The sequence below is a fragment of the Danio rerio genome, chromosome 20 (genome assembly GCF_049306965.1).
Source record: "Danio rerio strain Tuebingen ecotype United States chromosome 20, GRCz12tu, whole genome shotgun sequence".
In the NCBI taxonomy this organism is placed as follows: Eukaryota; Metazoa; Chordata; class Actinopteri; order Cypriniformes; family Danionidae; genus Danio; species Danio rerio.
Genome location: NC_133195.1, coordinates 33,011,878 through 33,156,056, shown reverse-complemented (window position 1 = coordinate 33,156,056; position 144,179 = coordinate 33,011,878). Strand labels below are relative to the sequence as shown.

General features: G+C 35.3%; 3 protein-coding genes, 2 long non-coding RNA genes and 4 other non-coding genes across 26 annotated transcripts in view; 8 read left to right on the top strand and 1 right to left on the bottom strand.

Annotated features, from left to right (window-relative positions):
- rnaseh1 (ribonuclease H1) overlaps nt 1-1,391 on the bottom strand; it is a 6,987-nt gene extending 5,596 nt beyond the window's left edge. For 2 of the 4 annotated variants that reach the window (XR_012395465.1, NM_001285828.1), the window contains exons 1-3: nt 1,361-1,391; nt 1,086-1,178; nt 869-993 (exon numbers count right to left, since the gene is read on the bottom strand). Coding sequence is in view for 2 of the 4 variants with exons in the window: in NM_001285828.1 (NP_001272757.1) it covers nt 869-993; nt 1,086-1,153 (193 nt within the window). In the remaining 2 variants the exon portion in view is untranslated. Of the gene's footprint in view, nt 1-868; nt 994-1,085 lie in introns of all 4 variants that reach the window. The other 2 variants (XR_012395464.1, NM_001002659.2) reach the window with 2 other exon arrangements.
- A 1,688-nt stretch (nt 1,392-3,079) lies between these two features.
- rps7 (ribosomal protein S7) lies at nt 3,080-7,898 on the top strand. Its single transcript, NM_200752.1, has 7 exons — nt 3,080-3,087; nt 3,818-3,901; nt 3,999-4,070; nt 5,643-5,786; nt 6,472-6,536; nt 7,176-7,326; nt 7,787-7,898. The coding sequence occupies exons 2-7, from the start codon at nt 3,827-3,829 to the stop codon at nt 7,862-7,864; spliced, it is 585 nt and encodes a 194-aa protein (NP_957046.1). The 5' UTR covers nt 3,080-3,087; nt 3,818-3,826; the 3' UTR covers nt 7,865-7,898.
- On the top strand, nt 5,343-5,563 carry LOC137488757 (small nucleolar RNA SNORA73 family). The gene has a single exon (XR_011007939.1). It is a non-coding gene; the product is annotated as a small nucleolar RNA SNORA73 family (small nucleolar RNA).
- On the top strand, nt 6,166-6,385 carry LOC137488758 (small nucleolar RNA SNORA73 family). Its single transcript, XR_011007940.1, has one exon. It is a non-coding gene; the product is annotated as a small nucleolar RNA SNORA73 family (small nucleolar RNA).
- LOC137488756 (small nucleolar RNA SNORA73 family) lies at nt 6,823-7,043 on the top strand. Its single transcript, XR_011007938.1, has one exon. It is a non-coding gene; the product is annotated as a small nucleolar RNA SNORA73 family (small nucleolar RNA).
- On the top strand, nt 7,367-7,587 carry LOC137488755 (small nucleolar RNA SNORA73 family). Its single transcript, XR_011007937.1, has one exon. It is a non-coding gene; the product is annotated as a small nucleolar RNA SNORA73 family (small nucleolar RNA).
- A 579-nt stretch (nt 7,899-8,477) lies between the features above and the next one.
- allc (allantoicase) lies at nt 8,478-24,905 on the top strand. 2 transcript variants are annotated; one of them, NM_001002716.2, is given in 11 exon segments: nt 9,366-9,516; nt 10,655-10,705; nt 10,779-10,866; nt 11,200-11,319; nt 13,036-13,115; nt 13,213-13,345; nt 18,437-18,592; nt 18,935-19,008; nt 19,083-19,191; nt 24,014-24,141; nt 24,237-24,890. In NM_001002716.2, coding segments are annotated over 11 exon segments (1,188 nt in total). In that variant the 5' UTR covers nt 9,366-9,426; the 3' UTR covers nt 24,396-24,890.
- A 2,813-nt stretch (nt 24,906-27,718) lies between these two features.
- LOC141379295 (uncharacterized) lies at nt 27,719-111,617 on the top strand. 6 transcript variants are annotated; one of them, XR_012395838.1, is made up of 8 exons: nt 27,719-27,813; nt 32,334-32,459; nt 33,160-33,254; nt 43,211-43,301; nt 75,897-76,006; nt 76,367-76,448; nt 83,942-84,082; nt 110,631-111,617. It is a non-coding gene; the product is annotated as an uncharacterized lncRNA (long non-coding RNA). The 6 variants fall into 6 exon arrangements; XR_012395840.1 differs by lacking the exon at nt 32,334-32,459; XR_012395839.1 differs by lacking the exon at nt 83,942-84,082.
- A 10,774-nt stretch (nt 111,618-122,391) lies between these two features.
- LOC137488661 (uncharacterized) overlaps nt 122,392-144,179 on the top strand; it is a 331,464-nt gene continuing 309,676 nt past the window's right edge. For all 9 annotated transcript variants that reach the window (XR_012395836.1, XR_012395831.1, XR_012395830.1 and 6 more), the window contains exons 1-2: nt 122,392-122,601; nt 126,536-126,621. This is a non-coding gene — a long non-coding RNA (uncharacterized lncRNA). The remainder of the gene's footprint in view (nt 122,602-126,535; nt 126,622-144,179) is intronic.

The window sequence follows — 144,179 nt, the reverse complement described above, 5'->3', positions numbered from 1 at the left end:
TACAAAAAAATAGTTAACGCTTAAGCAAGTAGTTTCTAATGCAGCGTCTATGGCCGGGAGAGTCAATTTTACATTGTTTTCTCCTCTGGCTGCTGTTATCACATTTTTTTTCTTCTGAAAGTTGTGATAACATTATTGTGAAGTTATTTCAGCTAATTGAAATTCCTACTCTCCCATTCACTGCTCTCTAGGTTAACCCAATTATGGCGACTTGCGCTTCTGAGAAACCCAGAAATGTGAAAAGAGTCCATAAAAATGAAAACATATTTGAGGAAATGAAATACTTCATTTAGCAGCAAAAACATTGACATGTAGACAACTAAAAAACTCTTCCAGGCCTCAGCTACAACATCTGAGGCCAAAGATAACATTTAGTATCAAACAGCCAAATAAAACCAAACTTGTTGCAATTATACATAGGCTTGTGTAGGAAAAGCTGAACTTAGATCATGGAAATGGGCATAAAAGCGTACCGACTCATACTGTACCGGATCACTCAGTGGAAACGGGTCATTACTGACAACTTGTTTCAGGCAATTAGAGTAGGTTCTTTAACTGGAAGGCAATAACTCAATGTATCATGCATTTTGACCTTTAATGTTGCAGAGCTTTTACATTCACACACTACAACAAGGTCATATCTGATAAAGCACAATGAGCCACTTTAATATCTGTGAGGGTGGATACATATTTGTGATGAGATATTCCTGATATATGACACATTTGCTATCTAAAAGGATTGTAGGTCGCACCCATCTCTTCTGGATTCTTCTTCTTATACACCTAAAAAACCTTATAATGTATTTTTATGAACTGTCTCAGTATAGTAAATCTGTCATTAAAAGAAAAGTAACAGCCTTGATATTACCATTTGCTCCCGCAGAGGATGATGCATCGGAATGGCTCCTCACAAAGTCCAAAGCATCCTGTTCGGAGGCAAACTTCTTAAAACTTGCAGAAGGGAATTTATCCACTTGATGTTTACATTCCTCCCTGTAATAAACATGCGATATATAGTCACGCAATGCAACACGCGTCAATAATACTAGTAAATAGAGCATATGGCTACACAGCTTAAGGCTCACCATGTCTGATACACTCCGGGTTTAAATCCTTTCCTCACAGCGTAGAAAAAGTTTCCCTTCTTGCCCATCTCTTCTGCGGCGTTGCATAGAGTTCTGCGTACGACATTCAAAAAGCCAGGCAATCTCAGCATAACTTGGTCTCTTGCTCAGCGCAGAGAAAACATTATAGCATCCATTTTACGTGGGATTTCATGTCAGCCATTATAATATCAACCTGACAGAAACGTAATGGATTTAGTTGATATGAGTTTCTGAAACATGTGTGCACCTCCTACCTCTAAGCTAGCGGTCAGCTGACAAACGACTGCTTCTTCTTGCGTTATTGCTTTTTTCTTGGAGCATTTGCGCCACCAACTGAAGTGGAGTAGACCCTGAGATAACACAATAAAAACAGCTTTTAAATCTCATTATATTTAAGTCATTAATTAGCAGAGCAGAGGCGTAATAGACCATATATAAATATGTGGTCTAAAGACAAAACCGCTATTTAGGGATTCGAAAACATACAGTACAGATCGATTCACTAAGATATGACTCTTAAGAGCCGACTCTTTTTAGGGAAACAAACAAACGGCTTTGTTTGATTGTTTCGTTGTTCGAAATAAATGACTCGATTGAACCGATTTTAGTGAGTCAAACAATGCAGTCCAAGGTAAACGAGCAGTATTTTTATTTCTAGTCAATTATCAGTGAAATACATATTAAACCACAATATTAAAAGCATACATTTAAGAGGTTTAACAGCTTTCTGTTTCTAGACCACAGACTAAGTAAATAAACGTTGAAATGGTATTTAAGTAAAGTTTGCTTGTCTGAAAATGCTAAACTGGGGTTTACTTTATTATACATTTCCAATAATAACATGTTTATACAGAATCTTTTTCTTTAGAATAACAACCAAAAGGATAATAAATTCACATTAGTCTAGAATGATCTAACAAAAGGACATTCCCAAAATATGGAGGACGAAACCTGCAAAAACAATTAATAAATAGATACGCAATTAATTAAATGAGTACATAAATGCATAAATTCTTGCATAAATAAAACATAAATCCATTCATTCATTCATTTACTTTTAGGCTTAGTCCCTTTTTATTAATCCGGGGTCGCCACAGCGGTATGAACCGCCAACTTATTCCAGCACGTTTTTACACAGCGGATGCCCTTCCAGCCGCAACCATCTAGGAAATAAAACATAAATAAATATGCAAATAAATAAATAAATTTACAGTTGAAGTCAGAATTGTTAGCCCCCCTGAATTATTAGCCCCCCTGTTTATTTCCCCCCCCCAATTTCTGTTTAACAGAGAGAAGATTTATTCAACACATTTCTAAACATAATAGTTTTAATAAGTTATTTCTAATAACTGATTTATTTTATCTTTGCCATGATGACAGTAAATGATATTTTACTGGATATTTTTCAAGACACTTCTATACAGCTTAAAGTGACATTTAAATGCTTAACTAGGTTAAGTAGGTTAACTAGGCAGGTTAGAGTAATTTGGCAAGTTATTATACAATGATGGTTTGTTCTGTAGACTATCGGGAAAAATATAGCTTGAAGGAGCTAATAATTTTTATTTTAAAATGTTTTTTTAAACTGTTTTTATTCTAGCCGAAATAAAACAAATACCAAACGTGAGCAACAGATTCAGAAGAAATTTCAAGAGCAAGACCAGTTAAAGTCACGTCTACATTCCTGCAAAAATAAACAAATAAATATTTGAATTATTTGATCAAATGTTTCCTTAGATTTATTTGTAAAGAAAACCGAGGACGTGACAAAACATACGACCATTTAACATAATGAGAAGGTAGTTCCAATAGGAGATAAAGGAGGGATTTGATGTAACTAAATTCGAAATAAAAAGACCTGCTAAACTGATTATGAACAGGCGCTCTCTGCCCTCAGCAGTTCCCGTCATGCAACAGGGCAACGCGCTTTTACCGGCCTCTCGCGAGAGTACGGCCTCTTCCCAGGCCGTCGTTGAAAGAGGTGAGTCTACTGAATGTGCCCAGCTATGTGGATTTAACACAAAAATGTCTAAAATAAGTAACATTCGTCTATTTGTTTAAGCTTTAAATGATGTTTACACAGGGATGCGTTAGATGCGCCTGTGTTAGAGGATGGATGGCTGTATTAGACATAGAAATGTACACATTTAGGATGTGCTAGCAGACGTGTATGTACTACAGTATTGCCATGGCCCATGTGCTGCTCTTGGATGGCTTGGACATGCTAACAAGTAAAATAATGTATACGTAAGGTCTAAATGTATAACTGTTGCGCGCCTGTAATGTATTTTAGTGATTCTGCATTAGTAAGTAAATGCTAGCAGCATGCTAGGAACACTTGGAGTTAGCCAAGACTGCTTAACGACAGCTTTTGAATTACTGAGGACAGATCAAGATAGGATAGTTAAGTCGGAGGTTAATGTTCGGTTTTAACTCTTTTGACAGTTGTTTTTTTTTTTTGCGAATTACTAATAGAAGCGTTTTTCATTGTATAACCTGACAGCGCGCTATTCCTTAAGAATATAGAACTTGAAAGTAAACGAGACTGAAGCTGTCACTTCCTAGGAGTCCTCTTTTTTTTTTTTTTAATAGCTAAGGAAGGTCATTTTGATTTAAGTAACATGATGGAGAGTTTCACTTTGGTGAACTTTTGCTTCAACTTAATTACTGTGACTCTTTGTCATTCTAATCAGTGTATTTGTGTGTTTCAGACACAGGCCATGTTCAGTACCAGCGCGAAAATAGTGAAGCCGAATGGCGAAAAGCCAGATGAGTTTGAGTCTGGCATTTCCCAGGTATCATTTACCAGAATCTCCAGTCTTTCGTGTGTGATCTACAAGCGTCTATAGCCTTTTTTGGAACATTTTTACAGCAAGTTTTGTTTTTTTGCAGGCTCTTCTTGAGCTGGAGATGAACTCTGATTTGAAGGCTCAGCTGAGGGAGCTCCACATCACTGCTGCTAAGGTAAAGATCATGTTTCATCCTCCTTCAGGTTTGTGCAATTGTTATTAAAGTGCCCCATTATACTTATTTAAAGCTTTCTTTTTTGGTAAGTCAATAGAGTATGTTTTTTGCAATAGAATAGAGCACAGGTGTTAAACTCTGTTCCTGGAGGATCATAGCTGTGCACAGTTTAGCTTTAACTCTAAACACACCTGATCAAACAGTTAAGTCTTTCAGACTTGTTTTAAATCTGCAGGTAAATGTATTAAAACAGGGTTGAACCTAAACTGTGCAGGCCTGTGGCCCTCCAGAAACTGACCTTGACATCCCTGGAGTAGAGCATCTAATGTGGAGGGTAAAACATGAATCTCACATTTCTGAGATTCTAAAACTTAGCAATTTCTTTTTACATCTCTTTAACACCTGCTCTTGAGCTTATGCATCCAAATGGAGTACATTCTGCATGCAACCTTTTAAATACTGTTTTAAATGTGCACATGCAGATTCTTTTTTCTGCTTTAGTCCTTTTTTTCATCATTGTTGCGTTAAGTTTAAGTAACTTTTTTTTTTTTTTTTTTTTTTTTTTTTTTTTTTTTACTTGCCAATTAAGATGTTTGAGTCATGCATAATGCTTTTGGGCAGATAATGCAGACCATAAGCTGACATTAAGTCGGGGCTCAGTTATAATGATAGTGACAATTGGGGCTCAGTTATAATAATACAGTGACTATTCAGCAAAAGCTGCAATTTTCATGCACATCTTTAATTTTAAAGTCATCTGATTTTTATGAATGTTTTTTTTTTTTTTGTGCTGTGAATTATGGCTTGTAGTAAATGCTGCACCATCTGAAAATAAAGTTAATTTCTAATGGTTACTTAATCCGATTTAATGGCAGCGTGCATGATTTTTGCTTTAGTCGCCCAGCACTAAATTAAATTTGTTACACAAGTTAAACTGGAGTTCCTAACCGCTCATTGGTGTTCTAAACTAGTTCTCTCTAGCAATAGCAACAATTCATTCCATTAAAGGTTTGTAGATGTTTTGAATGGTTGACAGTGTGATTCATGTTAACTTTAAATAGTTTTTTGTCTGTTGGACTCCTGTGACTTGTGTACTGCCTAATCTTGGCAAGGACACTCTTGTAAAAGAGATTTTTAATCTTAATGTGTCTTTCCTGGTAAAATAAAGGGTATAATAAAAATAATAATAATAAAGGAAATATTCACAAGTATAATGGGACACTTTAATTTCAGTATCAAAGTAACAGCTGTTTAAACTGACAGTTAACATATCCAACGTGGACATCCTGTGAGATGCCTCTCATGTGGCTCTGTCCGTGTGGCGTATGGGAGCGTAGCACTTCAGTGTTGTGACGTACAGTCCCGTTCCATGACGTTGGATAGCAAGCTTGTCCCCGGCCTCTGGCTGGTGTGGACTGCGTCCTGTATATTCCTACATCTTCCCAGAGCCCTTTGGGCCATTACTGGGGAGGTAAACCATGCAGTGCACATAACCTTAAATGTAAATTGTCTAACTTGCTGAATTTATGATTGTATGCATTTGTAAGTTAGCTCTACTCCTCTTTCTGTCAGGAAATCGAGGTTGGTGGTAGCAGGAAAGCCATCATCATCTTTGTGCCTGTGCCCCAGCTGAAATCTTTCCAGAAGATCCAGGTGAGGCTTGTGCGTGAGCTGGAGAAGAAATTCAGTGGCAAGCACGTGGTGTTCATTGCACAGGTAAGACTCCTTTCAAAACAATTTATTTATTGATTTTTTTTTTCATGTTGCACTGTTGATGCTAAAACTGTTCCTGGTATTTAATTTTAACTGCTTTAAATCATTTTTATTTTTTTAAATAAAGATTTAACTGGGTTCATTTTTATTCTCTTGTGCTTCAGCACAAAGGCATTAGTCCAATTAAATCCTGTCAATTTTAAAATGTAAATTTATGCCAAATCTGCAAAGCAATAACAGTTTAAGTCTTAGCGATGGAACTAAATGTCTGGCAAATGATTTTTTTTTTTTTTTTTTTTTTTTTTTTTTTTTTTTTTTAAATATTTCTTTTTAAAGTGTTTAACTCTGACTCTTAGCATTTAGAATGAATTACTTTATTTTTCCAACGTGGACATCCTGTGAGATGCCTCTCATGTGGCTCTGTCCGTGTGGCGTATGGGAGCGTAGCACTTCGGTGTTGTGACGTACAGTCCCGTTCCATGACGTTGGATAGCAAGCTTGTCCCCGGCCTCTGGCTGGTGTGGACTGCGTCCTGTATATTCCTACATCTTCCCAGAGCCCTTGGGCCATTACTGGGGAGGTAAACCATGCAGTGCACAGCCCCTTTACAGCAGCAGTGTTGCTTGTTTTTAGCAAAAGAGTTAACGTTGACTTGAAAGATAATGGTCTGTTTGATCTTGTCTTTCAGAGAAGAATCCTGCCTAAACCCACAAGGAAAAGCCGCACAAAAAACAAGCAGAAGCGTCCCAGGAGGTAAATGTCGTCTTGTTGCATTTTGGAAGCTGTTTTGCACAGTCAGGGTTAGTAATGCTTGCTCTTTTAATGCGAGTTTGCCTAATAAATTGGTTCTCTTTCAATCCTCGAGCCCCCACCCTGCACATTTTGTATGCCTCTTTGACAAGGATCTATTAAATAATTGATGATCTGAATCCGGTGTTAAGAAAGGGATGCATAAATGGCAGGTCGGAGGCCCCTGTGGATTGATATTGAAAACCCACTGGCTTATTGTGTTCTAAATGACATGTTACCTTGTTGAAAACCAACGTGGACATCCTGTGAGATGCCTCTCATGTGGCTCTGTCCGTGTGGCGTATGGGAGCGTAGCACTTCGGTGTTGTGACGTACAGTCCCGTTCCATGACGTTGGATAACAAGCTTGTCCCCGGTCTCTGGCTGGTGTGGACTGCGTCCTGTATATTCCTACATCTTCCCAGAGCCCTTTGGGCCATTACTGGGGAGGTAAACCATGCAGTGCACAACCAAAACTTGCATCTAGGGAGTTTCACAAGTTAAGCTGCCATGCACTGAGCAGATGAATGGTGATCTCTTAGCTGCCATGCACTGAGCAGATGAATGGTGATCTCTTTCACATAATCTGTTGCTTTTCTTTCAGCCGAACTCTGACTAATGTGCATGACGCTATCCTTGAGGACCTGGTCTTTCCCAGCGAGATTGTTGGTAAAAGGATTCGCGTGAAACTGGACAGCAGCAGGCTCATCAAGGTCCACCTTGACAAGGCACAGCAAAACAACGTTGAACACAAAGTGAGTTTTATCCCCCCACTCCACCCAAAAAGTAAGAAAACCAACGTGGACATCCCGTGAGATGCCTCTCATGTGGCTCTGTCCATGTGGCGTATGGGAGCGTAGCACTTCGGTGTTGTGACGTACAGTCCCGTTCCACGACGTTGGATAGCAAGCTTGTCCCCGGCCTCTGGCTGGTGTGGACTACGTCCTGTATATTCCTACATCTTCCCAGAGCCCTTTGGGCCATTACTGGGGAGGTAAACCATGCAGTGCACACTAAATATTAAACTGGAAGTATTTTCTGCTACACCAAGACCATTTTTATTTAATCTGTGCAGTCATTCTCAGATGGCTTTAATTTTTTTAATGCACTATTAAGTGCATTGATTGCATGCATTAGGTTCGGTGTATATTTTTCAACATATTTTTGTCTTTAAAATAAGTAACTAATTTTTTTGTGTGTTTGGCCTTATTTTAGGTTGAGACATTCGCTGGTGTCTACAAGAAGCTCACAGGAAAGGATGTGATATTTGAATTCCCAGAGTTTCAACTGTAAAGTGCAGATGACAAAATAAATTTGTTTACTGTCACGTCCTCTTGTCTGTTTTCAATTTTTGGAAATATAAAGTTATATTTGTTTATGAACATGAAGACGCTGACCAAACGTAATGATAAGTTGTAATGATTATCTACATATTGTAGATCTACTTTGTAAGGGCGTACTCTCACTATGCTATCTGAACCGTGCCCAGGCCCGTTTCCCGCATCGTTCGAGGTGTGAGTGCTCTGAATCGGGCTCAGGCACGGTTCACTTGGCCTGGCCTGGTTGGAACAGGTGGGCCAGAGCGTGGTTCACTTTGGCTTTGGTGCAGTACGCTTGTGTGTGTGTGGGAGTGCAAAAAGTGCCTGAGCCTGAAACTGAAAGTGAGACGTGGCTTTTTAAGGGGCTGTTTCATGTGGATTAATTAATCATTCTTACTGTTCAATGAATACAAACTGTCATAGTTTATTAAACACCTAAACCCCTGACTGCACGATAGCTTCATCTTCAGCCTCCTTCAAACCTCCTAATTACTGCAGCATGAGGACTTTTGAGCGTCAAAAGAGGCAGATCTGTTCATTTGACTGCGTGTCACTACATCCCAAGCGACTAAAGTAATGTCCACTGTGTGCTGAGCGAGAGGGCTTGCTGGAAAGTGCATTATCGATGACGTTAGAGTTCCCAGGCCCGAATGTAATGTGAGTGGGCCATCAGGGGAGTTGGGAAGGGGGACCATTGTGCTTTGGAATGGTTCAGGGCAACTGTACATAGTGTGAGTATGCCCTAATTAGCTGCACAATTATGTATTTGGGTTTTGTTTACTCTTGCACAATAAAAGCTATAAATAACCCAATGGTGATGGGGGTTCAAAGAGCCATGTGTCATGAGGACACAATGACTGGTAAATTGTTAATTTTTAGTAATTCTCTTATGTCATTTACCCAGATCATAAGACCTGTAATCCACGGCAAATGGTATGAATAAGGGCAGGCCAGCTGGGGTAAAGATTGGTTTTAAATCATTTATATCAGACTCTATATTAATTTATAAATCAATATACTGGAATTAGAGGTAATCAGATAAAAATAAGATGTAAATTCTGCTAGCAGTTACTAGTTGGTTTTTGGACTTGATAGCCTTTAATGCGTGGGTATGTTTTTTTTAATTAAAAAAGAAATTCAAAACGAGTTACAGCTCAACAGAGGGCGCTGCTTTTCTGCAGAGCTGTTTTTGGTAGTAATGTGATATTTTGCTACCATGAAAAAAAGAATACCATGAAACATCTTGCAGAAGTTTTACAAGATCGACAAATTATTCAAATCGTTATTAGAAACAAGCCCTGTTTGAATGATGGAAAAGACAGTTCATTCTGTACCAGGCTATAATAATATTATGACTGGTGTTGATAACGATAAAGGACTTTGCTCTGTTAAACAGTTTGTTTTGGAGTGGGTAGTTAAAGATCATAGTTTGTCAGCCTGTTACATCTCAGATCTTCATCTGGCTGCTTGGGTGCTTATAATATTAAACGAGAGCTGAATTAAAATCAAGCAAGAAAATATTAAATCACTATAATCATGGCAAAACGACAGGTGCAGAAGGAGACCAGGAGTCAACCACATTTCTTACAGTTCAACAACCTCGCGTGCGAAACAGCTGGAGGAAAGGTAAAAAGAAACGTTTAATATCTGTTGCCTTATTTAAGATTTTGGTCGCAGTTTACATTAATGTCCCGTTATTTTACGGGATATTTCATCCAAAAAAAATGGTTTTCATTTACTCGCCTTTGTTTCAACCTGTTTTAATTTATTTTTTGTTTTGTTGAACACGAAGCAAGTCAAGTTACAGGTTATCAGTTTTTCAAATTAACGTCATTTTTGTTCAACAGAACAAAGAAACTCGAGTAAAGAATGAAAAAAAAACTTTCTGGTTGAAGTATCCTTTTAATGTATTTACTAAGAATGAATAATTTATTACATTAGTTAAAAGTAGTTTTAAATAGCCTATTTCTACCCAAAAAAAGTATATTGTCTGTCCCTGAAATAAAAACAAATACAGTGAATTAAAAGTATTTTATTTCTAAAATGAGATGGTTGGTTGATTTCTGGTTGGTTCAGTTCTGTAAAAGAATATGTCATTCATTTGCTTCTCAAATTTCTTTATTAAAAAACACTTTACAAATGTACAAACCCTGTTATTGCCCTTGTCCACAGCCCAATTGAACCTGCAGCTATTAGTTTTAAACTGCTATTTAAAAATAAAAAGACTTCAGAAATAGCAAGTTTAAGTTGTTATCATTTACATCAATTGATTAAAAGCATGACATTATAAATATATTCTACAAATAAATACTACAAGTTTATAATACAAATAAATTTACAATTGGCCATATGTTTCTATCAGTCCTGTCAAATTTGCATTAATGTGTGCAATACACGTTATGACTAGAAAGTAACAATGCGTTCTATCATTGAATTATATGATGTTATGCTTGTTTATGTATTTTTATTATTATTATTTTTGATTACGACAAGCTTAAGTCAGGCCCTGTCTCATTTTTTTATTAGTGGAAATGTACGTTTCTGGTAGAATGTCCCATCCACTGTGAGTTAGCATTAACAAACTTAATTACTGTATTTTCATTTACGCTAACAAAGATGTGTACATAATGTTGGTTATTTATGTGAGTAAATGCATTAATATAATCTTATTGTAAAGTGTTACCAAGATTTAAAATGTGCTGATATTTTTGTCTTTGGTGACTGAAATAAAAAAAGTAGCCTACTAACATTGTCTTTTTTAAAGGTGATATTTGCCACAGATGAATGGTTTGCCCCTGCTAGAAATCTTTTGAAGGTAAAATGCTTATCTAGTAATATTCATGTTTTTAGAGTATTATCTGTCATTAAAATATGTTGTTTACCCGAAGAGAGATCCTCCTGAATTCATAGCCTCTGCATTTACTGAATTCGGGAAATGGATGGATGGCTGGGAAACCAGGAGAAAAAGAATTCCAGGTATTAGTTTCACAAATCAAAGCCGAGTGTTCGCCTCTAAAAGTGTGAAATAGGTCTCTGTGTGTTCCTCATTTCTCTCTAATGAGCTCCAGCTCCACTGAGCCTGAATGAGTTAGAGCAGAATAGCTGCAGGCTAGTTCCTTCTCTCATCCATCCAGCCTCTCTGAACATCTGTACAAAGAACGCATGTAAGAAAGATGTATCGCAATATTAAGACGCTTCCTCGTCTGATCAAGCTTTCAGGGCATGTTTTGTAATCCCAAATAGTGCTCTGTCTGTTCTTACAACTGATTTGGTGATCTCATGAAAGATGTATATGTCTTGCATTTAAAGGTCATGACTGGTGCATTGTGCAGTTAGGAGTTCCAGGAATAATTCATGGATTTGATGTGGACACATCCTTCTTTACAGGGAACTATGCCCCATTTGCCTCCATTCAAGCCACGTGTCTTGGTAGGTATACTGAAGACGGCCTCACAGATTACCTTAAAGGGATAGTCCGACCGAAAAATCACCCCAAAATGTAGCTTTTGCTCACTCAATGCTTCCCAGCCTTTGTAGGGTTTCTTTATTTTGTTAAAAACTAAAGAAGATATTTTGGACAAAGCTGAAATCCCGCAACCATTGGGGACATTCGTGGTCTAAACATCAACCAGAGAAACCCAAATTTCTGTGGACGTTTCTTTTAATTAACCCTAACTTTTATATAAAAAAAGAGTCCCAATTCCATAGGTAAAGTGAAAAACATCACCTTAAGCATTTTCTCCCCCTTTGAAAGCCATTGTAAAGAGAAAAAACTTAACGTGGCTTAATGTACCTTAACAACAAGCAGGGAAAATCTAATTTATATAAAATTTTACTTGTGATTAGGATGTCAAGATGCACAAGCACATTTTTTGACTGCAAGTCTATTATAAATCTATAAAATCTAAATATTATAATCTATTATAAATTAATAATTGATTTTATGAACAGTCTTTTGAATAATGGTTTCCTTTGGTTGTTGTAAAGTTACGTTAAGCCTTTTCTTATTATGGATTTCAATGGGGGAGAAACTGCTTAACATGATGTTGTTCACTTTATCTACTTGGGGCCCATTCTTTCAACAAAAGTTTTAATCACAAGTAAATTTTGACAGAAATTTGGGTTTTTCTGGTCACTGTTAAGGTACGTAAGGTAGGTTTCCTTATAAAAGACTTTTAGGGAGAATGCTTAAAGTGATATTGTACACTTGATATACTAAAATAAAAGCTTGTTTTTTTAAGAAGTAGATTTTTATAGAAACTTGTTTGTCTCTGGATGTTGTTAAGTTAAACCACATTAAGCTCTTATAATAGAATTCAATTGGGATAACGTGACACTGTTCACTTCATCCACAGAATCAGGGCTTGAAAGTATTAGTGTTAATTACAAGTAAAATTTCATAGATTTTTGAAGTGCCCCACTTGTTGAAGTATGTTAAGCCATGTTAAACAATTATAATAAACTTGAATAGGGAAAAACGCATAACGTGATAATTTACACTCACTAAAATTAGAGCTTATTCTTTTGATATCAGAAAGTGTTTGTCATCATGAGTAAAATTTGATAGAAATTAGATATTCCCTGCTTGTTGTTAAACTTCATTAAGCCAGTCTTCCTCAACCATGTTCCAGGAGGACCACCAGCTCTGCACATTTTCAATGTCTATTTAACTAAACATACGTGATTTAGATCATCTGCTCATTAGCACAGACTGAAAGACCTGTAATGGGTTTGACAGACAAAGGAGACATTCAAAACATGCCGTGTGGGTGGACTTCTAGGAACGTGGTTGAGAAACACTGCATTAAGCCATGTTAATCCTTTTCCTTATAATGGACTTCAATGGGGGAGAAAACGCTTAACTTGTTATTTTTCACTTTTTCTATGGAATTGGGACTCATTCTTTTTTTTAAAAGTTAGGGTTGATTATAAGAAAGTTTGACAGAAATTTGGGTTTCTCCTGTAGGGAAAACAAGAAATCAATGGTTACAGGTTTCCAACATTTTTCAAAATATCTTCTTTTGTGTTCGAACAAAAGAAGCAAACTCATATATAAAATAAATTGTGAGTAAATTATGGCACAATTTTTATTTTTACATGAACTATCCCTTTAATTAGATCTAATATATCTCGCATCTAAATTAGATCAGATGCCATCGATCGCTCTTGAAGGAGATCGTACCGGCATGGCAGCTTCACCAAGCCAGTTTGAAGCTGTGGCTCAGGTGTGTTAAATATCATCCAGTGCTCTAGATTTTCATGCATGAAGGCTAGAGTGTGTTTCTGTGGCAGCTGTGCTCAGTCTGAATTTATATTGAACAGCTTAACTCAGACAGCTGGAAGGAAGTTGTCCCGGTGACAAAGCTGAAGGCGGGGTACTCTGACACATGCCACAACTACCTGAGTGTCTCCTACCCACACAGAGTAACCCATATCCGCTTCAACATATATCCAGGTAAAGCACCTTCTGTAGCAATAATCATGTGTGCAATCAAAAAATAAATGAAATCACAAAAACGTGAATGTGATCAATCATGAAAATACAAAATAAAATAAGCCTGTGAGGAGATGCTACAGAAGAGCAGCATCTTAGAGTGCCATTTATTTTGTCTAATGATTTTTTGTTTTTATTCATGTCACTTTAAAACTAGAGCAGCTTCTGTTTTTTTACATAATTAATGTGGTGTTTTATTCGCTTATTTCTCTTACCTTGCCGAAGGTGCATATGGGAGAAGATTTTAGCATGTTTTAACACTATGCTGGCGGTTCATTCCGCTGTGGCGACCCTGGATTAATAAAGGGACTAAGCCGACAAGAAAATGAATGAATGAATTAACACTATGCTTACTTGACATATATTTAGGTTTACATGTTGATGGCATGCTATCATTGTTTTGACATGTACAGTAGTTGACTGTTGCTAACATAAATAATGTCTACCTTGTTAGCATTTTTGTATTGTTTCTAGCTTGTTTAGCATATTAGCTAAACAGGTTGAATGTTGTTGCTAGGACGTTTCTAGTATGTTTCACATTTAGCAAGTTGGTAGCATTAACTCATGGGCAAACGTTTTAGTGGTTTAAGCATTTTGTTATTTTTATCAAAGTCAAAAGTATGATATGTCCAAAAATGTCTGAATTGCAGAAAACAAAATAAAAGACAGTGAATTATTGGTACTTTCATTATTGCTCTCTGCAATTCCACATGGCTGTACAGAACGTGAATTTTTCAAATATAAATTTTTCATTGTTTCTATCATTGTTAGAAACCTCAATAATCAATAGGCTTTTCATTCACCCCACAAAGTTTGTTTCCAAAATATTAACTTTGTTGTTACCAACAATAATCAGCACACAAATTTCAATCAATTTTATTTTGATTCTTTTTTATTTTAAATGTGTTTCCAAATATACAATGAATAAAACTGCAGTAAACTGCAGTGAAAACATAGAGTAAAACACATGACCTCTATCTTCAGTTATTGCTTATCAGAAGGTAGAGCAATTAGTTTTTTGATGGAAAAAGAAAACAAAATTTAGAGATGCGAAATGAACCCCTCATAGCATAGTTTGCTAAGAAGTAGTGAGATTATTTGATAAGACTTCAGTTTTCAGTTCACATTTTCATATTTAATCATGAAAGTTCACAGGACAATTTGTTAATTGTAAGTTCATGCACCTCAGAAGGGGCAGCACTGTGGTGCAGTGGGTAGAACAATCACCTCACAGCAAGAAGGTTGCTGGGTCAGTTGGCATTTCTGTGTGGAGTTTGCATGTTCTCGTTGTGTTGGCATGGGTTTGCTCCAGGTGCTCTGGTTTCCCCCCAAAGTCCAAACATATACGCTATAGGTGAATTGAATAAGCTAAATTGGCCATAGTGTATATGTGTGAATGTAAGAGTGTATGGGTGTTTCCCGGTGTTGGGTTGCAGCTGGATTTTTATTCGCTGCATAAAACTTATGCTGAATAAGTTGGCGGTTCATTCTGGTGTGGTGACCCCTGAGTAATAAAGGGACTAGGCTGAAAAGAAAATGAATGAATGAATGAACCTCAGAAGTCTAATTAGGACTTATTTGGTTGTGGCTTTTATATTTTTTTGTTCACTTGAAATGTCAGTGTGTGTGTGTGCATTTATCGCTAAAGCATTTCTGTGAGTAATTTAATAGTCAAGTGATAAAAATGATTATGGCACAGGGTTTGTGATTCCTTTAGTAATGCATCTACTTGTTTCTTTAGCTTTCTCTCTTTGTTTGGTGTGTTTTGTATTCATGGACTCAGTGGTAGGGATTTTCTTGGTCCAAGTCCGACCCAAAGCCAGATCCAGAGAAAACTGTCACCTTTAACCTCTGGAGCACTCAGCAAGGAAAAACAGAAACACTATTCTTTTACTCTCTGAACACTTCAGTCACTGATGTATGCATTGGCGACTGTTTCACACACATACAACTAAGTGTACTTACAGCTTACATTTTTGGAAACATATGTATCATGGAATGATAAATGTCTCAGAAAACAACACGGTTTGTGTAACTCAATACTAGCATGTATTAGCATGTCTCCAGTATGGTTTGACTTGCTGGAGGTTTTAGGATAAATGCACTGTAATAAGCAATTAATTGACTTTACTTAAAGTTAGTAAACCCATTGCCTTAAAATGAATAAACAAATAAACTATGTGCATGAAAGTCAACTTAACAGTTCCAAGTTACAATGCGTTAATCATGTAACTAATCACATTTTACAATGTCATCTGTATGTTCTGCTGAAAAACCAAACTAAAAAACTACGAACAAACCCCCCCAAAGTAAGAAAACCATGACATGTGGTGACCAGTACTTGGAATTTGTGTTCTAAATCTGATCTATCCAACTGCAGCAGTGAAAACAAACCTAGTGTGCAGTGGCCTGGTTGGGGGTTGTGAGCGCTGTTATTCACATACAATCCCTACTGGTGCCTTGGACTTGAACCTGCGACCTTGTGTTCACAAGTCCAACTCTTTAACTATTTGACCGCAGCTGCCCCAATAGAAACCATCATCAAATTTGTAATTGTCTTAACGGTTATAATGGGAATTATATTGATTTTGATGGAACTATAATAGTCCTGTGGTTCGCTACTGGTATTTTAAAAAGGTTTGCTTTGGTGGCATGTTAAAACCATTAAATATACAAGAAACCATTTAAATAAACTGGTTTTACTGCTTAAAATTAGATAGTTTGTAAGGTTTCTACTGGTATTTGTAATGGAAATCAACGTGATGTCTGTGATATAGTTTCTTTTTTTAGCAAGGAGAGTTCACTGTAAGAAAGCATAGTTCCCTAACCTAAAAAGTAAACTGTTGCCTTATTAGCAACAAGATGACTACTTAATAAAGAAAGTAAACCGGGTGTAAGTTGATTAACTTTTATTATTATGCACATAGTTAATTTACTTTATTTTAAGGAGTTGAGTTTATTTCTATGTTAATACAAATATTACTTTTAAATGTATTTAAATATATTTTATTAGGGGCCTGTTTCATTTATATCGTGTCTAAAAGCTGTGAAGTGCATCGATTCCTTCTGATTTCAAGGCACTTTGTGCTTGTGCTTTTGTGGCGTCTGTTATTTTATTATAAGTAAAATTATTGTGCTGTATGTGTACCTGCAGGCCAGGTTTTGTGACTTCATCAGATGTTCGAGCTCTTGTCAGTGTCTTTAAATGTATTGATTAGTCCTTGCTTTTGCATAGCGGCATGGGACACACTATGAGGAGCGAAAAAGATGGTGAGCCACCCAAAGAGCAAAACCAATTAAAATTTGCATTGGATAGCTGGTTGCTCTATTTTTTTCCATACACTACACTTCACAGCTAACTGAACTGAAAGTTTGACAGATCGCTTATTGAAAGTGAGGACGAGTAGGGTCTGTCTGCAGACTGCAAGAGAAGGTGTAACTTGTAGTAGAAGCGAAACTTGAGATCAGAGATCCTATTGAACAACACAGGATGCCAAAATGAGATGTTGTTGACAAAATGGAGCTCTGCTTAATCGGCTGTGTAGTCCAATGATGTACTTTCCAATCCGTAGTGGACGTTGTAGCATATGCAAACTGTTGATTCTAGAAATTAGAATTATTTGTAGTATTTATTCAATACCCCATTACATTGTGTGTTATTAACATCTTCACCTACTCCACTCCAAAACATACCCCTCACAGTTATTAACCCAGATAGCAAAGAATTCTGGCCTAGATTTGGCATAAATCTGGCACAGTAGGCATTTATCCGGCACTAGCATACAGCATGTGGGCCAAACATGGTCCTGGTTTGGCAGAGGTGGCACGGTCTTTAAGGGGGCACACAATACTTGGGCCTGATGTAAAATGTAGTATTTGGCACAGATGTTATCAATTGATTTGTGTGCCATGTAAGTTTGGCCTATCTTGACCCACATTTAAAATTGTCTTTTTTAATTTTCAAATAAGGAAAAGAAATTCTAACAATCAGGTCGCTTTGAGAAAAAGCACACCCATAGCACACCTAAATCGCAATGATTCATACAGTAGGTTTATTAATGTCATTGTTTTCATGACACAATAACATATCTGGCCCAGTTCAGGCTCAGTTATGGGTTATTAATTTGGCTGAGACTTGGCCCAGATATGGTCTGTGTTTGGCCCTTGTCTGGAAGCTAGACCTGGTCCAGTCATGTACTGTAATTCACTGCGGCATATGAGGCAAAGAAAAGGCTGATTGTGTGGGCCAGAGCTGGGCCAGAAATATTTTGCTATGTGGGAATGTCTTCACTTGCCCCACCCCTAAATCTCACAGAAAGCATGCGCACAATGTCCACTATGTAATATATCTGATTGATCAGACTGCCACAAGGACTTCATTTCTGATTCATAAAGAGAGTCATACAAATCACATAAATAATTCCATTTTCCAAAACTCATGAGAGTGTGTTTCCTGCCTCTAATGACACCTACATTTTCTGAAGTTGTGTGTGACATTTTTGTGAAGTTGTTTGTGATTAGGGTTTTAAACTAGTTTTTAAATTCAGATTGGGAAGCGAATATTACACAAAAAAAAACTAATAATTAATAATAATAATAATAATAATAATAATATACATATATATATATATATATATATATATATATATATATATATATATATATATATATATATATATATATATATATATATATATATATATATATATATATATATATATATATATAGGCTATTCCATATAGTCTATGTCCTGGAAATCTTAAAAAAAAAAACAAAAAAAAAAACTATATATATATATATATATAGTGTGTGATATTTTTGTGAAGTTGTTTGTGATTAGGGTTTTAAACTAGTTTTTAAATTCAGATTGGGAAGCGAATATTACACAACAAAGTGTCAAATATATATATAAAAACTTATATATATATAAAAATATATATAACAAACTTTTTATTAATAAATATTCATAGATTTTATTGTCATGTTTATAAAAAAGCAGCCAACGTAAAAATTATACACTTCAACTTTAAAGATCTGCTCAATGTTGGCAGATGGTGGCATTGCAAGACTAAAGGTTTATGGCATTGGGAAGAAGGACTGGTCCAGTGTGTTTGGTCAAGACTTGGTGGATCTCGTAGCCTTGGTCAATGGTGGCGTATGTGTTGGCTTCAGCGATGCCCACTATGGGCACCCACGCAATATGATTGGTGAGCAATTCCTTTGCACTCAAATTTTAGAAAACATCTCAGAAAGGCATTATATTTTATTACATTTTATTCAACTGAGCCAAGAAAATCATCCACGATGCAGACTGCTTTACAGACAACAATCTATGCTTTCAATCAGGCGTATCATAAAAACTGTTTGGACTGTTTCCCAGACTTCATCTTTAATAACATCCTGAGATGGGACAACCTAAATCCTCTACCCAATAAATTAGTTATGGTCTAGTAGATAACTCTTTGTAGAAGATAATAAAGTAGCATGAGAGATTTTCATGAGGTCTTGATCAGCATTTTGTGATTGTGTAAATGTATGCATTTCTGTAGGTCTGGGAATGGCTGAAAACATGGGTGATGGGTGGGAGACGGCCAGACGTCTTGATCGGCCCAGAGTTTTAAAGGTAAAAGCACTCTTATCATTTTAGGAAACATCACAGAGATCGATTAAACCATCCCATCCTCTTTTGTTTTTCAGGAGGATGAGAACGGCATATTGCAAGTGCCAGGGAGTGAGTGGGCCATTTTCAGATTAGGCCATCCTGGCATTATAAGTAAAATTGAGCTGGACACCAACCATTTTAAAGGTAATAAAACGTTTTATATATTGTACGTATAGTGCTCAGCATAAGTGAGTACAGCCTATTTTGAAAATGAATATCGTCATCCATTTCTCAGTGAATATAGGCAATGTATTTTGGTGCATTTAAACAAAACAGATTTATTTCACAGATATTTATTAAAATAATATTTTAGTCACCAAACATATTTAGAAGTAGAACGATAAAACAATTAAATTTATGAATTCAAAAATAAAAAAATAAAAAATTTAACCCATAATATTTCAACTAAATTAAAAAAACTAATTTCTTTTCTTGTTTTTTCCTCTGTTTTAAATTTGTATTTAATATTTTTTTATTTAAATTTGGATGTACTGGTTTTTGGACCGTTATCGTAAGTTATTTTGTTAGATAAGCTCCAGATTTTGCTTTAATACTGACTAATCTAATGTATATGCACAAATATAATATTGCATAGCTTCATATTAAAATATGAATTTCAAAGATTGATGAGGGGTGTACTCATATGCTGAGCACTTTACAATTATGCTTGGATGTAAACATTCAATTGTGTTAAACATAAGAGACATTTTTTTCAAAAAAGTGCTGACATTTAGAGAATTTTGTGGCAGTAAATATAAAGGTATCAAACGTGCTTATATAATGTACACAATACCAATGTTTTCAGCTCAGAAGGGTTAAGAAATCCACATTTGAGGGAATAACCCTGTTTTTCTACTATAATAAAAATTTGTTATTTTCACCAATTGTCATTTTCTAAATCAACGGTCTAAATATGACAACATTCTTATTTGAAATTTGGAAGAATTTTTTTTGGTAAACAGTAAAACAATTTTTAACATTTTATTTAAACCCACAAATTCAGAGGATCTGAGAATTTTAAAGAGATAAACGACCTGTTAAAAAAACAGCACTTTGGAATCAAGTAAAAGTCTATAGATTTTTGTGTAGAGAATAATTTGTTTCTAGATTTTTACGTATGTGTGCCAACTTTTCTTTTAACTGCAACTGAGGCAGTTTACAGCTTTTTATTTAGAATTAAAATTTGATTTGTCACATACACAGTCATACAGTGTGATATGCAGTGGAATGCCTATACAACCGCCCATAATAACCTTTAAAAAAAACGTAAAAACAAAACTAATATCAATAAGAATCTAAATAATGGAGTATAATAAGAAGTAAAAACACAGAAAATTTAGATATAGAAATAGATGTTATAGCTATAGAAAGTAAGACTAAATATTAAATATTTAAATCTTTAGATATGAAGAATGGACAGTAGCTTATTCTCTTTTTGGCTTGGGACTTCCGGTCTCATCCACTTCTATTCATTTTTAGATGTTAAAAACAGCTCATTTTGCTGCCTCATGTTGAAAATGGACATTTTCTTATTATATTATTCTACTTTGTTCGCATAGTCATGCAAACACTTGTTTGTTGAGCAAGTAGTTTGACCGTTTTCTCGTTTTCTGCTGTTTATTATTCCTAGTCATTTCTCCCATATATAGCCAACTGAATCAGAAGTTCTAAAACGATCGCACAAAGAAGCACACTTCCACACTGTAAAAAATTACTCAAGGGGGTGTTAAATACCACCCAAGAAAATCAGGTAAAGTTTAATTAAGTTTATGAGTTAGCATCTAAAATGCAACATAATGGGTACATTTTACCTACAGTATCTATTTTTTAACAGTAAAAAAATGCAACACTTAAAAAATGAGTAAAGTATACTCTTAAATATTTGCTTTGGTTAATTGAGCATGCGTCAACATCCAGGAGGGAATCGTGGGGTCGCCATTTTCCATGTCATTGCCAACGTGGTGGAACGGCAATTGAATTACAGGTAAGTTTTATTTGACTTGTTGATATATTGAATGCAAATGTTAAGTTGTGGAACGTTAAAATCAACCAGAAGATTATAATTTGCGCGCTTCTCTTTGTTGTCGACACCACAGTGACAGATTCACATTTTAGAATTTGTGGTAAGTCAAATTAGCATTTAAATTTTAATTGCCCAGTACTCGCACCTGCTAATGTGAATAAACATCTATATCACTTAATTATAGTAGTTTTCATCATTGTCAATGTCTGAAATTTATAAACAGCGAAGCTACTCCACTCCAGTGTTTGAACTTGAGGTTATGGTCGTTCTCAAATGATTCATTCATGTTGAATGAATCTTTAATGGCACTCGAGAACAACATGATATACGCTTCACTTGTGTGAATGCTTCAGCAGTTTGAACTTATTTTGGATTCGCGAAGAACGACGTGAAGCAAAAGTGTACTAAATGTAAAATCGACATCCCGTGGCCAGATCCAGAGGAAACACTACCAATCTATACCAGCATCTTCAAAATCGAAAATTGCATTGCAATCACAATATTTATCAGAAAAACCGCAATTAGGTTTTTTTCTCAAAATCGTGTAGCCCTAGTTTCAAGGTATTCAAATGATTACACATAGTTTAATTTTCCTTATTGAACATTATGCTTAAAGAATTACTCCACATTCATAAAAAGGTCACGATAATTTACTCACTCCCATGTAATGTGGGAATCTGCGAACACATCTGTGCTAAGGCAATGGCTAACAGAAAGTGCTCTAATGTATGGGTTACATTTCACAAAGGTTCATGCGGACGGATATGGAGGACCAGAAATTACCTAAGTATAAATAAATAAATGAATAAGTGCAGAAATAAATAAATGTAAAAATACATAAATTAATAAATAAATGCATGTAGAAATACATAAATAAATAAATGTATAAATAGATAAATGTATATATAAATAAATTAATTCAATGATGAAATAAATAAATGTAGAAACACATAAATTAATAATTTTGTGTTAAAGTGTGATTTTTAATTTAGCTATTTTGGTACCATTTGTGTTATGCTACGTTTATTTCTACATTTATTTGTATTTCTATATTTATTTATTTTTACATTTATTTCTGCATTTCTACATTTATTTATTTCTGTGTACATATGTTAATGAGGTAGGCGGTCCTAATCTCTCTCAACGCAAGATTAGTTAAACGTGATCACTATTTTTACGGCTGTAGTACTGTGGATAATACAATCATTGCTAATGATTTAACAGCGAATGCGCCAAGCGACGGCCTTTTGCTTCATTTAAAACATGCTCTCGATGATTTAGTTCAGTTCAGTGCTGAAAAATGCTTTTTTTTTTCTTTTTAACAGGAGAATGAACTTGAAGGCCACACAAATCACATAATGAAATTGGTAGTGATTAAAAACCCCACAGCTGAGGTGGACCCAGTGGATGTGTGTGTCGTCATAGAGGGCAGCAGAGTGCTGAACGGTTGTGGGAACATAACCACAGCATGCACATTACTGATGGGACTTATCTATGCACTCAACCTTCAATATGCCAAAAACCTCAAGTACACTTTTGAAGTGTTCCAGAAACTGTTTTTGGAACTTGATGGAATGAAGCTGCTAAAAAAGATCCAAAGCCTCAGGTGTAAGCTACTGGAATGAGCTGGCTTCATCCAGTAAAGACACTGTTCTATATGTAAATAGTATTGTGTTCCAATTACAGTTTTGTAAAATGTTTTATGACGTTGTGTTGGGGAAAATTTAATGCACTTGTACCTAATTAGTGTTTTTTCAAATGTTTTTCAAAATGTTTAAGAAGTTGCATGCAATGCAAGTTATATGAAGTTGTATTTTCCTAAAAATTGAATCTAAGAGCATTTTTTTGTTTTGGTTTAAAATAAAAGTTGGTGAAATGTTGGCATGGCATTCTGTTGAGGTAAAGGAGATTTTTTTCATTTAGTTTTTTTTTTTTTGTATTTTTTTTATTCTCATTTCAGTGACTCCTTTCATTTGTGTTGCAAGTGTTGCACACGTATCTAAACACTGAAGTTTTAATTTTGGAATGTGTTCAGATGGGTGGAAAACATAATATGGAATGTTTAATGCTTTATGTAATGTATTTCTTCTGAAATTCATGCTAAGGTGTTTTGTACGTACTTTTTGGTAAAAACGTACCTTTATTGTACTTGCATTTTTTTTGTACTTTCATTTTTTTATTACATTTTTAAAATGTTTTTAAAAAATGTTTTGTCAATAAAAAAGCAATTGATGCAATCTCCTGCTTCTGACAATTTTTAAGTAAATTCAACCTTTAATGAAAAAATTATTTTTGATTATTCTTATTGGGTAATAATTAATAATAGTAAATTAGTAGATGGACTGTTGCTTACTAACATAGAGTTCATGTTACTCAATTATTATAAGTAATAATTTATGTAATCTAATGTAAAATATTAGGTAGACCGTACCTAATTTTTTGCAGTTTGTCAGAGCTGTTAAATTGAGGTATTCTTTATATAAATATATAGTTTATAATCTACCCAAACAAAGTAAGTGCAAATTCTTACCTCAGTTTTATTGAGTAGATTCTATAGGTTGTTTTTTACAGTGCACATTGAAGAATAATGTCAATAGAAAACATCTTAGCTACACAAGCAAACATAGAAAACAAAGAAGTGTTTCTAATAAAGTGCCTGGTGCAGAGAGGAAAGAGTGTTTTCTACAGGTGGTTGGACAAGCCAACTAATCTGCATTAAGAACACTTAGATCTACACAATATATGACTAGGGTGTGTGCAAATGTGCATAAATCTGTATGTAACAGAGTGTCTGTTAGCGTCAAATTCAAATTTCTAAAATAAAAAGAAGTCTGAAGATGTATTCCTTGGTATATTGCAAGAAGACTTTGCCAAGACTTTTTTACTCTTGTTTAAAATGTTTTTTTTTTTTTGTTTTTTTTTTTAAACAACCACTGTCCTTAGGCAATTTCCCAGACTCCTGCAGGATTGAGGCTTGTAGTTTGACAGAGGATGAGGAAAACAGCTTCATTCAGAGTCAGTGGAGCTCAGACAGGAGCCCCATGTGGAATATTCTACTTCCTCCTCAAAAAGTAAGAACTGCCTGTCCTGTAACTTCTCTTGACTTTGTCTTCAACTTGACTCATGTCAGTTCTCTGTAATTGTGAAGATGATTTATCTGTTTTAGATGAAGGCCCACCACAGGCATGTGTTTTCTGGGCCATCACTGGTGCATTGTGGGCCTGTGTCTCATGTGCGGATGGTCATTGCTCCTGATGGAGGCATCAGCAGACTCAGAATCTGGGGCCGACCGGTGTCCAGTCATCAGATGATCTCTAAACTGTAACACACAGTTAAAATATCCTCAAGATTCAATGACACTTACTGCTTTATAACAGATTAAAGCATGTAATTGTGTTTTAAAGGGATCATTCACCCAAAAATTCAAATTCTCCTAATTTTTTTAAGCTCCACTTGTTTTAAACACGCTTGAGTTTCTTTTTTTGTTGTTGGACAAAAATGAAGAAGTTAGAAATTGGTAACCATCGACTTCCATATTATGTTTGTTCTACTAGGGATGTCAGTGGCTCTCTACTTTGAATATTCTTCAAAATATCTTCATTTGAGTTCACCAGAATAAAAAAGAAAGTCATAAATGGTTGGAGCAACTTGAGGATGAGTGAATGTTAATTTTTAAGTGAACAGTTCCTTCAATAACATCTCTGGAGACACCATGTTTCAAGATTAAACTTTGCACTTACCTAATAAGCCTTGCTGTGGTACAGTTTGTGAATTTATTGTCACAACACTGTCATAAATGAACAATAAAAGAAAAACCCAACTCACCTTTCCCTGATATATTTTCCACTTTGTTATTTTTTATATAAACATTGTTTTGAAAGTGCAATTTCTACTTTTAATGCAACTTATTATTATTATTATTATTAATTAAATAAATACCCAAAGGGATATTTACATGTCACAGCAGAGCTTTCCATACTATAAGATAAATAAAATAAATTACATATATAAAAAGTCTATAATATTAATACAATTTCATTCATATGGCACACCCCAGTTTCAAACAATGAGTAGACAATGAGTAGACACTAGTCCATATCTACAGTATTAATGCTATTACAGTTATAGTTACAACATAATTCATCTAGTATGACTTTGGTTATACAATCTGATCACAGTTGGTAAAAACAATTTCCCTGAATCGTTCCCTGTAACACCTGTACTGAATTAATCTTGACCTAAAAGAGCTTGCACACGCTTGGACTATCAAAAAGGGGATGACAATTTTGGTTCAACAAGTTGATTGAAGCAGTAATACAGTTTCAAGTTAACCCATTTTTACTGCCTCCATATACAGTGCTTAGCATAATTGAGTACAGCCCATTTTGAAAATGAATATTTTACTCCATTTCTCAGTGAATATAGGCAATGCATTTTAGTGCATTTAAACAAAGCAGATTTATTAAACATATATATTTATTAAAATACTATTTTAGTCACCGAACATATTTAGAAATTGAAAGATAAAACAATTAAATTTAGGCAAAAATATTGTAAAAAGAATTACAATATTTTTTTCAGGTTTTGTGCTTATAATTTTTCCTCCAATTAAAATAGATATTTTAAAAAATATTTTTTTTCAATGAAAATTTTCATTGCTTCAAACTTTCCCTATTCAAGACGTAGTAGTTTATAATATTTCAAGATAATACTTTTATAATAAGATAATTTGAGATAACTTTTTATAATAACAACAATAAAAACTTTATTATTAAAATAATAATTGTAAAATAATTATTAATTGTTAAATAAATTAATAATAGAAATACTACAATATAAACAACAATACTCATAATGTATTTTCATTCAGCTTTTCACTATTTCATACTGTTTTCTGTTATTAAATTTTTTGTGTTCTGATGCACATTTTATGTCTGTAAAGTGCCCTAAATTGCTACTTTTAAAGACACTTTTTAAAAATTAAGTTGTTATTAATATTAAGCTTCATTGTTATTAATTTAATTAATTATACAATTTTTTTAAATAATAACTGTAATAATGATAATTAATATTTTTTTATTGTTGTTTTTTTATTCAGCTCTTCACTGCTTTAAACTTTCAGCAAACATGAGACAGTGCTAAGCATAACGTACACCCCATTTTTAGCTATTTCTCAGTGAATATAGGCATTTAAACCAAACAGATTCATTAAATAGACATTTTTATTAAAATAATATTTTTCACCAAACATATTTAGAAATTGAAAGATATTACAATTAAATTCAAGCAAAATAATGCAAAAGAATCACAACCTACAAAATTTCGACAATGTTTTTTTTTTTTTTACACTGGATTTTTCCTTTTTTAAATTTTGTATTGAATATTTTAATATAACAAATAAATTGGGGTGTACCAGTTTTTGTAGTGTTATTGTAAGTTATTATGTTAGATAAGCTCCAGATTCGGCTGTAGTATTGACTAATCCAATGTATATGCACAAATATAATATTGTATAGCTTCCTATAAAAAGTATAAATTTAAAAGATTGATGAGGGGTGTACTCATTTAAGCCAAGCACTGTATATCATAAAAGATACAGAAGTGAAAAAAAAATCACCTTGCCTACTGCGTCCTTCTTTGATAAGTAGTATTTTTTAGCATATTTTAGTGACATTTTTTCCTATAAAGAAACATGCATCAATAAGTCTTTGATTTTTTTCTGAAAAAGCCAAGAAACAAATTGAAGCTTATCTGTCTATTTACATGAAAAGTTCCAGATGACATTTTTTTGACATTTCTTCCACTGTGTGCTTATCCCTTGCGGCAGCTGGTTAAAAAAGAAGGTGGGATTTTGACATTCAATGACAAGTTTCAAACTTGCTGCCATTTACTCCATGCAATTCCACAGATCGCTTTTGCAGATGCAGAGATTTTCCACTGAGCTGTTTTCCCCCAATCATTTTGTCATGTTTCTCCACAGATTAAGGCAACGGTCCATAGCAGGACAAATTGTGTCGGCACGGTGGAAAAAAAGATTGAGCTTGAGTCATGTGCTATCAGGCCAGGCCTTCTGTGCAGTTATGATGCTCCAGCTATATAAAATGCAGCCAATAGTTCACATTCATGCAGAAGAAATGGCAGGGCATACAGTTCATAAAACCATTCCACTGCAGATTGTTGCAGCACATTGAATGCATAAGAATGGTTTTACAGTCTGTTTACATCTTGCTTTGTATAGTGAGACACTTATATTTGAGAAACTGCAATTTGCATTTATTTTCATTACAATCAGAGTGAGAAGTGTACTTTTACAAGCAATAACACCATATCAAAGGATTAGTTCCCCCCAGAATCAAAATTATATATACATATATATATATATATAATTATTATTACTCGCTTTAATGTCGTTTCAAGACCCTACATCCAGAAAAATAACCAAAAATATTGTAAAAAAATGTGACTTCATTGTATCAACTGTAAGCACATGAAGCTCCATGAACACTTTATATTGTTGTTTGTTAAATGTTACTGTTCAGTAAATGACATTTGATTTCAATTGAAGTAGCAGGCTAATTATTAAAATTGCTTTGTTTTATAAACCACCTCATAAAATGTTATTAACGGCTGACGTTACATTATTTCACCGTTAGGTGGCAATCAGCCTTTCAGGCTAAAGGAGCAAACGCGTTTCCTGTAAGAATATTTTATATTAATATCTGCTAAAACACGTTACAGAACAGGTAAATCACACTTTAAGCCGACTTCTTTCTTTAATATGTTGTATTTCTTTATTTATACTATAGTAATGTTGTAGGGTTTGTTTTGGCTTGACCTTTATGGGGTTATTGTTTGTGAATACTTGGATGTGACAGAAATACAGGATGTTGATTTACGCCTTTCGGCCTTTTAATCTTGATATGTGAGCAAGATCCTCTGTTTTGTCATCACTTAATACTCTAAATCATGCAAGGGAAAATATTCACATACTAGTTTATAATGACGTTTTTAAATTAGCTACAGCTTTCCTTGTTTAGGAGGTCTGCTATAGTGGATAGTAAAATAAAGTGTAAGAAAGTTCCCTCACATAAGAGTTTTTCGGACTCTCCGTGTTTTTTTTATTTTTATTTACACTACTTTTCCGTCGATCTTTTGTCTAAACGCAATGTCACAGTACGCATTCATCACTGCAGTGCTAGTAATATACAATCATGTCACACTGATGCTGGTGTGATATTGCTCAAATATACATATAGTAGTCAACGATTAAAGCCATCTATAAAAGTTGTCTTAAAACTATTGAACAATCCCCATTCAATTTTGAAAATCTTTTTTTGATCCACTTCGTCTACTGTGTGTTTTTAGCATACTATACCAGTAAAATTTAACATTCATTCATATCCTGCATATATTTCACGCAGCAGATGCCCTTCCAGCTGCAACCCATCTGTGGGAAACATGTAAAGTTTAACAGTATATTTGATTTTGCTTCTAAAAGTTAAAACCATGACAAAAAATAAAATAAAAAATACATTCATTAGATTGTTCTAGCTATTGTGCATACTCACTTGAACAGAACAAGACCATGACACCAACTTCCATTACGGCTGTTTCTAAAGAATGCAATAGATGTCAACCTGTCAACCAAACTATGAACCTACCATTAGGCATGGGCCATAACGGGTTTCAAGGTATACCCCGGTTTGAAAAAGTCAAGGTTTTAAAACCACCAAACAATTATATGTAACATTTTTTTAAATGTGTTTCTTAGTTTTTTATGACAACAGTATCTGCAGTAGAAAAAATATCCAAAGATGCCTATTTTAAGTTGTAAAGAAATCTGTTTTTGAAACTAATGAAGACAGCACAAGTCAATGATTAATTTAGCCTGACATGTTTACTGTTTAAAAATTTTTAAATGTTTTTTTCAGAATGAATACATATTGTGTTCAAAGGGGAAAAAGTTTTCGTTTTTACCCAGACCTTTAAAAAGAAGTTATTTTAGAGCAGTAATCACAATACTGTAAAACCTTGATATTTTTATCCAAGATTATCATACTGTCAGAATCATATACCGGCCTGAAGAGATGAATCAAAAACACATTTTAGCTATATTTTACAAGATATGTGAAAATGAATTGGATCAGTACTTTTGGCGATGGATGTGACCAGATCACATAAACGAATATCAAGAAATAGCCTTTATTATTATGCTCTGAATAATTTTCTCCCGTCTTTTAAAGTAATTTCTACTTTGACAGTAAATCTTCTACCAAAATGACAACCTTTTTGTTTACAAGTTTTTGGGCATTCAAGTAGTTGCTGTCATGTGATCTGGGTTAAAGGATCTGGAGGCGGGAATTCTTGAAGTCAGACAGTCTCTTGTGTTATTTTCATACATATTACAAAACAAAATGTCGGGGAAATTACAGTTTTAAACCAAAAATGACCACTGTGTCAGATTAAGAAGACCTGGAGTCAGAGATTCATTTAAAGAACGTTTACTGAAGATAATTTACAGTTTCATCTGCAGAAGCCGCTTTAGTACTCAGTTCGTAGGCTGCTCTGCTTATACAATCTCAAATCAATAACAATCATAATCTAACATACGTCACTAACTGCGTCATACATATAGCTTTTTTTAAACTGATTGGTTAAAATACAGATAGACAATTTCCAAATAGGTACACAGAGGTGGGGTAGAACACATACACAAAGCACAGACTGTTTTATTTTCAAGGTTGTTTCTTGTGCTCTCAGTCATCTTATCAAAACTGGTCAAATATACATAGCAGAGCAGACTAATACAAAGACAGCTTCTCTTATAACTGAATCATTTAAAAGCATTAGTTCTGTCACACGGTATTATTCAGATCTAGAGACAGCCGTTAAAGTAGCATCAAACGTCCAGTTCCACTTGGGAGGTCTAAAATGTATGCTCTCTTTAATGGGCCTGAAGATGCTGAGAACAAATAAATTGGCCTACAGAAACAGCAATGACACACATATCATTCCAGTTTACTCTGAAAAGGGATGACACTAAGGTCAGCATATAATCTAGGCTCTTAAACACAACTCAACATTATAAATAATCATTAAGACTTAAGGAAGAATATCGGTTACTCTATCCTTCAGGAAATATCCATTCGAAAATCCAGTCCTTCGCAGAGAACATTTGTTTTCAAGTGTAATTAATTCATTTTAAATGAGAGATTTCAAGTTTTTTGTGGATATATTTATCATGTATGTGAGGAAAGTATTGCATTTTGGCAACCCCATAGGTTTCATATCTGGGTGGACTGAACCGAGCCCCTCCCTGGAGAATCATCAGACTAGTGATCAATGATTGGCTTTGCCCACATGGAAAGAACCTATATGAGGATATATGCACATATATGAAACCTATATGCAGTATATATGCACATATATGATAATATGCTGTAAATATGTGTGTATATGCCACATATAGGCAAAATTGAGGTGCATATATGTGCATATAAAGGCCATATATGTATACTGTATTGCTTCTTTATATCCACATATAAGCCCTATATGTACATACAAGATATGTCTCCTATATAGCTAATATATCTCACTTTGCCAACTGTCATACATGATAATAACAATAACCAAGAACAACAACAACAAAAGTGCAAAAACTTATGTATGTGCGTGAACACTTGAAATTGGTATCATATGTAGTTGGCATTTTATGGAATTTAACAATGGCAAATAAGTGAGAGGAGATAAAAACTGTGATGTTTTTCATATTTTCCTGAATCATTTACAAGGTCAATTCTTTCTCTAAGGTTGTGGAAAAGAGCGAAATGTATAACACAATAGTTTGTCTTTTTTTTATTTTGTCAATCAAGCCTTTTTTCCAATTTCAAGTCACTTCCATATTCATCCCACATGGAAAGAACCTACATAAACATATATGTTTTAATATAGGTTTTGATATAGGTTTTGAATATATGTGACATATATAAAATTGGCCGTTTTCCAATATTATATGTACAGATATGTGCACATATATGTACATTTATGTACATATAATTTAGGAAAATTAAGCCAATTTTGTATATGTCACATGTTCAAAACCTATATCAAAACCTATATTAAAACATATGTTCATATAAGTTCTTTCCGTGTGGGTGGCTTCTTTGCTAGAAAGCAGACCTTCGTTCAGTAGATCTGCCGTATCGACATTACATTGTTACCCGTTCAAAATGAACTATATGAGTGACAAGTCTTAGGTATTATATAGTCTTTGCCATAGTTTCAGTTGCAGAAAAAAAGGTCAGCCTGACAACGTGTCCTGACGACACAGGTTGCGACAATGCGACAGATGATAAAAGCTATCTTTTCCTTGTTAAAAGGAGTTTTATCCTAACAATCCATGATGGCATGCACAGAATTATTATTTCAGAAATGGTTTCTATGATTTTACAGCTGAACAACAGCATAAACTACTATGACAATGATCTTCTCAGGTGTTGGTTATGTGCTCAGTAACCTATCGAATGCTACTAATGTGACTGTGAACACCATTTACATGACGTTTACTGCCCTACTGAAAGCACTGGTAAATAAACATGAACATTAGAGCACTGAAAAATATTTATTGAATTTGCAAACAATTTATATGGGCTGAATTTAAACAAGCAAATTTAGTAATATTCAACTTGTTTATTTGTTTGTTTATTTAAATTAAACTACTTACCTTATACGAATTTTGTAAATCCAATGAATAATTTTTTTTCAGTGAACTGTGAATAGGATAGTATTAATAATATTAGTTTTTGTAAAATGTTAAACTTTACATTTATGTTGGAATTGCAGTTCACAATTCTGCTCTTCTCTGTGTCTGTGGTATTTAAATGTTTCTGTCTTATTTGCACAGCCAAATTGCTTGCATCACATGGTGTTAGGACACGATGTGAGAATGAGTCACTTAACAGCTACACTTTGTTTTGGATTAATTATTTCAAGATAGTTAAACATTTCACCTGTGTTTTGTCGGCATTGGCATTATTTGTTTTTCCTTTTTATTCTTCTTCTTATTAATTATTTATTTGTAATGACCAAAAACAAAATAACCAAAGTGTAAAAAAATGAGTATGTTTATGGTCCTCATAGTTCTAAATGTCCTTGAACAGCCTGAGCATGTGGAGATGTAGACAGCAGCAGACATCTCTCATTTCTCTGCAGTCAAACAGGCTGCATTGTGATTAATTACAGTATATTATGCTCATTCATGCAGACACATGAACACACACACACATAGACAGAAGGCTCTTTGCTGTGAAGGAAGACAAGTGTTTGTTGGGCTGAGCTTAAATGACAAAGGGGCCTGAACTGCACACTCAGCACTTTGCTTTGAGAAAAGGTCAGTGTGAAATATCTGATGCATCTTTATTACAGTGAAATATTACAGCTTATTTTTGCACACTCAGTTCTTGCTTGAAAAAAAAGAAGGTTTACCATCACAGATGAGTTTGTCTTTTTTATTATGAATTAATTTTAAAGTTTTTAGATGTAAAGTTCTTAAGACATAAAAGACTTGGTTAAGGTTTTTATCTGTCAAAATCCTTTGCTTATAATGGGGTAACTCTCAACTACAAGTTACATTTTACTACGCTTAAAAAATGCAAAGAAAATCAAGCTTATAGGAAAAAGCATATACTACATTGACCACAAGTTAAATCAGTTATTAATATTACATCCATCCTCTTATTTGTGCATGCAATTAGGATATCTTTTAATGACAACTCAGCCAAATATGCTTGTTCCTTTGGGCATGATTAATTTTATCACAAATCATAAACTCGAAGCACAACTATGCATTATGCTTTCAGAATTTGTATATATATAATAATGATATATCATTTATTTTTTCTTTATTGATATGGTGTTGTTATTATTATTATTTAACTTGAATATTTGTTTTACTATAGATTTTGTTTGAGAATGCAAGATACGTTATGGGAATAATGTTTGTTTAAATGTATGCTTGAATGTTTAATAGATTTATTCTTAGTTATAAGTGGAAAATGTCTAACTTTAGACCGTATGAAATTCTTTTACAGAACTGTCACACTTTCCTGTGTACTAGGCTCATACACTGATGGATACTAACCAGCAGGAGGCGACAGAGGCCCAACAAACCTCCACTGACCCACAGGTAATGTGAGACTTGTGTGCATCTGTTGTCTTTGCATGAGCTCCGTTCTGTCTGTCACTGTTTGTCTCAGTGTGTGATCCAGCAGCCCCAACAGACTGTAACTGAGAGAGACACTCTGAATCACACTCTCTCTCAATCCTAATTAAGGTGAGCTCAACTATAAACTTCATCATTGAATGGACAGTAAAAATTAATCTGAAGCTATATTAAGATATGCTTCCGCTATTATTACAGTTCATACTGTAATGTTGTGATATACAAATTTGTTAATGTGATTTAAAGGTGAATTTTCAGCAACATTACTCCAGTCTTGAGTGTTACATGATCATTGAGAAACACACACACACACACACACACACACACACACACACATATATATATATATATATATATATATATATATATATATATATATATATATATATATATATATATATATATATATATATATACAGTTGAAGTCAGAATTATTAGCCCCCTTCACATTTTTTTCTTCTTTTTAAAATATTTTTCACAATATGTTAGATAATATTTTTTCTTCTGGAGAAAGTCTTATTTGTTTCATTTCGGCTAGAATAAAAGCAGTTATTCATTTTTTAAACGCCATTTTAGGGACAAAATTATTAGCCCCTTTAAGCTATATTTTTTCTCGATAATTTACTAAACAAACCACTGTTATACAAAAACTTGCCTAATTACCCCTACCTGCCAAGTTAACCTAATTAACCTAGTTAAGCCTTTAAATGTTACTTTAAGCTTTACTTACTTTAAGAGTTATTAAAACTATTATGATTAGAAATGTGTTGAAAAAATCTGCTCTCCGTTAAACAGAAATTGAGGAAAAAATAAACAAGCGGTCTAATAATTCAGGGGGGCTAATAATTCTGACTTCAACTGTATATATATACACGTATATGGTAGCAATGTCGCTGATTCAAGCCTCAACTGGGTCAATTGGCATTTCTGCGTAGAGTTTGCATTTTCTCAAAGTGTTTGCGTAGTTTTTCTCCGGGTGCTCCGGTTTCCCCCACAGTCCAAAGACATGCGCAATAGGGAAATTGGGTAAACTAAATTGTCCGTATAGTGTGTATGTGTGTGTGTGAGAGAATGAGAGTGTATGGGTGTTTCCCATTGATGGGTTGCAGCTTTTTGGACTGTTATGGTTATTTTTCTCCCAATTTCTGTTTAATGGAGGTAAGATTTTTTTCAACACATTTCTATCTATCTATCTATCTATCTATCTATCTATCTATCTATCTATCTATCTATCTATCTATCTATCTATCTATCTATCTATCTATCTATCTATCTATCTATCTATCTATCTATCTATCTACCTATATGATCATAAAATTAATCAAGAAACATATTATGATCAGTGTTAAAAACAGCTAGACTGCTTCATATTTTCCAAAAATATTTTTTTTTTACTAATGTAGGACCTATTAAATTGTTCAAAAGTTAAGAGATTTATAATGTAAATCTAATTTATTTATAAAAGAAATACATTTATAGTAAATTTAATTTAAAAATAAATATTTAAAAAACTGTATAATATATATGTTTCTAAGCACAAAGTTATATTCATAAGAAAATCATGTATGAATGATTTCTAAATAAGGGAGTAAGCTTAAGGAAAATGAATAAATGGATCATGTGGCACTGAAGACTGGAGTAATGATACTAAAAAAATTCACTGGAAAAAAATGAAATTTTAAACATTATTTTAAACTGTGATATCATTTCACAGTTACAGCTTTTACTGTATATTTGATCAAATAAACGCAGTCTTGGTGAGCAGAATATATTTCTTATAAAAACATAAAAAACTGATCCCAAACTTTTGGCCAGTAGTGTCAATACGCATTGATGAATTAAAAAAGCTAAAAAAAAAAACCCAGCAAATCTATAAATCTACTTCTCATCACCCAAGGGAGAGAATCATTTCACCTAGATGCCCTGATCTGATATGAAACGCTCCATGAAATTCAGATTTGTAATATCCGTAATACATACGCAGAAACGCACACACACACAAACTGGTTTTCTGCCTCCACCTTGCCCTCCTCTCTATTTCACCAACCCTCTCCATCAATTTCTGTCGGTTAGCTGCCAAAAAGAAGGATATGCTCAGGAATTAACTCTTTTTTTTTTCTTTTTCTGAACCCTTCCCTTCCAGCATGTTTGGATTTTCTCTGTTTGATCTGGACTGTTAAATAAGACGAATGCTATTAGAAATTCATGGCTGTGCCGTGCCATCAATAAATGATTAGTTTGCAGTGCTTGCCAGTGATTGATTGGCTGGGCAGGGGATGTATTGGAACCAGACTCATTCAATGCCACGGCGAGTCGCTGGGGAACGGCTTAGCTTATCAGTGCCCAAACAACTTAAAGCGGTGTTTGTTAAGAAAGGGAGAAAAAAATGAAAAGACAGAGCGAGCTAAGATTTAAAGACTACTGAGTTAATTGCAATTATTTGCTTGGATTTGATAGGTTTGACATTCAGAATACATAATTGTGTCTTTTTTTTATACCAAAACTTCATTTGTTTCATCAGAAATCCAATACAGTACTGTCATATTTGAAGTAGCACTATTTCATTCATTCATTTTCCTTCAGCTTAGTCCTTTTATTTATCAGGGGTTGCCACAGTTGAAAGAACCACCAACTTATTTAGCACGTTTTACACAGCGGATGCCCTTCCAACTGCAACCGAGTACTGGGAAATATCCATACAGACTCATTCACACACATACACTATGGGCAATTTAGTTTATTCAATTCAGCTGTACCGCATGTCTTTGGACTGTGGGGAAAACCGGCGCACCCAGAGGAAACCCACATGAACACGGGGAGAACATGCAAACTCCACATTGAAATGCCAACTGATCCAGGTGGGACTCAAACCAGCGACCTTACTGCTGTGAGGCGACAGTGCTAACCACTGAGCCACCATGTCACCCACTATTTCAAAAACTGATTTTAGTTTAAATATTTGTTTGAATATTTTTTTTGATTTTTCTTAAACTTTTCATGAATGAAATTCTTGTTTATTTCTTTAAATCAGTCAATCAATTAATCAACATTATTTTACTCACCATAAACCAGCTTAAAAATACTTTAATACTTAATAATTTTGGTTTGTTAGTGGCTAAATTGAGTACAAAAAGTAGTGCTATATTGTTTGTTTAAAGACAGTTGGTCTGAAACACTGTGATGTATAGTTAAACAAGATAAAACTGTCATAAAATAAATCCATAGCAGGTAATTTTTCTGCATTTGTCCAACAAAACATGGGGTTTGTGTTTAACCTGAAAGTTTTTAAATCCAAAATTCAGTTTATTCTGTTTAACACAAGTACAAGTTGCTCATTAGCACCACCTGGCAACTCAAAGTTGCTACTACAGTACAACTATCAACTGTTATAATAAACTAAAATAAATATGCTCAACACGTGACTCAACAACAAATATATGAACTGCAGTAAAAACACTTTCAGAAAAGGTGTATGATTACTGCCACTGGGATGGTTGCTTTAGAAAATGGTACACATACCTAGAGGGTCCATATTGGTATCTTAAAGGTATCTAAAAAGTACATAAAGTATACTTCTTCATTCATTCATTCATTCTTTCATTCATTCATTCATTCTTTCATTCATTTTCTTTTCGGCTTAGTCCCTTTTTTAATCTGGGGTCGCCACAGCGGAACGAACCGCCAACTTATTTAGCATTTGTTTTACTCAGCGGATGCCCTTCCAGCTGCAACCCATCTCTGGAAAACACCCATACACACATTCACAATTATACACTACAGACAATTTAGTCTACCCAGTTCACCTGTAATGCATGTCTTTGGACTGTGGGGGAAACCAGAACACCGGGAGAAAACCCACGCAAACATGGGGAGAACGTGCAAACTCCTCCCAGAAACAGCATTTGACCCAGCCGAGGCCTGAACCAGCGACTTTATTGCTGTGAGGCGACAGCACTACCTCTTGTGCCACTGCGTCGCCCACTATACCTCTTCATATTTTTAGGACATATTGAGTACATTTGAAGTACCAATATGAACCCTATAGGTATCAATGTGTAGCCTACTTTTGTAAAGAAACCACCCGCTTTCTTACATTTATCCCTGAGTGTTCTGGAGTTCACTGGTTAAAGCAAGAAAATCTTAGCACTTACATGAATTTGAGATTTTTGTTCATTTGTGAGACGTTCCTTGTTTTGTAAGTAATTGACAGAAAGCTTAAGATAACATTAATATTTAATGTCCATTCCTTTCGTTTAACTGGCGTATAATAAAAAAGGGTTTTCAAGCATCATATTTCTTTATATTTTTTAAACATTTATTGTACATGGGTTTATTTTTAAAAATACAAAGAAAAAAAATCACCATTGGTTTCATTATGATTAACAAAAGGCAAACAATTAATTATATACAAAAATGTCTAGCATATTATGTACCATTTCAAGTACCACAGTGCAGTCAAACAATGCTAATTAATTGTCATTTCAAATCTTTATATACCTTGCCACTATTCTTCAAACCACTACCTGTCTGTCAGCAAGAGGATTTTAATGTGTACAGATATGTACAGATCTGAATTGTTTAATTTTTACGTATATCTGTTACACTGAATAACAAAAGAATATTTATTTTCACCAGCATTTTGTACATTTTTTATTTTCACAAAGGTTATTTGAAACATTAAACTAGTCACTTTAAGCAAATTTAGTCTCTTTTCTGCTTATAAAATAATATGCATTTTCAGTTTGATGTAGTCTCGTAGACTCCACATACTCCCAAGTTCAATGCCAAGACTGAGACGAGAGCAGCCAAGCAGCTGAAACAAGTCTCCAAAACTGCCTGTCTGCACTCATCAGGGGGGCAGATATACATGCTAACGGGATGAGTATGTGTGTGTGAACACCTTTAAGCACCGATGCTAATTCACAGGCTCGCAGACACTGCTTTAGACAGACGGCAAGAAAATCAGTGCTGCGAAGCGAATATTTTAGCTCTGCTCTAGCTCAGATAGAGTCATAAATTAATTCAGCACTTACAGGGAGTCCTCTCAACCTTGCCAGAGTCTTGCTTTTTAGTATTTCTCCCTCTTTCATTTTATATGGGGTGTGGAGACCACCGTAAATCATTCATCTCATCATAACTAGATCAGACAGACGATTGTTTGGGTCATACAGTGAATCTTTGTCTTAAAAAAAGGCTCATGTGCTGATCAGACTGCACTGCTATTTCCAACGGCAATGCAAATCAGTGCTTTTTCTGATGGATGTTTGGACATTTGCATTTTTGGTGTTCTGAAAAGTCAGTTTGTATGATGGATTCATCGAGGGAGGCTTTAAAGATGTTGTTCTGCATATTGCCTCTGTCCAGACTCCTATATGTGTTTAAAGCAATGACATCATGGTGATGAAGCCTTATATTGTGTTGTAGGTCAGTTTGATCCATAAAAAATCGAATCTTCAGAAATGTATGCCTAAAAATCTTCAAAAATACATGTACAATATTTAGTAAATGTAAATAAGCTTTAATATATCACTTAGCATGCTGTCTCGATTTAAACGAGCCCAAACACAACAGCACTATAAAAAACCTTTTGGGGAATGAAAAAAATTGTATGGATATTAAAGTTTCTTCAAGGAACCATTGCTGCCAATTAAGAACCTTTATTTTGTAATAGTGAACTGTTAAGAGCTAAAAGACAAACATAATTCAGTCATGTTGAATTAATGATGTGCTGTTTTTTTCCAGTATCATTTAAAAGTTCACACAAGTTCACATAAATACACATAAACTGGATCACAGGTGTGAAGGGTGGTATGGGAAATTTAGGCCCAATCTCAATACTACCCCTTATCCCTTCCTCTTACCCGTGAAGGGGTAGGGGTGTCCCAATTTTCTTTACCTTGAAGGTGTAGAGCTAAGGGGAGGGGCTGGATAGCTCTCGAAACTGAAATGTTTTAGGACCACACTCGAAACCAAGGGGTACGAAAATTTCCAAGAATACACCAGCTACAATGGCAGCATGGCTGCACACAGAAGTAAATAGATGAACAAATAAATTTTTGTCATTACTACAAATTTTTACAACAAACAAGCATATGTTTTAATACAGCCGCAACGGTGTTCGTGGTTACCGTCATGCTTTTTAAAAAAACGATTAAAAAGATACATTTCGCTATCTATAATCTATAATAATAACTCCTGTATAGTGTTTCGACAACATACTTTCACATCTGTCACTTGATGACACTCAAATGACTTGTCAGAAAAGAGTAGCGACTGGGAATGACCTTTTCACGGTGTTTGTTTTCCACGGTTTAAATGCACAGTACAGTTGTGATCTTATCGATGCATTATATCGTCATGATAACGATGATATCTCTGCCTTTAGAGATTTCCTGATAATCAATACCAAAACATATTATATAAAGTAGATCTAAAAAAATAACTTTATATATAAGATTACTTTATATAAGATAAAAATCTTATATAAAGGAAGACATCGCAATGACATGATTACCTGTGCAGGTGTAGCGCTGTCCCGTTTCTTAGGGGTAAAATTTGAAGCCCTTCCCCTTCACACTTCACCCCTTCACAGGGATAACAAAAAATAGAATTGAGTATAGGCCTTAGACAGTTTTGCCACAGGTCCAAGCATGATCGTTTGCTGGGAATCAAACCTTTGCTTTTGGGATTGCTAGCCGTATATATAAAAAAATAAACGCAAATATAAAAAATACTACAATAATGCTGGCTAAATTACATAAAAAAACAGCATAAAAGGTGAAAAAAGTTCTCATAATAAATAAAAAAAGAGCTCATAATAAACATTTTGGACAGACTGTTTTTAATCTTTTTTATGGATTTTCCAGAACTGTATGATCCATTTAAAAGCTCACGAATTAATACAAATTCCAGAGCATAGAAGCTTGAGAGCACACATGTTAGTTTGCCAGGTAAAAATGCAAATAAGTGCAAAAAGTCTGTTATGTTTTATAATGGACTTTGTGGAGGCTTCCGCTGAGTGCAGAGTGGTTCTTTGCCTCCATGTTGTGCATTTAAAATCGGAAGACAAGCTATTGATTATCCCTTACATACATATATATGGCTGCACAATATGATGTTTCAGTATAGCTATTGCAATGTGCACTTTCGCAATAGTCGCAGCGCATAATGTGCAATGTTGAATTTATACAATGGGATTATAGTTTACCAGGAGCCACAGTTCAGAACGAAGATTTTTGGATTCACTGAAGAGTTTAACTATAATGGAGTGAAGGTTTATCGTTTCCTTTTTTTTAAGGCCAGTGACTGTGTAAGCCATGGGTGCCCAAGCTTAATCCTGGAGTGCCAGTGTCCAGCAAAGTTTAGCTCCAACCACAATCAGACACACCTGGGCTAGCAACTTAAGCTTTTACTAAGCTTTCTAAAAACATTATTGCAGAAGTGTTGAGGCAAGATGAGCTAAAACCTGCAGGACACTGGCCCTCCAGGACCGAGTTTGGACACCCCTGGTGTAAGCATTCAGGCATGACAATTTAAATTATTCAGGCACATGAAATTTAAATGTTTGTAACTCTAATAAAGATGCATTCATTGAATTATTTAATCAATAAATACTATGTGGTGTTTTTTTTTTTTTTTTTTTTTTTTTTTTACATTTAATTCTTACCTGCATAATTAGCATTAGTAATGTACCTGAATACTGTGACGTAAAATATTTAATTTATATCTTCCCAACAATAATGGCAGCTAGCTGTCTGCCAGTCTCATATAGTCGCCCACTAAAGCTAAGCAGGGTTGCGCCCAGCCAGTACCTGGAAGGGAGACCAGAAGGGAAAGCTAGGTTGCTGCCGGAAGTGGTGGTGGTGTAAGTGAGGCCAGCAGATGGCGCCCAATCTGCAGTCTGTGTGGGTCTTAATGCTCCAGTATAGTGACAGGGACTTTATACTGCTCATTGAGCGTCGTCTTTCGGATGAGACGTTAAACCGAAGTCCTGACTCTCTGTGGTCATTAAAAATCCCAGGATGTCCTTCGAAAAAGATTATTTGGCATCCTGGCCAAATCTGCCCACTGGCCTCTATCCATCAAGGCCTCCTAACCCTCCCCAAATCATAATTGGATTCATCACTCCGTCTCCTCTCCACCAATCAGCTGGTGTGTGGTATGGTGTTAAACGGCTGCCGTCGCATCATCCAGGTGGATGGTGTACACTGGTAGTGGATGAGGTGATTCCCCTCTATGTGTAAAGCACTTGGAGTGCCCAGAAAAGCGCTATATAAATCGAAGGAATAATTATTGTTCTAATCCAGAATAATCCCCATAATCTTCTAGAATAATGTGAATCAGTCTAAATTAATGATTTTTTTTTTTCAAATAGGCTATCTGGTGAAATTGTATTCATATCGCAATACAAATCAGCAAAAAAAAAAACATTGCAATGTAAAAAAAAATTCCAATATTAGAATATATATTGAATTTCATTTTCTCTTTTAAATATTTCCCAAATTATGTGTTACAGAGCAAGACAATTTTCACAATATTTCCGAAAATATTATTTCATCTAGAGAAATTCTTATTTGTTTTATTTCGGTTAGAATGAAAGCAGTTTTTAATTTTTTGAAAGCCATTTTAAGGTCAAAATTATTATCTATAAGCTATTTTTTTTCTCGATTGTCTAAAGAATAAATCATTGTTTTGACATGCATTGACTTGCCTAATTTACCCTAACATGCCCAGTTAACCCAATTAACCTATTTAAGCCTTTAAATGTCACTTTAAGTTAAAACTAGTGTCTCGAAAAATATCTAGTAAAATATTATTTACTGTCATCATGGCAAATATCAAAGAAATCAGTTATTAGAAATTAGTTATTAAATGTGTTGATTTTTTTGTGTTGAAGATTTGAAATCTTCTCTATCTTAAACAAAAATAAGGGAAAAATTAACAGGGGGCTAATAATTCAGACCTTAACTGTATATGTATATAATTTTTGACATAAAAATATCGGTAATGATGTCAATATTTCACACTACATCTAATGCACAAACTGCTTCCACTTTGAAAGCGGCCACCATGCACCGATTTCACTGCTTATCGAGTCTTGTGTGAAATGGCCTTTACAGTCAGTTTGACCCATACCATAAAAATTGTAGACCCAAAATCCAAACATGCTATAAGGGTTAATTTAACCTTGGCCCAGTACATATTTGCCTCCCTTACACACATCAGCCAAATGTCAGTGCTCCAAATGCACCTCATATAAGCTCATGATTGACATGGTGTGATGCTGGTCTTGAAATTCCTATTAAACTCACTCACATATTCAGCCACCCGTCAGCATCAGTGTCAGGGCCACTTTACCGGGACCGCAGCCAGAGTCAGCGTGGCAGCAGAGGTCAAACATCTCTCCCTCCTGCTCACCCAAATCGCATTTCCAACACCCGCTGTTGAGGAAATTAGACCCCCTTTTCAAAGTTTATCCAAGAGTACAATTTAGATGCTGGAAATTAAAGTCATTTTTGAGCTGAAAGAAGTCAATGTGGAAACCTTTCCAGGTGACACTGGTGCTGGGGCTGGCCTTTAACAGTGACTGACAGGCTCATTGAGTCCATTCATTGTTGAGGAAAGGCAGAAGAGGGCATGAAGCGGCCTGTAAGTGACTGAATGAGTGAGTGAGAGAGTGTCAGCGGGCGAAGTAATACTGATTAATGGCCTTTCTTCAGAGGGCAGAGCGTCCACAGATCGGCCGCCAGATAAGACCGCAGAGGTACCAGAGAGGACCTCACTTGTCTATTAGATGCCTTTCTGAAGAAAATAACACGGTATCTCTGACTGATTTTATTAGAAAGCACAAAGATAAAGATGTTTTCGAGGTTTACTTGTGGTTATTAAGGGCTCTGTAAGATGATTTTATCTTTTAACAGGCTGAGTCTGAAGAGGAGAAGTGTGACTGAAAATGCCATGAGGGGAACTTTCGATGTAGAGCAACATTGAAGAGTGCCAGCTTGACCAGTGGTATGTTATAATCTCATACACATTCGTCTGTCAGTTAATTAAAAGTAGGCAAGTGCAATGTGAATTAGGAATGTCCCCCTCCAAAATAATATATATGTATATATTTTTTGTATTGTATCCAACCCAGGCTCATTCTGATTACACACCCCTATATACATTTCTGGCGAGAGCGAAATACGTCCCAGGAGCTAGTTTTTTTTTTTTTTTTTTTGCAGTTTTTGTTTTCGCAAATCCACCAAAGGCTGCTGTGTACTCTTTTTCACATTTCAAATTTCTCTCATGAGTGCCATTTGCACCTGCTGTTCTTGTGTAAATGCACCAGAGGTTGTTGTCGATTGACTAACTAACTGACTGACCAACCGACCGATGCACCACCCACCCTCTTCACTAAACCCAACGTAAAGTGTTCTAAAAAGCACAGATTGACCCGCCCACACCCTTCCCTAAACTCAACAAGTGTAGAAAATTCTAGAAAAAGAAAAGTCCTCGCCTGTTATTTCCAAGTTTTCAGATTTTACCACATTCTCACCGTGTTATTTACTTGTTTATTTTTTGGCTTTTGTCTTACCTGCTTTCTGGAACTGGTCTTCACCGAACTCGAACCCTGTTGTCACAGTCAACACTGCGTCTCAAGTCCGTCAATGTACATGTCGAGCTACTGGGCAAACTGGTAACAGCAGAAAAGCTGTCCATACGGTCAGCTGATAAGCTAGAAAAGGAACAACATCATACTGTCCGATAGCGTTTATTTTAAAGATGAAATACAGCCATTCGTTGCTCTGCCTGCATCATTTGTGATCTCCAGAAACGTATGTAGGGCTACATTTTCAGAATGAGCCTATGTTGATTGTATCATGTTGTCTGGTTTGTGCAGTTCACTTTTGACAGTTAAAAAGTTTATTTCTTGTCTAATTTAAAATCTGCATGTCAATGCAAACATGCATATAGAGGCAAATTTTTGCTGTGGGTGTGAAAAACACTGAATGGATGAAAAGTTTGCCTTGAACACTTAGTATTCATCTCAAACACTTCTGCGCAAGTTTAAAAAAGTGTCATGGCTTTCTCTCGCTCCAAATATGCTCCATCATAAGCACAACAGATATAACTTTTAATGACTTCAAAAATAATTTTGACTCTAACTAACCAACCAAGCCTTTTCCATTCAGAAAATTAATAGTACTTAGCAATACAATTTTTGTCAAGATTAGTCTATGTTTCCTATATTAAGGGAGCATGGAGAGGAAATTCTTGGCACTCCACTCTACTCACGTACTCTGGTTAACACATGCTTTAGATAGCGGATCAATGTGTTTTTGTAACAGAAAGATGGGTAGACACATGCAAGCAGTCGGAGTAATATACTGTAAAATGTTATACAGTAAGACCAAGTGATCTAGTTTTCTTGATCGCCATCATCTTCTGTGGTAAACAAACTGTGGTAAGGGATTCCCATGAGACGTGAGAATATTCCACTGAGCTTCTGCTACAAATGCATCTTATTCGTACAAGTCGTATATGTTAGTCGTATATGTTAGTCGTGCATAATATGTATTCGACTGAAGTTCGAAAAAGAAATATTTTTGTTCCAAACACACATGCAGATTGTGTGATGGGCTCAGTCCAGACTTGTGCTTTTGTGTTTCTGCAGCTTCATTGTTATGAACCCTCAGGGAGTCTGCAACCATGTTGGAATCTCTGTGAATACGTTCTTCACACATGAGAAATATATCTACATAAAGCTTGAAATCACTACATTTAAAATGAACCTACAAATGTTCTTTGGTTTTATGAGCTGTAGGAATGAACGTAAAGTACAGTCAGTCAATGATAATGCATTGAACGGACTCCCACACTTGCAAATAAAGAGGTTGCTGTCATTTCAGGAGATTTGCCATCACGAATAAGACCTGCGTGATTTGACGAGGCATTATTCAGAGGATGATAATATGTTATATGTAAGTGATTGATTCTTACTTAAGTTACATAGTCTGACCGACAGGAAAACATCTGATCGCATCATCCAGAAACGGCCATAAGGGAGGTGAACTTGTTCCCTTCGAGTGTGCATTTGTTGGGCAACCTGAAAAAAAAGTAATACAATATGAGTCGTTTGGATAAAAAAAAATAGACACATATAAGGTTAAATTTGATTGGTGATATTCAAACATCTCCAATAGTTTCCCCATCCCCATTTAAAGTGATAGGAGCAGCACTTGCATGCCCGAGAGGCATTTCAAGATGGCCACCTAATGCGGAGACTTGGATTTTGACATAATATATAATATATCTTGAGTCAACTTGATTTGACAGAACCTTTAGGGAGTTTAGATGTCAAGTCAGTACCTTTCACCCTTCAAAAGTACTTCATTCCATTCCACAGTACATTGTAATGCATCTTCCTCCAACTTTCTTGCATTTACGTAAGCATCAAGGTTAATCGTCAAGCTCATTTTGTGTTCATCACACGCATTTATTTGCACTTAATGATCTGAGCCCATTCATCAGTCAGTCAGCTGGGCATTTCTCCTCAATGAATAACAAAGTCTGCCGATACAGTACGGATGCACTTGATCAATCTCACTTCCCCCCACCCCCCTTCGTCAAAAGAAATTAGCAATAAAAAAAATCAAATTGCCATCGATCGCTCTCCATTGATTTCCTTTAGTCTTTTCCACCGCAATTACTCCTCGTGCAACAGCCGCTGTTTTCTGGTGATTGCCGGACAGCCAGCTGGGGTTACAGCCACACGCAGAGCTTCTCTCCCCTTTTCTTTTCCCTCTCCCTCTTCCTCACTTCACGATCAAGGTCAACTTTAATCAACCTCGGGGCCTGTCAGCGGCTCCGACAGCCTCAGCTGCGCCCCGCTCTCAATTCCTCTGGGCCTGGACGCGGCAGCTTACAGAATTACCCTGCTGTTCATCAAACACCCGGTTGCTCATTACTCACCGCACTCCTCCTGGAGTCATTAAGAGACCGGGATACAAAGGACTTCTAGCAAGCAGACGAATGTGCTTTGCTACAGTGTTGGGCTTCTGTAGATGGCGGGTGGCGAATGTTTGTTTATGAGTGGCGCAGTCGTGTTGCTGGTGTTTGTTTAGAGTGTGCTGCCGATGTTTACAGATTTCGTTGATTTCTGGTGATTTTCATTACACAACTTGTGTGTTTTTAGGACAGACCATGCTGTTCGTGAATAGAGTCGTACTATTAAAAGCTGACTCTTGGAATTTAAAATAGATATTTTATTGTTGTATTGTTCTGTTGGATAATCAGTGCTTGAATGAGTGGATGATGCTTGGAAGACTAAAGGACATTCGAAACTATGGGAGACATGAAATGACTGCTTGGAAATTCTCAGTTTCTCTGGGTTTACTATTTTTAGCACTGTATTTGAGTAAATCACAATTTTTGTTTTGTTCTGGAAAGTACTGATGACATATCTGTCCAAATTTTGAGTATACATATAGTCATTTAGATCATAAAAAATGTATCAATATCATAAAAATGCTTTCAGAAATGTATATTTTCACAAAAAACACAAAAACAAACCTTCAGAAGACCTACAAGATCTATATTTGGTGGAATAATACTGATAATGACAACAAAATAATTGTTTTTTTATTTTAAATATATTTGTCATTTTGGGCGACACAGTGGCTCAGTGGTTAGCACTGTTGCCTCACAGCAAGAAAGTCGCTGGTTGGAGTCTCGGCTGCATCAGTTGGGTTGGCATTTCTGTGTGGAGTTTGTATGTAGTTTCCACATGTTTGTGTTGTATGTTTTGTTAATGAAATGAATAAAGTAAATTGGCCGATGTGAATGAGTGTGTATGGAAGTTTCCCATTACTGGATTACAGCTGGAAGGGCATCTGCTGTGTAAAACATGTACTGGATAAGTTGGTGGTTCATTCCACTGTGGCGACCCCTGATGAATAAAAGGATTAGGCGAAAAGAAAATGAATTAATGAATATTTGTCATTTTCTGAAAAATGTATGAAGTTTTTTTCTTTTTTTTTATATAAATATTTTTAAGGGTTTTTCACTTTTATTATGACAGGACAGTAGGGAATTCAGACAGGAAAGCATTGGGAGCAGAGAGAGAGGATCGACAAAGTACCTCGAGCCGGGAATCGAACTCAGGCCACCATGAGCACTTTGGTGCTGTATGTCAGCGCGCAATACCACTAGGCTACTGGTGCCGACATAAAGTTTTTTTCTTATTTGTTAAAATGTTATCATTTAAATATTATGTTATGAAACAAATATTAACATCAAATCTTAATAATTCCAGTTCATAGATACAGAGAAAACGTGTTTATTTAGTTGATTAATTAGTTAAAAATTTATAATATTATTTTTAATAAGTAATTAATAAAAGGAAATACTAAACACTTACTGCATAAAGTGAATATAAAAAATGTGTAGTAAACATAAATGCAGAGATAAAAAGTTTAATATTTTATAATTCATAATTTATATCTATTTTTTTACATTTTTGTTTTGTTCTGGAAGGTCCTGATGAAATTTCTGTCCAAATTTTGAGTAAAAATGAAGTAATTTACATAATTAAAATACTGGTCAATATCATAAAAATGTGCCTTGTTTTCAGAAATGTCTACAATTTATTCTGTTAATACTTCTGTTAAAATGAATTCATTATTTGGGTCATGTTTAAAGCACATTAAGCTTATAGTTTTCATTTTAAAACACATTAATATATTTTTTTTCTGATGAACCTGTTTTTTCGGGGCGTCACGGTGGAGCAGTTGGTAGCACGATCACCTCACAGCAATAAGGTTGTTGGTTCGAGCCTTGGCTGGATCAGTTGGCATTTTTTGTGTGGAGTTTGCATGTTCTCCATGTTTGCGTGGGTTTCCTCCGGGTGCTCCGGTTTACCCCATAAGTCCAAAGACATGCGCCGTAGGTGAATTTAGTAAGCCCAGTAAATTGTCTGTAGCGTATGTGTGTGAATGAATGTCTGTGGGTGTTTCCTGGTGATGGGTTGTGGCTAGAAAAGCATCCACTGCATGAAACATATGCTGCATAAGTTGTTGGTTCATTCTGCAGTGGTGACCTCTGATCATTAAATGGACTACGCAGAGAAGAAAATGAATGAGCATGTTTTATCAATTGAGTTGTAGAGTTCCTAATGAACTTAACTTTAATTTAGGGCTTATATGTCTTGTGTGTTGTCATTGCAATGAAGTAGTAAGTTGAATATGACTTTGTACTGAAAGGGTTCATAACACTAAACCGTAGTAAAACTCTTTCTAATGACAAAATGTCATTATTCCTTTGTACCTTAATTGTAATTTAAATATCTTTATGTATTTATTCATTAATTTTCTTGTCGGCTTAGTCCCTTTATTAATCCAGGGTCGCCACAGCTGAATGAACCGCCAACTTATCCAGCAAGTTTTTATGCAGCGGATGCCCTTCCAGCCACAACCCATCTCTGGGAAACATCCACACACACACTCATACACTATAGACATTTTAGCTACCCAATTCACCTGTACTGCATATCTTTGGATTGTGGGGGAAACTGGAGCACCCGGAGGAAAGCCACGCGAACACAGGGAGAACATGCAAACTCCACACAGAAACACCAACTGAGCCGAGGCTGAACCAGCAACCCAGTGACCTTCTTGCTATGAGCCGACAGCACTACCTACTGCGCCACTGCTTCGCCTTAATGTATTTATTTTTTCTTTTAATTTAAATTTAAATGAAATATTGTAATGTTAATGCTGTTATTGTTTTACCTATTTATTTTTATAGATTTATTTTTTTATTTTCTATATTATTGATGGTGATAATCCTGCGTTGAGCTTTTGTTGTACCCAGCATATCTCTTATATTAAGTTTCATTTGACTGTCAGCTGCTGGTAAACATTATGGTTAGTGCTTTGTGTTGGTTATCGATATTCTGTCTATGTTTGGCCGCACATATAGAATATATGATAATCCCCCAGTGCCTTGATGTCACATGGATTAAACATGAAATATTTCACAGACAAGCACTTGTCTTGCATACGCCCTCTAAGAGTTTCAGTGCAGCTTTGCTTTGATGCTGCTCAACCTGTCCTGCGTGATTCAATCTTTCAAATGCGCTGCCACTCACAGACAGACAAAAAGAGTCTGTAAGAGATTAAAAAGCACTGAACTTCCTTTATGTGTCTGTATGAGTGATTGACATAGCCTGCGGTGCACAGTAAGAGGCAGGCATGAGGGTCACCTCCATGCTGTTTGAAGATCTGCTGATGTTGACCATGTTTACTACTGAAGAGACCACATATATGTGATAGGAGCAACTAATTAAAATAAAAAAAGCAGCTTGCTCAAAGGCTCAATGTGTAAGATTTATTCATTAAAATACTTCTAGAACACTGTTATACATTTTGCTGACCCAAATGTTTGGAAGAATGTTCAAATCCAGAAAATTTTGCAGTTTTAACTAGAGACATGGATCGTGTCCTGTGTAATTTCACACACTGTCAATTTCCAGTTTGGTTTTATAGGAAACAGGGAAACATAAAAGATGCTTTAATATGCTGTGTGTTTCATTTGCCTGCATAGACCAGTATTGTAAAAAAAACTTAAAATGCTTTAAATGTGATAAAACAGCCCTGGTTTTCTCCACGTAACCGTAAGAACTGCAACTGTGGCAGCTGAGATTGCATTGCTCAGCGATGCAATGTCAGACACAATGCACTCGTATGGAGAGTGTCGTCACTGTGAGGGGAAGAGTTAGGTGAGCCCATTAAAAAGCATTGGATGCAGCTCAGATTGCACTGCACCAGGTCTGCATCCAGAACCCTCTCGTTGCTTTTACAGTTTCATTTCACTTGGACAGTTTCCAGCCTTACGCTGCTTTATACTAGCCCTGATAATACATTTGAAATACGTTAGCTCATGCATGAACATGATTTCTGCAGAAGTCCTGTAGGATGTAATGAATAGCACATCTCCCATGATTTAACTCTCAGTCACTGCATTATCAAAATACACCTTTGTTTGTTGTGAATATGCACCATCTAGTGGCAAAAGGTACATACTGTACTGTGCCTTTAACATGAGTTTTCAGTTGAGTGATTTGTTTTAATTGGCAAACATTTGTTGGCTCAGATTAGCTGCATGACTTTTGGTGTAGATCATGTGACAGAGCCGGCATGGTGGATGTAGATTGTAGAGTGCAGATCAAAATTAGAAAAATAAAAAATTATAAACACTATACCACACTAAAGAGCAGTGTAGCAAAGGTATCATCTAAAACACTTACATTTGTGGAATTAATGAATGCAGCAAAAGAAAATTCGAGAACAGGAAGGATTGTAGGATAAAGAAAGATAAACAACTACAATTTCTGAAGGATAAAGCAGTCAAATGTTATTAGACAGTACAGTTCAGCACGTGGCTGCACAGTGGTGCAGTGGGTAGCACTGTGGCCTCACAGCAAGAAGGTTGCTGGTTTGAGTCCCGGCTGGGCCAGTTGGCATGTCTGTGTGGAGTTTGCATGTTCTCCTAGTGTTTGCATGGGTTTCTTCCGGGTCCTTTGGTTCCCCCACAGTCCAAAAACATTCGCTGTAGGTGAGATAAATAAACTTTTTGTCCGTAGTGTATGTGTGTAAATAAGAGTGTATGGGTGTTTCCCATTGATGGATTGCAGCTGGAAGGGCAACCGGTGCTCAAAACATGCTGGATAAGTATGAGTTTCGTTCCTCTGTGGCGACCCCTGATTAATAAAGGGACTAAGCCGAAAAGTAAATGAATGAATGAATGAGTTCAGCACATCTGAGGCCACAGGCCAACATTAGTCTCCTGCATTTTAAATCAGGTTTAGATCAGGACTCTCATCTGGACATTTTATTTTAGTTTTTTCAGCTTTACCAAACTTATTTACACATTCTATCTCACAGTTGTATTGAAGTTAGGCTTTCAGTCCAAATTCTCTCATCGAGACACAATATGTCAAGACATAGATACAGTTGAAGTGAAAATTATTAGCCCCCCTTTGATTTTTGTCTTCTTGTTTAAATATTTGCCATATGGTGTTTAACAGAGCGGGTAAAATTTTCACATTATGTCTGATAATATTTTTCTTCTGGAGAAAGTCTTATTTGTTGAATTTTGGCTAGAATAAAAATTAATTTTAATAATAATTAAAAAAAACATTTTAAGGTCAAAATTATTAGCATTTTTAAGCTATATATGTTTGATAGTCTACAGAACAAACCATCATTATATAATAACTTGTCTAATTACCCTAACCTACCTAGTTAACCTTATTAACCCAGTTAAGCATTTAAATGTCCCTTTAAGCTGTATAGAAGTGTCTTGAAAAATATCTAGTAAAATATTATGTACTGTCATCATGGCAAAGATAAAATAAATTAGTTATTAGAAATGAGTTATTAAAGCTATTATGTTTTGAAATGTGTTGAAAAAAAATCTCTCCATTAAACAGGAACTGGGGAAAATAATAAACAGGGGCGCTAATAATTCAGGGGGTAATAATTCTGACTTCAACTGTATTTCCCCTGTTTAGTGCATAAGAGGTAAGCTGCAGTGTTGAACCAATTTTCCAATGAGATTCTCTGTACTGTATTATAATGTTATTTTGTGCATATGGCAGAGACTGTCAACCCTCTTACTTTTTTCAACTTTCTGTTTAAGAGTTTTGGTCACTTTAGAAGGCACCATTTTGCAAAGTCGGCTTCAAATTGTTAAGTTTGGCTGTCAGATAATTACGGAATTATTGTCACCAGATGCTAGATTAACACAAATGAACTTTACCTTAACTTTATTTATTTGCACAAGAATACAAACATATTAGAATAAAACTGAAAAAAGCCATAATGTGTACGAAGAGGCAAAAAGCCCAATTAGCCTCTGACTCAACAAACAAAATAATAATAATAATAATAATAATAATGATGATGATGATGATGATGATGATGATGATAATAATAATAAAAAGACAATGACAAAAAAATTTGCAGTACAACAAATGCTAAATTACAGTTACAAGTGAATAATAATACACACAAATAACTGAAAGATGTTTTTAAAAAAATTAAAATTTCATTAAACTAGTTTTTTAAATTTAAGTTTGTCATTAAATAATTCCTGATATCTAAAATGGTATATCTCATTAAATAAGTTATTTAATGGGGTATTAAATATAGCTTTAATTGTAGATGAGACATTAAGATTTAATTTTATTTTGAATTTTAAATGATCTTTTTTTGTAACTCCTTGTTTTACATTTTAGTGATATGTTATTTATAAACAAACAATACTCTCTGTTTACCTCGTGTCTCCGTATAAATCCAGCTGTCATACCTTCCTCTTTCACATGTGGTCCAGCATGCGTCTTCTGCCCAGTAAAAGAGCCATAACGGCAGTCCACTCCAATGAAACCTCGCCCCCATGAAAATGTCACATCTTCTTCACATTAATTTATTCGTTTATAACAAAGTGGATTTACAGCGGCCCTATACTACCTCTGGGTTAACAGTGACAGGCTGTGCTGAGTTACTACTTTCCACCTGAACAGCAGTGTGCGCCTCCCGCACTTTTACGAGACTCTCTTTGTTGTGGGACTTCAGCTGCCATCAGCCCTGTGAGCGCTGACCCGCCAATTCACTGTGACACTGCCAGTCTGCTGATATCACTCATAAAACCTGCTGATTGACGACACGTTCGGTTATCGCGGGCTGTCATAAATTCAGCCACACACACTCGGATGCTGCTGCTGTGTCTCGGTTAAAGCGATCGGCACGCACTGGTAGATCATACAGCGCACATGATGATGCCCTTCACTCTCTTTGAGGGTTTAGCACTGTAAATCAGAATCCTCATGTGTGTGTGTGTGTGTGCATATGTGCTGTTGATTAGAGAGTTAGATGTTGTTAATGTATGGTGAAGCTCACTGACATTGGGTTGTAAATATACTGTCAGGAGTGTAGTGACTTTGTAGGGGTCAGGAAGCTTGATTTTCTAGTTCTTACTTGATTCTGACTTGAGAAAAAAAGTTGTTTGGGCTATCTTAATGCTTTCCCTATATCAGTTTATATTTGTAGTCGTTTTTGTATTTTATTTTTGTTGTTTTGAGGAGTTACCTGTAGTTTTTACTCTGCTGTATTGTGTCTCAGTTATAGTTTGTGTTGAAAATGATTGGCATTTGCACTGTAAAAAATGCAGGGTTCACACAATTCATTGATGTCGTCCCAACACAAATCGATTCAGTTGTCATAATTTTAAAAAAGTGGTTTAAACAAGCAAGAAAGTTTGTAATTTTTTTTGACTGTGTGATTATGTTTTTAGTTGATGGTTTATGAAAAAAAGGAGTTACTTATTTGCAGTAAAAACCTTAAATAAATGTATTTAAAGTACTCAGTCAAGTTTACATTATTTTGTACACTGGATTCAACTTTAATAAAAATATGTTAAACAAACTTGATTAATGTAACCATTATGAAGAAAACGGCATGTTTTACTACAGATTTTAGGTTGTGGGACGTGATGTTTTTGGTTTGTGCGGAGGGGTGTCGCAGAAAAAATTGAGTGGGGCTGGGGTGTCGCAGATGAAAGTAAAGAGGGTTGGGGAGTCGCGGAAGAAAGTGAAAGTGAACAGCGCATGGGGGAGGAGGGTAGTTGAGAAGGGGGATTGGTAAAATGAGTTGCTGGATCAGAATTTAGAGGTTCCGGATCCGGCGTGTTCCGTCACAAATTAAGCCCTGGATATAGCTCTAGCATTTGACAAAGGACAGCTTCCAAAATCTCTCCCAGTTCAGTGCTGGATTCGGCTAATAACTCCTTAAAGAAGGAGCAGCTCCAACCATGGTAGACGAAGCTGTGGATTGTGAGCCACAACCTGTAAGTGTTTTTATTTGTTAAAATTGATCAATTACATGCACAGTTTCTAGCATTAACGGTATGTTGTAGCAATGACGTAAACGAGGATGTAAACAACTGGAAATGCTGTTTGGCACCTTTACCAATTTAGCTACAAATTCAAATTTATCCATTAAACCACTGTAAACATACACAATCTTCACCATCCCGTACATTGTCTCTCTGTGCATCGCTTTCCATGAGCTCTACATCTCAAATGACAAACTCGCAAAAGATATGTGAACGTTTCATATTACCTACATGTGCTTATTAACCCTAAGACACTTGTCAGATTTTATTTTAGAGAGCAGGCAAGAAGTTCAGCAGTGTCCTTTTTATTTTCTGTCTATTTCAGGCTTAAACTAATCCAGCTACACTGACTGACAGTATTTACACAACAGAGACAAAGTGCATGCTAGTAGAGTAGAGACGTTACACCACCTGGTGACATGAAGCCGATCAGTGAATCACATTATGTTAGAGCCTTTTGAGGGTGGGCCTTTGGAGGAACTAGGAAATATGAAAGCCGTTTTCATGCTAGCTAAGTAGCTGTATATAATTAGAATTAGATATATGAAAAAATATTGTGATTTTTTTTTTACAAATGAAGCATGAGTACACATTGCTTTGCATCCCATAAACCAGGGTGTCTGTGGGGTCTTGAAAAGTCTTAAAATGTCTTTGTTTCAAAAACTAAATTTTAGGCCTTAAAAGGTTTTAAATTCACAGAAAGATTGTGCTGTAGGTCTGAAATAATTTTAAACAGGTTAATTTTTCTATGTAAAGGTAAAGCTACACTATCACCCAATTACCAATAATCCATCTCAAACCTTTTTTTTATATTGATGTTTTTTAGACAATTTACAACAGCTGTTAGACATTTTTACTGCAAATTCTGCTAATTAAATTCCATAGTTAGAGAAAAAAAATAAAGCAACACATCCATTTACTTGATCTTCCATTAATACAAAAACACAACCAAACCTTAAAAATACACTCTGGACCACCTCTATAAAAAGTACAGAAATTTGGAGTCAGTGAGGAAAAAAAAGAGTTCTGCAACCCGAGGACGAACAGAAATGAGATTATAGACGTTTCTAATGTAGGATTTATTTATCAGATAAATGTTCTTTGAACGTCTGAAAATAAGTTGATCTATTACTAGGACTGCTGCTATACTACTAATAAAAAAAGGATCAATTAAAATAACTGGTTTAAAATAGGATGTGAGAATGATCTTTGAATGAGTAAGGGACTCAAAAAAATAGCGTTGACATTGGAGGAATAAATTGTATTTAAAATAAATTCAAATAAAAAAAAATTAATTCAATTATTATTCACAATATAACATTTTATTGTACTCAAAAATGAATAAATAAAATTTTACCAACTCCAAGGATTTGAATGGTAGAAAAAAAACATCATTTTATTCATTTACTCTTTATTCAGCTTTAAATACTCAATATTCTAAAGTTTCATCTGCCGGAAAATATTTATTATTGTATCACACAGTCATGTTCTGTAAAATGTAACAGAACTTCACAGTGTGTGGGAAGCGCTTTTTTCCCTCTCTTTAAGTGGAACATGTCAGGGCAGAGATCTCGACCACACATGATCAAAACTCCTCTTCTTCACACAAGCGCACCTTACATGCCCACCACAGATGCATATCACAGTCTTGCCACATCCCACAGCATGTGCAGGTCACCCATCCAGCCAGCCATCCATCCATCCATCCTTTCCTGCCTGCCCCTGTTCATTAGACAGCAGCGCTGCACACACAGACGCTGAAGCGCAGTGGCTGAAAATGTGTCAGGCTTGTCCACTGCCGCCACACTTTGCTTATTTTTTCCCCCAGGCAGCCATCAAGGGTTGCAAGACATGCTGAGATTAACTTCATATATAATTCATCATCCTGCACGCATTCTCCGACAGGCCGCTCCCTATCTAACTCAATTTAGCATTAAAACCCTTCCATGTGTCTCTCCCCCCAACAAATCTTATTCAGTGTGTGTTCGGGAGCCCACATTCCCCTTTATAGTATCGCAAGCGGATAAGCAGCATTTCCAAGCAGCTCACATAAATAACACATGCACTCATTTATTCTCTCTATCCTGTCTTTGTTTTTGTCCTCTGTCTATTTTCCCCCTGTGGATGTAAGGAATTCCGAGTTTAATAACAGAGCTTTCCACTATATTAGTTCATCACAAATATGTATTAGGTTGATACCTGGGTAATTTCTTTTTCACTCTATTTCAGCTGGCTTTAACATAAGCTTCAACTGTCTTTTTACAAAAACGCTACATGACTTAGGTTATTATAAAAGATGTATTTCACTGGCATAACAAAGCATTGCTAATTATATATTTTTATTTTAATTGATTTATATAGTCATTTATTTAATTACATGCTTAAAAATGCTGGGTTGTTTGAACTTAAATTTGGGTAATGCATGGTATAATACAAACCTAAGTGCTGGCTTCTATTTTTTCTTAAGGAGCCCCTATTATATGTTTTTAAAAAAGACCTTTCATGCAGTGTGTAATAGCACTAAGTGAATGAAAACATGCAGCTGAGGTTAAAATCTGAAAGTGCACCATGTTTAAAACTATTGATTTGTTAACGAAATAGTTGACTCAAGGTTATTGATCATTATTAAAAAATGTATTGTGTTGGCCTTGGATCTTTTACATTAATGTGTCGACGTCGATATGGCACATCCGGTAAAATGTGAATGGCCTTTACCTTCACACGCAAGCAGAGCATGGAGGATCACGGAACTGATCATGACGCGAAGATGACAATCACTGACAAATGGAGATTCGGCTGTGGGGAATAAACGGTTAAAGCATTTCATTTAAATGGTTAAAGCGTTTTCATTTCAGTAAAAACGGTTTAATTTTCTCAACAATACAGCAGTAAAACCATGTACTGTGTTTGTTCCTGTCATTTTTCTGATTTTTTTATACAATAACCTATGCAGCAATGTGGGATTTGCCAGCCGTTTGCTATTAAAGGAAGGAGCATCAGAGACTATTATAGATTAGACTTTGACAGGGACTTTATTGTTACAGTTCATACGGACCAGTTTCTTCTTCCTCCATATCATAACATGTAAGTATAATTAAAATTGTTGCCTTGTTTTGTTTAGTTTGCAAAAGATGTGTTTAATTGTGTGTTGTAATGTGTAATCAATCCACACTGCTTGTAATTACTTATTTATAATAGATCAGTGTTTGTACTGTATCTCTCAGGTCAGGTGTCACTTTGAAAACGTGACGCATGCTTTTTTCTTTACCGATTAAAATGTGTTTCTGAACTCGCAATCCTCTGCCGTTTGTCTTTGCCTATGGCCACCATTGGCTGTTCCTACACACATGCGGCACAATCAATTTTCAAAATAGTTAAACTTTTGCCACTGTGTGGATTAATACTGAATGTGTATCATGGTTATTACTTGGTGTTAGGTTTAAGAGTAGAGTAATATACTGGTGTTTAACTGCATTGCATTATTGCATTTCTGCATTGGGCTCTCACCTTCTCTCTGCTACTTCATAGCAGTGGTGGGTGTTTCTCTCTGTCTCACGCTGAACCCAGTCTACCAATCACAACAGACTTTATCATCAGACTAATTACAGCAGATTAGCATCACGCAATGGAGGGGCCTAGGAACAAATGAATCGCTGAACGATTCATATGGGAGTCGTTGGGATAATTAGGTAAAAATAAATGCATATTAAAAGACAATGAAAGTGTTTTTTGACCTTGCATGCATATCAGCCTGTTGTTGGAGACCCCCAAAACCAAAATGTGACATTTTATAATGCTAAATAGGGGCTTTTTAAATTGAAATTTTAAACATACTTTAACTTGAAGTTGAGTTTGTCTGTTTTTTTAGCCAGCAATATCTGACTGATATAAAATAGTATTTTTTCCTCAAAATCATAACTTAACTTTTTGAGTTTAATGGAATTAATGGCTAAGAAGTCCTAGATATATCTGTAAATACAAAAACAATTGGAACTACTTGTTAAACAGATATTTCACATCAAAATGAAAATATTATTCCGAACTCATCAGACTTTCATTCATCTTCAGAACCAGATTTAATCAAATCTGTCCCTCCACTGAAAAACCCAGTTTAATAGGCATGCTAGAAACAGAGATAGGCACGGTGCCAGTGGATGGCAGAGGGGTGTCGTGGATGAAAGTGAAGAGGGTTGGGTAGTCGCAGAAGAAATTCAAAGTGAACAGGGGACGGGGGAGGAGGGCAGTTGAGGAGGTGGGTCGGTAAAGTGAGGTGCCGGATCAGATTTCAGAGGTTCTGGATCCGGCGTGTTCCGGCACAAATTAATCAAAATGACCCTGGGTTGGTAAAAACAGTATCTATAGGACAAAATATAGACATTTTTTTACCTGAATCCATGGTCCTTGGGGATTCAAATAATGGTAGTCAGTGGTTAATGTTTTTTTTTTTAATTAAGGATAAACATAAACAAAATTAATGGGCGGCGCAGTGGAGGTGCTGGTTCAAGCCTCGGCTGAGTCAGTTGGCATTTCTGTGTGGAGTTTGCATATTCTCCCCTCATTCATGTGAGTTTCCTCCAGGTACTCCGGTTTCCCCCACAGTCCAAAGACCTGTGGTCCAGGTGAATTGGGTAAGTAATTGGTTGTGAATGAGAATGTTTTGGTGTTTCCCTGTGATGGGTTGCAGATGGAAAGGCATCCGCTGCATAAAACATATGCTGGATAAGTTGGCGGTTGATTTCGCTGTGGTTACCCCTGATTAATAAAGGGACTAAGCCGAAAAGACAATGAATGAATGAATAATTCAAATCAATAACCATGGCTCCTGGCGACTCTGATGTCTTATTAAGTGAAATGCTCAGCCTGTGTAGGATGTGTTAGCTTGTTTTATACATGTTAAAAAGCTTTTCTTTTCAAGCAAAACACAAAAAACAATTAAAAGTTGCTATTAATATATCAGATGAACACAAGCAGTATAAATAACATGAGCAAAATAAATAACCTCACAATGTTTCTCCTCACTTTAACACTCCACCAGGAGTGTATCGAAACTGTTTTAATTGCTCAGATAATTAGGATGCTTCTGTTGCTAGTTTCATAGAATTCACAACAGAGGATTTTCTGCAGGTTGCATCTGTAGTGAGTTTTTTTTTCCTCATTGGTTTGTACAGTCTCCGCGTGTGTTTGTGTAACTGATTTTAAGTCTAATATCAAAGTTAATGGCATGACCAGCTCAGCAGATTTGCAGATGGAGCAGGTCCAGGGTTCTAATGGGGAATAAATCACTTGGCTGATTAAAAGTGAGCTGAATCAACTAATAATATAATGATAGTTAACTCAAAAGAATTACAGTGTGTACACTTCTATCGATATTAAACTCGCGGAGGCTTAATGAAGCAGAAAATGAAGGTGGCTAATGTTTTTAGCTCTAGGCTGGGGGTGGATCTGAATGAGAAAAACAAGACAACCTTTAAAACAAGGATAAATCACACTAAAATATTGCTTTTGCATGATAGCATAAAGGTACAAGTGTATAATATTATTATAATATTTGTCTGTTATTTGTTCTTGCATTCAAGTTGTATTTTTTTGTCATTGTGTCTATATTTTGTCTGTCTATGTGTCAGTCTGTCTATATATGTGTCTTGTCTATATATGTGTCTATCTATGTGTCTATCTATGTGTTTATTTAGGTGTCTATCTATGTGTCTATCTATCTATCTATCTATCTATCTATCTATCTATCTATCTATCTATCTATCTATCTATCTATCTATCTATCTATCTATCTATCTATCTATCTATCTATCTATCTATCTATCTATCTATCTATCTATCTATCTATCTATCTATCTATCTATTTATCTGTCTGTCTGTCTGTCTGTCTGTCTGTCTTTCTGTCTGTCCATATATATGGATATCTATTGGTTTGTTCCGCCACTTTATTTTACTTCCTCTTTGTCAGTATCTTGTTTTTTTTCTGTGTTCATGGTGTACATTATAGACATGCTAGTGAGCGAGTGTTTACAAGGACGCCCTTTGGTTTCTCTTCCAGGACTGTGCTACAGTTAAATCCTTTTTTGTTGGTTTTTTGTTATCCGTTAAGCTGTTCTTAAAAAAGCATGGTTAGATATGGTATCACAGTGTGGTTTGGCAACCTATCTGTACATTGTAAATCTTGTTGATGCATTTCTTAAAGACAGGATGGAAAATTGTCGGGCATGATGGATATTTTAATTCTCAAGTTTTATATTAGAATTGTTTTCTCAATCAGGTGGAAAGGATTCTGAATGGTCCAACTCAAATTTGTTTCCACATTATGAATTGGTTCCTTCTAAGAGGAGATAGAGAGTCCCTAAGTGTAGGTTGAACCAATTTAACCGAAGTTTCAGTGTTTATTAATTAGCATTATAATTATTGTAACTACTGTATTTGATATTGTTTTTATTGTTTGTTTTTATGGGATGTCTGCAGCAATATGATGATGCTCAAAACAATTCTACCAGAAAGACTTTAGGAGGCAGATAAACGTTTGAACATTTATTATGAATTGTTTGCATAAATGCGAGTTTGTTGCGGTCCTTTCATAAAGTCATTTGGCGTAAGCCCCGTCTATAGTGCAGAACTCAGGATAAATTGGCAGATCCTGCCTGGAGATGAAGGCAGGGCGAAGCCAACCCCCTGAGTGGAGACAAGGCCGACTTGGTGGTGGTGGTGATGGGGAGGATGGAGAGAAACTTCCGCAACGTCACCTGAGTACAGCGAAACAGATTGTTTAGATGAGCTTATATATTTATGGCTTGCTTGTTTGTTATAGGCTGACGAGATAATTATTATGAATGACGTGACATCTCAGTCTTCCTGGTAGAACTATAGCTAAAGCTTTCATATCTATCTATCTATCTATCTCTCTATCTATCTAATTGTGATCATCTTAAAGAACAGTATGTCACACAACAGGACTGCCACCACCGATTGACACGTCATGTCAACTACCTAATAACAGAGCGCTCTGAAAGCTAATGCCAATATTTCTCAGGGAATAGAGATTTTTTTGTCATTTCCCAGTGCAAATAAGCTGGAGAAGTGACATATTTGTTCTATAATCTGGTGTGATGGGAAAATGAAGGTGGGCTGAACAGCTCCGTTTGTCTGAAGACATATGAGCATGTGTGGTTCGCCTGTCGCACTAATGGTTTACACTGGAAGCCATGACTGGTACATTACAATCTTTCGCAGAAGTGAAAGCTTCGCCCATTATTTCATGTCATTGAGAAAATTAGAGGCCACAGTTTCACACATTTATTAGCTGCTGACAGTTATGGTCACAGCCTCTCTGCTCTGTGGATATTACTGGTGTGTGTCTCTCAATTTGTAGCCCAACTCACAAGAGGCACAAGAAGCGTGTGTGTGTGTGTGTGTGTGTGTGATTGTGAAGCACATTCCCATTAGAGCACAATATGCTTCGTCTGTTGTGAGATCTTGGGAATGATCTCTATCAATTATGCCAATCACTGAGAGGAGTGGTGACGGCCATAAAACATTATCAGATGCCTCAACCCCTGTAGGAAGTGCAGACTTGCATTATCTCTGTTTGGTGATAACAGGCATTTAGGCACAAGGTCAGGCAATGTCAATGTTAGCAGAGGGTCGTCTGCTACTGAATGAGCTCTACTGGAGAGCACTTAAACTCACAATCAGGTCAAAGTATATTGAATGTGGACTGGTGCAAAAAAGGCCACAGTCAGACTGCTGATGATAATTTAGTAGAATCGCTTTAAAGGATAGCATGAGTTATACTGAAATTAAATTAAAAACCACATGCCTTAAATTAGTGGCTGTTATTTATCGATTTATTTGTTTGTTTCTTTATTTTTTTTGTCCACATTTAATAATCAATTCATAATCATACATTTTGAGACACTTGTTTTAATGTACATTTTCATTTATTTATTTTCTGTTAATGACATGGTTTTGCTAAAAAAGTTTATATCTGGAAAAACAACATCAATAAAAATAAATGTTGTGAAAGGATTTCCAAATGTATTATTTAGGACTTAAATTGTTATTTAATTAAAAAATATTTAGTTTTATTTAAAAATGTTTTATTTCATGCATTTATTTTAAATTTAACTATATACATATTCATTTAAATTGTATTATTATATATTTATATTATATTATATACACACCGGCCACTTTATTAGGTACACTTGTCCAGCTGCTCGTTAGCTTCAGGCTACAGTTCACCCAAGCTTAACAAAATTGGACAATAGAAGATTGGAAAAACTTTGCCTGGTCTGATGAGTCTTGACTTCTGCTGCATTGGGATGGTAGGGTTAGGATTTGGCATCAACAACATGAAAGCTTGGATCCTGCCTTGTTTCAACGGCTCTGGCTGATAGTGATGGTCTACTTGTGGGGGAGATATTTTTTTTAGCACACTTTCTGCCCCTTAGTACAAATTGAGCATTGTGTCAATGCCAAAGGCTACCTGATAAGGGTGGGTGGATCGATCCTAATATCGATAGTATGGATAACAACGTTGATATATGATCGCTAGAAGCCTTCAGAGATCGATACTTTTATTTAAATTTCATCTAATTTACGCTAAAGTACATTGCTCCTGTTTCATAAAAGAGCGGGCATGTCTCTAAATACCTTGCTCTTTTTATATCTCGCATACACCGTTGCTCCTTCTTGCTCTGCTGTTATTAGTTGTCCTTTCATCGCGTGCAAATTAAATGTTAATCAAAGGCGGCAACAACAAGGCTCCAAAAATACAAATTTATTCAATTAGGGGCGACGCAGTGGCGCTGTAGGTAGTGCTGTCGCCTCACAGCAAGAAGGTCGCTGGTTCGATCCTCGGCTTAGTTGGCGTTTCTGTGTGGAGTTTGCATGTTCTCCCTGCATTTGCATGAGTTTCCTCCGGGTGCTTCGGTTTCCCCCACAAGTCAAAGACATGCGGTACAGGTGAATTGGGTAGGCTAAATTGTCCGTAGTGTATGAGTGTGTGTGTGTGAATGTGTGTGTGGAGGTTTCCCAAGGATGGGTTGCAGCTGGAATGGCATCCGCTGCGTAAAAATGTGCTGGATAAGTTGGCGGTTCATTCCGCTGTGGCGACCCCGGATAAATAAAGGGACTGAGGCGACAAGAAAATGAATGAATAAAAAGGCTGACACAAAGCATGTAACGTTTCGAGCCACATGGCTCTTCATCATCCTTTCATCGCGTGACTCAGCAGCACCAAAGCACCCGCACTTTTCTGAGATGACGGAAAATAGAGGAGCGCTGTTTGGAGTTTTTTTTTATTTGGCTTAAAAGAGTTAAAAATTTGTCTTGTATTTTAACAAATGCATTTAATTATAGCTCATATATATATATATATATATATATATATATATATATATATATATATATGTGTGTGTGTGTGTGTGTGTGTGTGTGTGTGTGTGTGTGTGTGTATATATATATATATATATATATATATATATATATATATATATATATATATATATCAGCGATACGGAGATACAGATCAATACCAAATTTTGCAGTATCGCCCACCTGAGTATTGTTGATGAACAAGTCCATCCCTTAATGATCACAGTGTACCCATCTTCTGATAGCTATTTCCAGCAGGATAACGCACCGTGTCATACAGCCGAATCATCTCATACTGGTTTCTTGAACATAACAGATAAATTTACACAATCAATTTGAGAGAATTAGAAGCATTTCACAATTGCTATATTCTTTCATTCTCCACTAAATGTTTTCTCCAGAAGATTCTGAGCTTGTACTTTATATCTTGTCTATATCTGACTCCTGAAATGGAAACAGTTTGCTCATTTGACATTTCCAGCGCACTACAGGAACTTGCATAGATAACAATAGGATGGATCACATTCATGCGATGACACCAATATCCCTGCTTGTAGCCTTTTCTCCCCAGACCCTAAATCAGCCTCGCTCCTCCTGCCCGGGATGCGGATTTAGAGCTTTGCCTACCTGACACAGGTTGTAAATCAGAGTCTGAAGTGAACGTGAGGACAATGCTGAGGGGAAAAGGAGACTGTATTGTATGTAGACGGCTAAAAATATCGCACATCTTCTCTGAGGAGGTCTTTAGACACATGGACAGGGGTCAGCATGACATTAGGATGAAGAATGATGACGAAGCATATGCTTATCTGCTTATTCCTTTAAAAAAAGTCTATAGTGGAGTCTATTTTTGGAGGATGATATTGAGCTAAATGCTTTTCTCATTAACTGAATGGAGAAAAAACTGCACCACTCAGGGATTTATCTTTCTTCCATGTTTTAGAGACATAATATTGAAAATTTGGATATATTATTCTCAGTGGGTAGAAGCTCTGTTGCAAATCCTAATAAGGTGTCATACTGGCTCGTGCACTATAGGCAGTTGCCTTCTTAAGACACCATTATAATCATCATTGAACTGAGTTTGAAACCCCTTTATTGACTGAAGTCAAATATTAGACACACAATTTATAATATTAAAGTTTGGGTTAAAGCTGCAGTTTTGGTTAACTTTGTAGGTTAAAATTATCTAAAATTATTTTTGAGTACATAACCAGCCAGTAACTAAAACTGTTTTGTTTGTGTATGTGTGTCTTTATTTCAGCCTGATTTACAATAAACTTGTGGTAATAGTTTATAATTTACTGCTACCCACTAAAATTGCTGAGCTAATTATTCAGAGGTAATTACCGTTGGCCACTATTGGCACTTAGCATATTTTTCGTAAGTACCTCATTTCCCAAACATACACAGCAAAACCGGAGCCAATGTACAACCCACGTAAAGAAAATACTTCTGCAAATAACTACAATTGCAGCCTTCAAATGCAGATGACGACAAAGAGGCAAATGTACAGTTTGCTGCTTTATTTGCCCCAAATTTTTCTTATGAAGGGCCAAAAACCAAGCTTGATTGAGGATGGTGGACCAAAGGAAAATACCAAACTGTATAACATTAAAGTTGTCCTGGTAATTTCTTATTTTTGTTCATTTAAAAAAAAAAAAAAAAAAAAAAAAAAAAAATATATATATATATATATATATATATATATATATATATATATATATATATATATATATATATATATGTATATATATATATATATATATATATATATGTATATATATATATATATATGTATATATGTATATATATGTATGTATATATATATATATGATAATCGTATTAATAACAACATTTTTGTACATTTTATAAAGCAATTGTTACATTAAAAACATAAAAAGTCCTCACTCTTTATAACACAATGGAGTTCAATGTCCATTACACTAGTCAAGCTGGATCTGCCCTTTCCCTTGATTTGCTCGCAGATTTTCTCTATCCATCGTGTGACATTTGTAAAAAAAAATATCTGATTCATTCGCAGCAGTAAATTTAAACATTTAATTTCAGTTTGCTTTTTGGATGCTCAATTAAACAAAATGTTATGATAAATTAGAAATGACGATCTCTAATAAAGAAAGGCATTTAACCAACCTTCCTCATCATTCTCTACATTTTCTCAGATGGCATGTGGGGCCTAATCAAAGGTTGCCATCCGCCAACTTTGGCCCGCAAGCTCTAGTTTCTCTAAACTAAATAATACATTGCATGCACAAATACTTTTAAAATAATAGATTTTTAAGGTGGTTCATTTCAATTTGGGACTAAGCTGAAGGAAAGTGAGAGAGTGAGATTTTTAAATTGCAATTTTTTTTTATAGTTATCAGTATACAATTGAGTGTACATTGGTATACATTAAATTGAACAAAAGAGCACAGTGTTTCAGTGGTTAGCACTGTGGCTTCACAGAAGGTCACTGGTTTGAGTTCCAGCTAGTCCAGGAGGCATTTCTGTGTAGTTTACATGTTCTTCGCCTCTGGTGTTCTGGTTTCCCCCACAGTCCAAAGAAATGCAGTACAAGTGAATTAGATACACTAAAATTGGCCGTAGTGAATGAGTGTGTGTGTGTGTGTGTGTGTAAATGTGAGTGTTTATGGGTGTTTCCCAGTTCTGGGTTGATCCTGGAAGGGCATCCACTGCATAAAACATGTGCCAGTTATTAATGGTTCATTCCGCTGTTGTGTCCCCTAATAAATCGGAGACTGAGCCAAAGTATAATGAGTGAGTGAGTCACTGAATAAATAATTTATTAGTAAAATCAACAGCAACAAGTAAATTGATTTGATTTCTAAATTTATATGTGACACTGATGATATTGAACCATGTGACAAATGATGTTGAAATTTCAGGGATAGGGACAGGGATATATTACTTTTTAAAACAAATTAAAATAGTAAAGAAGTTGTAAAATTGTTATAAAACATCAAAATATTGATGTTTTAAAAAATATTTGGTCAAATAAATTTAGCTTTAAAGGTGACACGGTGGCTCAGTGGTTAGCACTGTTGCACTGTTGCTGGTTCGAGTCCCCGCTGGGTCAGTTGGCACTTTTGTGTGGAGTTTTTATGTTCTCCCGGTGTTTGCATGGGTTTCCTCTGGGTGCTGTTTCCCCACAGTCTAAAGACATGCGCTATGGGTGAGTTGAATGAAACTAAGTTGCCTGTTTTATTTATGGTTAATTTATGATCACCATTATCCCCAGCTTATTGCAATGTATTTGAAATTAATTTATATTTTCACTTTTGTATCCACTCACTAGTTTTGATATGGGCTTATATGTATCCACTGTAATTTGACCTCACTAAGCTTATAAAAAAGACTTCTGTAAAAGTAAGTGTCCAGGAATTACTTGAAAAAAGTGCTGAAAATAGTCTAATGTAACAGTCTGATGAGTCCGATGTATTGTGAATGAATGCTCTGCTGGTTTGTATTGCAGTGACTTTTCTATCTCTTATCTCTCTCTGATTACACACACACACACACACACACACACACACACACACACACACACACACACACACACACGTTTACCTATATTCACAGCAGGCTGATAGTGATGCCCAGTCCCTCTTGGGAGGCAGAATGTCAGTGCTGTATGTTGGGTCAACAGAACAGGAGAAATTCAATACTTCCTCTGTCACATCCAATAATTAAGAACGCTTACTTTAAGCATAGCTGTATTGATCTCTTTACATTTGAATATATTGCCCAATGAACAGAACCGTAGGCACATTTCCATTATCCTGCAAATTGTGCAAACTGAAATTGCAAATTGATAATGTTCTTAATGAAAATGCATCCGTTTTGCAAAAATGCCCGGATATTTCAAAATGTTTTTATAAGGTGTAACAAACATTAAGACATATTAGGACATTACAACATTAGGACATAACCCAGCAGGCACAGGACATCAACATGACGTTAGATTGACGTTATACCCTAACGATGTTAGAGGCTTGAGTTTTGTTTGGAAATGAATATTGTGTTGATGTCAGTGTCAGGGTTCTGCGACTCTGGTCTTGTAAATTCTTGTTTTCGTGGCTGAGTCCACACACTAGCTCTGTCTTGTCCTGTTTCTGTCATTTGTGTGTGTCTCCTTTAGTTTTTTTGATTCACATGTTTACCACCTGTTTGTTCACCTGTGGGTTATTTTATTTGTGCTTATAATCTCCTCATGTCTGTTGTCCTGTACCAGTTCGTCATCATATGTTGCGTTGTCCTGTTCCAGTCCTGTGTGTTCCCTTCTGGATCCCTGCCAACCTGCCCAGTCTTGTTTGTTTGTTTATTTCAGTAATGTTTTTCCCCGTCGTGGTAATTTATTTTGCTGTTTATTTTATTTTTACTATTATTAAATACTCATTTACTTTGCATTTGATTCCTCGCTTCTTTTTCCCCAACCCCAGTCGTGACAGTCAGAACACAGCGTCAGGCCGAAGTCAATGTCCACTGTCCAACCTCTAATCAACTTGAAAATCTATGTCTAATGTTACTGCTTGACGTTGTGTGAATTTTACCGCTATGTCATCTATTAGAGGTTGTATTTTGGTTGCCATATCTGACTCTCAGTATTTAACGTCATTATGACGTTGGTTTAAGATTTTGGCTTGACAATGGATTTTGGTCACTTTCCAACACAACCTTAAATCAACCAAATATCAATGTCATTTGACGTTGTTATTGGATGTCAAAGTAATGTTGTTCTTCAACGCTAAACAATGTCCTAATCGATGTGATTTCACAGGTCAGAGTTCACCAAGCTTGAACTTTGGAATGCAGCGATATGCTAAAGTTGTCTCACTATATGGTCACATGTTCTGGCCACAGGAAGTCTATGGGGCAAAAAGTGTAGTGTGACCATGGCTTAACCCTAATTATATACACTTGATCAAACTAATCCTTCAGGGTTGTTTTAAAATACAGGCAAGTGTTTTAAGGCAGAGTTGGAACTAAACTTTGCAGTCCTGTGGTCCTCCAGGAATTGAGTTTGACACCCCTGCTCTACACTGTGCTGTCAATAAAACATGAAAAACACAATTATAAAAAAAAAAGGAAATGGTTTGTAAATTGCTATAAAATAAGCCTATCTATACCTGTTGATATGATTTTCGGAATGACTTAGAATAGAATTGCAACAATACACATTTTATCCTCAATAGTTTTTAATCAACATTTAGAAAATATTGCAAACGTTTTGTGCAATTTTGTAATGGATTTGCACCTGATGTGGCATGAAGTTCCAGTTGTAACTAGCTCACAACAAAGAAAATCTTTTGCATTTTAAAACATGATCATATGTTGCAGGGGGAATCAACATTGATTTATTTAAACAGAGGGCGCTTCTGCTTTGTGTGGCAGAGATTTTTCAGGCTGCCTTGTGGGTGGCCAGTCACAATAGTCCCCTCTCTCTCACTCTGTTCGGAAAACCAAATGCAAACAGGTGTCCAAACACAGAGTTACTCTCCAGAGACCCTCTTCAGGGGCCCACCGTGGCTGGAGTGCAGCTACTTTTACCAGCATGAGTAGAGAAGTGAGCTCTGGTATTGTTCTCCAGTCAATGGTCCTCTATAAACCTCAGGCCATCTCTTACGGGGAGAGTCTGAGCACATATATCCATTATAGGAACTTGATCAGAGCTGGGGGTACAAGAGTTTCTGTTGCGCTTATGCAAAAAAAGCATTCTTCTCATGCCTGAGGACAGGCACGGATTCACCTTGACCAGACAATCAAAGGCTTTCTGCTTTCTGGATAATTGGATGTGATTGAGAGCTGGTTGAGAGCTAGCTGGTGTTTTGTGCTGGAAAAAGAAAGGTTTGTTTTGTTGTTTTAATTATTATTAATATTATTATTATTTTGGTGCTCAGTTGGATATGGAATGTTCACTTTACATTATTGGAGACTTAAATTTTTTAACAAACTAAATTTTAAATATCCTATAGTTATATTCTGTTGAGTATAAGTAGCTACATGTCAACTAGCAGTCATTAGTAGTATTATTAGTAGACTGTTTGCTTAATATTTGGTAGCACTTCATTCATTCATGTATTTTCCTTCTGCTTAGTCTCTTTTTCAAAGGCGCCACAGTGGAATTAACATCCAACTATTGCAGCATATGCTTTACACAGCGGATGCACGTCCAGCCGCAACCCAGTATTGGGAAATACCTATACACTCTCACGATCACAAACATACACTGCGCACAATTTAGCTTACCCAATTCACCTATACCATATGTCTATGCACTGTGGGGGAAACCGGAACACCCGAAGGAAACCCACGCCAACACAGGGAGAACATGCAAACTCCATACAGAAACTCCAACTGGCCCTGCTTGAACCAGCAAACTTTTTAATGTGAGGCGACATTGCTAACCACTGAGCCACCATGCCACCCTTGTTTATACCCTATAAATTATACGATTGTGACTTTTGAAAATTAGTAAGACATAATTGTGAGATATATACTCATAAGTGGTCAAAAATGTGAACAATGAACACTCATTTGTAAGTTATAATGTCCAATTCTGAAGAAAAAAGACAATTGTGAGTCCATATCTAATTCTGACTTTATAACTTGTGTTTATATCTTGAATGAGAATCTTAAAAAAAAGAAAAAGACAGAATAGCAAGTTTTGTCATGAAATTACCTTATTTATTTATTTTGACTATGGAAGCTTCATTCATCCATTCATTTTATTTTTGGCTTAGTCTCCTTATTAATCTAGGGTCGCCAAGTTATCCAGCATATGTTTTATGCAGAGGATGCCCTTCCAGCTGCAACCCATCACTGGGAAACGCCTAAACACTCTCACACAGATACACTGCGGACACTGCTTACCCAATTCACCTGTACCACATGTCTTTGCAATGTGGGGGAAACTGGATCACCCGGAGGAAACCCACGCGAACACGGGACGATACATGACAAAACAAGTATTACATGCAATGTTATTAAAGTTATTACATTTGCACTCTAAGGCATAAACTGCATAAAAACATTTCTCATGTAAAAAATGACATGTGCTGTAAATGTTCTCTTATAGTAAGCAAAATTTCCTTCGACTGAGTCCTTTTATTCATTAGCGGTCACCACAGCAAAATGAACTGCCAACTTATTCAACATATGTTTTACACAGTGGATGCTCTTCTTTGGACTCTAGGGGAAACCAGAGCAAACCCAGACGAACATGGGGAGAACATGCAAACTCCACACAGAAATGCCAACTGGTCCAGCTGAGACTTGAACCAGCGACTTTTTTTCTCGCTGTGAGTCAACAGTGCTAACCACTGAGCCATCGTGTCGCCCAGTAAAGCTAACTGTTTAAAATAAGTTTTACCCAAATACATTTTTATTTTCTTTCTTCAAACAATCTTTTGGGCGTTTTCTTATAATTTCAATGATATTAAGTTGACCTGCTGTTAAAAACAGAAAATATCATCAGTACTAAAATAGAAAGCTTTTGTAGCTTTAAAACAAATTCTGTCATTTACTGATCCACACCTGCACAACTTTTTCATCTGAAAAAAAGATGAAACTAAAGCTTTATAAAAGCTTCAAAAAGCAGCATAAAAGCATCAGGAAGTAGTCATTATGACTTCTATATGAATAATATCTAAAGACATAGCTTGGATGGCCACACCAAATGTACAATGTCTGGTGAACCATACCTTTAAGCCATTATTCACTAAATGTTTATTTTTAATTTATATTGAAATAAGTAAAGAACAACAGCCTTTTAAAATGTGCCATTCTGCACATTTTAATAGTCCAATAGTAATATGTGCAGGGCTCTTTATAGTCTCAAAGGTGGCCCAGTCCTTCATATAGAGGCACATTACTTTGTGCCTCAGCCAGACAAAGGTCAAGGGTGTGATAAAAGCCAGTTCAGGCAAGACAGCAGCTGCATAAACTCAGCTCTCACTGCTTGGTCAACCCTGAGCTTGGACCTGACCTCTGACCCTTCACTATGGGCTGTCTGTGTAGTGTCCTGAAGCAGGAGGTCAGGTTTGTCAGGTATTCCAGAGGGACGCTAGAGCTACAAAATTAGAGCAATTACACCCTCATGCTGTGTGACATAGTGCTGATGTATCGCCTATAGGCATGTCATCTGGTCTCCCTTTAAAAGACCCTAAATCTTCATGTAAAAATAATCACAGTTTACTTCCAAAATATGCCTAAGAAAACAGCTGATCAATTAAAATACTTGCAAAATATATTTTATTTGAGTCAGAACCCAATTTTAAAACCCACATTGGTGTCATCTACCAAAACAAGACGTGTAATCATTCAAAGCAGAGACCTGAAATGGAGCAGAATGTCATCCCGGCTGCAGCTGTATCTAATACAATACATATTTATGAAGCCTTTATGAAGCCTTTATGGCGGTGCTTCATCAATGAGGTATGTGTTAGAAGTTGACGGGATCTCCCCTGGGATTCCATCTTTCAACCACTGCTTTCTAGCTGGTAGAATCTGCACAAATCCACCTTCTGCAAGTTTATATTTTCTATTTCACTCTCATGCCATATACTGCCATTTATTTTATTGATTTGTTTGCTTGGAATAGAATAAATTCTTTTTTATGGTCACAACGGCATGCAGGCACAATAATCAATATCCATCCATATGGATGGATACAATGTTCATGTAAAGAGATCATGTCTCTTCTAAAAACATAAGTTAAATGGTTTCATTTATTTAGCTTAATGAATGCTTTTCATCAGAGTTTCGAGTTATGTTCAGTACAGAGACAGAAATCTCTCAAATTTTATAAAAAAAGTCCTCATTTGTGTTTTCAAGATGAACAATAGTTATATGCATTTGAACTGAGAGTGAGTGAATGATGACTGATTTTAAATTTTTTCATGAACCAACTCTTTAAGGTCCTTTTTTGATGCATACTGTATACTTGGTTTTATACTGTAAGTGGGCACGTTTCTTATTGTTCTTATTTTCCTCTTTCACTCATGGAATCCAATGGAATTTCTTTCATTGATGAATTAAACTAGGGCAGGGTCACCCAAAAATTTAAATTATTTTATTTATTTCTCACCCTCATGTCATTCTAATCCCCTGAGACCTTTGTTCATCTTCAGAACACAAATTGAGATATTTTAGATGCAAGAGTTCTCTAATCCTCCATATACAGCAATGGTCCAGACATGTTCAAAGTCCAAAGTAGAAACCAAAACCTTAGGAACCTCAAAATATTGACTTCAACAGTTCAGCTATAATCATATGCTTCAAGGAATTACAAAAATACATTCAGTCATTCATTTTCTTTTCGGCTTAGTCCCTTTATTAATCTTGGGTTGCCACAGCGGAATGAACCGCCAACTTATACAGCATATGTTTTATGCAGCGTATACCCTTCCAGCTGCAATCACTGGGAAGCATCCATACACTCCCGTTCACACACATACACTATGGACAATTTAGCTTACCCAATTCACCTGTACCACATGTTTTTGGAATTGTGGGGGAAAACGGAGCATCCAGAGAAAACCCATGCAGGCACGAGGAGAACATGTAAACTCCACACAGAAATGCCAGCTGACCCAGTCAGGGCTCGAACCAGTGACTTTTTTGCTGTGAGGTAATTGTGCTACCCACTGTGCCACCGCGCTGCCCTACAAAAGTACATTAAGCCTATTTTGTTATCTATCGGAACTTGGGGGGTGTTGAAACTGAGCAGAGGATTTTACCATCATTGTCATCATCAAAGCACACCTCCCTTGTTCATTCTGAATGTGACTCAAAACTATTGTTTCCAAGGTCATAAAACAATTAAGTTGTCGTAATGAAATCTCAAAAACTGTGTGGTTTCAGCTCATTTGAAATAAGTAGTTTGTACAAATGAAAAAAAAAAGAGTAAAAAATGACAAAATCAACGATAGCAGTAAACACAAGTATAGTAACAAAAGTCATAAAAATAAAATAAAATAAAAATAAATCAACAATTTGATAACTGATTACATCTTATTTGTGCGTTGGACACTGCAATCCTGAAGTTTAAAGGTGAATTGTATTTGCCCTATTAAATACACTGGGGCACTAGTGACATGATGCACTTACAAATTGAGAAAACAGTCATTAATTAATAGAAATATGAAGACTGTTATTGATTAACTTTAATAAATGAACAAGGGGAGTTAAATCAATGACATCCCTGAACTCTTTAAATAAAGATATGCATTTAAAGAGACAGTTCATCCAAAATGTCAATATACAGTTAAAGACAGAATTATTAGCCCCCCTTTGATTTATTTATTTATTTTTTCTATTTTAAATATTTCCCAGTTGATGTTTAGCAGAGCATGGCAATTTTCACAGTATGTCTGATAATATTTTTCTTCTGGAGAAAGTCTTATTTGTTTTATTTATACAGTATACAGTAACTTGCCTAATTACCCTAACCTGCCTAGTTAACCTAGTTAAGCCTTTAAATGTCACTTTAAGCTGTATAAAGTGTCTTGAAAAATATCTAGTCAAATATTATTTACTGTCATCCTGGCAAAGATAAAATAAATCAGTTATTTGAAATTAATTATTAAACCTATTATGTATAGAAATGTGTTGAAAAAAATCTTCTCTCTGTTAAACAGAAAGTTGGGGAAAAAAATAAACAAAGGGCCAAAAATTCTGAGGGGCTAATAATTCTGGCTTTATCTTCATTTGTGTTCAACAGAAGAAAGAGTCTTAAAGGTTTGAATATACTTGGTGATTAAATAGTGAGTAAAATTACATTTTTGGGCGAACTATCCAGGGTTAAAAAGGGTTAAAAAACAAAAACACGCTTGTTAATCGGCTTGTGATGGAGCAGCATCAGAGATGAAGCTGAACACTTCTCACCTCACTTCATACACAATCATGAAACTCAACACTTGACACGTTTGCACACTCTGAATGGCATTAACCACATTAAATAAGAGATTCATACAAATATTAGCAAGCAATGTAGTGTGAATGTACTCCATTTTGAATGTAGGACTTCTAGTTTGCCCATTCAATGCATGACATCCTCTGAATTGTTGTTTAGTCTCGTCTTTTTAACAAGAGTATGGCATTGGAAATGAGTTTGTTCGGATGACTGCAGCTAGTTTTACCAACACTGGATTTTGCCTGAATTTCTCGTACGGGATACTGTGATGCATGTTCCTGCCGATGATTTGTGACCAACGTTATTAAATATGTGCGTGAAATTCATGCTTTACCCCTCTCCTCACCTGCAGAAGTGAATGTGTAGCTATCAATCGAGCTGACAAGTGCCGTAAAGCATGTGGATTTAACAGGCCAGCTACATCTCAATGAGAAGCAGTCTCAATGTTCCAGCAGAGTGCCTGCATATAGGCTCTCTCCTCTACCATCTTCACCTCGCTTTTTACATTTACATAAAACAATAGCTATAGGCAGGGCATCTGAAGGTGCCTTCACTTCCAGAAGGACAAGATGTATCATCTTCAATGTAAATGAACAAATAAACTTATCATATTATGACAATGATAAATTAGATATTTAGAGAAAAGATGGTAATTTAATAAAAGATACACTCCTCTTTAATTCTTTCCTTTTTCTTTTTTTGTAGAATTTATACTGTTTTTAAAGTCAAGAATGCATTACTGATCAAAAATGACTATGTTGCAGAATATTTCTGTCTTTCCAAAAAAAAAAAAAAAGATCAGATAATTCAGAAAATTGTATCATAATCATATAATAAAAAGAAATGTTTCTTGAGCACTATAGATTTCTTTCAGAATTCAGATCATGTGACATTTGCAACCCAGGCTCATTCTGTAAACATACCACTATATACATTTCTGGAGAGTGCTAAATGCATCCCAGGAGCTACGTTTTTGCAGCTTTTGTTTTCGCGAATCCACCAGAGGCCTCTGTGTAGGCTTTTTGAGATCTCAAATTACTCTCGCGAGTGTCATTTACTCCAGCTTTTCTCATGTAAATCCACCAGAGGTTGCTGTCGACTGACTGATCGATCGACTGGCCCACCCTCCTCCTTCCCTAAACCCAACTAATAGTGTTGTCAAAATCACAGATTGACCCTACCACCCACTTCTCTAAAACCAACCGTCGGTTTTAAAAAGCAATCCAGAAAAAGAAAAGCCCTCGCTTGATTTTTTTTCCTCATATTTTACCACATTCTCAACCTGTTATTTACTGTTTTATTTTTGGCTTTTGTTTTTGTCTTACCTGCTTTCTGAAACTGTTCTTCACCAGTCTCGAATCTCATCATCGTGGTCAACTTCTCTCTGCGTCTCAAGTCCACTGATGTACATGGCAAGATAACTGGACAAACTGCTAACAGCGGCACAGCCGTCCACACGGAGGTAAGTGGTCATCTGGTAAGCGCGAAAAGGAACGCCATCATACTGCCCCATATCGTTTACATAATTTGTCATCTCCAGTAATGTATTTCAAGCGTTCACACTTAGCTGATGATTTATTATAAGGCTTGTTTGGCATGCTGTACCTGGAGAGAGCCCTAAGTTCATAAGTTCATCGAGCCCGGGGCTCCCTCCCGTTTGCAAGCCAAGAGGGGAGTTTGAGCTCAATCAGATCTCAGGAATTCCCTTGCTGTGGTAACTAATGAACAGACAGTGATTGCTCTTAAGAGATAACTATTGTCTTGTCTATGGTGCCGATTTGGATTAGTCAATTAACTTAAGTTGCATGTTTTTTGACGGTAGGAGGAAACCGGGGAACCAGGGGGAAACCTACGTGAGCACGGGGAGAACGTGTAAATTCCTCACAGAAATGTCGGCTGGCTTGGTAAGGACTAGAACCAGTGACGTTCTTGCTGTGAGGCAACAGTGCTAATCATAAGCATGTGATGCTCTTGAAATCAGTTTATAAATAAACTTCACTTAGGGTTACGTTTTCAGAATGAGCATATGTTGGACATTAAAGACTGCAGAAATGGTTGCTTAAATTCAGCTTTACCAACACCAAAATAAATTACATTATTTAAATTAACCAATATTCAGAATTGTAAACATTTTACAGTTATATTTTTTGGCTACTGTTGTTTTAAAAACAGTGCCTTTTTAATGCAGCCTTTGCAAACTTATATTTAAAAAAAACATGATTTGTTAGTAAAAAGAGTATTATATAATAAATAAAGAAAACTTTGAACATATTAATATAAAACTATTATTTACTTCCAGGGCTGTTTTATATCAAAGTTGATATTTAGCCACACCATGTTGGTGTTTCGTAACTTCTATAAAACTATTAATGAATATTTGAATATGACTAAATATTTGTTTTATTTTAAATAAAAAACAACACAATTATGTATAATAAATAAAAAATTGTAGTCAATTCAAATGTTCATCCATTCTTTTTTCCATTTTGTCCAGCCTCAACTGACTCTTGTTATTTATGGGACTAATGTGACATTTATTCAAATTTAAGTTTCCTAAAATGTTCCACAGAAGAACGAAAGTTGAATGAAACGAGTGCAAGTAAATAAATACAGACTTTCCACTTTTGGTGGAAATATTCTTGAAGTGAAGCAAGTTTTCAAATGACCTCAATCCCATGCTGTACTTTGGATTTCTCAGCGTGTCTCTGGTTTGACCTGGTGATGTGTTAGTAATTTGTTCCAGTGATACTCACAACGATCTCCTTCTGAGCAATGCCCTGGCTTGATATTTGTCATTTGGGGCAATGCACAGGCAGTGATCGAAGGCCTAATGCAATTGACTACCTGCTGCTTCTGACATTAATAAAGATGGAACATGCGCAGGAAATTAAAGCTTCACTTTCCCATTTTAATGAGATCGTATCCATCACACTTTGCTCTTTAACCCCGAGCACCACTGGAACACTTCAATAGGAGCTAAATCAGTGGTGTCCCCCCCCCCCCCCCCTTTTTTTTTAGCCCCATTTCCCCTTTCACTCTGCACACTTTTTTTGTCTCTCTCCATCATGCTGTCATTTTCCCTTTCTGCCTGTTTCCCTTCTCCGTCCTCAGCTTCCCTCCCTCTGTTTCTGCAAATGTCATTCTCAGATTTGAGTGTCTGTGGCTTCGCGAGGTGCTGGTCCTCCATCTGAGCTACAGAACCTGACGGAGCTCTTTCCTACATTATTTATGAACGCTGCTTTCACATGTCTGTGTGCTGATCGGTTGGCTGAATGGCTTTCTCTTCGTGTCTTCAGAGGTGACTGAGTGCCGTGGCCCCGGGGTTAAACACAAGTGACCTGCTTTCAGTTTGCAGAAGGAGAGATTGTGAGGTCAGAGCTCAGGGCTTCACGGAGATGTCCCACTTTCTGAAGAATAACACAGAGTGACACTGGGCTCTCCATAAGAGGGCAGTAGAGAGACAGGCTATGATAATCTGAATTATACAGCGCACTTCAATAATACTGGCCGCCTTAGTAAACATAAGCAAAGAAGCTTGTGGAATATGTCTTTATTGTTAGAGAGATAGTTCACCCACATTTCCTTACCGTTAACTTATTCTCAAGTGGATGTAAACTTTTATGAATTTCTTTCTTATGTTGAACACACAAGATATTTTGATGAGTGTTGGAAAAGCAGCAACCATTGACACTTATACTAGGAACTAAAGTACTATGGAAGTCAATGGTTGCTACTTTCCAACATTCTTCAGAACATCTTCTTTTGTGCTCAACTAGAAGGAAAGTCAAATAGGTTTGGAATAAGTGGAGGATACGTTAAGGAAGGTCTTTTGGTTAAAAATATTTATTTATAAAATATAATTTATAAATTTTTTTACAGTTTTATCTAACTGTTACATGTGGCAATCAATCCTGTCGTAACTACTTTCAATTGATCTTTTTTTGTCTTTTTTCCTTTTTAATTGTCTATTGGTTGATTTGGTGTTGCTTTTAAAACGGACTGAAGCTGACTTCTTGCTCTCGCTCATTCCTCCACACCACCACAGTTTCTGACAGCTTTATAGGTTGTTTCTAGGTTCTGGTTCTGACATGCTAAATTGAGATAGAGGGCAGGAATATTACAGAGGAGGGATATTACAGCCAAATCACCCTGCAGCCCAAGACTGGTTACTCACTGAAGCTAAACAGGCTAAGCCTGGTCAGTACCTGGATGGGAGACCACATGGGAAAAACTAGGTTGCTGTTGGAAGTGGTGTTAGAGAGGCCAGCAGGGGGTGCTCAACCTGTGGTCTGCGTGAGTCCTAATGCCCCATTAAAAGTGAAGGGGACACTACACTGCCACTGGGACGGTGTGTGGTGAGCGCACTGGCCCCGTTGTCCTTTGGCAGCCGTCGCATCATGCTGCACACTGGTGGTGGTGTGGAGAGACCCCCACTCATGATTGTGAAGCGCTTTGGGTGTACACAATAAATGCGCTATATTAATAAACATTACATTATTAGTAAAAAACTAAATGGGAGACACAGAGTCTGTATTTTTGCGATTTATACCATATTTTAAAGGAGATATGAGTAGGAAATAAGCACGTATGTTGGGCATGATCCTTATATCATGAAGAGGACCAAGTTTTCAACTGAACTGAATTGTTGCTGTGCTACATCACAACTTTAGTAATAAACAAAATATTCAATAGGCTTCAGTTTTTTACGCTATAAATATACACCATCATAAAGCACCACAGTTTACACTAATGTTACAGTATTTATTACAGTTTATCGGTTTACTGTGCTACAGTAATCTGTAGCATTCATTAACTAAAAGTTGTACACATAATACACTTATGCGGTTCAAACACGTTTATTATAAATTGCTATGCTTTTTATTATATCTTTCAGACATCACGAAATAACAAATGAAATCATATAAAAGTGTGGACTCTTAGTCTACAATATTTATTTATTTTTGTAAGGGGGAAAAGTGCTCCACAATAACAACTGGCTAGTTTTGTCACAAGGGTTGCATTTCTTTTTTTGTTCGGTCAATGAACTTAATGTTAACGAATATTCACCGCTGCTGCATATATAGGCGTTAACGTTATTATTTTTTTTATTCCACCAAAATGCCAGTAAAGACTTGGATTATTGCAGAACAGGATGGGGATTTCATTGCAGCAATTACATGGCAGGGTACGTTATTTATATTCTCCTGGATTTTGTATAAGTGTGGTGGTGGTTGCATATAATTTTTATATAACACATGAAAATATTTATACACATAGCTAGGCCTGTAAATAATCTTTATTGGTGCTGTCAAACAAATTATCGCGTTCAAATAAAAGTTTGTGCACATGGATGTATTAAATAATTGTTTATTACATGCCACCTGCTCTTTCGTTTTTCAACCAGTTTCTTGAATTTTCCCTTTTATGAGCAAAAACTTTTGGAAGTTCATAAACGCTGTTCTGCATTTCTTATTTTGACCGATTTAAACAACTATAAACAACATAAAATGTAGAAGAATCATTTGTTATTTTAATAAATAATTTATTATTTGGAGCGCTTCGGCTGTTGTTTATTTATGTTACATTGGATTAGAAATTGTGTTTAAGTAGGGACCCTAACATAATTGAGGCGTCGTCCGCTTCTCTTTACAATAGTTTAATTTTGTTCTTTTTCGAGACCAAGCTTTTGATTAGACGGAATGGTAAAATGTAACATATTAGTCGTTTGGTACTCATGGGGAATTCCGCATGATGTAGTTTCGCGTCATAGGGAATCTTGCATAGCGTGTCACACTAGAGTATGTGCATGTTTGTGAACATTAGCTGCGTCCCAAATGGCACACTATACACTATGTACTTATGCACTTACACACTCAAAAGGATAGTACATGTATGTAGTGTTGTCCCAAATGGCACACTAATGTTTTTTTACTAAGCGGAAATTCAAACCGTTTCCCTGATGACGTTTGACGGTCGCCAAATCAGTGAAATAAACGACCGAATTATCAAATAATACCTACCGTGAGTATTGCCGCATTCACCATCGAGAGGCGCTATAATCACTCTCATAGGAGAATTTTGCTTTCACCATCTAAAATAAATAAAGTTATTCAACATGTGCGTCCGATAGCTCCGCCCCTTCCGCTACGTAAGCAAACCTGCGGTCGTTGAGTGCGTGAAGTGTCCATCATTACACACTTCATTTTAGCGGCTGAATGAGTGCATCATCCGGGTAATCAAAGTGCACTTATTATTTTTAGAGTTTTCAGTATGAACACACTACTTGCACTATTTATACTACAAAATGGCGTAGAATAGTGCATAAGTATGCGATTTGGGACGCAACTATTGTGTTTGTGTCAAAATTATTGACAACTATCTGAATTCATAATCTTGTTAAAGTATACTCAATGTATTTAAAGTATATTTTAGGGGTAAAAAGGAACAGGAAGTTGTTCAATCATGATAACCTCTTGTGAGGAAACTGGTCAAACTCACACAGTCCCTTACCACAAAATTCTTTAACAAAGATCAGGGAAACAAAAATGTGGGAAAACTGAAACACTGAAAATGCGTGAATCCACCGATAGACCAAACATTATTAACTTCAAATGAACTGGAAGTCTAATGAATCAGTCTTGTAGTGAGCACGTGTCTATCTGTTTGGTGGATGGTTTGAATGGACTAAAAAATATCAAATTATCATAGCAGGAAAATTGCAGAATTTAGTTGGGTGTTTAGGTCAGAATGTCTCCAAAACTATAATCCAACATCATCTACATGACCACAAATTGATTTAAAGGCTTTCAAGAAATAATTTTTACTCTCATTTAAAAACAAAGTCAAACATCTTCATTTTTTTTAGCAAAGAATATATAAAAGAAAGACACCAGACACGTTTTCACAGCCACCTTTGTTCAAATGTAAAAGGAATGGCAACAATACTGAAGGGCACTGTAGATGATTATGGACATGGAGTTCAGTTGTGTCTTTTTTTTGGATGGATGTGGGACAGACTGTGAGTACACACAAGTGCTTCATTCGTCTGCTGAGGGAAGCTTTCATCAGTGTTGAGGACTTGGATCAAAAGATCTTAATACTCACAGCCTCTCAGCCTTACTGGTATTGTCAGACTTTAGTGGTTTGAGGCAGTCTAGTCTTTACGAGCAGATAGAGAATTAGAGGAATCAGACCAGACATGCCTGTCATTTAAGCTAGCATCTTCCTTTTTCACATCCGTTGGTTTCACTGCTGAACATATATGACATTAGACCACAAAAAATGGTTTTATTTTGCAAATGTATATATTTAACATTTATCAAACTGTCAAAATTATAGATTTTTTATGCCAAACATTTATTTAATCCCTTATTTTTTACAGGTAGCCACAGTGGAATGAACCGCCAACTATTTTGCCACATGTTTTACACAGTGGATGCCCTTACAGCCGCAACCCAGTACTGGGAAACATCCATACACTTTCGCATTCACACACACTCATAAAATAAAATCAATTTTTTTTACCCAATTCAAACCCACAGGAACACGGTGAGAACATGCAACCTCGGTGCTAACCACTGAGCCATCGTGCCGCCATTTTATGCCAAATATCAAGTAAAGCTCGTGTTCCATGGAGATATATGTATATATATATATATATATATATATATATATATATATATATATATATATATATATATATATTTATTTTATTTATTTTTTTTTCTAAAGCAATACATAAAAACTGAAATATTGATTAGAAATATGCATTGCTATGCACTTAATTTAGACAGCTTTAGAGCTGATTTTTTAAAAATATGAGACATTTTTTAATTCTTTTTTTCCAGAATTTTAAATAGTTGTATCTTGGTCAATATTGCTTTCAGCTTTTGAGTGATAAATTTCAGAAAATTTACTCTTAAGACTTGTTTTGTAATCCAGGGTCACATACTGTATACATTTACACTGGGATAGTGTTCCTTCACAGAATTCCAAGGAAAGTCTTTGGCTTCAGAATCCGTGGGATTACATTAGTGTTGAAGGTTTTGAGAAATATAATGACTCTGGATGTGCTGCTGTAATTGCTGCAGTGTGTATATACCCAAAATGACTGTTAAAAGTGGATAAAATGACAATAAAACTTACTTCATATTATATATGTTCTGCTCAGAGTAACCATCTGCATAAAAATCCAATGTTTTCCCTTTTTAAGTGCTAAAAGTGATCAAATCCGGTCCTTGGAGCATATATCAACACAGAAAATGTAAAAAGGATAATCCCATACATAAACATTATAAAATGAAATAATGTTTTAATGGCAAACATTATCATTATTGTTAGATCTTTTAGGTGTCTTATTAATTTTAGCCATTTATGATGTTTCAAAGATTTCTACTTAAAGTAGATGCTTTGAAAAAAACTTATCATGCTATCATGATAAATGTATCATGGTTCTATGGTAAAATAGCCATATAGAACTGTTTTCAGTTCAAACTAATTAGAAATCTTTCAGCAAATCAACATTTAAGATTCATTTCAGGAACCAGAGTAAGTTAAAATCCAGCTATAAAAGACTATACAAGTTGCCTGTATCCACCTAACAAATTACCTCAGTGCAGACGCCACTGCTCTGTACAGAAGCAGTAAATTCTGTTCTGGCTGCGTCTCTACATGAATAACAATTAAACACATCCACTAAGTCACAATTTTATCACATCATCAATCTCTAATATCACCTAATGTAAGAAAAACACAGTTACAAACTGATTACCAGAATAAATTATAAAATAATATTTTGTGGGCTGAAAGGCAGTAAAGTCTGTATTTAATATATTGATGCATTTTATCACAATGCAACAAAAGACTGGGTTGCATTACAGCAGTCGGTAATAGAATGGCTATAAAACATCATCAGTGTTTTAGGGTTAGACAGATGTACACAGATACCTGCAAGCCCTTATTATGTTAAAATCACTGTCAAGATGAGTGTTTGTGTTTTTTATTATAACATAAGACAAGAAGACATACGCATATGAGAAGACTGTAATCGGGTTCCTGGTGCATCTATTAACTCATAAACTGTGAAAAAGGGGCAACCCAGCAACTTTGTTTTGATAAGCCTTTTACTGTAAGTTTATAGGCAAATGTGCCATTCGAATTTATATAGAAAGGGCATTATGTAATACCAAATCTTAATCTGCACATTTCCACCCATGGTTCTGCTGCAGCTCTTGCCATTTCTGCAGATAGACAACACAGGCTCATTCTGAAAATGTAGCTCTATATACATTTCTAGAGATTGCAAATTATGTGGCCAGATTAACTAATGGCTGCATTTCATCTTTAAAACAAACGCTATACGGGGCTGTATGACACCATTCCTTTTCATGCTTACCAGCTGGCTGCTTACCTCTGTGTGGATGCTTTTCCGCTGTTACAAGTTTGTCCAGTGGCTCGTCGCATACGTCAGAGGATTTAAGATGCAGAGCAGAGTTGACAACGAGGTTCGAGTCTGGTGATGAATGGTTCCAGAAAGCACGTAAGACAAAGCCAAAAAATAAAAAACAAGGAAATAACAGGGTGAGAATGTGGTAAATCTGAAAACCTGTTAAAAATCAGGCTGCTGTGTACTTTTTTTTTTCTGGATTGCTTTTAAAAACACTGTTGTTTGGGTTTAGGGAAGTGAATGGGCGCTGGTCAATCTGGGTTTTTTAAAACACTATTGGTTGGGTTATGGAAGGGGGTGGGTGGGGTTATCGGTCAGTCAGTCAGTCGACAGTAGCTTCTGGTGATTAGAAGAGCAGGCATGAATGGCACTCGCAAGAGAAATTTGAGATCTCAAAAAGCAAACACAGCGGCCTCTGGTAGATTTACGAAAACAAAAACTACAAAAAAAGTAGCTCCTAAGACGTATTTGGCTCTCTCCAGAAATGTATTTAGGGGTACGTAATCAGAATATGCCTGGGTTTCAGATAGAGATTTACAATGTCGCTTGGAAAAAAACATTACAAATGATCAATTGTCCAAAACCAGCAAATGTAATATTGTAATTGCCATAGACTCCCAACATCCAAAGAGATCATCAGTAAATTTTAAAATATTGAAACAAATATATATTTTATGATAGACCGCTTTATCTACGAGTGTCAGTTTAATGCTTTTTCTTAAGCATAAGCCAGTACCAAAGCTTTGTGCTCCATATTTTGACAATGTCTACAAATATCTTTTATGACAGTGCTTTTTTACATGCTACTCAGAAATTTTTAACAGCGAACAACATGGTGCAGTCTGATGACTAACCTCTGACTGACTGCAGTTTGAAAATGTTAGATGTCAATCCACAATATTTATTTTTGGACATTTTGGCATTTTTGTTTTGAAATTTCTAGAGTATCAGAATATTATGTAAAAGCGCCACCCTCTTCTGGAAAGCAGCATCTCATTTAAAGGGACATGCACAAAAATGGAGAGGTGTCTGGTTGTAGACTCAGTGCAGATGCAAACTGAGCTGCATGCCGTGCTTTTGAATGGGCTCACCTTACTCCACCCCTAACCCTAGAATTTTGGGAATTTTGAGCTAAAGCTTTACAGAGGTATTTAGGTATATTTATTTTATATCTAAAAGGGGCATGATATTCCCCTTTTAATGAAGCCATATATTGTGTTTGAAGACTATAGAGAGGTCCTGGAGGTATTTTTTTTCCATGGGCATTGTATGACAGTGACTCATAAATGCCAAAATCATTTGTATTTTGTGACTGTTAAAGTCAGTGGGCTTTCAACCCAAGTGGCGCACTGATGAGCTTTTCACAGGTTTTATTTGGTCCTGTGGCGATATTATTGCCCGTCTAACAGAGGTGAGGTTATTGCTTTGCCTGATGGGAAACCACCCCACTTTCCTTCTTTCCCCCTCCCAAGTGGCTCTATAACCTGGGTCTGGCCAGCCTCCTTCTGCCATTCTTATTTCCCTCGAGAACACTGAATCAAATTTCCGATGACCCTCACTGGAGAAATTTGGTCAAATGGGCCATCCCAGACTGTGAGCTCTCATCAGCATAACGAATAAAGAAAAAGAAGAGAAATGAGTGAAGAGCAAGATTGTGTGTGACCTGTTTAAAGAGCTTGAACCTCTTCATCCACACTTGAGACTGTTCGATAAATAAAAGGATGACAGTCTGGATGTTTCAGCTCGGGTGTTTATTTAGCTCTGAGCAATATGGAAAATGAGATCACTTATTTAAATCATAGAATTAAAAAATAAATCTAAAGTAAAATTAGTACTTTTGTGTTTAAATGTATATTATTAGTAAAATATTAATTTTACTTGTAAAATTATTTCACAATTTTAATCAAATAAATGCAATAGTTTCAAAAGGCATTACATAACCTTACTAAAACCAAAAGTCAAAAGTAACAGTAAAGTAAATATGTGTAATTTACAGTTTTACACAAACCTTCAGAAATCATTCTAATATGCTGATGTGATGCTCAACAGTTGGGTTGTTTGTCTTTATTTTTTACCTATAAATGTTTAGCTCTTTGCTGATCGATTTCATTCATTCACTCATTTTTTTTTTTTTTTTTGGCGTAGTCCCTTTTTTAATCTGGGGTTGCCACAGAGGAATGAGTCGCCAACTTTCCAGCATATGCTTTTACGCAGCAGATGCCCTTCCAGCTGCAACTCATCACTGGAAAACATCCACACACATAAATTTAATGCATTTATTTAAATGGAATAGAATTTAAATTATATTTTAATGTAATAATCTTTATTAAATAGCAGTTTAATTAATGTTTAATTATTTATTACAAATAATTTATTAGTAAAATTTTTTTCTTAATTTTCTCCTGCCTATATGATGAATAACAGGAAAAAATACAGGTTTTGTTGTTCTGTGTCTCAAAGTGCTGTGTAATCATACTAAGTAATATTCACTTTAATGTTTTTTATTTTTCATTTCGGGAAACTCAAAGAGTTCTGATTTCATTGTTAAATAATGTTGCTGTCTTAGACTTTTACAGTTTTTTTCAGTTGCTTTGGTGCATTTCTCACAACACTATTTACATTTGCACAACAGTTCATGCATTTCTTAAAACAATTAGTCATTTGTGCACATCATAGTAGCAGATTCTCATTCCTTCCATCAAATTGCAAATGCTTTTGGGCATGCATCTATTGGTTTCAGACAAGTCTCTGCTGTTTAAAACATTGTTAATTGATTATGTCATGTCAGTCAAAATGAACTTGTGAATGCTGAATAGTCATTCCATATTAAACTAATAGTCCTCATTTTTTTACTTGAGTCATTACATACCAAAATATTGAACTAGGTGTCAAAATTTGTCAAGCGATATGTACTGGAATATTGTTTACAGTTGTGCACAACTCTACCCAAAGGGAGTTTGTTGTAAATAAGGCTGTATTTATTCTTTTGCACAATGCTGTGAATAAATTAGAATTGTTAAGAGCAAATGCAGTAAAAATGTGAAACATACATATTCAGTGTCTTGTACTCAGATACCTCAATAAATGCTGTGATGTCTAACTTTACTGTAGTTTTCAAATGGTTGTGCAAATAGTATACAGTGCTGTCTTGAGCATTTTCAGGAAGTGTCATCACAATCTGACTATAATGCCTTGGAAAAAATGTACAAAGTAAACTGTCATAATGAAAACATGACAAAGCCATTTGACCATCTTGTTCATAATCAATGGTGTCAGCACTTTTCATTTTGATGACACTGACATTTTCATTGACATCAATACTTGCTTTTGACGAGTGAGCTATCCATTTTGATTAAGTGACATGCTTTTGTTATCAACTGGGTTTTGCAGTTTGTAGCAATTGTTTTGTGAAATGCATCAACTGTTGTGTAAATGTAAATGATGTTGTGAGAAATGCACCAAAACCATTGAGAAAAACTGTAAGTAGAATCAAATTATCTTTTCCAGTAATTTTAACTTACATGAAATTGCCCCAAAAAATCTACTTACTGTATAAGTAACTTTAATATAAAAATCAGTTAATCAAAAAATAATGATAATAATCATTATCAAAAAATAATAATAAAAAAACAATGTTTTAAAATCTACTTAAATCTTTAAATGTGTTTAACTACATGTTTAATAAATGTTAATTACCTAGAAGAAATCAAATATATGTCAAAATATGCAAATTACATATGACATACAAGTTCTTGTTTGGATTTCACATACATAAAATAAATGTCATATATACAACCTAAATACTGCAAAATATTTGTTCTAACCATTGTAATTTCAAATATGTATATTTGTTCAAATATTATCTATAAATGTATGTACATGTATATGGCCATATATCAGTATCGGTGTTTATTATTAGCATTTCTTTTTTCACTTTTTGCTTTTTTCACATTTTTTTCACATTCTTGAGATCAAAAAAACACAATTACAGATTACAGATTACAGAATTGTTGTGTAAATTTCTTTATGAAGTGACATTGCCAAAATGATTTTCATTGAAACCGATATCTTGTAAACAAATAATCAAACAAACAAAAGCCTGAATAAAAATACAGCAGTTTCATATGCTAGATGGATGGATGGATGGATAATCTGTGGCTACAATACCTATCTTTTATATAAAAAGTGGCTGAAGAAACATCCTCACGTGCACACCTTATTTTGACCTAGTGGGTCAATATTTGTCCCATCATTTTCAGACGACCCCTGTCAGAAACCTGCATCTGAATGCAAAAAGGTGATCTCACTTGAGAAAGAAGCCCACAAAAAGAGCTTAAGGGGAAACAGTGAGATTATACAGAAATCACTCACATAGTTTAATTCAGCCAACATGGTGCCCCCATTTATTCAAAGTTCCCTTCAACAGAGACAGCCTGCTGTTTAATTCAATGCTTGTAGATCTCTGTGATGGAGGAACTGAACAAGATGCAAACTAAAGAGATGAAAATGTAAAAAAAAAAAAAAAAAAGCACACAGCTGGAGGTGCAAAGGCAAGCAAGGGCACCCAAACTTTCCTAGCAGCAGAAATATGAGCGTACAGGAGGAGAAATTGCTGTTGACATTTGAATTTAAATTCCATTATGGAATGGAAATCATTCCTTTCATCTTTAAACAATGAAAACAGACGTCGGCGAATAGCAGAAGTCATGTTCCATGACCAATGGAAATATTCCACCGTTTCTGCTTAGCATTTTCATTACATTACCTTCACAAACAATATGAATAAGCTAATGGGTGTGTGAGCCTAAACAAAGATATTGCTTCTTTATTTGATAAGCTGATGACATCTGAACACGCTCAAACTGTACAAAGCTGGCTTAGGCTTTCGTTTTTTTTTTTTCAGCAGTTAGATTATAGCACTATCCTGATGTTACCCGACTCTACAGGAGCTCTGAAACACTTTGGGGTCAGCGGTAGTTTAATTGGGCTTCTGAAATATTCATGAGGCCTGACCACAGAGCTTTACCATTATGGCGATAGAAACGACCGGCGGACGATCCCAATAAATCACAGTAAAATTTACAATAGGTCAAGATGTCAGTGGCCACACTTGGGGAACAATTCACTGAGCCATTGGAAAATGTAATAGCAATTAACATGTTAAGTACAAGGCCACACCGCGGCCGATTGCTTGTCAAGAATCAGGGTGGCTAATGCTGTGGTCAGAGGCTGAGTTAGCATGAAACAGTCTGACTCAGGATCAGATGCTCAGATGCAGCCATTGATTACAGGTGCAATGTTTATATTTATGCATATTATATTTATACATAAGCTTGTATTACATTTATCTAATAAACTTATAATGATAGCATTTCATATAAAAGCAGTTATTTTAGAATTTTTCTATTCATTAAGAAGCTAAAAAAGGGATAGTTGGCCTAAAAATGACTAACTCATATTGCTCTTCCTCTTTTTTTCTGTTGAAAACAAAAGAAGATATTTTGGAGAATGTTGAAACCTTTTGAAAAATTTGTATGGTAGTCAATAACTATCAGTTTCAAGCAGTCTTCAACATGTCTTCTTTTATGTAGCTGTAGAAATAAAAATCAAACAAAGAGGAATTTGAGCAAATAATAACAGAATTAAGATTTTTGGGTGAACTATACTTGGACTGTTAAAACTATTGTGTAGATACTTATGGAAGAGGTGCTGCTGGCTGCCTATGATCGGGCCACCCAGAATTGACCACCAGGCCTTTACATATACACTTAATTATATTATTGGCCTAAAATTTAATTTATAATTTATAATTGCATCTCTAAAGCACTCTCATAGTCTCATAATATTCAAGTTGAACTAAATGCACATGGTCAGTTTCTGTGTTTCAGTGCACTTTGAATGAGTCAGGACTATTGCGGTCTATTGAGGATAAGAGAGCTTTTGAATTTAATCTCAGGGGTTTGGAATGACGTGATGGTGAGTAATTATTGAATAATTTTCAATTTAGGTGAACTATCCACAAAAACGAGTCACGTGTCATTCAACAGAGAAAAAACTACAGTTCAATGGACATAATATTACAGTAATGTAAAAATAAGAGTGTTTGCCCACCAAAGCACATTCTGAGGCTAGCAATTTTTTTTTCTGTTGTTTCAATGAGAACACTGCATTTTTTAGAATGCCAAAAGCATGACAAGGTGCTGAGTGTCTGTTTCACATGAAGCACTATATGCCTGGCTCCATCATGCCACTATTCTTGGGGCATACCGAGTTCGATTCCCAGCTCACAGACTTTTCCCAATCCTATCTCCCTGTCAAGGCTGATTTAGGGGCCGATCACACCGAACATGCTTTTATGTTCCAAAAATGCGAGGCACACCACACAGCCTTTTTTGCTGACAAGAAAAAAAGAAGCATGGTGTGCTATTTATGTCGCTAGGCAATAATAGTATCAGCTGCCTATAGTGCGCGATTATTGCTGTTGATATAATTACAATTTTGATGTTAAATTATATCGTGAAATTCGTCGGCGCCAGTGGTGTAGTGGTTAGTGCGTCGACACATGCACTCCGGTGCTCGTGGCGACCCGGGTTTGATTCCGCCTCGCGGTCCTATGCCGATCCTTCTGCTGTCCATGCTTTCCTGTCAATTCTCTCTACCTATTAAAAATAAAAAGGTAAAAAACCCCCCAAAAAAAAGAAGAAAAAATTATATCGTGAAATTCGGGTGTCACGGTGGCACAGTGGGTAGCACCTAGTGCTCCAGTTTCTTCCACAGTCCAAAGACATGCGGTATAGGTGAATTGAAATAGCTAAATTGCCCGTAGTGTATGTGTGAATGCAAGAGTGTATGGTTGTTTCCCAGTGTTGGGTTGCGACTGGAAGGGCATCATTTATTCTGCTGTGGTGACCACAAATTAATAAATGGAAGAAGCCGAAAAGAAAATGAATGTATAAATATTGTCATATTCAAGATTTGTGAGTCACACAACACCGCATACCTCAAAACAGTAACCACATCTAACTCTCCTCCATCTTCAAAAGTCTCTGTAGTTGTCTTGACAACACAAACACTGCATTTACCTCAACGGAAACCCCGCCTATGCTTTCATTTGATTAGAGAATGAAACAGACACGGCTGATGTAGCAAGCTCTGTTATTGGTCGGCTTGGTAGCTGTGTCGAGTGTTGACGGTGCTCAGAGCCACAACCCCGATGGAGCGAGTGTTTACAAGTGTCGAGTCCCATGAAGGAGCGCCAGATGTAATGTGTTTACCTTATGATTAAAATTGTTGCACGTCTGCCATTTCCTGCCTCAGAATAATTGAGTTTTAGCTACTTAGCATTCAAGTAAAACAAACCCGTGAAGAAACACGATACAGAGGAACATCGCATAACCTACTGCCAGCTGGCGTTTCTGATGTGTTATTGCAGAGCAACACAAACAGCATGCAGAAGTATAAATGCACTGCTACGCGCAAGGCATGCTCCGTGGGTCACGATGCAGAAGTATAAACCAGCCTTAATACAAAAATAAGTAAACATATAATGTTCAGACTTAGCATTTTGATTGGACAAAATTGATTGGAGCTTTTTTGGTCCGACACCTTCTATATAAATACATCTAGACCACTTAACTTGATGAGTGCTATTTAAATGTGAAGAGATGCGAAGAGACTTTCAAACTGCATTACAAAATTGTTTTTGAACCAAATCATCTACCCTGCCTTGAAAGATGTAGGGACGGAACTAGACTGTTTTGCCTAGAGCAGCAGTTGAATTTGGGCCAGATCTGAACATGGACAGAATGATATCACTTTTAATTTAAAAATATGTGTTGCGCTCAAACTCCTTGAGCATGTTCCTACAGAGGCTGCAGAGATAACATATAAAGCAGCAGCCAATGACAGCTAGCTGTATTTTTACAGTGAGTTGCAGAAAGTGAAGGAGGCTGATTACACCGCACCACCATATGCTTGAGTGCTAAAGCCGCTGCTTTAAAGAGCAGATGCAGGGGTTTGTGAGGCAGGCCAAGGGGAGAGGAGCAGCAGGGGTGCTAAAGTACAACCCGCTGAGTGTCAAATCTTCACCTCCCTCAGCAAAACTCAGGGCGCAGGGTCAAAAACAGCAGCAGAGAGCCAATATCAACCTGCGTCCCCTACAACAGAACATCCAATGGAGTTTTACTGGATCAGCTTCTATAGGGGAGAGAGATGCACAAATGTATTAGCGTGTACAGCCAGTATCTGTGGTTCATATATTAATCTCATAAATTGTTCTTTAAAACACACACACATAAGCACCAGTGAGCTGCTCTGTACCACAGTCTCAGCATTTAGGATTTATCACCTAAAGTTGTATATTTTTTATCTTCTACCCAACATGCAATGTTGAGTATGAGTTATTAGCTGGCACTATTAGTAAATTGCCTGATGATCACATCATCACTATCAGCATCTGAAATCAAATTTGCTACCCGTTATAGCACATAAAACACTCAGCTATGAACTAACAGCTCAAGAGTTATTGGAGAATTACTGTTGGAAGGATGATGAGACTGGGACACAATGTTGCCCAAGGCAAAGCGTAATTTATAGTTTATGATGATGTGACTGCCTGTGATGATTTAAAGTTTTTGTGTGTAGGTTGCTGGATATATGGCTTTTCCGGGTTATTGTTGTTGTGCCGAATAACAAGTGGTCATCAACATCAGCCTGTTTTGGTCTGGTTTAAGGGTCAGTGGTAAAGATAAAAGGGATGTTTTAGGTTGGATTATGGAATGGTCACTTTCATTGATGTTGGACATCCTATGTAATAATGTGTATTTGTGTGACCTTTTTACAAATTTAGTTGATTTGTCATTTAATTAATTATATATAGTATTACCTAAAAACTGATGCTAGTGCTATGCCAACAACCTATTGGAACAATTGATCATACTCTGATAATTACATTTGAACATTATGATTGCTTTAATTGGTAATTACGCCCACTTATTTGTTATTTATTCACTTTAATTAATTTTATAGTTTTTTTTTTCACTGATTTACTACAGTCGTTGCTATGTTTATATCAGTTGATTTCTTTTGTACTGTTTTTGTATTTAAAACGAAAAACGCTAATTATATAAAGGAAAAAGTATTTGTAATGGTTTTGAGTATATATTTGAATGAAACTATAAACCAATCATGTTTGTACAAAGTTGGTTGGTAAAAAAGTGCACAACCAACAGAACCAACCAACAGTATCTGACAATTTCGCTAAAAAGTACAAGCGTGAAAGCGAAAGATTGAAGCAGTGTACACGTGACACATTACCTGATAGACTCAAAACAGCGTAGAGTCATTAGATAGAGACAAGATTAATTCAATATTATGTTTAACAGCTATTGTGAGATGCGATCCAGCGGTACATCCTTGATAAACTGTCTGACGTGCACTGCTCTGGGGTGACTGTTGCAGCTCAGAAGCTGCAGCGCATGACAGAGTGTTTGTGTGTGTGTGTCTGTGTGTTTGGTCACATGATGTGCCTTTTCAGCAATATAGTGTGGCAAGAGGGCCTTTCAGAAATGCTAGATAAAACGCCAGTCAGACGTTGATCGTTTTTATCCTAAAATGGCATTTTATAACTAAGACGTAGTAGTGTAAATGGGGTCGTGTGTATTTTTTGCCAGCGGGTTGCTGTTGCGACGGGGCGTGGCGGAGGATCCCAATGCCAGCATCTTCTGTTGACCCAACCCTAGTTCATATCCCATTTTTTGAGTCATGATTTTACTGGCCAACCCAGACAATATATTGTGTCAAACAACTAGATTGTCAAACTTTTCAGCACAAAAAGTTGTTGCAGCAGAAATTAATATCCAATAATGCAATTCATTAGTGTATGTAAACAAAAAAAACACCCTCACACTTCAGATTTATTATGTCATGAGGCCATTGGAAAGGATTTGTGAAGGGTTTTGAAATATGGGCCTTACATAGTCAAATAGACATAATTATATATATATATACACATATATATACATATCAGCAATTAAAATAGTAGTTCATCATATTTAAAATGTGACACTATCAGCAATGAGTTGAATGCATGAATTGATTAAATGTACATCTTTTGAATGCAGTGTAAGTTAATTACAATAACGTTGTTTCCCAGATGCATAAATGCACATATGACAGCTCTGTGTGAAGAAAATATTTTATTGCTTAACCTTTTTGCCACATGATTTATTCAACAGGTTAGAACTGTTGTCAGAACTCCTGAACGAAATACAAAAGGCATGGCTGAATTTAGCCTTGTCTTAGCATCATCTTCAGCTTCCAAAGTTTCACTCTTCTTTTCTTTCAGATCTCTTGAAGAGTAGGCAGAACTCTGTGCTTGAGCGCGGGGTCATCGAGTACATTCACCCAGAAAAAGGCATTCTATTAACTCCCAACCATAGAGCATGACTAAACTTTTCAGACTCTACTCACTGAAGCATTCTTTGAAAAGCTTTTCTGTTGAATCAATTCTGAACATTTTATCTGACAGCATTGAGTGAAGAATCTGTTCTTGTAGACGGAACAGAAACAAATACAAGCTTCTATTCTCAGACATTATTCCGTATGCCTGTGCATTATTGATCATGGCCCTAAGTCCTATAAAAATTTAGCTGCTCTGCAATAAAGAATTCCACGAAGAAGAATTCAAGGCAGTGTGCTTTTTAGACTTCACATTGAAAAAAATTTGTGTAACAATGCGTATTCAGACATTTCACAATTAAAAGTGCTATAGAACGGAAATCTGAATATACCTAGGTATAGCTGAATAATAAAGAGTTCAGTACATGTAAATGACATAACATGAGCCTCAAACATATTTGATTCCTTGTTCTCATGTAAATCCCATGAGTGCAAAATCACAGTGAAAATAGGCCAATTGACTGCGACGATAAACACGGGCCCCAGGCAACATTTGATTGGCTACAACATTACCTAATGAGATTACAACAGTATTTTTTTGTATTATAATTATTATATATGTGGGACTCTTATTTTGAAAATAACAGTATTATACATCTTATTCTGCAATGCAGCAGGGCACTCATTTTTGCGGTTGCTTTAGAACTAAGAATTCAGTTGCCTATGGGATAAATGACTATAATGAAACATGCCGTATCCAGCCTTTTATTTACCTCTTTTTCTTTTTAATATGAGGTTTAAATATGATACATTTTAGCAACATTTTAAGCACTATTTTTTGCTGAATTAGCTTGTTGGATGATCATCATAACCACCTCTTTTTGATGTACCAAAAACATTTCTTAAAAATTTGAAATGAAGAAATATGAGAACAACACAATACTCATTCATTCATTCTGCGCAGTGGCGCAGTGGGTAGCACGTTCACCTCACAGCAAGAAGGTCGCTGGTTTGATCCTCGGCTCAGTTGGCGTTTCTGTGTGGAGTTTGCATGTTCTCCCTGTGTTCGCGTGATTTTCCTCCGGGTGCTCCGGTTTCCCCCACAGTCCAAAGACATGTGGTACAGGTGAATTGGGTAGGCTAAATTGTCCGTAGTGTATGAGTGTGTGTGTGTGTATGTTTCCCAGAGATGGGTTGCAGCTGCAAGGGCATCCGCTGCGTAAAAACTTTCTTGATAAGTTGGTGGTTTATTCTGCTGTGGTGACCCTGGATTAATAAAGGGACTAAGCAGACAAGAAAATGAATGAATGAATGTCAGTTTGCAGCATAACAAGCTGTTTTGAACGCCTAAAAATCAATGCAAATGAATGAGACCGGAAGTCTCGAGCCAAAAGGATTCCAATGGTTGCGCTTGCTTGTACGTCAAGAATAAGGTCAAGCTTTTAGGTAATGCAAGCAGGCATGGAATAACTTAATGTTATTTATTTAATTTTTAAATTAACACGCTAAGGCATGTTAATTTAATGTGTATATTGTGAAAATTTTTAATGCATATTTATGCATTGTGTCATGTCACTCAGCTCTTACCATGATTTTTTTCGGAGACAGACTGCGGAGAGACAGACCTCATTAATATTCACAGCCATTCCAAATATAGTCAATACTGAGCTTTCCTTCTTGGTGTACTTCCTGTGGTTTTAAGTAATCGTATAAAACCATTTCTGGAGAATTTTTGCCCTTAACTAAGCCACATACCTACTATGTAGATATCAGGAAACAAGTTAACATATTGAATCAATGCACTCTTTGACACCTTTAACACTGAGTAACATATTGAATTAAATATATTAAACTTTAGAATTGGAACTTTTAGAGTGAAGTTTTACAAACAAATTTCGAGAGGAGGATGTGATATTTAATGTAACAATGCAGCTGGCCTCTCATCTGTAATCAGTAATAATCCAATTGATTGATTGATAGATTGATTCAAGCTTACAATAAATCGACTAACTTCGCCCTACTATCTTACCTTCTTTTTTTTTCTTCCACCTTTTTTATTCCCTTTACCAGGGGTGAGCTTCTTATATGCTTATTGACCAGGCGGGAGCCCTGGGCTCAATTATCTCCAAGCTCAAGCCTCTAGCCTCAAGCATCATCTAAGTGTGAACTCTTGAAATATAACTTAAAGAAAACGTAAAGGTGTTTAATGGCATTGTAAGTATCTAAAAAATTTAAAGTAAAGCTTTTAAATTCATGATAAATTGACAAGTCTGTTTATCCATGCCATCCCAAACATACCAACTGGCATAATTGCAGTCCTTTACTTTGTATAGCTGCCATATTCGCCTGGCTGTTCCCTCAGCCTTTCTGGGAACATGTGTGATTCTTCCTGAAGGCATCCGGGTGAAAGGAAGAGATGGCTAATTAGCACCAGCAGACAGGTAGCTAGCATTCAGTCTCTGAACAGAGGGAGAGATAGTGGCTAAGCTGCCAAACCCATATGTGGAGCGTCTTATGGGCTGCCAGAGCAAAGCATGTATGATTGCAGGACAGATCACACGTGCCAACACATACACAGGCGCTTCAGTGTTTGTTCATGTCTGCTTATGTGACATCCTCTGCAATGCTTGTATGTTTCAGATACATTTCAAAGTGAACGAACATGACATTCTATCCAAGGACTGAAGGAGGTGTCTTTTGTAATGTATGAGAATTCGGTGACATGTTGTGATAACACAGGAAACCAAATGACATCGGGTGATGCAGAGAGTACAGCAAACTAAAACAGATGTATAGAATTTCCTGCAATAATATATAGTGATGATGTTGTAGCATTAAAGACCATCTAGATGTCCACCATTTTTAAAGGTCTTGTTCTTTGGCTGGTTTATATAAAAAGTTCTGGTGCATTTTAATATAGTAATAACATTATTTGTAGTTGGATCCTAAAGGGGTGGTCCAGAGTGTATTTTTAAGGCTTGGTTGATTTATAAGATTCAAAGCAATTTGTCCTCATGCTTCATTTGTAAAAATGTTATTTTTTCACATTATTATTTTCATGTTATTTTTTCCATAAATCTTACTTTGATTATTTACAGCTACTTAGCTAACATAAAACGACAATCATATTTCCTAGTACCTCTGAAAGTCTGCTCTCAAGAGGCTCTGATTGGTCAGCTAACACAACGCATAAATATAAATTTTTAGCAAAATTGTTAACGGTGCCAAACAGCATTTCCATTGTTTACATCCTTGTTTATGTCCTCACAACAATATACCATTAACGCTAAAAATTGTGCATGTATGTAGATAGATAGATTTTAACATTAAAAAAAAAAAAACTTACAGTTTGTGGCTCTCAATCCACAGCTTCATCTTTTATGGTTGGAGCTGCTCCTTCTTTGAGGAGTTTTTAGCCGAATCCAGCAGTGAACTGGGAGATTCTAAGCTGTCCCTTGTCAAATGCTAGCTATATACATTTTTTTAGAATTCTCTGGAACTTAATTAAAATTAAACTGTATGCACTTTTCTCTTTGAGTGTAACCTTAAGCATTTATGATCTCACTAACCCGAATGTATTTTTTTGTAGTCCCCAAACTTTGTTCGCTGTAGGCTTTGCTAAGCTAACTCTTTAAAAGCCAATGTCTCCCTTTGCATTGAGGTTTGAGTGTATTACAGATGCTGTTTATGTTCACAGAGCTACATTACACATCAACTAAAGTTTAAAAACAAAATATCGTAGTGGAACACCCCTTTAAACTTCTAGCTTCAAAAGTAACTTTAGACTTGTTAGAAATTTGATTCTGTTCTGAATCACACGAGAAAGAGAGCTGTATTTAGTGAATTTTAATAAATCAAACATGCACAGAGCAGCCAATGTTCTGCTCCCCCCAAATGAAAGACTCAGAACCCGTTCTTTTAAGTAAATCAAACACGTTGAGTGCAACCAGTATACATTAGTTTGACTTGACCTTTTAGTGAATCAAACATGTCTAGCACAAGTGTTGTCAAGTTCTCACATGAATAACCCTAAGTTGGTATGTGTGTGTATATATATATATATATATATATATATATATATATATATATATATATATATATATATATATATATATATATATATATATATATACAGTATATATATATACAGCTCACATTGCAACACTCATTGCTTCTTATCTGCTACAGTGACACTACAAAGCGTTTACTTTGTCTGCCTTCGCCGTGTTTTGATACCTTGCTTCGCTTATTTGTTTCATCTTGTTTACTGCCTGCCTTGTGACCATCTGCCTGTAAATTTGACTTCGACTCTGGATTGCCCTCATACATCTGTTTGCCCCTATATTGACCACTGCTTGCCTGACCATTCTAACAACCTGCATGTGGATCCTCACCTCTGTTGTCAGTGTCACATCCCTGGTTACATTCTGAATAATTGTATAAAGTGATGCAAACGTACAGCACAACTAGTGTAATTCCTGAATGAATGAGAAAGTTACGTGAAAAAGTAAATGATAACTAATGGCTAATTACATTATTCGAATTGTATTTAAATAACTTTTTTAATTACTATGTCAGATAAGTAATTTATTTACTCAATAAGGAGTTTATTTACTGTGACTTCTGCACATAAAACTCAGATATCAGTGCACAAAAAATACAATTAAACTATTTTAATTCTTTACACTTGAGTCATTTGGGCCTTTTAGGTTTATTAAAAAATTAATCACTTCAGAAAAAACACAATTTCTTGTCAATAATTTCGTATTAAATTCATTGCTTCTTAAGCATATGTAATTATCAGAAAAATGGAAACTACTTGAGTTGAAAAAAATTCTTATCATGCAAAATATTTAAATGATATATACACAGTTACTCTGATTTACACTTTATTAACTCTGAATTCATACCAAAAAGGTTATGAACTTTTTTTTCACTTGGTTGTCATTGTTTCATGGGAATAATTTTAATCTGCAGATAAAAGTAGTATTCTTTTGCTTAATATATTTTTATTAATAACACAATTACTCTGCTTCTCTGAATTGATCTACCAGAACTATTGAATACATGTTTTTAAGTCAAATATATTATAGGTAACCGTATTGTATATTATAGGTAACCGTATTGAACACCTTTTTGATCCATATAAAAACTAACTGAGCATTATGACCTTATGGCAGCTTGAGTAGCAAGAGGCCACGGCATAAGACCTACAATATACAACTTCTTGTGTAGACAGTGTAACCAATTACTCCAAGGTTATTGATTTTCACAGAAATACAAATCCACAAACAGATGAGTAGTCAAGCATTTGATACATGAACAACGTGCAGATGAGCCTTGTCAGCAAATCTGACGCTGGACACGTTACAACTCATCTTATTACGCTGGTCTCATTGGAAAGAAACAGCCAGGCAATCAAACAAAACAATTTAGAAGAACAAATCAATGGCAGCATCCAGTATTTATCAGCATTCATTGTTTTTGCAACCTCAGATGCCTCCTATTTTTTTATTTGATTGAGTGTGTGTGTTATCCATATCTGTCATTGGTAGTTATATGCTTCTGGACCAGTGCCTGGGAAAAGAAAGGTTTTAAGACCTACAGAAAGCAGAGTTATAGCACTTAAAGGGCACTTTGAGCTTTGTTAAATAACATGTCGTGAAGTTAATAATCAGACAGCATCAAATTGAGACAGAATAGTGTCTCCCTGCGGGATGAGCGGAATAAGCCTACGGTCAACCCAAACATGTAGACCCAATGTCAAGTGTGTTTGCCACCATTACAGAGCTCTGCTAAATCCCCTAGAATAATCAGTCAGTCTAAGTCTGAAGAGGCCCTGTGAAACGGATCGCTGCGTATGTCTGTTAGCAGGAGCGCGAGGGCTGGATGTGGAGCGCTGGGTTTAACCCATCGGCTGGAGGGGTATAATGAGACTGCAGTCTCAGCAGGGCTTTGTGCCATGCTGGTTCCTCTGGCTCATCATTCCGGGCCTGATAAATTGGCCTTCTCTAATTGAAGTCCTTGTTAAGCGGCTCTTTGTGGAGATCTCATTTGTAGGTCATATTTTGCCTTTCTTTAAGCTACACACAATTCTCAAACACAAGAGTGTTACAGAGTGTTTTAGCATATGCTAAAGTCATTAGACAATTAGTGGTGTAAGAAACATTACTTCTTCAGTTGCTGGGAATGTTACTCAGTTTACTTTATGAACGTGGACAGTTTACAAACAGAACAGTTCTGTAGTTTCAGTTTTCAGATGAATTAAACACTGTGGTGCTAATGTGTTTAATAGCTTAAAGGGACAGTTCACTCCAAAATGAAAATTATGTCATCATTTACTTTCCCTTCGTTTGTTTCAAAGGGTTTTGTGTTTCTTTATACTGTTTAATCACAACTGAATATATTTTGATGAAATCTGGAAACCACTTACTTCTAAAGTAGTTTGCTACTATGGATGTCAGGAGATTCTCAGCTTCAGAAAATATGCCTTTGTGTTCAACAGAATAAAGAAACGGATAAAGGTTTATAACCATTAAAATGTGAGTAAATAATGAGTCAGTTTTTATTTTGGGTGAACTATCCCTTTTTCATCCACTCTTCACTAAAAACAAAATCAGACGTATTGAAATGATTGTTTTTACCTTGTGGACATGATATGACATTGAGTAGTGGTGTTTTTAGTTTAGTTTATTTATTACTTAATATCTCTGCCTTTTGTTCAATTGCTCATACTCAGCAGATGATGTATAGGCTACATAAAGACAAATGGACATACTGTACCACTATTACAGAAGAAAATCTCCTGAAAGCCGAATTGTGGAGGGAAAATAAAGCTTTGGAACAATGTTCTGCAGGTGCAGAGAGGATCATTTACCTTTAAAACATGTATGCTCATTTGCTAAATAGGTCTTATTAACAGTTTTTCACAGCTGGCTTTCGATAAAACTTTCCTGAATATACTGTATAAAGGCAAAAATCTAAATCTATAGTACATGACTAGGGAAAAGACTGGAAATTGGCTAGTAAATTTCAATGTAAAAAGCAGCGAGCATATGATATAATTTTCAGTGACACAATATTGTTATGTCAACATTCCAGATCATTCAGTGGGCCTGATGATGTGACATAAATGTGAAATTGTTTTTGTTTACAAATCATGCATTTTGTCTAAATGTTTTAAGATTTTAATTAGTAACTAGGCTGATTATGATTAATAGGAAATCCACAAAATAATCAAAAATCTGCCCAATATTTTAATACAATTCAAATGGAATAAAAGAGTTGTATGTTTAAGGAATTTTGAAAACGGAAATTAGAGACACTTTTTCCATGGGCTTTTCCATGGGCTTATACACAATCTCACAGCAATTCATAACTGTTTGATTTAGTGGCTAATTCATATGAATTCGTACGATCTAATTCGTACAATTTAGTATAATTTGCCCCAATGACGGTTGGGTTTAGAGGTGGGGTTGGATGCCACGCCTCCTTTTTAAAATCGGACAATTTCGTACTTGTACGAATTTGTATGAATTAGCCACTAAAGTGAGAAAATGTAAAATACTTTTCGTTTTCTATAATGTAATGTTGGAATTTATACCCACTGAGGCATTTTAGATGTTTAAAAGTGATTGTTTAACATTTACAAGGGTAAATTTACAAGGGTAAATTATGTTTTTTTCATGAGTGAATAAAGGATGGATTGTGAGATTGACAGGCGGATCAGTGCAGCGGCAGCAGTAATGCAGTCGATGTACTAGTTTTTTTATTGTGGTAAAGAAGAAGCTGAGGCAAAAGGCAAAGGTCTCGATTTACTAGTTAATCTACCTTTCTACTCTCGCCTAAGGTCATGAGCTTTGGGTCTTGACCGAAAGGACAAGATCTCGGACACAATCTGCCGAAATGAGTTTCCTTCGTAAGGTGGAAGGGCGCACCCTTATAAATAGGGTGAGGAGCTCTGTCACCTGGGAGGAGCTCGGAGTAGAGCTGCTGCTCCTCCACATTGAGAGAAGTCAGCTGTGGTGGCTCAGGCATCTGTTTCGGATGTCTCCGTGACGACTACCTAGGGAGATGTTCCAGGCAAATCCTAATGGGACGAGGCCTCGGGGAAGACCCAGGACACGCTGAGGGGACTATGTCTCTTAGCTGGTCTAGAAACACCTCGGGATTACCCCAGAGTAGCTGGAAAAAGTGTCAGGGGAGAGGGAAGTCTGGGGTTCTCTCCTAAGACTGCTGCCCTCGTGACCCGGCCCTGGAAAAATGAAAGAAAATAAATGAATGAATGAATGTTTAACAACACTGGCGCTGTGGACTACCACAATTATTTCCAAGTGCCATTTGATTACTCTTTACTGAGAAGAAAGTTATGCATTCAGACTATGAGTTGAATGTGTCTTTCTGTGAAATGATTTTTGCATCAACCTAAATTTTCCCCACTGTGAATAATGGAGATTATTCTGAATAACATTATCCAAATGTTTGCTAATGCAGATTATAGAGATCATGGAAAAGGCCCTTGTGGCCCTTGGAGATATGTAGATGCTTTAAAGAAGATCAAGTTAAGATATGGTAGCTGTTTAGCATGTGATGCAATCAATACTTGCAAATGAGCTCCACGGTTCCTCTAACCAAAAAGGTTAGCTGCAAAATGAACTCAATTACAGCGGTTAAAGTGGAGAAGTCAAACACTATTTAGTCGGGCTGAGGTGAGGGGTCTGCATTGGTAATATACAGGTGTATTGACAGTGTCCGCTCACCTGGAGGGAGGGTAGAGCTAATTTAATGGAGCAGGTGGATCCATATTACTCCATTTAGTGTTGCCAAGCCAAATGATTTCTGATCCAAACACAAATGGAGATAAGCAGACAAGCTCTCTGTAAAGCCAATGAATCAATCCTCTCTATCAATTTATCAAATGCTGCCTAATAAGTGGCTGTATACTCTAGCTTTAGAAGAAGCAGGATGCCAAAGGTCATACAAAATAGGTAAAATGTAGCATAAGTACAGTTTTTTCAGAGCTCTACCTGTTATGGTAAATGTAAGAGCTGATATGCCTATGCTGCTTTTCTGTTGTGAATATAGACTGGTTGGACATGCCTGTCCAAATCTCTTCTTCCTCCACATGGCAAAACTGCTCTGTTGGATTGAGATCTTCAACAGGTACATGTGTTAGCTAACGGCTGCATATGGATACCCTAAAAGTACACTTCTGTACCTACAAAGGTCCCATGAAGTTTTTTTAGATGTTAGTATCAGTATTGTTAGTTCTTATCTAGAAGTTACACACCAAAACAGTTACAAAATTCGCATTTAAGTTATATAAATTAATAGCTTGTGACTAAATGGATTTTATTCCTGTCACCTCATACTTCGATTTTTCATCAAATTGTGACCAATCAAATGGTCTCTAGTATCTGACATGCCCTGCCCTCTTCAAGACACTTTACATTTGATGCACTTAAGTTCAACCACCCTCTAGCACAAGTGACAAATAATACACTATTGGCTGTTTTATAGAAAAGGGAGGAGCTACACTATGTCCCATGTTTTGGGTGAGATTACTTCAAACATCTTCACTTCACGGGACCTTTAATGTTTCATGAGGAACATAATAGTACTTTTTAGGTGCTAAAAATATGTAACTTGAAGTACAAACTTGTGTCATTTGAAAAGGTACCAGCCCAGTGATCGCTTTTGTTCTTCTGAGAGTTTGGGATGTTATGCTGCTTGAACATGAAATGTTTATGTTGGACATGATCAGTAATATACTCAGATGGATGTGGCTGGGGTGTTTAAACAATACTCAGTTGGTACAAAGGGGACCAAAGTGTGCAAATAAAATATTCTCCACAACATTACACCACCTGCAGTCTAAATTGTCGACACAATGTAGGATGGATCAGTGCTTTGATGTTGCTTAAATCAAATTCTGACTCTACCATGCAAATTTTGAAGCAGAAACCAAAATCCGTGTTAACTTCATAACGTAACATGACTGAATGTGCCCGCTCCAATCCGCTCATCTAATGAATGAAAAGTGCAATGCATATCAGATCATAATAAAAATGTAGTTTGGTAGACTACATTTATTCTCATCTTTTCCATCAACAATAATGCACTGTTCATTTATTAAATAAGCGAATCAGAGTGTGCAATTCATAAATTTCTGTCATGTTACTAGCGCAGAGGATACTGAGTTTCTGTTTGTGTCAAGATATAGGCAACAAACATTTTCCACCCTTATTTCCATTAAAAAAATTAACACTGGTCAAAATTCATCAGCATTTTTCCCTTTACTTTTGTTGTTCAGTGTTGGTGAGCCTGTGTTAATTGTATCTCCAGTTTGGTGTTGTTAGCTGACAGAACTGTCACTGGTGGTGCTCATCTTCTGCTACTGGAACGCTTCTGCTTTAAGGTTTGATGTAGGGCTGCATGATATTGGAAAAAAAATGACATGATATTTTGTTTTTCTGTGACATATACAGATGAAGTCAGAATTATTAGCCCCCCTGTTTATTTTTTCCCAATTTCTGCTTAATGGAGAGAAGATTTTTTTAAACATATTTCTAAACATGATAATTTTAATAACTCATTTTTAATAACTAATTTATTTTATCTTTGCCATGATGACAGTACATAATATTTGACTAGATATTTTCCAAGACACTTCTATACAGCTTAAAATGACATTTAAAGGCCTAACTAGGTTGATTAGGTTAACTAGGCAGGTTAGGGTAATTAGGAAAGTTATTGCATAAAGATAGTTTGTTCTGTAGACAGTCAAAAAAATATATAGCTTAAAGGGATTAATAATTTTGACCTTAAAATGGCTTTTACATTTTTTTAAACTGCTTACATTCTAACTGAAATAAAACAAATAAGACTTTCTTCAGAAGAAAAAATATAATCAGATATAATGTGAAAATGTCCTTGCATGCTCTTTAACAAAATTTGCGAAATATTTAAAAAAGAAAAAAAAAATCAAAGGTGGGTGAATAATTCTGATTTTAACTGTATATTGCGATATGAATACAATTTTGCAAGATGACAATTTGGAATAAATTGATAATTTTACATGAATTGTGATGAATTACAATTATAAGCAAATCACAAGAATAAATTAATACAAAATTAAAGTTTAAAATAAAGATAGAAATTAAAATAAACTGTGCTTTATTTATTTATTTTGAGGATCTAAATGTATTGAGGTACACAAATTAACTAATCAAAAGTAAAATAACACTTGAAACTGTAGTCAACATTTGAAGTGGCTCAAACCTTGCATCAATGTTGCCATAAAACAATTCAACAACATCCTTTCAGTTATAAAGACAATTATGAAAAAAAACATTTTGCTTTTCTGTCTCAATTGTTGACTACTATAGTCTTCATTAAAGGAGTAATTAAATACAATGGATCTTTGTAAATTGATTGTTAATAAATTTTATAATTTTCCCTCAATTCGCTTGAAATCATACATAATTCTACACCTTAATAAAACCTTTTAAACTTTGTACTGAAGTGTGTTTTCTGGATAATTACAATACCAACTTGACATTGCAGATCCTGCGATGTGACTTATGCACATTTGCGCATTGCGATATCGATGCTGAAACGATATATTGTGCAGCCCTATTTTGATGTGTTGTGTGTTCAGAGATAACCCATGTTTATTCTTTGTAAACTTTAAAGATGGTTGTGTAGAAAAATCACATACCCAAGCCAGTTCATTTGACACAGACCACCGCACCGTGACTGAATGTACACTTAAAAAACCAAGCCTTTTCTAGTATAAAGGATGGTAAAACTGCAGTCTTGCCAGAACTCTCATTAAACCTGCCTAATCATGTTTACCTCCAACACTCTGCTACTGTACACGACCTACAAGCTGTTCTCACAACAACCGACAGAGATAACCATGTAAAAGTGGGCTACAAGAGAGACCTTGTTTCCCTCTATTATGATGAGGGATCCCAACTAAACTCGTAGAATAATAGCCGTGATGCAGGAATTAGCGCTCGCAATTGTCTCCCAAAGTGCCCTGTGTCTCCGGTCATCTATTTTCCTGGCTGCGCATTAGCACTGTTTACCTAAACTGGACTACACAATGGAGCCCTTTTTGTGTCATTGGCGGGCACTCATCCGTGATGCGGTGTTAAGTGAGCTGCGATTAGCCAAGTTACAGTTTTCTAATGAACGTCCTCCGTGACCCTCAGTCATGGCCGCTGCTGCATCCATTAGAAGGGCTACTGACGGGACGCCCCCCTCTGCCTGAATGAAGCGCATGTAATGGGCTGACAGTTTTCTGCGCAGACTGATAAATGGCTGTAATTCTGGAAGATAAAGTGAAGCGGTGCTGGTTGGGGGCACCGAGTCCACATTCACCCGTGATCCCCCTCTTAAACTGCGGGGATTCCACTTGCTCTCATCAGCTAGAACTGTAATTATTTTTTGTCTTCATCTTTTCCCTCTTCCTCTTTCATTGTAGTTTGATTGGCTCCACAAAAAGAGATGAAACGAAAGAGAGAGAGAGAGAGAGAGAGAGAGAGAGAGAGAGAAGGAACAGGAGAATGAGAGAAAGAGGGTGGTGAAGATGAGAGGATAAGGACTACCATTGTGTAGCTGCAAATCAACTTTTCCTTGGCAGGCTTCCCAAGGGAGAAGAGATAAAGTAATTTGGTTTTCCGATACCCAATACGGGTCGAGGGAGGGGGTTGCATTAGGGGGAAGAAGGGGCAGGGAAAATAAAAACACATTGATCTAAGGGGCTAATAGTACTGTTATCTGGGCCAGGCTGATCGGAATGAGAGAATTGAAAAAGTAATAAAAAGTGAAACATTCCCTCTTGATTGAAATAGATTGGGCTGGCCTTTGGTGTCTGGATAGGCCTCGGTTTCTTCTCTCACGTCATCGGGTCCCAGGCAGAACCTTCTCCAGGGTTGCCCCAGAGGCATTTGGGGTGTTTCCATGTCAATTATGTTCCATCATTTCTCTTCTGCTTACAGAAATGATGGCTTTGACTTATTCCCAATATATCCCAGCTGTCCGCTGAGCCTAAGCAGGTCACTAGGTTAAAGCAGGCTGCTCATAATTGCTCTGGATCTGCTGGAGCGACTGGCATATCTAACCTCTGACCCTCGATGCAGACTCTTACTGACATCTTCAACGTGATTAGCGAAGAGGAGTGGCTCTTGTTTCAGTGATTTCAGTGACAGTTGTTACTCCCATTAATAGTTAATAGGCACTTCAGCAGAGATTGCGAGCGGCTCAACTTGTGGTCCTGTGGTTCTTGTAGGATGTGAAGAAATCTAGAAAGTGGTTTAGAATGACACAGATTGTGTTTCTGGAGTTAAGATTCACAGTGTATGATTTGATTACAAGTGTGACAAATCTGAGTTTACCCCAGCAGGCACAGGATGTCAACATAATGTCAGACTGATGTTACCCCAACGTCATGGGACGTTGCATTTTGTTTGAAAATGATATCAGGTTGACGTCAGAAACCAACGCCAGGCCGATGTCAATGTCTAACATTGGACAGACGTTGCATTTTAGTTACTTTCCAGTGCAACCTAAAAACAACTAAATATCAACTTCTAATGATGTTATAGCTTGAAGTTGTGTGGACATTACCTGTATTACTGAATATATTTATCAGACGGCGGATTTTGGTGGCCATACCTGATGAAGAAATGTCAGTATTTGACATCAATATGACGTTGATTGGTTCTTTTGACGTTGGATTTTGTTAACTTTCCAACACAACCTAAAATCAACAAAATATCGTAGTTTTACATTGTAATCGGGTGTCAAAATAGCACTGTCCTTAGATACTGGTGACCTAAATCTAACCTAATATTAACCTCTTATGATGTTGTGTGCAGTGGCTCCCCTAGAAAATTTTTTTAGGGGGGGCCACAACCGGCCGCATCAAATCTTGGGCTGGCGCACAAAAAAAATTATGAATTAATTTAGTGTAATGTTATATTTTTGTTTCCGGTAAATATAATAATGTAGCTTTAATTCATTTAATTAATTGCTCTTGAAATATTGCAATTTATTCCTAAAAAAAATTATTTAAAAAAAAATAAAAAAATCAATGTTTAGTTTTAAAGCACTTTTCATATAAATATCTTTTCAGTTATTTTTCACATACTTTTATTGTATAGTATATGGTATATGCCCTGTCTAAAATTAATGAAGATTAATGGATTAATTAATAAAACAAACAAATGAACAAAAGGCATTACTATATACACACACACATTCACTATACAGACTCTAAAATGATAATTTATCCATATTCCTTTTTGAGCCACAATATTATTAATACAGCTTCTATCTTTTATTGATGTACCTTAAGGTTAATATTAAATTGCCATTGCTGTCTATTGAAGGTGTGTGCATGCTGTCAAAGACGATCCGGGAGGGGGAGGGGCAGTAAATGAGCTATTTCAGTGGCACCAGTCAGTTAACAAAAATTTAGTGGCTGCTATTTATTTATTTATTTATTGAATTTATTGTGAATTTACGCAAATACATCTAAATTAATAATATCAACAACAAAATCATATTGGGGTGGCCACAGTTGTGGCCAGAGTTTACACTGAGGGTAACCGTGGCCACCCCTGGCCACCCCTTGGGGGCGCCCCTGGTTGTGTGTCTGATGAATACTCCTTTATTTACAACCTGAAATCAAATGGAATCTGCCTGAATCAAATGGAAAAGCCTGTGTGAAATCCGTATTTACCATGTTTAGTTTGTTAGCGCACATTGTTATTTTTTAGGAAAACAATTAATCCTTGCAAGTTAATCCACTGAAATAAAAATGTTTGTTTTGGTAAACTTCAAGGCGGCATGGTGGGTAACTGGCTAGCACTGTCGCCTCACAGCAAGAAGGTCGCTGGTTCGAGCCCAGTTGGCATTTCTGTGTGGAATTTGCATGTTCTCCCCATGTTAGTGTGAGTTTCCTCCGGGTGCTCCGGTTTCCCCCACAGTCCAAACACATGCGCTATAAGTAAATTGAATAAACTAAATTGGCCATAATGTATATGTGTGAATGAATGTGAGTGTATGGGTGTTTCCCAGTACTGGGTTGCAGCTGGAAGGGCATGCGCTACATAAAACATATGCTGGATAAGTTGGCAATTCATTCCGCTGTGGCGACCCCTGATAAATAAAGGGACTAAGCCAAAGGAAAATTAATGAATGGTAATCTTCAGTCATGGTCTGATCTTTTACTTTTGTGTTTTAGAGTGGTGATCTTTCTTTCTTCACGTTAGTTTGCCAGCTTTAGCCACAATTTTCTCACCATGCCCCTCCTAATGTTAGTTTGCTATGATGGAATGATGCGCAAAAGGAAGGTCCCGTCCCCTACTCAATATACTGTTTCAGTTGGAAGTTTATCAACATACTGAAATGAAAGTCTCAACAACTTCCAGCTCATGCAGACTAATTTTGTAACTATATTAATGAAACAATATTTACTAATTAAAAATGACCCAGGGCCACAAAATCCGTCATCTGTCATAAGTGTCATCTGTTTATTCTACTTTTACAGATATAACAAAGTAATTTTACTGAGAAATTTGAACAAATATTATTTCTACCCCTAGCCTTTAAACAAGATGAAATTACATTTATCTTAGAGAAAAAGAAAAAAAAATGAAATCAATAAATTAAAAAATAAAACACCTCTGCAGAATACACATATACCTTGATAACGCAATATTACAAACATTAATCCTCACATATTTTTTACAATGTACTTAATTTCATTTGCTTTGCATTTGAAAGGTCCTAAGATTTAGATTGACAGTTTGTAGAGATACTGAAATGCTCAGAAAAGAAAATTCTAAATTGGTCCCATGTTTCAGAAAAAGCCCTAGTATTGCCGTTTATTGTAAACTTTTTTTAAGTGTCTTTTTTATTTTAAATTAGGATGTATACATCATTTTAAATGCATGATTTGTTAGGATTGGAAAATTGAAAATCTGTAATCTGAGGGTTCAAAAATCTACACAGTAATCTAAACGATTTTTATAAATTCTGTAGTATTTAACTGTAATATGAACTGCATTTTACTGTAGGACATTTATGCAGTGTGTTACTATATTTTCAAAATTGACTATATTTTGCAGTAAAGATCTACTGTACATACAATTCTGTAAATACATATACAGCAAGATAAATGGTGCTATATATGTAAATATGGTAATTTTTTGCTGTTATTGATTTACAGTACGTTACTGGCAAGCTGCTTCCACTGTGCAGCTCCATTGATGTAAAGAGATGATGCCAAGGTATCCATAATGCTGGATCAGGCCGTATCTTAAGCAGATGCTATGACGGTCATGGAGGAGAGGAGAGCATGAGACTGATTTCTGAAAGACCACAGTAACAAACGAGCCTCCGCATTGATCCCATGGGCCAACCTGAACACCCGCCAGTGACCTACTCACACCTGCAGCTTCTTCACGATGGAGGTCCAGCATTCTTGTGCCCAACTAAGCCAGGTTTCTCTAAGGGTTTTTTTCTGAAACTGAACTGAACTGAAACTCTACATTGTAAAAGCGCTATAGAAATAAACAAACTGAATTGAGTCAAGTTACTGTAGATTCTATTGGAAATTGTTAACAATTAAAGATCAAGAAAAACAAGTATTGATGCTACTAGCTTAACTACATTTCTCAGAAGCTTGGCGGTAGCGTCGGTATTTTCTAAATCAAATAGCTTTTCTGTAGTGAAGCTATTATTTTAAGCAAGCAGTGTAGTAGCGTCCACACAAGCTACATTTACCGATCACGGACCTATAAGTGACGGCACCGACATTCAAGCAATTGTGAGGTCAATGTCTTGTCGTAAATCCATATGATGGTGAGAATGATGATTTCTTCTTCCTGTTTTATGGTGGTCAACAACAAACTTTTTGGCGCGTTACTGCCACTTCTCGCTCTAGTTGAAGACGTCAACAAACAATCAATGTGCTGTTACGAGAAACTTGCTTGATTGAAAGATGACTGAGGGAGAGTAGTTAAGAGATCAGTGTTGTGTTATGATGTCCCATGTTGTGTTGCGTTGCGTTATGATGCCCCTTGTTATAGTATTTTAATGGTGTAACACCTGGTTTTATTGGATTTTTTTGTTTGTGCTGTTATATACTATAATTTTTTCTGTTTAGTACAGCATATTATTTACAGTAAATAATTAAACTGAACATTAAAGCCTCATATGTTTTATTGAAAGTTTTATTGATCACTAAGATATGATTGACTTGGATTTAAGTTGCTTTGACTTAAAAATGAAAATTGCAAAAATAGCGTAAATGTAGCTTTAGCTACTTTTGCCAAGTAGATTTTAGCTTAGCTTGCTCCATTTCCAAGAGAGTAGCTTTTAGTGTAGTTAAGATACATTTTAAGTAGAGTAGCTAATAGCTTAGCTCACTACATTTTTCAAGAAGCTTGCCCAACAATGGCAATTTTTTATGGTCTAATTTTGATGAGCCTGTGCAAATTGTTTTGAATTTGAATTGTTTTGTTTGTTTGTTTGTTTGTTTGTTTATTTATTTATTTATTTGTTTGTTTGTTTGTTTGTTTGTTTGTTTGTTTGTTTGTTTGTTTGTTTGTTTGTTTGTTTGTTTGTTTGTTTGTTTTGCTATTGCTAAAAATATACCCTTATACCCTCAGACATATTTATTCAAAGTGACTTAGAAATGGGATCCAGCAAGTCATTTATCATGATGATGTACACAATCAGAAGTGAATGCTAGTAATACAAAACTTAGTCACTCGATAGACAAAAAGTCATAATAAGGCTTTTTTTTAAAGCTGTGCACAACCTAAAGTGCTTTTTAAACTTTTAGCACAAACTGTTTCCTGAAACGTTTATGATAAATAAACCATATGCTACAGGTTTTTTTATAGATTGACATGCATCTAAAATAATTGTCAAACATCTTTCATAACTGACACATACTGCTAATAATTTTCTGTATGACTCACTTTAGCTCTACATTAGAGTTTGTTGGTTCAGAGTTTAAAAAAAATGCTTCATTATTTTATCCACCGGCTGGTTATGACTTTCATATGAATGACTGAGGTGTTTTTAAAAGCCATCAGACAGTGGAATGAAGGATGACAGAAGCAAAACTGACAGATGTGAGCGATGTCTAATAATATAGGCTCTTTTTGATCTCATTCACTTTAGGTCTTCATTGAAGATATAGACAGCTGCTGCAAGGACATCTCACAGTTTTGTTTTTCAAGCTGTCGTTTCGTCATTCCTGTTTTTGAGATTTATTTTGTCCCGTTCATCAGTGTATAAAATAAAAATAACTTAAACGTTCTGTCCTCTTTATGCTTTGAGTTTCAGTGGTAAAAGTAAAAATCTATATGCTGAAAACAATTGTTTATATGTTTGTGAAAATGGTGATGGTGAAAATGGCTGTATGTTTTTTTATTTTTAATTACTTTAGAGAAAAAAAATAAAACAGTATAAAAAGTTAATTATTTAAGCTAATTCCAAAATAGTTATATAAAGTTTTTTTAAAAATGGCACTAAATATACAATATACATAATAAATATAAAAGAAAACATTAGAGTTTCCAGGTTTTCCTATTATTCGTTCATTCATTCATTAAAATTCACTACAGTGGTGTGAACCGCCAACTTATCGGGCATATGTTTCACGCAGTGGATGCTCTTCCAGCTGCAACCCATCACTGGGAAACACCCATACACTCTCATTCACACATACACTACAGTCAATTTAGCTTATTAAATTCACCTATAGCGCATGTCTTTGAACTGTTGGGGAAACCGGAGCACCCGGAGGAATCCCACACGAACACGGGGAGAACATACAAATTCCACACAGAAATGCCAACTGACACAGCCGAGGCTCGAACCAGCAACCTTCTTGCTGTGAGGCGACAGCGCTGCACCACTGCGGCCATTTTCTTATTATTCTTGTAATAATTCGAAATGTTTTATGTTTTAGATTCATTTTTTATTGTTATTTTGCATTATTATGGGAATCAAGAAATTGAATGTGATGATATTGAAAATATTGAAGTGGATCAAATCCTTTCATCAAACTTGTCCTAGAAATGTTAAACAACGTCTAATCTTGTCTGAGGTCAATTGTGAAAAAAAAAATGTGTTCACTTAAAATGTTGACTACTATATACACTCACCGGCCACTTTATTAGGTACACCTTACTATTACTGGGTTGGGCCCCTTTTGCCTCCAGAACTGCCTCAATCCTTCGTGGTATAGATTCAACAAGGCACTGGAACTATTCCTCAGAGATTTCGGTCCATATTGACATGATGGCATCATGCATTTGCTGCAGATTTGTTGGCTGCACATCCATTATGCGAGTCTTCCATTCTACCACATCCCAAAAGTGCTCAATTAGATTGAGATCTGGTTACCGTGGAGGCCATTTGAGTACAGTAAACTCATTGTCATGTTCAAGAAACTAGACTCAACAGACCACGTTTTTCCAATCCTCTATTGTTTAATTTTGGTGAGCCTGTGCGAATTGTAGCCTCAGATTCCTGTTTCTAGCTGACAGGAGTGGCACCCAGTGTGGTCTTCTGGTGCATAATGGGTCCCCTTTAAGTCCCAGTTTGTGTTTGACTGTAACGCTGTTGCTCATTCTGCAGCTGATAATGTAAATATACTGATGGTTTCTCCTCATGTCTGTGATGATCTGCATGCGGTTCCAGGCTAATCATATTCACGTGTCAGCGATCAGAGCTGCTGTCCACTGTAATAGCCTCCGCTCACAAATATCACACTTTAATATGAGACGTGTTCATATTTCTCTTTAAGCAGACCTTCAGCCGCTTCCCAGAAAGTCGTGAAGCTTTTCTCAGGCACAAAGCAGTAATTTGATTTGAGAAAAGGCCACACATGAATCTGAAGGAGACAATCATCATTCTCAGCATGCCGAGCTCACCACTGCCTGAACTGATAAAGAAAAGAAAGAAATAATAGCAATAAAGCAATAATTACATGATGAATCTAAAACAATATAATAAATACACATAAGTAATAAAGCAGTGAGGTATATAAATAAAAATATAAATTACAATGAATAAATAAACGAAATTCAATTAAATATATAAGGAAATGAAAATGAAATTAAATAATTACGTAGTTAGTCAAGAAATAAAGTTTTAAATCTAAACTTGCCTCAACACACTTGCCTGGGTGTTACAAGTATACCTAAGACCTTGATTAGGTGTTCAGGTGTGTTTCATTAGGGTTGGAGCTAAAATCTGCATGACACCGACCCTCCAGGAACAAGTTTGGTGACCCCCTACTCTAATTAATAAAAGGAATTTAAGAAATAAATATTAAGTAATTCTGAGCTGAGATATATGTGGCACATGGTGGTGCAATGGGTAGCATGTTCACCTCACAGCAAGAAGATCGCTGGTTCAAGCCTCGGCTGGGTCAGTTAGCATTTCTGTGTGGAGTTTGCATGTTCTCCCCGTGTTCGTGCGGGTTTCCTCCAAATGCTCTGGTTTTCCACACAAGTCGAAAAACATGCGCTGTAGGTAAATTGGATAAACTAAATTGCCTGTAGTGTACGTGTGTGAATAAGAGTGTATGGGTGTTTCCCAGTGATAGGTTGCAGCTGGAAAGGGCATCCGCTGCGTAAAACATATGTTGGATAAGTTGGCAGTTCATTCCACTGTGGCAACTCCAGATTGATAAAGGGACTAAGCCTAAGGAAAATGAATGAATGATATTGATCTCTGCCTTGACAACAATAACAACTTTACAGTTAAACAAGGTGATTTTGATGCCTTTTTTTGTCAATTTAAATAAATATATTGTATCAGAAATTATACATTTTTAAAAAAATTTGAAAAATCCAATTTTTCGAGTCATGATTTTCATGGCCAACCCAGACAATATATTGTGTCAAACAACTAGAATGCGGAGAACGTATGCTGGATAAGTTGGTGGTTCATTTCGCTGTGGTGACGCCAGATTAATAAAGGGCCGAAAATAAAATAAAATAAAATTTAAATATATACATCAAATCCATCTAGTTTAGATATTGAAATTCTATTAAATATATATATGATAAATTATAATTAAATAAGTAATTAAATTATAAATGAATATGTAGTTAATAAGTAAATAAATAAATAAAATAAAAAAGTTCAATTAAATTAAATTAAACTAAAATATATATTATAAATATATAAATATATACCATCTAGTTTAGGTAATTGGAATTCACTTAAATAATTAAGTGAGAAATAAAACAAAATTATGAAATCAATATAAAAAATAAAGATTAAGTAATCAATAAATCTGCATTCTGCACATTCTAGGCTAAGATATATATATAAAAAATTGTAAATAAAAAACAAAAAATGTTCAATTAAATTAAGCCAAAATATATAAAATCCAAACAGCTCTAAAAAGACAAAATAAAAAAATGAATATAAGAAATAAAGATTAAGAGTAATCAATAAAACTCTGCATTCTGCATACTCTGGGCTGAGATATAAAATAAAATAAAATACTGTAGAGTGATTACTGTTATTCTGAAAAAATGTAACTACTCCAGGAAAATAGGCTTTTAACTGCAGGAAAGAGTTACTGACATGTATATGTGTGTATGTTAGAACCTTTATGCTATCTGTTATATCCAATTTTCATTGCTATATAACTTCTTATGCAGTCCCCTTCTGATTAATAAAATCATAAAGTCACTGTTTATGTGGTATTGAAGCATCCCAGTGTCATCCGCTATATATGATATTTATGCAACCTTTAAAATGAGATGTTTGATTCTCTCAGGTGAGACGTGGCCATTTCTGCGCTCTGGCTGGGGGAAGGTAAAACCGCTCTGATAAATATTGATAAAGCTAATCTCTTTTCATTAGAGTGTTTTCAGAGACGACTGGAAGTGCAGTCATGGTCACACGTCATATCTTATATAGGCTGATCCACCGTCTATAATATACCACAGCCTGAGCAGGGAAACAAAAAAACATCTACTGGTATTATCTTTTACATTTGAGAAAAAACAGGACTTCTTAAGATTAATTGAAGAATATATAAAATGAAATTAAATTGGTAAAAGTATAATATAAAATGTTTAAGTAAGGTGACGCAGTGGCGCAGTGGGTAGCGCTGTTGCCTCACAGCAAGAAGGTCACATTGTTCAAGCCTCAGCTGGGTCAGTTGGCATGTTCTCCCTGTGTTCGCTTGCTGGGTGCTCCGGTTTCCCCCACAAGTCCAAAGACATGAGCTATAGGTGAATAGGCTAAATTGTCCGTTAATGTGTGTGAATGTGAGTGTATGGGTGTTTACCATTGAGGGGTTGCAGCTAAAAGGGCATCCGCTGTTTAAAATATATGCTGGATAAGTTGGCGGTTCATGCCACTGTGGCAACCCCAGATTAATCAAGGGACTAAGCTGAAAAGAAAATGAATGAATGAATTAATGTTAAAGTATTAATAAACTTGAATTATCTTCTTGAGATTAAATTTTAATAAAATTAATAATTAACTACATAAATAAATAAAGCCTTCCACAATATAAAACTGCTTTAAATAATTTCTTAAATAAATAAATAAACAAACTTTAGGTTACAATATTATTTTTATGTAACTTGCAAAACAAAGCATAATCTGCTCCTAGGGATCCAAGACTCAAGTCTACAACGCTGTATACGCAAGATATTCGACTTAACAATTAAACTAAATAAATTAAACCAATCAAAAATATCAAAACATAAAACAGAAACATTATTTCTTCCTCTCCTTAGAAATATAATTTCAAGCAGTTGTGTTTTAACCTTTTAATATTTAAGTTATTAAAATTAAAGGAGTTTATGAGAATGGAAATAATTGTATGTAGTGACCAAAAGTCATAAAAATAAATTAAACTATTTAAAACATACATTTTCATATACAGTTTGTTCTAGAGCTGGGTTGATAAACAATATATCAAATTCCGATAAAATTTATGTCAATAACAATAATAAGCTCTGGACTTTTTAATTCTGCATTAAGCTAGGAGCTAATCACACAGCAGAATTGTACAATGGGAGTCTGAAAGCATATTGATATTAGAGATGTACCCAATTTTCAGCCACTGAAAATGTATCGGATGAAAATATGTTATGCCGTTTAATGGACCCTCTAATATTTGTGGATTCAGTTGTTATTGGGGTACTCTTAAATCTGGAAACATTAATAGCTTATATTGAAATATGTATCGTAATCGTTCAATATGGAAATAATTATTTTAAAAATAATAAAAAGATAATTATGTAGAGATTGTATTTTTGCTTATCGCCCAGCCCTAGTTTGTTTTACTACTACTACTACTACTTATAATAATAAAAATAATCAGGGATGCTCCGATCAGGATTTTTGGAGCCGTGGCTGAGTACCGATCCCATGTCATGGTAATCAGCTGATAAAGAGTACCAATTTTGATGCTATGAGCTTTATATAACTTTAAAACTGCATTAAGCACATTTTACCTTCAAGTAAGTGAAGATCTCTCCAGTCCTAAAAGAATAAATGAAGGATGTTGCATATAATCCCTAAACACGTCATGGTCAGAAACAGCTTTACAGAAAATAATAGATAAAACAGATAAAGAATTTGTTAAGAAAAATGACTGACAATGTAAATGATGGAAGAATAATTCAATGACGAAATTTTAAAATGATATTTGATATCAAATTTGATATTTAGGAAGTTAAAATGCATGTTTCTCTGCTAGTAAACCTGTAAAGGAACACTTGCGATTGGTTCATATCATCGTCTAATAAGCGAGTACCGATCAATTAATAAAAAGTGATTTTCGCCCGAATTATTGGCCAACACCGATTCCCAGCCAATCGATCGTAGCATCACTAATACTACTCCTACTACTACTACTACTAATAATAATAATGATGATGACGATAATTAGATAATGACGCTAAAGTCCAAAGACAAGCGGTACAGGTGAATTGGGTTGGCTAAATTGTCCATAGTGTGTGTGTGTGTGTGTGGATGTTTCCTAGAGATGGGTTGTGGCAGGAAGGGCATCCAAAACGTGTTGGATAAGTTGGCGGTTCATTCCGCTGTGGTGACCCCGATAAATGATGAAGGGACTAAGCCGACAAGAAATTACGATAATAATAATAATAATAATAATAATAATAATAATAATGATAATAATAATAATGATGATGACGTTAATAATACAAATAAAAATAACAACATCAATAATAATAATTGTAATAATAACAACAACAACATTGATAATAATAATATTGATGATGATAATCATAATAATAATGATGATTATGACGATAATAATAACAACAACAATAATAATGATGATGATGATGATGATGATGATAACAACAACATTAATAATAATAATGATGATGATAATCAAAATAATGATCATAATAATGATATTGATGATGACGATAATAATAATAACAATAACAATAACAATAACATCAACAACATTAATAATAATAATGATGATGATTATGATGATAATAATAATAATCATAATAATAATGATCATAATGATGATAACAATGATAATAACAACATCAATAATAATAAAATAATAATGATGATAATCATAATAATGATAATGATAATAATAATAACAACAACTACAACATGAATAATAATAATAATAATAATAATAATAATAATGATGATGATAATCATAATAATGATGGTGATGATAATGTTAATATTAATATTAATAATACTACTACTTCTAATAATAAAAATAATAATCATAATAATAATAATAATACGTGGCACAGAAATAATAACAAGTAACAAGCCTTTTAGATCAGACGGTTTTAAGTCTGTGTAAAATGTTTATCCATAGCCATTTGCACCCTAACTATCCTTCCAAAAGCTGTTAGATTTTATTCTGAATTTTAGCACGCCTATTAAAGATCCTGGCATGGACTTTGCATAATTTATGATCAATTAATACACTTGACGAGCCACCAAATCACTAAAAGACTCTTTAGTGCGTCACCTCTTTCACTTTCTGTTGGGGGGTGAACAGAAAACACACGCGGATACTGAAATGTTAATGATGATTGCTGCTGAAAGCCTTGAATTAGGGAGGGTGCGCTTCTAAACCCCATCGTCCAAAGAGCCCCCGAGACTGTGTGAATAAGGGGGGGGGGGTCTCCTTTTGTATGCAGTCTAATGACCACAGATGTTCCTTCTGCCTCACAGACGTCCCATTAAACAGCCCTCCTTCACCTTGTATTCGTTGCACCTGCCAGTCGCTCTGCTCTGAGTCGCTCAAGAATGAGGCTGTCAGGCTGTAAAACCATGCTATTGGATGGATATACAGTACTGTGGTATTTAGGTGAAACACCAAAAGGTACTTCATTAAATTCAGTTTTATTGCCACTGTGTGTAGAAAGGAGGAAGGAAAGAAATACAAAATGAAAAATTTGAAATACAGAAAAGACAAATAAAAAATGAAAGAACAGAAATACAAAATGAAAAACTCAAAAATACAGAAAAATAAAAATAAAAGAAAGAAAGTGAATGGTATTATCATGATGAAATTACAAACATTCATTTATTGGTTATTCTAGTTTATATGGATTACTTATGGATAGAAAGTGGCCAAAAATAATTAAATCATTTAATTTAATTATTTTTGAATTTTTTTATATATATATTACAGCTCTAGAGATTAAGCAAATTTCTTGAAATAAAATAATATGAAATAATAAATAACATATTGAAATATTCTAAATAAATAAAATCTTTAATTCTTCTAGGTCAGCACAGTGGAATGAAATGCATAAATACGTGAATTTAGTTAAATTTATGGTATTTCCTTTAGTAAATAAAATATAAAATTAAATAAATTATAAAATAATAACAAATAATACCTTAAAATATTAAATTGACTTCGAAAATAATATGTTAAAAATAAAAAAAAACTTGTACTAAATATTAAAATAAATGTGTATGTGTGTGTGTATGTATATATATATGTATATATATATATATATATATATATATATATATATATATATATATATATATATATATATGTATATATATATATATATATATATAATGTTTTTTTTTTAATCAAAAACTGTTATATACATACACGAACACACACACACACACACACACACACACACACATATATATATATATATATATATATATATATATATATATATATATATATATATACACATACACATGCAGTATATAGAACCGAACTAGACAAAGAAACAAATTCGTACCAGTTTGTAACTTTTAAGGACATGATTTGTACCATGGGAAACCAAAATGTACCTTTGGTTTTTAAAACCTGCAGTCAGATGCAATATTAAACCTTCATCAAAGGTACAAATCTGATCCATGAACCGGTACCACTACAGTGACAAGACACTTTGTACCTTAACAGTGTCAAATGTATTCCTTCAAGAACTATTTAAAGCGGTTTTGCTTTATCCAAAATGTCAATTTATTTTCAGTAAATATAAAACATCAAATACATTTTTTAATAATGCTTTTTAAGTTTATTTTTGTGCAAATGCATTTTTTCCATTTATTTCATAGATTTTTAAGATCTATTTTTTTTGCCAAACATTTCACAACACTTTCACAAAAATGTTACAGAAGTACAAATGGGAAATAAAAAATAAAATATAATAAAAGTATCATACATATAAGTTGTTTAATATGTAAAACCATTAATATGCAACTAAATATTGCAAATATATGCATAATCAAATGTGAATGTAGATGATAGGAATTAAAATAAATTCTACAAAAAAAAAAAAATATATATATATATATATATATATATATATATATATATATATATATATATATATATATATATATATATATATATATATTTAGAGGGGCAACCACTGTGTAAAACATGCTGTGGCAACCCCTGATTATTAAAGGGACTAAGATACTACTACAGGTCCTCATATAAAGGACTTTATATAAATAAATAAAGAAATAATAATAAATAAATAAACTAAATAAAATAAAATAAATTAAAAAAATGTATTTTACAATGCTATACAACTATAACAGACCTGCGCACTGCATTTCATGCACTCTTCTTATCCTGCCTTGACTTTTTTGATGAGCGTATGTTTGCTTATTGTTTTGATAAGTATTGACTGAGCAGTTGTGCAACACTATAAGGCTTCTCTCTCGTCATCAGTGGATGAACTCACGCATCTGGCTGAAAGCTGTCAATCAAAGTCCTCAGTTTGCAGATGCAGCAGCTGTAGTTCAGTACAAGAGCCAGTAGGAGGCAGAATAAACAACTGCACTCTGGATGAGACTCTACCAATCTACTACAGCGAGCGGTGTGTTTCGGCTTTCAGTTGTCTGCTTGAGTAGCTGTTTGCATGATCACAGAATGCATCGCCTAACCGGAAGGGTTTTAGCATTCATATTTTGTCATGGGGATTAGCGCAGACACCCGCAAGAGCCTGTGTGTTTAATCAGCATTAAATAAGAGGGATCAGAGATGTTTCAGCATTTATATAATGAAGGCAACTGTACAGCAAGCATGCATCTTTAGCACCCAGTTACAGGAAACAGCTTTTCATAGCACAGGCATACAATGAGAAAGAAAACTAGGTAATTATTTGTGCAGCATCTCACTTCGTAGAAAACGTAAGTTGTTCTTATTTGATGGAGAAATGTAAATAATTGCTAAAATATTTCTAAAGGTGGGTAGGTTGGTGTAATTTTTGATGGAGTTAATATGAGATTTAAATATAAAAATAAATCTATATATGAAACATTATAATTAAGTTGATGTCATATATAATGTAAAAGGAAATACTTTCAAATCAGAAAATAACATAACTATTTATTCTGAAACCCACCACGTGCGTGTCCGTTTGTTTTCAAACAGCGCGTTTATGTCCTTCGCTGCCATTAACAGCGCCATCTGGCGTTTCGTATGAATGGATCACATTATAAAACGACGTTTTTCATCGTCGACTGTTTATCTTAACCTCGGAATAATTCGCGAAATTTGCACACGATTGAAGATTTAGCTTAGGAAATATTAAACTTCACGTAGCAGTCTAACTCGCTGTGCACAGGTTTGAACCTCAGCCTTTATGAAATAACGTGACATGGCAGTTTAACCTAAAGCTGACATCGCTCAACAGGTATGTTCCTCCCTAAGTTACAGATCCTAACTTTACTTCATCCTGCAACCTGATTCATATTTTTGACACTAATAATATTTTGCTAAAACATCACATTATTGAAGCCTATATTTTTATAGTGAGGTAAAATGGAAAATGTATTAATATTTTTGACAGGACATATTGTAAATGTAAAATGTAAACAAGCATCTGTTATACGGCTGGTAACGTTACATTAAACTCCTAATTATAACTGTAAGGGAATTTGTCATAAATGTTGGCTTAGTAGTAACGTTATCTGTATTTTTAAAATGCTCTAATAGTTATTAAAAAGAAGCTTACACAAGACTAATGAGCAAATCTTTATGCAAACATGACACCTGTCATCTTTAAAAACACCTACAGCAATAATATATATATATATATATATATATATATATATATATATATATATATATATATATATATATATATATACACACATACTATAATAATTCCGTGGTTAATGTTTTTGTAGAGAGTAGAATAGCTGTTCTTTCAGAAGTTGCTAATTACTTAGCGCCTGAAGGCCAAAACTTACAAAGTGTAGTTGTAATCTATACAACCTTATTGTATAATGCAGCCAAGGGCTCTTCTCCATACAATGAAAACAGAACTAAAATAAGTAATAAAGTGAAAGGACAGTAGTTCTTCTGGAGTGAAGAGCACATGAGAGCAGAAACCTGATGCCACTCATATTATATCAGGCAAAGGCGTACTGACATACTGTACATCACTCTAAAGTTTCAGGTCTTTCATCAGTCTTGTAACCCAGACACATCAACCGTGCCCGTCGTACACGGTTTGGATCTCAGTGTGAGCTGTCACTGGACTCGTCTGTGTTGCAACCGTTCTGGGTCTTAGTTACAAATCATGAAAGGAACATGAAACAATTATAACAGCACCAAGCAGAGATTAAAAGAATATGTGAGGAGGCTCGGGACAGACTCGGGGAGACACAGATATTGAGAGGGGGTTGGATGCATCCTGAGCCTCCATGTTATGCATGCAGACTTTAATAAAAGAAGGAAAGGGAGCGATCTCTCTGTCGAATGCACAGGTCTCTGGTGGCTGCATTGTGAGTGTTTGAGACATTAACTTTACATGAGTATATGGGATGTGCTGTCGAACAGAGAAAGAAAATGTTTGAGATAAAGAAACTTTTGAAAGCACAAGTACTAATTTTTAAATAGATCCTTATTTGAATGCTTTAAAACTGTTATAAGTGGTATTTATTCTTCTACTTTTGTAGAATTGTTTTATCTGAAAAAAGTCAGCTTAATTGAGAGTTTTTCTGAGTTAAAAGTATCTAAACATTGTTAGAATAAAGATTGTTTACATTAGATAAAAAAAAAAAACATTATGGGATTCAATGTCTTATTTTGAGCAAGTATATTTGCAAAAATTTCCATATGATAAACAGTGCTTTAGGGTTGCATGATTTACCGGTACTATCATACTATGGCTTCAAAATACTGGTAGTGCTACTGTAGTTTTTAAACAGTAGTATCATCATTAACGGTTCTAATAGTTAATGTTACATGTGGAATGATTTAGCCATCGGCCGGTATAAGATTCTAACAGTATGATAACCTTGAATAAAATATTACGATTTCACAGTATTGTGATTAGTGCTCTAAAATATGTTCTTTTTTAAACGTCTAGGTAAAAAAAAAACTAAAACTTTTCCCCCTTTGAACACAAAATATTTTATTTTGAGAATATTTTGGAGCAGTAAACATGTCAGGCTAAATAGATCAAGTAAAATATTGTCGTCTGCTGTCTTTATTTGTTTCAAAAACACAATTATATACAAAAATGTATATATATATGCAATAACAAAAAAAAAGAGTCACAATAAACAAATAAAACAATGTCTGATAATACTTTTTTAATAGTAAGGGAATTATTAATTACATGTATCTATTATAACATATAAAACAGGGGTGGCTGGAAACAAAATGTTATTGAGGCTATAGTGGACCAAAGGTAAATATAGATGCCATGGGTAATTTCCTAGTTTATTTTATGATATTTAAAATAACTAGAAAACATTACTTTTTACTGTATTAACCCATACGGTATATTTAAAAAAAAAATGTATTATGAACATCTGACAGTAAAAACAAAAACAGTCTCATTTATAACAGAATGGAGTTACACTTGTTTTTGCCTTGATTTGTTCACCCATGTTTTCTGCATGTTCCTCTATCCGTCGAGTGACATTATTTACATTTAATCAGATTAATTTAAAAATCAGATTCATTTAATTGAACAAGGCATGGGATGATAACCGTTTTCAAGGTATAGTCTATTTCAAACTAGAAATTACCCCAACTCTTTCTATTCTTCTTACTCTCTTTTAAGATGAAATGGTGGGCCAAATCAAAGGTTACAATGGGCTAACTTTGGCCCGGGGGCCCTACTTTGGACATCTCTGATAAAAAAATATAGTATTTCTCACAATTTGCTTCATTTCAATGATTTGAATTATGAACTTATACTGTAAGAGGCTGCACAGTGACTCAGTGGTTAGCACTGTTGCCTCACAGCAAGAAAGTTGCTTGTTCAAATCCCGACTGGACCAGTTGCTGTTTCTGTGTGGAGTTTGCATGTTCTCCCTGTGTTGGTGTGGGTAGCTTCTGGGTGCTCTGGCACTCGTGGCTTTTGCTATAGGTGAATTGAATAAACTAAATTGACCGTAGTGTATGTGTGTGAATGTGAGTGTATTTGTGTATACCAGTACTGGTTTGTAATTGGAAGGGCATCCACTGCGTAAAACATATGCTGGAATAGTTGGCGGTTCATTTCGCTGTGGCAACCACTGATATATATATATATATATATATATATATATATATATATATATATATATATATATATATATATATATAGTAAGGGACTAAGCCGAAGGAAAATTTATGAATGAATTAATACAGTATCACAATACTACTTGGTGTTGTGATACTTCAGCTGGTATACTATCATGAATTTATAGTATCGGGACAACCATACAGTGCTTAAAATATAAAATTTTAATTAAAATGCAACCTTTAAATATTTTATAAAAGAAAATGAAATAAAATGAATGATAATACAATATGTATTAATATACATTATTCACAAAAATGAAAATAATAATAAATTCAATTCATAAAATACAATTTTACCATATAGAAATAAGTAAAATAAACATTTTAAATGATAAAAAAAGTATAATCCATTATGTGGCATTTATATTTATACTATACTAGTTTACACATTAATGTTATAAAAATCAATTTTGCATTTTATTTCAGTGAAAATATCTAAACATCCTCAAAACTAAATAATTTACTTAAGAAACTGAATTTAATTCTAAAATAGTTACACTGTTTTGCTTTTGAGATCTTAAGTCATAAGTGTTTAATTGTGATTTTAATAGTGTGTCTAAAAAGTACTAAATGTATAAATAAATATTGAAAGTTTTGTTTTTTAATAGACATGATATGGCAAATTCTTATTTTATGGATCCATTTTGCAGTATTCCTTTTAAACGATTTATTAATAAAAGTTCTTCTATACATTTGTTTTCAGTAAGTAATTTCGCTTTGATATATGTCACAATAGGGGAAAAACGTTGCTTGCAATTTTCATTTCATGTCACATTTTTGCAGTAATATTCTGTGGTTTTCTTTTTAACCTAAACATGCTTTCTTGACATTGTTACCTTTTATCAAGTAAGACAGTTTTTCCATTGAAGCGGAGTTAAAGGCTCATCATGTATTGAGGGTACAAATTCAAACCTGCAGGTCTATAGAAAGCAACTACACATGTATCGTGCCCTGTCTCCCTTGCACTTCTTTAATATTCCATCAGTTCATGCGCTCAAAGTCAGGGGGCTAATATGAAACCACTCTGTTCTTATATAATGCAGGGGCTGCTGGAGTGTCCTCCATCTGAGATCCAGGAAAGAGAGGCCATCCTCGCTCACCGGCTCTGTTCCCTTGTGTGAAATGAAAGGTTGGTGTCTTTTCAAAGCTGACAGCTGTCATAGGCACAGGCTGAGGAAGGTTAACCATCTCTCATAAAGCCATCTGAGACTCCCAGTGCACACTGGGAGTGCTGCTTTACTGTGTGCTTGAAATGCAAGTATGCATGCTTGAGGTGAGGGGGAACATATGATAGCACTGGAGGTAAGAGAACACTTGCTTCTAGCTTGGTAAAAGTAAGGACTTAATAGGTGTGTATGCTTATAATAAAATCAGGTTTTGATATATTAACTACACTCACTGGCCACTTTTTAGGTACACCTGTCCAACTACTCGCTAAAGCAAATTTCTCTTCAGCCAATCACATGGCAGCACTCCAGTGTAAGCACCCCAAGCATGTAGACATGGTCAAGACGGTCTACTGCAGTTCAAACAGAGCATCAGAATGGGGAAGAAAGCTGATTATAATGACTTTAAACGTGGCATGGTTGTTGGTGCCAGACAAACTGGTCTGAGTATTTCAGAAACTGCTGATCTACTGTGATTTTCATGCACAACCATCTCTAGGGTTTACAGAGAATGGTCTGAAAAAGAGAAAATATCCAGTGAGCAGCAGTTCTGTGGGTGCAAATGTCTTGTTGATGCTAAATGGCTGAGGAGAATGGTCAAACATTGTTCGAGCTCATAGAAAGGCAACAGTAGCTCAAATAACCACTCATTACAACCAAGGTACGCAGAAAGGCATCTCTGAATGCACAACACGTCGAACATTGAGGCGGATGGGCTACAGCAGCAGAAGACCACACTAGGTGCAACTCCTGTTAGCTAAGATCAGGAAACGGAGGCTACAATTCACACAGGCTCACCAAAATTGAACTGCGAAAGATTAAAAAAAAACATTGCCTGGTCTGATGAGTTGCAATTTCTGCTGTGACATTCAGATGCTAGAGTCAGAATTTGGCATCAACAACCTGAAAGCATGGATCCATCCTGTCTTATCAACGGTCCAGGCTGCAGGTGGTGGTGTAATGTAGTGAGGGATATTTATAGTTTCTAATTATCGTCAATGTAGTGCAAAGTAGGGCTCAAAAATGGGTCCATTGTCCTACCTGACCAGAGATCAGATGTTGCTCAAAGTGGAAAAAATCGACCTGGAAACATTTGATCGATTATAGATTCTGAATATTTTGATGAAACTTTTTGATTAATCGAGCAACCCTATTTAGGGCCATTTAATAATTGCACATCAAATAAATATATTTATTTATTCAGCAAGACAAGGCAAAGCAAGTTTATTCACATAGGCAATTCAATTCACATTGGCAATTCAAAGTTCTTTACATAAACAAGAATAAAAGAAACAAGTTTAAGAATTAAAAAACAACAGATAATAAAATGATTAAAAACAGATTAAAATGTCTTAAAGGAGGTTTTAAAGATTTATTGCTTATTTATTTATTATTCTATTTAATTGTATTGTATTGTTATTATCAGGGTTTACTGTATTTTTTCAGTTGATATATTTATATATATAAAAATTTATATATATATATATATATATATATATATATATATATATTAGTATTTATTTTATGCATTGTTTAATAATATAATATTTTTTTATGTATTGTTTAATAATATAACTAGCACTAGCCTTTTTCTGTTCACTCTGTTTGTTAGAAGTATGCTAATGGCCTTTTATCAGAGAGAATGCTGTAGCCAGGAGCACTGTTGGCGATCTGTGTTTAGCAATGAGCTGAATGACTTGGATTGGAAGGTTGAGATGATTTGGTTTTGGGCTTTTCCTCCAGCTCAGCTTAGCCTGATCTGATTTAATTGAAGCTCTGCTCTTCCTCCAGGCGTGTTTGTTGGGACTGTAAAGCCCTGTGTGAGTCTCTCTGTTTTTATTTTATGTGTGTGCCCATCTGACCTTTTACATCTCAAGCTAAATTCCTGTCCTGTGTTGTCATCGTCTTATCGGTTGGCAGAATCGCAGTGCATGTGCTGGTGCTGTTTCCGGTTATGTCACTATGTGTAAGATAACATTTGTCATCTTGCTGGACCTGCTGTTGTGTGTTCATAAGTTGCAGAGCAAATACTCCCATTGAAGGCCTTTAAATGGACAAAATCCTTTCTTTCTTTTCTTCCTTGAATGACTAACAAACGGAGGCTTTGTGAAATACCTCCCTCTATTTTCTCTAGTCATTTTTGGCCTCCCTCATAGCCATTATTCAGATCCCCTTCTTATGTGACCTTTAACCTCGGGACCAGACAGAACCACACAGGAAGAAATGGCCATGTGATACATTGGCACTCATAGGGTCAAAGTTTGGTGGGTTTAGATGGTTAAAATCGTGTTTGTCTATTCAGACGTGTCTATAGTGAAGGATTTTGGACTGTGTTTTTGTAAAACATGTTGTTTTTCTTCGGGGTCTTTAGACACATGATTTGAGATAATATGATTGACTGGGTAGAAACTGGAATTAGATTTTTTATTTTTATTTTCTGGTTTAAATTCAGCTTCACACTCATGGAAAAACTCAAATATATTCTGAAATATCTTTAACAAATGCAGGAAATCTGAACCTTTTTAGTGATGTCATGATATTTTCAACCTAGAATAAAAAGAATGTATACAGATGCAGTAACTCTTGTTTCACGCCACAAGCGTAAGCAGAGCATGAGCAGCGTGTGTTTTTTCAACATCCATGTTAACTAGGTTTGGTTACCAAAACCTGGTGCCATTATAGCACCGGTACCTTTGTAACCGGTATGTACCGGATCAAATCAGCATTTGAATTTCAGTGCCTAATTTCGGTGCCACTGGTGCTGCGACAACAACGTAAGAAGCATCAAAGAGGTGCATCAAAGGCATCTCTAAACATTTAATTCTAAACAAGGAATATGGTCAGGCAATGTCAGGCATTTGTTATTGTCGCTAGGGAACGGACGCACGTAACGCGTGCAGTACAGTGCATTCAGCCTGGTTTTCGGTGAGCGAGAGCGACACACTTGCGATCAACATGCACGATCGCGTTCATCAAATTTGTTTAGATTAAGCATTCTAAAGCGTATTTTACAAGCAAGGATTCTGATACAGCAACGTGCTTTACAAAAGTTGCGTGTAAGGGGGAAACACGTCAAACTTAATGACACATTTGTGGGCTCAAAAAGGCAAAGGAATGCCTCTCTCGCGTGCTCTAGGTGTCACGTGCAATCGCTCCCTCGGGCACTCGCTTCCTCTGCCTTCGCGGCTCTTGCTCTCTCTGTGACGGTGCTGTGCGCATCAGTTGCCTGCATTCTTCAGAAATTAACGCCCAAATTGACTCGGGTAATAAAAAGATTAAACTTCAGTCATGTTCATGTTGTGAAACACTATCAAAATGTCCATGGTTGATGGTATTAGACTTCTGTTTTCAATAGCGATTTTAACACTTTTAATATAGTAAGTCCTCAGCTATGCAGAGACCATTATTAATCAGAAATCTCGTGTGCATAGTTTTACGTTAGGAAATGCAGTCTTGAATTTACAAACAGTCGGCAAGTACCAAAGAACAGATGTAACACATTGATCAAATGTAGTTTTCAGTCACGCTCATGTAAGTCATATTCAACTGGTTTAGTTTTGCCTTCATTCATTTTTGATTTTCGTCTTTAACACATGATTTATTTACAACACATTTTTAAACATAATAGTTTAACTAACTCGTTTCTAATATCTACTTTTTTATCTTCCCCTTGGTGACAGTCAGTGCAGAACATTTTACTAGTTATTTTGCAAGACAGGTGTATTCTGACAAAGTCCCTTTAAGTCTTTAATTAAGATTGAAGTGTCATTTAAAGACTTAGTTAACTACGAAAGTTGAAATAATTAGTCAAATTATTTTGTAACTTTTTTGTTTAGTATATCAGAAATATAAAGTAATTATTTCTTAAGGAGGCTAGTAATACTGACCTTATTTTTATTTAAATTAAAAATAGCTTTTATTCACGGAATAAACAATAAGAAATAGGACTTATTATGACTCCAGAATAATAATTCTTTTTAGGAAACACTGTTAAAAAATTCTGAAACATTAGTTTAAATGAATGGGAACGCAAAACAAATTGACCTCCACTGTAGGCCTATCTGTTAAAGTTTACAGGTGAAACAATGTGCCTTGATGTACTTGAATGTTAGAAAATTGTTATCCTACACCAGTACAAAGTTACTTGTCAAATAAATTAACAAGGAACATTATTTTGAGTTTAAGTTATTTAATTATCTTGTTTGTGAATACTACAGAGTGATGCATGAAAAAAATGACTTCGAATAATTTTTAGGTATTTTGTGATATATATGTTAAAATATGCTTCCAAAAGTACGTGGACCCTATCACAGGTAATTGTCTTCTGATCGAGTGCACCTGAAAAGACATGAATGACACTCCTCTTAGAGCATGAGAAGCATACAGTTCTTAAGGATCTATATCATTTGTAAAACAAAGACTTGCAGCTTAAGGAAACAGAAAAGGAGGACATTGCCGCGGGCCTCTTGGAGCAGATTAAAAGTTTAAAAAAAAAAATGTGTGTGTATAGATCTTTTTCATGGCTGCTGCATGGTGGGCGCCATAGCGACCAGCTTCTTCCGGTAGAATGCTAAAAACTTCCGTTTACAGCGTTTACAACTGGTAATTTGCACTCCGAAAATGGGTTTTAATAGCATTTTTAATATATTACAGAGTGTTTTTGTGACACACAACTTAGAAATGTGTCTGTTAAAGCCGTTTTAATCTGTCAGATGTGGTTCAAGCCCGTCAGTAATACAAGAAAAACGTTCTCCTAGTTCACGTGTCTACCGTCAAAAAATACAGTGTGTGTGTGTGTGTTCCCGGCCTGTCAGCTGTTAGCTCAGCGGCTCTTCAATACACACACACACAGACACACACACACACACACACACACACAGGCAATACTTAGCTGCATTATAGAGCAAACCGTATTATTAGCATGAAACTTATGTAAGTCATGCAATTTACAAAAATGACCAATAAAAGTCAGTTATTGATACTCTGCTGGCTGATTTGCTGTTCATTCTAATCGCGAACTGTTTATGTTTCATTTCATTTGTTGTTTTTGCCACGGTTTGTGTTTTTCTGTCATTTCGAAATGACACCAGCCTATATTTTCACGTTGTCAGCGATGACGAGGCTTCATTTAAACGGCAGAAGATGCCGTCTGACAATGAGGGAAAAAAGCCTCACAGCAGCTGTTTTCCATCCTATTAGATCGCATTTTTAAATGATCAGTCCAGGAGATGGTTCTGATGGACAACAGAAATAGTTCAAAGATGATAAAAGCTGGTAAAATAAATTAAAACTATCGTTTCAAAGCTGTCCAAATGTGACTGTTTACATGCATCAGCTGCTGACCGGAAATTCTTAGCATTCTCCTAGAGCATACATGCAAAGCATCATGGGTAATTTTGCGTTGTAAGAAAAAGATCTATATGTTGAAGTCATAATTATTTGACCCCATTTGATTTTTTTTTTTCTTTTTAAATATTTCCAAAATGATGTTCAACAGAGCAAGGAAATTTTCACAGTATATCTGATAATATTTTTTCTTCTGAAGAAAGTCTTGTTTGTTTTATATCAGCTAGAATAAAAGCAGTTTTGAATTTTTTAAAAAACATTTTAAGATCAAAATTATTAGCCCCTTTAAGCTATATTTATATTTTTTTCTATAGTCTACATCAGTGGTTCTCAAACTGTGGTACATGTACCACTAGTGGTACGCAGGCTTCCTTCTAGTGGTACAAGAAGGAATGAAATATGTCATGTACATGCTACACATTTCAAAATTTATCAAAAATGATCTATATAATATACCATATATGCCATATAGCCTATATTTCTGAGGTTATCTGCCAAGTTTTTTTTAACTGTGCAGAGTTGTAGCTGCTTTACTGGGCCTACTACGCTACTGTATTTCAATACTACTCATTTTTGGTGGCACTTGGAAAGACCTTTTTTTTCTGAGGTGGTACTTGATGAAAAAAGTTTGAGAACCACTAGTCTACATAATAAACCATCGTTATATAATAACTTGCCTAATTACCCTAACCTGCATAGCTAACCTAATTAACTAATTAATATTTACAACTGACAAAAAACTGAAGCAATATGCCTTGGTTTGCTGTGTTTGCTATAGAGAAAGCAATCTCGTACTGTTTGCTTTCAGCTCAGTGATACTTTTTTTTAGGGCACTTTTCTTTCCCCAACTCATCTGAGCTTTAAATGTCACAGAACTAATGACTCTGAAGCCAAAACATTTTTATGCTGATTCAGTTTACCTATTTTTACAACCAAATTAGCAGATTTAACAAGCTAGAAACAACAACAGTTTAAAATATGAGTACATGAACAAGGTATTTGAACTGTCAGCTGAACTATCTACAATGATTACAGAAATTAGTTATTAAAACTATTATGTTCATAAATGTGTTGAAAAAATCTTATCTCCGTTAAACAGAAATTGGGAAAAATAAAATCTGGGACGCTAATAATTCAGGGGACTAATAATTCTGACTTTAACTGTATAGAAAGATAGACAGATAGACAGACAGACAGACAGACAGACAGACAGACAGACAGACAGACAGACAGACAGACAGACAGACAGACAGACAGACAGACAGACAGACAGACAGASATAGATAGATAGATTGATCTGTGCATCAGCTGCCAAAAGAGAGATGCCTGTGCACTGCTTCTGTACCCGTACATGCTGTTCATGCGCTGCTCATGCTCTGCTACGCTTGTGGTGTGAAACCGGTTGAAGAGTGTAGTTTATTGCTTGGCCAGTTTTTATTATAGCTCATGTTTTGGCAATCCCTTTGGGTTTTATATGTGTCAAAGTCAGGAAAAATGAATCAGAGAAAATCTCTATCTAAAGTTAGAGTAAACATCTACTTGGATTTTTTTTCAATGTATTTGTGCATCTGTTGATTTTGGATTATGTGTGGAACTGTTTAGTAGTATTTAAAAACTTGCCAGCACAAGCACGAATCAATGCCTTTGACAAACAGAGCAGTTATTTTATAAAATTTTTAATTGTTGCACTTTTATTATAATTTTATTTTAAGCACTGTCTATGATATGAAAATATTTTTCCAGATATATTTCCTCAAAATAAGACACTGAATTTCATAACTTTTATAATCCGATGTAAAAAATGTTTGGTATTGTGTGAAATACTAGAGGAAAATTCTAATTATCTGAGGTTTTAGGAAGATATTTTTGAATGGAACTGGTCAATGTTTAGATGATAAAATTTCTGTTCATCTGCTCATATGCCTAATAAATACCAGCACCGCAGCTTTGTTTTCAGCAATAATCAAGAAAGCAATGTTATTTGTGCTGTTCAATAAATGCCACCTAAAGGCAGAAAGTGAAGTTGCATTTTTTTTTTATTTAGCTTGTTTACTGTTTTTGTTTTGTACTCTTACTTTATTGTAAATTACTTTATATTTTAAAATTATGATTTAAATCACTACCCTATATGTACTGTAATCATTGTAGAGCTGATTCAATACCTCATATTTTAAACTGTTGTTGTTTCTAGCTTGTTAAATCTGCTAATTTGGTTGTAAAAATAGGTAAACCGAATCATCATAACATTTTTGTGGCTTCAGAGTCATTAGTTCTGTGACAATTAAAGCTCAGATGAGTTGGGGAAAGAAAAGTGCCCTAAATAAAGTATCATTGAGCTGAAAGCAAACAGTACGAAATTGCTTTCTGTGGTTATATTAACAAACACAACAAGCCAAGGCATATTGCTTCAGTTTTTTTGTCAGTTGTAAATATTTTAAGGGCCTTTTACTCCAGGCTGCTCAAAAACTGTGATTCCCAATGCAACGTTTGACCTTCTCCAGACAGCTGCAAAAGAGGGATTATCCCCTTTTGGGCTTCAGCGAATGTATTATTGAAATGACTTTTCCTCAATTCTCAAAATACTTCAGTCAACCTGATCTATGGCAGTACAGAGCTCAGATGGACTAGACTGAAAAAAAAAAAAAAAAAAAAAAAACAGGCTAAGACCTGACTGCAGGATGTTTAGTTGATAATATACTAATAACTTTTTGTTTGCTTTTAGTATAAATAATATATATATATATATATATATATATATATATATATATATATATATATATATATATATATATATATATATGGATTTAAATAAATGTAAAATTTGACTGAATTTTTTTAGCAAGAATGAATTAAATTGAAAAAAGTGAAAATAGAGAAATTACAGAATGATTTATGAATTTATGCTGTGGAATAATATAATATAATATAAATGCAATATATTAACACACAACTCTCTGGAATTCTTGATTTTGATTGGTCAATCACAACATTCCAAGGTATGTTATTCCCAGATAACAACCATTGCAACTAATAACACAGGCTCATCCGGGTACTTCACAATCATTTGGGTTGCTATTGAATATATTCATAGATACATACCTGTATTCAAATATAGATGCATACAATAGGTTAGTGAAGGTTGCTTGCAACTTGTTTATTTATTTATTTTTTTGTGGCAGGTAATCGCATAATAAAAGGCATCGAGGGGTCAGGTTGCTGATAAGCCTCTTGGGTTTTATTCTGTAAGAACAACTGGTTAGATGTAAATATAATATAATATAATATAATATAATATAATATAATATAATATAATATAATATAATATAATATAGGGCTTCACTGTGGCGCAGTGGGTAGCGCTGGAGCCTCACAGCAAGACGGTCACTGGTTCAAGCCTCAGCTGGGCCACTTGGCATTTTTGTGTGAAGTTTGTATTTTCTCCCTGTGTTCGTGTGGGTTTTCATCAGGTGCTCTGGTTTTTCCCACAAGTCCAAAAACATGTCATGCACTATAGGTTAATTGGGTAAGCTTAATTGTCTGTAGTGTCTGTATTTGATTGAGAGTTTATGAGTGTATGTATCATATGTTTCCCACTGATGGGTTGCAGCTGGATAAGTTGGTGGTTCATTCCGCTGTTGCGACCCCAGATTAATAAAGGGACTAAGCCAAAAAGAAAATGAATAATATAATATAATATAATATAATATAATATAATATAATATAATATAATATAATATAATATAATATAATATAATATAATATAATATAAACAGTTATAAAAAGCAGTTGTAAAAAGATGTCTTCAAAATCACAGTACAGTATAGTATTTATATTGAATTTCACAGTATATGACTCATAAATGCAAAACGCTGTGCAGATTAGTTCAACTCTAAACAAATGGAATGGCAAATGTTCAAATCCCACATTGCTAATTTGTATGTGCTACACAAGTATTTCACATTTCACTGTTTCATTTGAAATCTCGGTTCATGTATTATGTACCCGAATTTGATTTCACCAGCTGTCCCATAAGAAGTGGACTGTCCCACTGGGAAAACTCCCAGCCCTTATATGGCCAGCTCATCCTTGGAGCAGAGACATATGTAATGAGCAGTATCATTCACAACTGGCAGTGCTAGAACAGTCTTGGTCTTTGATTAAATGAAAAGGAGTTCAGCCGTGGCAATGTTATTGATCACACACAGAACTGATGGACTAATAGACAATCTGAGTCATGTCTGTGGGTCACTATATTGATGAGCCACAGGAGGTCAGTTAAGACCGGGGACAGGTCACTATGGAGACCACGAGAACCCTGTGTCCCAAAGCCATTGACCTTGGCGTTTATGCTTTAATAATATTGATCATAGGTACAGACTTCTGTAAGGAATCTCATCTCTGTTCTGGCATAAAGAAATAGGCACGATGTGGTGTTCACACGTGTGAGCGAGTATTATTCGAGTTCTTCTTCAAATGACTTGATTCTGCGGTGTCTGCAGGCAAACAGCAGAGATGAGCCTGAGGGGACATATGTGATTTAGGATTTGTGCCCACCGTGGTTGCCCCAGGCAAAGCAGACTCCAGCTGAACCCATCTGTGCAGAGACACATTATCATGGACCCTCAGAATACTTCATTAGATCTTTTTTCTTCCTCTGTGATTTCATTTTCCCCCCATCCCATAGTACTAGAGCTGCAGGAATACTCTTTAAAGAAATGTGCATTTTTATTCAACATTTGATGTAATCTCAACTGAAACATGTAGGCGGGATATATAGTAGCTCCTCCCCTTTAAAAAGAAAGATGAATAATGTTTTGTTTATATTACAGCCCTTTCAGTGAGAGTGGTTGAGCTCTAGTGCATTTTATGAAAAACAAATTTTAAACGTGAAGGATGTGGGACATGTCAGATACTATTATTTTTTTGTTTTAAAAAAAGTTAATACAGAAGTACTGCAATAAAAGTTTATAGTTTTAATAAAATTTGTATTTGGTTGCAATCAAAATAAATAAAATCACCAAAAGTAATTTGTTGTTTCAAGTTAATATGTATCAGATATAGTGTTATGCCAGAAGGTATAGTGACATGAATCAGTTGAAAGTATTTTTCAAATTCATTGAATTATTCATCAAAGAGATTCATATAAAATGCTGATTCATCCAGCAAAAAAAGATAAAGATAAAACAAGCGAAGTCTTTGAGTGAGTCATTAAATCAGTCTTTTAATAAATAAATCATTTAAATTAAATAATCATATTAATTACTCGGATTACTTTTATAGTTTAAATGCACATGTTTCAATTTATTTATTTACTTTTTTGTTTTATATTGAATTGGCAGGAGTTTAGAGTTAGTTTAGAACCATGAAAAAGTACTGAAAGTCATATGTGATATATATGATTTAGTTTTTTGTTTTTTTAAAGGATTAGTTGCATTGTAGATTTATCAATTGTATTCAATAACATTTTTATTTTAAATCACTGATACTAGACCTGAGCTTGCAGCAACTAATTAATAGATAAATCACTTTCATTATTGATGAACTGCAATTCTGTTATTAAAATGAACTGAATCAGTGCTGGGCAGTAGCGTCACTACTAGCTTAACTACATTTCTCAGTAGCATGGCAGTAGCATCTCTACTTTATAAATGAAATAGCTTTTCTTTAGCGAAGCTAGTTTTTTAGTTAGGTGGCACAGTAGCGTCCACACAAGCTACATTTACTGATCGTGGATCAATAAGTGACGGCACCAACATTCATATAGCTTTGAGGCCAGTGTCTAGCTGATGAAGAGGTGTAAATATATATACAATATAATGCTTATTCCTAAACATTTCCCGTTACTATAGTATTTTAAATGTGTAACAACTGGTTTATTGGATTTTTTGTTTTTGCTTTTATATACTATTATTTGTTTCTGTTGGGTACATGTGCTGTTTCATGGACATATCTTAGATCACTAAGATATGATTGATTTAGATTTAAGTTGCTTAAATTTAAAAATGAAAATCGCAAAAATAGCTTAGATGTATTTTTTTATTGCAATACAAAATTGCTTAGAAGTACCTTTTAGCTTAGCTTGCTACATTTGCCAGAGGGTAGCTTTTAGTGTAGTTAAGCTACATTTTAAGAAGAGTAGTTATTAGCTTAGCTCACTACAGTACATTTTCCAAGTAGCTTTCCCAACACTGTGAATCATCAATTAACTGTTGCCACTGCCTCTAAAGCTGCTTTATACAAAACTTTGCAACATTACCACTTTATGATACTAATTATATTTATATTATAATAAACTGAATTAAAATTTACTGAGCTATAAAATGACATTATTGTTTTAGACTAAATTTAGTTTTTTAAGGAAAACTGTGAATTTTTGAATATTGATTGAAAGTGAATTTGAAACAGTTCATATTGCATATTATGCTTCAGTATATAAATAAATGAGACTTTAAACTATTTGTTTATGTTTTTTGTCTTTTGTTTCCAATTATTATGATATTATCATTATATATTATGTATAGTAACTCCATGCATAATTAATTTAGTATTTTCTTTAAGGAAAAGGCTGTATGTTATAGTGAATGATATTTCAGAATGATTCAAACGTTCATCATAAGAATGATTCATTAGAGTCATTTGTTTCAGAAACTGGGCTACTGGGCTATAGTTGTTCTGTGTGTTTTTGATTTACTGAAATGAACTGGTTCATAAGAGTGATTTATTCAGTGCACTATCCTGGTCACATTCCGTTTCAATATTATTTTGCACACAGTACTTTTATTGTTTCATTTTCAGTATTTGAGTAAAATCTAGTTTCTTTTGCAGAGGCATTGAAGATTCTGCAATGGCAGCATATATTGAGCAGTATCTGAAGTTCTTCAAGATCAGTCCGTCTATCCCTAAGCCATATCAAAATTACTTCATGCTCTTTTCTGTGCTTTCTTGTGCAGCATACAGGTTTCTTTTCCTCTCTTATTTTATTCGTTTCCCTCTGTTTTTTCCGCTCTCTCATCTCTGTATTTCCTCTGGTAGGTCCTGAGGGATGAACCCTTGTTCCTATACATTTTCTTTATATAAAGTTCTCTAGGGACCTGGCAACTCACACACGCACACACACATGTTCACTCTCCCGGTAATGTGTTTCTGTGTGATGTCTATGGTGCATCTGCTCCAGGCCCTTCATTTTCAACCAGTCCATCACATTGGTTCCGGTCCATCCGAAAGATAGATGCCTGGTGTGGGCTTTAAAATAGAATAATGTATACATAATTCATGCAGTGCCAACCCTAGAGCCTCTCATTAAACTTTACATGGCAAATGGGGAAGACAGCCACATATTAAATGTTTCTCCTCACTCACAGATGTCCCTGCATAATGATATTTGAGAAATGGAGGAAATTTGAGACGAACGTACCCTGATTTTGGCCTTGCTTTTCACTTTGAAAGACTAGTTGCTATTTTATAATTCATGTGTTCAATAAAAAAACTTTTTGTTATGGTAAAGGCTTAGTAAAGGGGCGTACGGGGGTCAAAGAAGAAACAATCATTCAGGCATATCTAAAAGAAATAGAATCACAGATCAAAGTGCAGCCCTAAAATGCTAATTAATTTGAGTTTTATAACAAGATACTTTGACTTAAACTGCTAGGTTTTAGCATCAAGTTACTGCAAGAAAGTAAAATAATTATAAATTATTATGATTGGATTTCCTTTTGTACAGTTTATAGTTTATAATTAAGATTACAGTCCAAAGTAAATATATGTAATATATCAGACCCCCTAGTTTATCACGATTTTTTTGGTGGTGATTTTTTTGCGATTAAAAACGACTGATTTTGTGGTGGTAATTCCAAGAAGCTTGCAGACAATATTATATATATATATATATATATATATATATATATATATATATATATATATATATATATACACATACACATATATATATATATATATATATATATATATATATATATATATATATATATATATATATATATATATATATATACACATACACATATATATATATATATATATATATATACACATACACATATATATATATATATATATATATATATATATATATATATATATATATAAATATATATATATATATATATATATAAATATATATATATACAGATCAGAATTAGAAGTTTTACAATTTTTAAGCACCATTTTAAGGTCAAAATTATTAGCCGCTTTAAGCTATATATTTTTTTCGATAGTTTACAGAACAACCCATCATTATACAATAACTTGCTTTATTACCCTAACCTGCATAGTTAACCTAATTAACCTAAATAAGCCTTTAAATGTCACTTTAAGCTGTATAGAAGTGTCTTAAAAAATGTTAGAAATATTAGAAATTAGCTATTAAAAATGTTTACAAATGTGTTAAAAAATGGTCTCTCCATTAAATAGAAATTGAGGAAAAAAAATAAATGGGGGCTGTTTTTTTATTTACCATATTAGTCTATTATGTTAGGTTTGCAATCTGACACAATAACACAAATAAAAAAAATAAAAAAAACCTCTTTATATTGGTCTCTTGTCAAGACAAGATCTAAAACAGATCTAAAACATTTTGGATTTAGCCAAAGGAAGTTTGTATAACTCTTATTTTTATCCATGATCTTACTGTCTCTCAGATTTAACTCCCCGGACCATCTGACATCATATATCTCACTCACGACATGCGTTATTGCTTCCCCTACCGTAATCCACCACAGATCGCCGTAAATATCGTCAATAGCAAGAAAGCGTTTTCTCTTGTTAACTGCAGAAAAAGATTTAAATTAAAACATTTATCAATTTAACGCACATTTAATCTTCTTCAATTCGGTCACGTACCTCTGCCTTCATTCTTGAACCAATCTCTATCCTTGTAAGCTGCTTGCTTTTCTGTTTGTTTCAATGCTCAGTTTGTTAGATGTTTGCTCCAACTTTTTTCTTTGTAGTCTGAAGCACATCAAACGCACAAAATGCCAACAGTATATTTAATCGCCACAGGATGTCTAATACAATCCTTGCATTAACTTCACATGTAAATCACCCGTGCTCTATCAGCGATTGCTTACTGCACGAGCTGCAAAACATTTCCCCCAATCTCATGTAATGTAATGATTTTGAGGGTGCAGGTGAGACGTCATTTTTCGAGAGACAATTAAATACATCTCATGTGCTGCATATGCAACGTCAATAAATCATATAAACCAATAAATTGCAAACTAAAATAAATATAATTCAAATATATATTCAAATTGAAAATAGAATTGTTTCCTATTTTCCTGTTGGCTAACATACTTAACCACACCCTCCAACTGCTTCTTTACTACATCCATTCATCTCGCAATAGAAAAAAACAAGCCACGCCTACTGTTTTCTCATTTAATATTCTGTTTCTCTGCGAACTGCGTCACAATACGAAGAAAAAAAATGGTTGCAGCTTCCACTTCATGTGGACTTTAAGAAACTTTTTTTTAAGATGTAATGTCTGTTTATTTAAAAAGATGTAACAGTAAAATCAAAGTTTCACCATTAAGCTGTTTTGACAATTATTTTACAAATATTTAGACATTTTCTTTTCACAAAAGGTTTTTAAAACATTAAACCTTTTACATTTTGCAAACACCAAAACGAAGAAATCTTATTCTCAATGTTGTCACCAAAGTTCCATTTATTTGATCAAAATATTATAAAACAATGAAACTGAGATGAATTATTGTCGTTAAAAATATCTGTTATCTATTATCAGACATATAAAAATGATTTATTCCTTTGATGGCAACACTGAATATTGAGCTGCCAATACACCAGTCCTCAGTCTTTTATGATTCTTCAGAAATCATTAATAATCATAATATGCTGATTGGCGCTGCTTAATATTTTAGTGGAAATCGTCATGCGTTTGTTTCCAGGACACTATGATGAATAGATCAACATGACAGACTGTTTGGAGTAAACATGTTTTTAACATTTTTAATGGGCTTTCACTTTTGATGTGTCCTTGTTTGAAGGAGTTAATTTCGTCTATATATGCATACACACTATGCAACTTGAAACATCCTATAATAACAGTCTTAACCTAAGGGGAAACTATTGCGCAATAAGGAAAAACTATACCCAGTTTGAAAGCGAGTTATCTGACATCTCAATGAGCGTTACTTCAAAATCGCACAGGAAAGTGAGTCTGTAATAGAAACATCAAACGAAGTGAACTTCCATGAACTCCAGTGCCCCAGCAGGGGCTCCGTTTTTGGTAATTAAAAATGGATTCATAAGCCAGGCGCCCTGCAGAATCTCTCTGTGATGTGCTACTGTATCAAGTGCTTCAAGTCATCCGTTGCAAGACGAGTCTCTGAATGCAAACGCCAATGCTTTGCAGCAGTTTCTCTCACATTATTCCAACTGAAGAGAACTTTGTTTTTCTTCAGGTGACCTTACTGAGCTGTTGAATAATAAGGTGTTACAAAGAAATTGTCAGTGCAAGAGAATTTACCATTGCTTTTAAGATGCTATGGTGAAAAAAACCTTCTGTGAAGATCTTGCATTTCCAAGAAATCCAATCAGAAGTTCTTATCAGCACTTTTAGAGGGTTAAGAGAGCAAGAGACTAGACCCCCGAGACAGAAACTAACAACATCACCACGTCTGAGATTACCTTTCAACCCTAAATACCTGAATTTTACACTAAAGACCTCTAGCACTCCGACTCAAAGCATTACAGACGCACTGTGATCTATACAAACACAATCTCCTCTGCGTAATACTGTAAAGTCCACACATTACATCTTTTGCAGGGCTCTTGAATTTCCCTCAAACTTCATCTGTATTCCCGCTAGTTTCCTCCCCACCGCTCGGCGTTCATTTCCCCCTCCCCACGTCCGCAGTTGCCACTCACAGACACTTATCTGCCTTCGCCAGGGTTGGATAATATGTACTTCTGTAGTCCCAACAGGGCTCCAGTGCCATGCAGGATTACCCAGGTGTGCCGGGTCGCTGGCAGAGAGCCATGCTAGAAAAGAGGAGTCTAAACAATCCAGAGAGCTGATGAAAAAGAGCCGTCACAGCAGGAAACATGAGCTCTCCGCATGCAGGCAAGACTGAGCGCTCTGCCACACACATGCAAGCACAAGGGATTTCTATCAATTACAGCTTGTCACAAGGCGATCTGGTAATTTGCATTACAGTAATGTTTAGCTTGCCATGTATTTAAAAAGACGTGCTGGAAATGCCAACTCACATATATTTCTCATTTGCAGACTCGCCCTCTTATAAACAAACAGAAAAAGAGTGGAAACTATAGCTAACTGTGAATAGTTCTCGGCTTAGGTCTTTTTAGTCATCCGTTTTTGTGTAAATCGTTATGTCTTGACTATACGTAAAATAGCTTTTGAAAGTTTTTACCATTGTAGCCTGGATATTTTTTTTTTTATATTATTTAATAAATTAATTAATTTGTTTGCAATTGGAACGTTTAAACCTTCTTTGAAGCATAAATTCAAATTGTCTTCAATTTAACCCCTTCATTAATATGGTTTTATTTGATGAATAATTAATAATATACAACAATTAAAATAACAAAATAAAAAAATTAACCATTGTATGAAATTCATCCAAGCTATATGTTTTTGTAATTTTGGTGATTATGTAATAATTCAGAAAAAAAGTTCAAATTTTAATACAGTTTTAACTACACTTTATATAATTGCACTTTTCACACGAAAATATGCTTTTATAGCAAAATGATTTCTCTCAAAAACACGGAATATCCCTAAATCTGATCACTAAACATAAAGAATGTGCTCTGAGTCCCTTCATGATGAAGAAAAACTGTTTACACTCTTGTCATATAGGCCCATCATAATAGACATTTGGTTTAACTTGAAATAATTATGACAGAAAAAAACTGGCCTGATGCTAATCTACGGTATAAAAATAATGAGTTATAATTGTTCTTATAAGGTCATTAAAATTTTTTGTTTTCATTTTAACAAGATGGCGGCACAGTCATTCAGTGGTTAGCACTGTTGCCTCCCTGCAAGAAGGTCACTGGTTCGAGTCCCAGCTGGGTCAGTTGGCATTTCTGTGTGGAGTTTGCATGTTCTCCCTGTGTTTGCGTGGGTTTCCTCTGGGTGCTCTAGTTTCCCCCACAGCCCAAAGACATG

Coding starts and splice junctions, on each gene's coding strand:
- rps7 (NM_200752.1), top strand. CDS start 3,827: ATGTTCAGTACCAGCGCGAAAATAGTGAAGCCGAATGGCGAAAAGCCA. Junction 4,071..5,642: donor TCCACATCACTGCTGCTAAG/GTAAAGATCATG, acceptor TCTTTCTGTCAG/GAAATCGAGGTTGGTGGTAG. Junction 7,327..7,786: donor AAAACAACGTTGAACACAAA/GTGAGTTTTATC, acceptor GCCTTATTTTAG/GTTGAGACATTCGCTGGTGT.
- allc (XM_068215415.2), top strand. CDS start 9,427: ATGGCAAAACGACAGGTGCAGAAGGAGACCAGGAGTCAACCACATTTC. Junction 10,706..10,778: donor CTGCTAGAAATCTTTTGAAG/GTAAAATGCTTA, acceptor GTTTACCCGAAG/AGAGATCCTCCTGAATTCAT. Junction 19,009..19,082: donor ATCGGCCCAGAGTTTTAAAG/GTAAAAGCACTC, acceptor TTTGTTTTTCAG/GAGGATGAGAACGGCATATT.